This window comes from Carassius carassius, chromosome 7, assembly GCF_963082965.1.
Source record: "Carassius carassius chromosome 7, fCarCar2.1, whole genome shotgun sequence".
NCBI classification, from domain to species: domain Eukaryota; kingdom Metazoa; phylum Chordata; class Actinopteri; order Cypriniformes; family Cyprinidae; genus Carassius; species Carassius carassius.
Genome location: NC_081761.1, coordinates 20,295,095 through 20,439,273, shown reverse-complemented (window position 1 = coordinate 20,439,273; position 144,179 = coordinate 20,295,095). Strand labels below are relative to the sequence as shown.

Below are 144,179 nucleotides of genomic sequence, written 5' to 3'. Positions count from 1 at the left end.
ATCAATTATTCACTAGATCATCAAATGATAACAGACCCCTCACCCAATAAACATGCTAGGTGTCAGGATGTCTGCAAATGACTCCAGACCCCTGTTTACCATGGCAACCACGACACCTCAGCCAGACCAGATAACTTTTATGGCCTAAAAGACTCTTCTCTAATTAATTCGTAGAAAACCCTTTCTTTGAATGAACACACATATACTTCAGGTCTTTGTGTATGTTGTTACTGTTTTTGTATTTTGTATTTTTTGTCCTGTATACTGTTTTATGCATGCTTGTGATAGAACTACTCATTCATGTAATTTTACCTATATCTAATCTCACCATCTTTAGTATATTTGAATTCATCCTCTGTTGGTACATAAGCAATATATTAGTTTTTCCATTGCATAATCAATATATTAGTTTTTCCATGCAAAATTCAATTTTGCAAGTTGCCATGCTTTCACTCAAAGAGTTATAAAACTCTTCATTAGTTCCAACCTCCAGCTAGGTATTTTCAGCCTCATTGGACAAGCCCATCCTGAGAGGCGTGAACTTTCTCAGACCTTAAAGGCCTCACATCAGTGAACCACCTTCAGTCTGCATTTCTTTTAAATCCTAAGGGGATGAGGAGGATGAACTAGAACTCTCTTGGACCCCTACGTTTGTGCCAGGCCTCATGTCTTGACATCTCTCTTAGTTCTTTTCACTTTCCACTGGTAAGAAACTCCCAATCACCATCGAGTCAGGACATCTTTGGAATTCATCACTCTTCACTTCTCCTTAGAGTTACAAATGACCTGCTCTTATCATCTGATCATGGTTGTATCTCTCTATTAGTTTTATTGGATCTTAGTGCTGCGTTTGACACAGTTGACCACAACATTCTTTCGCATAGACTTGAACACTTTGTTGGCATTAATGGCAGTGCATTAGCATGGTTTAAATCGTACTTATATGACCGCTATCAGTTTGTAGCAGTGAATGAAGATGTATCATATCGATCACAAGTGCAGTATGGAGTACCTCATGGCTCAGTACTAGGGCCGCTACTCTTCACGCTTTATATGTTATTCTTGGGAGATTTCACTGTTAGCTTTCACTGTTATGCTGATGATATTCAGCTCTATATTTTTTCGCGGCCCGGTGAAACACACCAATTTGAAATACTAATGGAATGCATAGTCGATATAAAAACCTGGATGACGAGTGAACCTAGGTGTGCTATTTGATCACAATCTTTCCTTAGAAAGCCACGTTTCTAGCATTTGTAAAACTGCATTTTTCCATCTCAAAAATATATCTAAATTACGGCCTATGCTCTCGGTGTCAAATGCAGGAATGTTAATCCATGCATTTATGACCTCAAGGTTAGATTATTGTAAAGCTTTATTGGGTGGTAAACAAACTACAGCTAGTTCAAAATGCAGCAGCAGTTCTTACTAGAACCAGGAAGTATGACCATATTAGCCCGGTCCTGTCAACATTGCACTGGCTCCCTATCAAACATCGTATAGATTTTAAAATATTGCTTATTACTTATAACGCCCTGAATGGTTTAGCACCTCAGTATTTGAATGAGCTCCTTTTACAATATAATCCTGTACGTCCGCTACGTTCTCAAAACTTGGCAATTTGATAACACCTAGAATATCAAAATCAACTGCAGGCGGCAGATCCTTTTCCTATTTGGCGCCTAATCTCTGGAATAACCTACCTAACATTGTTCGGGAGGCAGACACACTCTTGCAGTTTAAATCTAGATTAAAGACCCATCTCTTTAACCTGGCTTACACATAACATACTAATATGCTTTTAATATCCAAATCAGTTAAAGGATTTTTAGGCTGCATTAATTAGGTAAACCGGAACACTTCCCATACCACCCGATGTACTTGCTACATCATTAAAAGAATGGCATCTACACTAATATTGGTCTGTTTCTTTCTTATTCTGAGGTCACCGTAGCCACCAGATCCAGTCTGTATCCAGATCAGAGGGTCACTGCAGTCACCCGGATCCAGTACATATCTAGACCAGATGGTGGATCAGCACCTAGAAATGACCTCTACATCCCTGAATGACAGCAGAGACCAGGACAACTAGAGCCCCAGATACAGATCCCCTGTAAAGACTTTGTCTCAGATGACCATCAGGTCAAGACCACAGGAAACAGATGATTCTTCTGCACAATCTGACTTTGCTGCAGCCTGGAATTGAACTACTGGTTTCGTCTGGTCAGAGGAGAACTGGTCCCCCAACTGAGCCTGGTTTCTCCCAAGGTTTTTTTCTCCATTATGTCACCGATGGAGTTTCGGTTCCTTGTCACTGTCGCCTCTGGCTTGCTTAGTTGGGGTCACTTCATCTACAGCGATATCATTGACTTGATTGAAAATAAATGCACAGACACTATTTAAACTGAACAGAGATGACATCACTGAATTCAATGATGAACTGCCTTTAACTGTCATGTTGCATTATTGACACACTGTTTTGCTAATGAATAACCGAAAAAGAAGGTAATCATGACTTCTACACCACCGAACCTCCAAACCATAAAGACTTTGCATCCAGACGCTTATTACAGGCCAAGGAAATGCAAGTATCATACATTTTACTAAACAAAAAAGAGGTTTAGTATAAGCTATAGACCCCGTATAAACGGCACTTATTGTTTTAATCAGGGTGGTTAACTGACTCTTTTTGGATTTTTTTTTTGGATTGGTATCATCCATCAGATCTCATTTTCCCTTACCCTTGTATGAGTGATTGTATGTATGTTTGTTTGTTTGTTAGACTAGTTTACGTTAGTGTTTAGTTAATAAAACTCTTGCACATAAATTACTTGAGTTTCTGATTCTGCCAAACAAATCAATGTTCCTTTACGATTCCGATTTTGCTACATGCTCTAGTGCATTAATACTATATGAAAGTATTTTCTGTGGCCATGAATATATCTTTTCTTAGAGTTGAATTTAATTCTGCTACAGTTACTACTGGCAGCTCATATAAATAATTGTAATTAATCATAATTATATGATTATTTTTATTATTTATTATTTATATACATTTCCCTTTTGAGCTTAAATTTACTACACAATATTAATAAAATGTGTGTTCGACTTCATACAGCTTTGCACAGACTGATTGGCGAGAGTAGCCGCTTGCAGTTGGGTGGCGGAATTGAAAGTGGAGATATCAAGTTAGACACTTTCTGCTCCCGATAGTGATGCTCTTGCGGTGTTTACATAATCAATCACAGATGAAGTGAATAACATGCAATATTTGTCAAATACACAGATGTTTTAGAAACATTTTCATTAGCAACTGTTTATATACTGCTTGATACAATGCGATCTGTTCAAGAATAAAGTTTAACTTGATCCCATGTTTTAAACTTTAGATAGTGTGCAATGTTTTTGTTAGAGTATAAGTAATATCTGTAAAATTCTAAAGCTCAAAGTTCAATGCCAAGCGAGATATTTTATTTAACAGAATTCGCCTACAAAAAACAACCCGTTTGGACTACATCCCTGTAGTTCCTGCAGTAATGACGTCACTAAAACAGTTTTTTGACTAACCACCGCCCACATGAATACACAAAAAGGGGGGCGTGGTCTTGTTGTGCTCCGATGGAGAAGAGGAAGAGTTGCGTTTGTGTTTGTCGCCATGTCGTTGAAACGCTGTTATTTTCATCTAATCATCTTTGTTTGGCCTTCCCAGGGATGCTGTACTTGGAGATTAATAGTTGCAATTTATGTTTAATTCGGTTCCCGAAAATTATAATCCACATGTAAAATCTATGTGCAGCACATTTTGCTGAGGACAGCTTGCTGAGGACAGCTTCCTCAATCTCAATCAGTTTAATGCCGGATTCGCACAAAGATTATTCCTGAAAGATGGAGCAGTTCCCTCTTTGTCTGGAGAAGGCGTTGTTTATGGACCACAACCGGTAAGTGTATTTTATTATTTAAGTTGGTGTATTTTATTATTTAAGTTTAACAGTTTCTGTAACTTATTACACAAAGGGCAACGCTGTTTAGTTTTGTTAACTAGATGTTAGGGCTGTGCGATTTTCATGCGCATCTCGTCAGTAAAAACGCTCCTGTGATTAGAAGTACATCTCCAGCACATGTTCCTGTCCACTTGCTTCTCAAAACTAGCCCAATCGCATTTCCAGGAGGGCAGCCTGCGCTCAGCTGCTGTCGAATCACAACATAGGAACTGCTGGCACAATCAGAGCTCGTTATGTATTTCTGAAGGAGGGACTTTATAAAACAAGGAAGTCATCAGCCCGTTTTTATGACAATGAAAACAGCGGTATACAGATTGGTGAATTGTGTGAAAAATACAAATGAAAAATGAACACATGTTATATTGAACACTGTAAACACAATCAAAGCTTCAAAAATGCGTGTAAAATGGGACCTTTAAACTTAAACTATTTAAATACTAATAAAGTGAGGGTATATATGCTTCTCTCAGTGTTTTTTTAATTAAATGTGACTCAATATAACGTTGCAACTACAATAAAATGCTTTTAATGTTCTAAAAACAGATTTGTGAGCAGTATTGGAACTGAAGATGTTAGAAACGTGTCATTGTTGTCATGTGGGGAATTACGCCAGTCGTGAAACTGCAGTCCTGCAGTCGCTCTGAAAAAGCTGCACCAGCTGAGTCAGCCAGCTGCTCTCGAAATGCTATTGCGGTACTTTGACAAAATTTTTAACCAGCATGCACTTCTACAAGCCAGCCGCTGACGGGTCTGTGCAGTGCCAACCAAAGTTGAATACACCTAATATCGTTACAACCCTAATGCCATATGGACAAAAAAAAAAAAAAAGAAAAGAAAAGTTCCACAAGCCCCCATGAAACACTTTGACTACAACTTAATATATAGTGTGATACGAGATTGTCAACAATTATGACAGTAGTACAATGTGTTGAAAAATGCTCAGAGTAGTTTTGAAGTTTTGATTTTGATTTTCTTTTCTCTTCAGCAGGTATTTATACAGTGCCATTTTCTGTCAACTAGAAAGCAAGTTTATGCCGCGTTTCCATCAAAATTACCCGGAATTTTTTTTCCCAGGAACTTTTTTCACCCCAGACCTGTTGCTTTCTGCGTTTCCACCATGGTGTAAAGTACCGGGAAGATTAGGGAAATAGACTGGTGATGTAGGTCTGCGTGCGTTTCTCAATACAAAGTACACTGATTTTGGACGTGCATCCTCGGTAGATCGGACTTTGTGCATTGACTCAGGAGTGTGATGTCTGCGACGATGCAAATAACTTCAGTCAGCTGACCATAGCTACTGCAATTTTCCTCTCTGTATATTTACATTAAATGAAATGGGATATCAAATACCACTGCCTCCTTTCATTTTCATTTAACATAATAACAGCTGCAGAAATTGACTTAGTTCAGGGAAATGTGTATATACAGTCATTACAATGAAACTAAATATTATATAAATTTGCCTTTTTATTTTCATTTTAACATAGAGATAAATTGAATACAGACCAAAGATAACCTGTTAGATTTACCCAAAATGAATTATATGTTATTTTTAACCACTAAAGAGACATCAGAGCTAGTGGCACACATCAGAAGGTCTAGCCGAGGTGAGGCTGCTCTCGGCAGATACATGAGGACTGAGCTCCCGCTGATCGCGTGGAGCTCATGTCTCCGAGATCGGCGAAACACATTTTTAAATAGGCGCTGTCTTTATAAATAAATCACAGATTTGAGTTTTAAACAACTACATTCTCGCCTGAAATACTTTAAAAATTACATTTCATGACACAATAACAGTTTTGAAAATGGTCTGAATAAATGGTGGTTGAACCCAACCAATGCTGCGTGAACTCAACCAATCAGGATGTTTAGCGCCCAAGTCCCGCCCCTGAAAGTTCCGGAACTTTGAAAAAGTAATATCTCGCCAGCAGGGACTTTCTGAGGGGCACTTTTTTTTACCCAGAACTTTATTTAGTTCCTGGTTCCTGCGGTGGAAACACACCGAGTACTAGGCCAAAGTCCCTAGTTCCTGGGTAAAGTTCCTGTGGTGGAAACGCGCCATTAGTATATATAAACTACAGCACATTTAAACTATAGATTTTTGTTGTTGTTGTTGATATTTCTTGCTTTCTGTTTGACACTCTGATATTATAGTGTACAAGTATAAAATGATAAGGACATAATTAAATAAACAGCTTTTTGTTCTGGGGTTATTGAGGTTTGAGGGTTACAAGCTCTATCAAAGTTTGTAAGACTTCTGAACTTAGCACATGAGACATATGAACAGAGATGCATGGGAGCATGCAAATTTGAAGAGCCATTATGAATTGCAGTGAGGTGACACCTGTGACCAGATTCAAAGAGAGAGGGCTGCTATGGAGCTGATATTGACACTTTATAAATGTTAAAGACATATTTTATTTGTTATTTCTTTCTTTCTTACAATTTTCAGTAAATGTGTATAAAATTGTATCACAGCATCATGTTAACAGATCTTTCAGCAAGTCACCCCCTTATCAGTTTTTTCTTGTTAATAAATCATTGTCAGTGTGGTTAGCAATATGCATTATTCCCAAAGTGTCAGGTTTCAGTGTTCAGGCACAGGTTTTATTATTTATTATTCGGTGCCACCCAAGTTTAGCTCATTTACCTTTCCAATATAACACCCTAGTGTGGCACTATGTGTTATATTTAAAAGCAGATTCTTTGTTTTGACTCATTTTGAATAGGATGGTGTCTCTCTATAGATATCTCTGCTGTTACCTGTCAGTGTAAAAAAGCTCTGTCCCTCACTGATACAGCAATACAACAAGTGTTGGTAGAAACAGGTTGCAATTTATAAAAAAAAAACAAAAAAAACATAAGATTTGCTTTTTATGAAATACCTTTAAAACAGTTAAAGTGTAAAATGGCTCCTCTTCATGAGGTGCATGTCTACAATGTCAACAGATTTAGTCATTACTGGAACACATTTTATTTATATAACAAACTTTACTAAATGTATTTTCTAATTTTGTCTCTCACAGTGTGGACACGGTATAAAATGTACTAAAGCATTAAAGGTACAATAATTGATTGTCTTCAGAAACGTACTCGGTTTTCGAACGTAACCTGGGTTCCCTGAGATACGGAATGAGTATTGCATATGGGAAAACCTCCTTTTTTCTCGATACTGAAGCCTTTTTTCAATAACGCAGTGCAACTGAACTGCCATTGGTTTAAACTGTAAACTTTTTTAAACTAATGACAGTGCTGCGTAGCCAAGATGGGCAGGGCGAATGGCTATATAAGCAGGCAAATCGCCAGAGGAAATCAGGTCATACGACTGAAGCGATGACACTGAAGCCGCAGCCTCGTGGCAAGGCATATAACGCAGTACTCATTCCGTATCTCAGGGAACCGAGGTTACATTCCCTTTTGATACTTCACTCATACTGCATATGGGGATCGAATTCAACCGGGAACGACAAGACTTATCTTGGACACCTTGGGGTCCAGGGGACAAGTGAGATGGCCAGAGCTGTCGAACCCTTTACGCTACACTGCTAAGAGGGAGCTAGCTCCCTGGAGGTGGCATGATGACAGAGTCTGATAGAGGCCATCGTTGTCATACCAAGAGGACACGAGCATGCAAGGTCGGGACGTCCAGGTTATAGAATCTGACAAAAGTGGACGGCGAGGACCAGCCGGCCGCCTCACAGATGTCCTTGATAGAGACACGACTAGACCAGGCCCAAGAAGAGGCCATCCCTTTTGTGAAGTGAGCTCTTACTCCTATGGGGCACTCAAGGCCCATAGAGGAGTAACACAGAGCGATAGCGTCGACTATCCAACGAGAGAGGCGCTGCTTTGAGACCGAAGACCCCTTGGTGCGGCCACCAAAGCAGACAAAAAACTGGTCAGATTGCCGGAATGGCTGTGACTGCTCAGTGTATATTCTCAAAGCCCTCACTGGGGAGAGTAATTCCAGCTCTCGCTCGCCTGACAAAGAAGGCAGTCCCGAGAGGGAAATGACCATAGGTGCAGAGCCCAGAGTTCTGGCTGTGGATGCCAGATTGTCCTGTTCGCCTGAGAGAGGAGGTCCCACCTCAGGGGGATCGGCCATGGGGCTTTTGTGGAAAGCCTGAATAGCTCTAAGGACCAAACTTGGCTCCTCCAGAGTGGGGCCACCAGGAGGACTTTGTGCTTGTTTTCCCTGACTTGTCTGATGACCTGAGGGATCAGAGCGATCCGGGGAAAAGCGTAAAGAAGGAGGCTGGGCCAGTTGTGGGCCAGTGCATCTGTGTCTTTTGAAAAATAGGTTGGGCAATTAGAGTTGCTTTCTGAGGCGAAAGAGTTCGACCTCTGCCTTCCCAAAAATCTCCCTGATTTTGAGAATCGTCTGGGAATGGATCATCCACTCAACTGAGGGGACATTGCTCCGAGATAGCATGTCTGCTCCCAGATTTGTCCTGCCAGGTATATGCGTCGCCTTGAGCGATCACAGCCTGGGTTATGTCCATTACAAGGGGTGCTTTGCCAGTGCGCAGAGGCGGCTGGACGAAACACCGCCTTGGTGATTTATGTAGGACACCACTGTCACGCTGTCCGACTGTGTAAAAGCAGTAACGAACCTATTTTTAAAATGTAAGGAGTAGAAAGTACAGATAATTGCGTGAAATTATTGGAGTAGATGTAAAAACTCGGCTGAAAAATAATTACTCCAGTAAAGTATAGATTTCTAAAATTTCTACTTAAGTAAGGTAACGAAGTATTTGTACATCTTTACTTGACACCTCTGGTCCAAGGGCATAGCTTTGGATGGCATTTTGTAGGGAGGGTTGGACGTATGCTTTCAGTGCTATTAGGCTAAAGTTAGCATTTTCCAAGATCTCCTACTGAACTTTCTTAGGGCAGTTTATCAAGATGTCAGTTACATTCCATTTATTTATTCTCCTCATGATAGCCTATTAAGAAGCATGTTGTATCTCTAACTTAAAGTGAAATGAACTGAAGTAACGTTTGGCCAAGTATGGTGTCTCTTACTCAGAATTTCTGTCTGTATTTACCCATCCAAGTGCATTCACACAACAGTGAGTTGTGAACAAACACATACTCACACACACACACAAAGCAATGCGCAGCCATTTTTTGCTGCGGTGCCCGGGGAGTCGTTGGGGGCTTGGTGCCTTGTTCCGCAGAGGAATAAGGGTCTTAGAAAAATGATCTGTCATTTTCTAAAACAAATAAAAATTTATATACTGTTTAACCAGAAATGCTCATCTTGCACTAGCTCTGCGATGCGCATCCACAACTTCACGCATTATTTAATCAATCACATGTAACGTAGGCATAAGTACCGACCCAGTGTTTACAAATCAAACGTGCAAAGTCAAACACCCATTACAAAAAAGGTAAAACAATGATATTGGATGATTTTGAAGTTGGAGGAGAAAATGAGATGGCGTTTTTGGCCAAAACATTTTTGAACTGGAGTACCCAGATGATGAACTATGAATGTCCCTTCCAACATAATTACGTAATGTCACAGACATAAAGTCAGAGACGCGCTTCGCAGAGCTAGTGCAATATATACATTTTTTTGTATATATATATATATATATATATATATGTGTGTGTGTGTGTGTGTGTGTATGTACTATTTCGCTAGATAAGACACTTATTCCTTGGATGGGTTTGTATAGAGCCATTTGAAGCTGCACTAAAAACCTTTATATAAATATACACATACTGTATAAAGAGACATACAGAAAATATATTGCTTATTCAAACACCCACACAGTTCACACAAGTTTTCTCTCTCTCACTTTTATTATAAAAACTGCAAACTGTTTATATACCTCATGCAGATACATTGTTTTAATTTCACACAATAAAGAGATTAAAGTGGCATAAGTGTCAGTGGCCTGAGTGGCCATATTAATATAATGACCATGTGTAGTAGGGTTCATCTTGCTAAAAGGCCATTTTGACATTTTCCAATCAGCTTTCAAGTAAGGCCCTCTGTTCAAAAACAGTGACTCACTGTACTATTTCTGTCCTGACCTTCAGAGCAATTCAAAGTTCCCATATCTTTTTGAAGTATTCATGGTCACAGGTTGTCAGTCATGATGTTATGTTTCTATAGGCTTGAATGTTATGGAAAATAATGATGTGTAGAAAAACTTTACTTCTTTAGAAAGACATTCTTTAAATTTTAGGAACTGCAGTTATCAATATCTAGAGTCATTGTCCTCAATGTAACCTGACGGTCATGGTCAGATATAATTGCACATAAATCAACCAGTGGTCTTTGAATGATAATTACTAAAATACTTAATGATCAATGCCAAATTATGCATACTGCTCAATGACTCATGACCAATAATGAATACAGCAGTCAACACTGTCAATCACTATATTCTGTGGAGAACCAGTGAAACGCAGGAGACGAGAGATCCAAATGCAATGTGGGTTTATTTGGGTAATCCAACTCAGAATCCAAAATGCAGAGGTCAAAACCAAAAATCCATCCAAACAAACAAACAAATAAATAAACAGGAATAGGAACAGGAACTCGGAAGACGAGGAACTCGGAAGGCGAGGAAACTGGGTGACGCAAAGAAAGGACTCCATGCAGACAAACAGAAAAGGACTAGTTAATATAGGGAGGATAATGACTAACAAGTGAAGACACCTGAGTGCAATTAACAGGAGTGCAATTACTGTGATGAAGGGACAAGGCTTAGTGGGAATTGTAGTGCCTACGGTCAGGTGCCTATGGGGAAGAGAGACCACTAGTGGAAACTCAGGGAAACAGAGACCAGACAGCGTGACATATTCCTCATGCTGCTTAAGATGAATTGCCAGTCTGTCACCTATTGTTCAACTAACGAGGTCTCAGTTTCCTTTTATCTCATTAAAGACATGCACAGTGAAATTGCAAACAATGGAGAGAACAAAGGTTTTGTGTCTTCCCCCAGCGTGTGCTGCGCTGTCATTAGGAGTTCACACACTGAACAGCAGGATAGTATTCAATTGGTTTTGGATTTTAACTGTATGGGTCTCTTAACCAGGGACCCTGGAGGTGTGCTTAATATATATATATATATATATATATATATATATATATCAATCACAAATATAAATAGGCCTATATAAATCTTAAAACAAGTGAAAACAATGAAATTCCATATATTGTGTGTGTACCATAGTGATGTGTGTTTGAGGGATAGTGTGCTCCGTTTGAGTACAATAAAGCAAGTACCATTGCTTCTCAAAATATATTTGGAATTTCATTGTTTTCACTTGTTTTAAGATTTATATAGGCCTATTTATATTTGTGATTGATAGTGATAGGCAAAAATGTAATTCTTATAAATTTAGCTCTGGAACTTTACAATATTGCCTGTAAATTTTACAAAACTTTGGTAAGAGTTAACCTATGGCAAATTCATTTGAATGGGTATGATCTGGAAAGGCACACGCAACTGTCAATAAAAGGTCTAACAGCTGAAAATGCATATCATAGCAAAAACCAAGCACTGAGGTCAAAAGAACTGCTTGTAGAGCTCAGAGGCAGGATTGTGTCAAGACACAGATTTGTAGAAAAGTGCAGAAAAAAAATGCTGCATTGAAGGCTCACAGAAGCATGTAGCCTCCATTATCCTTAATGGAAGAAGTTTCAAACAACCAGGACTCTCCCTAGAGCTGGTCTCTTCACCAGAATGAGCAATCGATGAAGAAGTGCTTTGGTTGACCAAGTGGTGACCAAGAAGCTAATGGTCACTCTAGTTGAGTTCCGTGATCATATATGATGATAAAAACTTTGTGAATGTCCTTGAGTGGCCCAACCAGAGCTCTGACTTGAACCCAATCAAACTTCTCTAGAGAAATCTGAAATTGTGGCTCTCTACCAATGGTCCCCATACAATCTGACAGAGCTTGTGGGGATCTGAAGAGAAGAATGGAAGAAAATCACCAAAAAAACAGATGTGCAACACTTGTTGCATCATACCCAGAAGACTTTATTTACTGCCAAAGGTGATTCAAGTCCTGTATTATGCAATGTAAGTATTTCAGTTTTTCATTTATAATCAATTTGCTCACAAATAAAGTTATCACAAGTCTGCTATTTTGGTTCGTTATTATAGTGTATAATGTGTAGATTAACGTGGAAAATAGCACTTTGGGATTTTTGGGATTTAAAGCAGTTTAATATAAAACTGCAACATAGCAAAATGTGAAAGATTAAGGGGTATAAATTTATCATTCATCCCAGGACCAAAATCATTACTGACCTGAAAGGTGATTTACCTTTTATGGTTACTAAAATGGTCTCATCAACACAAATACTCCAAATAAATAGTTAAGAAATAGTTAATACAGTTAAATACAGAAGTGCATGTCCTTTTACTGTAGAAATAATTTTCCTTGATTGTTGCTTGAAACTGTCCTATAGCCTAAACATGGCACCTTTAGTTAATAATTTAATGGTAGCAGTAAATCTTGTTTGGCTTCTCAAGAAGCTAAAACCAGTTTTGACTACATGGCTGCTGGTAATGTAAGCCAAAACAAATGCATCTTTTCATTGGCACAATAAGAATTATCTTTTTAAATGATTCCTCAGTGCTGACCTTATTAGATAGATGTAAACCCCATTCTGTGAATCTAAAAATGGCATCTAGTCATACGCAGAATTTCTTTTATGGGTGGGCATTGGTGGGCAGAGGAGCTTTTTTTTTGTTTTTTATATGTTTTACATTTCATGTATTTATGTAACACATATTCTACATTAAAAATACATTTAGAATGAACTATAACTGCAGTTCAAGGAGTAAAAAAAAAAAACATACCTAATGCAGAATAGCCACCTCTTTTTCCGAATTGCATAGGTGACCACTGTCTTTCTTTCATCTCTTCTGATAAGTTTTCAGTTAAATCTTTCTCAGTGTGTTAGATCGGAGCTCATTATAGAATATGAAACTTACTTCTGATGTAGCCGAACCAATGGGCAGAGTGAGTGCAAGCTGCAGTAGTCTGAAAAGGTTTGGATATTTGTCCTTCCGTACTCCACCTTTAAGTTTCTCAAGTGTGATCGGCAATGTGATTGCACATTTCACAAGATCCATTTCAGCTGTCACAAGCTGAGGGCGAATCTCAAAGGGATAGTTCACCCAAAAATGAAAATTTGATGTTAATATGCTTACCCTCAGGGCATCCAAGATGCAGGTGACTTTGTTTCTTCAGCAGAACACAAACAGAGATTTTTTACTGAAACTGTTGCAGTCTGTCAGTCCTATAATGTCAGTGGATGGGAATCACAGCTTCGAGAGACATAAAACATACACAAACAAAACAAAATTAAACCCTGCGGCTTGTGACAATACATTGATGTGGAAAGACACATAATGATCAGTCTGTGCAAGAAACTGAGTATTTATAAAGATTTTTACCTCTGATTTTCACTGCAATGTCTGAACTGTCCTTATAGACTTATACAGTAAGTGCATTACTGCCACATATCTCTCAAATGGACCATTGACACTCCCAATTGAAATTGTAGATAGAGTGTCAATTGTCAGTGGTTGAGAGATAGGTGGTGGTAATGCACTTAAACACCATAAAGGAAGAAGAAGAAGACGACTCAAACGCAGGCTGAAGAAGAAAAGTGAACGCGCTCAGGACAGTTCAGACATTACGGTGAAAATCAGAGGTAAAAATCTATATACTGTTCAGTTTCTTGCACAGGCCAATCATTTTGTGTTTTTCGTATACATTTATGAGCTGCAGGATTTAATTTGGTTTTGTTTGTTATGTTTTATGTTTCTCAAAGCCATGATTCCCATCCACTGACATTATAGGACTGACAGATGGTTTCAGTTAAAAACCTCAAAATAATATTTGTGTTCTACTGAAGAAACAAAGTCACCTACATTTTGGATGACCTACAGGTAAGCAGATAAACAATTTTTCATTTTTGGGTGAACTCTCCCTTTAAAGCTTGCATACGGTACATGATTAGTAGAGGACTGATGCCACACTCGAGGTTTATTAAATAAATACAACAAATTTCCATGATTCAGTTTATTTGCTAAAGCAGGAGGGGGGCAGTCACCCAAAAAACTCTGCCTATGCATCTAGTGTGCATGAATAATCATGAAACAATCATCAAACTGGAACTAAGATGCCCTGTGATAGCACTGAGTCGGCCAAGATAACAGTGCAACCCCTAGCCTCCAGCATTTGGATTTCTCTTCTTTTAACTTTTCATCAGCATCAGCATCTCATTTTTCCATCTCATATATTCCTGTTCTCTCCCATATGTGCACCAGTTCCCCTTTAGCATGGTTTTGGCAATATCAGATCGCTGCAGTAACTGTTTCATATATTCACAGTGTGTATTCAAAAAAAACACCCCTGCTAGGCTGGGCATCGCTTTATTGAGGGACATTTGGAACTCAATATGACATTCATGTGAATCTGTTATTCTATAGCATGGGTGCTGATGTTGCTGTCTGAGTCACTGTGACTCACACAAACAGGATGTCCAGTCCGATGTTCATTACGAATGGCTTTGTGCTGTGGTAACACCATCTGAACAGTGAATCCTGGGGGAGACATCTTCTAGAGTTAGAATAACAGTCTGAGTGAGTAAGTTGTCTGTGGGTTGGGGGGCAACAAACTGGAGGGAAACAGTAGACAATACATAATCTAGTCCACCAAGGCCATCCAACATATGGAGAGACTTTAATTGCATGGACAGCTGGACACAGTAAACAATGACCATGCGTTCTATGTTTATGGAGCTGAGATTCAAACCAATAAGCTAAATTCAACATTGTTTCACAATACAAATCCAAGACATCTGCATCATTACTCACATCACACATGAATGACACATGTGGTTATCCTATGATTTATGATTTTTTCTGCCCCTTTAGAATTAGACAACCATGATGCATAAAATCCGATAATAATTAATTTATCTCCAGCTAAGATGAATTAAATATGAGTGTTGCTTGCAGCATTGAGAGTTGCAATTGATTTTAAATCATGACTGTGTGTTTCCTTCCACAAACAATGTACTCTGGTTTAATATTTAATGACTGTAATTGAGGGAATTCCTGTGATAATGGATGATTTCATTAGTTTTTGTTCAATGACTCATGGAGAATGTTTTTTTAATGTCTGTGTTATCATCTATATATTAGAGAGAGTTTTCAGAATAGTTTTAAAACTTGAGTGTAAGAATGTAAGTGCATAAATTAAGCTGTGATTTTATTTTATTTTATTTATTTTAATAGACAGGGATAATCTGAGGCAATTTTTTCATTTGTCTCTTATGAGTAAAAATTTGACAGATGTAAAATAAATATAGCTACCTTTATTTTTAAGGTGTTTGTTGTTACTTATAATATGGTAATAAGTGAGTAATAAATCAATGGGGGGGGGGGGATAAAAAATATTTCAATAAATATGTATTCTTGGATGACAGGATCCATCACAAACACATTTGTTTACACACCATTATTCAACATTTCAACCATCAAGACTAAAAGGAAATATGTGAATTAGCACTTACTGTATAATATGTTAGGACTGCCACTGACTAAAGACTTTTCTAGTTGAATAGTAGTCCTTTACTGTATTTAAAGCCATTAGTTGACCATCACATGTTTATGTTGCTAATATAAAAACTTTAGTACATATAGGGAGAAAATGGTTTGATCAGTAACTTCCAAACTCTGCATGAAAACTTCAAAAAGCACCTAATGTAATACTATTATTTTACCATAGTTAACCTTAAAGGGTTAGTTCACCCAATAATCAAAATTATGTAATTAATAACTCGTTTCAAACTCGTATGTCGTTCCAAACCAGTTAGACCTCCGTTTATCTTCGTAACACAGTTTAAGATATTTTAGATTTAGTCCGAGAGCTCTCAGTCCCTCCATTGAAACTGTGCGTATAGTATACTGTCCATGTCCAGAAAGGTAATAAAAACATCATCAAAGTAGTCCATGTGACACCAGAGGGTCAGTTAGAAATTTTTGAAGCATTGAAAATACATTTTGGTCCAAAAATAGTATTAATTAAACAGCATGGTCTTCTCTTCTGTGTCTGTTGTGAGTTCAAAACAAAGCAGTTTGTGATATTCGGTTCGCGAACGAATCATTCGATGTAACTGGATCTTTTTGAACCAGTTCACCAAATCGAACTGAATCATTTTAAACGGTTCGCGTCTCCAATACGCATTAATCCACAAATGACTTAAGCTGTTAACTTTTTTAATGTGGCTCACACTCCCTCAAGTTCAAACAAACCAATATCCTGGAGTAATTCATTTACTCAAACAGTACACTGACTGAACTGCTGTGAAGAGAGAACTGAAGATGAACTCCGAGCCGAGCCCGATAATGAACGAAACATTGACTCGTTCACAAATCCTCGAGAAGAGTCAATCTTTTGTTCGTTATCTGGCTCGGCTTGGTGTTCATCTTCACTTCTCTCTTCACAGCAGTTCAGTTCGCCCTGGTGGGCTTCTGTCTCGACCGCAGGGCTCCAATTCCACCTTGCTCCTCTCTAGATTCCTGCCATGTCGGTTCGGCCCTGGGGACTGAACGTTATGTCCTTCCTGGACTTGTGTTTTGTTTTTGTTTTTTGTTTTTGCTCCTCTTCTCTCTGTTTCCATCTATGGACCTGGCCCTCCGTCCCTCCCCCTGAACCTCCGCCAGTCCACCTCCCTCCTGGGCTCCTTGTTTTTGTTTTTCTTTCTGTTTCCATCTATGGACCTGGCCCTCCGTCCCTCCCCCTGATCCTCCGCCGGTCCACCTCCCCCCTGGGCACCTTGTCTTTGTTTTTTTCTCTGTTTCCCTCTATGGACCTGGCTCTCCGTCCCTCCCCCTGATCCTCCGCCGGTCCACCTCCCTCCTGGGCTCCTTGTTTTTGTTTTCTGCACTTCTTGTCTCTGTTTCCCCATTTTACCTGGCACTCCGTCCCTCCCCCTGGTCCTCTGCCGATTCACCTCCCTCCTGGTCTCTGTGTTCCTTGGTCTCTTCTTGGGCTCGGGTGGAGCATCTGGTAGCTGCTCTGTGGAGGAGGGGGTAATGTCACACTGTCTGGTCTCTGTTTCCCTGAGTCTCCACTAGTGGTCTCACTTCCCCATAGGCACCTCACCGTAGACACTACAATTCCCACAAAGCCTTGTCCCTTCATCACAGTAATTGCACTCCTGTTAATTGCACTCACGTGTCTTCACTTGATAGCCATTACCCTGCCTATATTAACCGGTCTTTTCTGTTTGTCTTCATGGAGTCCTTTCTTTCCGTCACCCAGTTTCCTCGTCTTCCGAGTTCCTGTTCCCGTTCCTGTTCCTTTCCTGTTTGTTTATTTGTTTGGTTGTTTGGATGGATTTTTGGTTTTGACCCCTGCATGTTGGATTCTGAGTTGGATTACCCAAATAAACCCACACTGCGTTTGGATCTCTCGTCTCCTGCGTTTCACTGGGTCTCTGACACTAACCCTTTAAGGTTAAAACTAGTGGCCATGTAAAGTTAGACTACCAAAACATTTAAAGTGATAAACGTTGTTTTTTGTTAGTTTGTTTGCTTGTTTGTTTATTCTGTGACAAATTAAGTTAATTAAGTCTTTTCTATAAATGTATGTGTTTTAGTTGTTTAAAAGTATGTGTTTATGTTGATTCAGTGATTTTAAATAATATATTTGTCAAAGTCCAAAGAATAGTTCAGCCAAAAATGAAAACCCTATGAATGAATAGATAGAATAGAATAGATAGAGCTTAACAGGATCAACTAAAGGCTAGATTCTCAAAAGAATGTGAAATATTTCAACTTCATTGCATACAATTTTAAAAATACGTCTGAGAGATTTACACAGTTATTACACTATATGGATATTTGACATTAGATTACACTATATAGATATTTGACATGTCGGTCAAATGGCCTCATAGGTGGGCCTTGGCCAATGAAAGCTGCTGTGGATTCCAGACCTTCAGCCATCAGTCTGAAGGTCTGTCTATGCAAGACTACATCTCAGCTTATTATCCAGAGTCACGTCACATCTCAACTGATCATCCAGAGTCTTATCATGTCACATCTAATCGTCCAGAGTCTCGTCACGTCACAGCTATTCTTCCAGAGTCTAATCATATCACAGATGATTGTCCAGAGTGTCGTCACATCACAGCTGATTGTTCAGAGTCATATCATGTCACAGCTGATCGTCCAGAGTCTCATTACATCACAGCTGATCATCCAGAGTCATGTCACGTCACAGCTGATCTTCCAGAGTCTCGTTACATTTCAGATGATCTTCTAGAGTCAAGTTACATCTCAGCTGTTCATCCAGAGTCTTGTCACGTCCTCTTTGTTGCACCTGTATATTCAAGGTCAGTCCTTTGGTATCCTAGCCTGGTATCCAGTGTGAAGGATGCACTGCTGGTGTTGAAGTGGTTGCTGAGGCTGCAGAACCTCCTGAGGCAGCGTCGTTCACTTCAGCTCTGGTCAAGGTAGTGGTGCCCACTTATGAACTCTTTGACGGCTTGATAGGCCGTCTGTGAACTCCCTGCCTGTCCTGTCAAAGCTAAAGAGGTCGTCTGTGAACTCTCTGTCAGTCATGTCATGGCTAAGGAGGTGGTCTGTGAACCCTCTGCCTGTCCTGTCATGGCTATGGAGGCTGTCTGTGAACTCCCTGTCAGTCCTGTCATGGTTAAAGAGGCCATCTATGTGAACTCCCCGTCTGCCCTATCAGAGCCATTAAGGCCGCTTGTGAACTTTTGTCCTGCTCTGGCCTGGCTGAGGAGGTCATCTCTGAACTCTCGTCCTGTTCTGAACCAGACTTGGAGGCTGATTTTGAACTGTCTGTGTTGCCAGTTTCTGTCAATGAATCTGATTATGAACTGTCCGTCTATCCAGTATCTATCCAGGACTCTGTTTCTGAATTATCTGCCAATCCTGTTTTTCTCAAGGGGCCTGTTGTTGAATCACTGTTGAGTTACGATCACTTTGAAAATTTTGATTTGGTACCATCTTGCAGCCCAGTATCAGTCCATGAGTTGTTTGTCTGTTCAGTTCCAGGTTTTGAACAGTCTTTTCACCCTATCTTTGCCAATGCATCCATTTTTGATCTGGTGTCAGTTAACAAACCTGATTTTGAACCTTTAGTCAGTCCAGTCTCAGTCAGCTGATTTCTGATACTCAATGTAATAATTATATCAACACTAATCAACACTAATGCCCATCTCTGCATTTGAAGTGCTGCCAAAGTTGGTATTGCTGTCTTTGGTCCGAGAAATACAAGCAGAGGCTTGTGGTCAGTTATGAGTGTGAATTTCAATCCGTAAATATATTTATGGAACTTCCTTACCCCATAGATGATGGACAAGGCTTCTCGTACTATTAGAGCATACTTTTTCTCGGTTTCTGTCAGCATGGAAGACGCAACACTATGGGGCGCTCCTCTCCATTGTCCATAATGTGCGAGATCACAGCGCCCACCCCATAAGCTGAGGAATTGCATTTTAATTTCAGGGGTCGGTTGCCATCATAATGCACCAGCATTGTGCAACTGAGCAACAGCTATTTCACCTCCTCAAAAGCCATATCACAAGCAGCAGTCCAGCTCAACAGTTGCTTCTATTTCTATTTAAGCATATTTTGTAAAGGCTGAAGCTGACTGGAGAAATTTTGCAAGAAATGACCATAATAATTTAGGAGGCCTTAAAAAAGACCATAGCTCAGTGACATTGTTTGGTTTTGGGAGGTTTACAATCTCTGCTACCTTTTCATCAGTAGGGTGAAGTCCCTCTTTATCAATGCTGTGCCCAAAATACTCAACACTGCTTTGCATGAACTGACACTTGGAAAGTTTTACTCTGAGGCCATACCTCTACAGTCTGGTAAGCACTTCATCCAGCTTCCTGATATGGTCCTCTTTCAAGCTGGTAGTGACAAGGATGGAAACAGATGACATGATCTAGCCCTTGAAGGATCTGATCCATGACGGCCTAGAAAATAGAAGGAGCACTGGCTACTCCATAATTAAGATGATGGTACTTGTAAAAGCCATGGTGAGTATTTATGGTAAGGTATTTCTCCTAGTGATGGTCCAGTTTTAATTGTTGATAAGCATGCGCCAAGTCCAGTTTACTAAACAATGTTCCACCTGTCAGCTTAGTGAACAAATCCTCTTTGTTGGGTAGGGGATATGTTTCCTCCTCCAGATTCTAGTTTATAGTGACTTTAAAGGGGCTGTTTACACCTGGCCACTTCATGCGTTTTCTCAGATCGGATAGCTATCTGATTTATCAAAACGGTTCCATTTACACCTGGTCACATGAATGTGTTTTTGCGAAATGGATTTAAATCCGATCTTCAATTCCCGCGCTATATGCAGATTTAATGGAGTGCACGTCACCGAAAGCAACAGATATGAGCTGTATTTTATTGATCATCAGCTAAAATTTCAAAATCAAAGACCGCAATAAGAGAGAGCGGCAACAGCACTGGTAAGATCATTTCATTTCTCTACTATTAATGATGATGATTGTGTGTTAAGCGTTCGCGACTTACTTTCACTTTGATTTGCGATAGTTTGCACGTTGGTTTAATGAATATATGCTCAGCTTCTCATCTGGTGGTGCGTGTTCCAGTAGCGTCGTCATATCTGGCTATAACATTACATAGCCTATAACATGCCCTCACACGTTTATTTTTTTTAGCATTTTGGGGAGGAGTACAATTTACATATGTGGTTTTAACAGCCAGATGCATTTACACTTGTCTAGTTTTGTCTGGAATGCAGCCCAGACCACCTCCTGAAGTGGTTTGAGCGATCGGATTCAAATCCGTCTCAAATGCGTTTCGGAGGGCATTTACACCTGGTCTTTTCACGATCGGATAGCTATCCGATCTGAGAAAACGCATGAAGTGGCCAGGTGTAAACGGCCCCATAGTCACCACAGATGTGGATGGACTTATCACTTTTAGGCACAGCTACGATTGGTGCTGCCCAGTCACTTCTGTTAATTTTGTATACTATGTCTGCTTTTTCCAGTCCATCCAGTTCCTTTTCCAGCACTTCTCGTAAGGCATAGGGAACAGGTCTAGATTTCTGAAAAATTGGTGTTGCATCAGGACGGACTCGTATAGTCATTTTAAAATCTTTAATTGCACTCGGTTTGTCAGAAAATACCTCTGTGTGTTGTCTCAACACTGCTTTCACTGCTGGGTCAGAGGCCACTTCAGCTTTTTCAACATTGAAAATGTTTGGCAAATCTAATGGCCCCAGAAGGGCCGGTCTTTCCCCTTTGACAATGACCATTGGCAGTTTCACATTTTGCTTTTCATACTGCACTGGCACATCTACAGATCACAGCAATGGAATTCTTTAACCTGAATATGTAATTAGCTGCATGCTGGTTTTGCTTAATGGTAAGTGTGACAGGAACTCCTTGTGTGACAGTTCTGACATCAGTGACACAGCTGCCCCTGTGTACGGCTGCATGTCCATGCACTTCCCATCCAATTTCACAATCACCGCAATTCCTTTTTTTCTATCTGAGGTTGTGTAATGTATATTGTATATAAACCAAATAACTCAGATTCATCCTCTTTTCCTTCATTACAACTCTCTGCTTCCACATACTGTATCTTTCCGGCTGCTCTTTATTTCTACAGGCTCTTACAATGTGTCTGATTTTTGTTACACCCATGACACTTCTCATTCTTGAACCTGCAGTCTCTAGCAGAATGTTTCCCAGCACATATGTAACATTTATTGCTTTCTTCTGGTCTCTGTTCCATTTTTCAGAATCATCTCTCCTCTTAAACTTCCCTTTTCATCTTTTATGAAAAAGTTTTGCTTCATTCACTGAATTCACTGACTGTAAATCCCTTGTTTTACCCGCAATTTCCAGCAAGTTTATCTAAGGGCAGCTCCATAGATGCAATTACACAAGCCTGGTGGAATGTCAAATCCTTTTGACTCAACAATTTGCATAGCATCGATTCAGAATTGAGTCCACTCACAAATCTGTCTGACTAGATTCTTTAACAGTCCATGTGTCTCTGCCCCAATCACAGAGAGAAACATGCTAACCCTTTTCTTACTTGCAATGTCATTCTCCAGCAGCCACTGTTCAAAACAGTCAATGTACGATTCAAAATCCTCCTTTACTTCCTTGTACTCATCCACACGGCCAAACTGCATCGCTGCCATGTTAGTTATGTGTTGTTAGCAGCTTTTCACTCTGCAAGCTTACTTGTTTACTGAGAAATCAGGCCACATATGTACATTCAGTGGGGGTGTTGTTTAATGTAAATGTCACTCAGAACATCTATTACAGTTTGCATAGTAACATTCTTCAAAATATCTTCTTTTGTGTTCAGCAGAAGAAGAAAACTCATAGAGCTTTAAAAAAAGTTTAAAACATTTTTGGGTGAACATCCCTTTAATTTAACTTAATTCAGATTTTTAGACCAGTTAATTAAGATGTTTAGGTTACCAACTTCTTTCTGTGTAGCTTTCATCAGACTTGTTATTTTTTTCTCATTGCCATCATTTTGTGAGAAGTTTCTAGTATAGTACAATACTTCAGGACTAAAATTGAGTTAATCATTCATGACGTAATTTTATTTACATTAATAAATGCGCTTGCCACAACAGTCATTAAGCCTTTAATATAAAAAGGTACTGTGGCCACCAACAAAAAACATTTTGCGTGTGTGTGTAAAACATTCTCTTCCCGGCCTGATAAAATGATGGATACGTCCTGCTTATATGATCAAATGACAGAAAATTTGCCTGGATACAAAGGGTGAGGTACTTACCCAAAGGTTCATCCTTTCTCACTCTCAATTTGACATGCATAAATAGTTATTTTATGCTATATTTCCAATATAAAATAAAAATATAATGGAAGTAAATCTTTTATCATTTCTGCGGCTGTCTTCAGCCCAACCAACTGTCTGCACTTACAGATGAATGGAAGGATTTTCTCATTGCCATCCTGAGATATAAATGGCCTCAATGTAATCCCTCCCAGGAACAGCTCTTTCACAACACTGAGTTCCACAATATAGAGGCTCAGAACACCATGCAGATGTCTCTTTTTTAATTAAAAAGTCAACTGAGGTCTAATAGGGGTGATTCCAGTTTGCATGTGCAATTGCATCCACGTCAAAAGTACATTCTGATGCTATAGTTAGTAAATTATCTGTGAGACAGTGTGCAGTTACCATGGAGTCAGGTTGAAGAAGTGATATTTACACTTATTTACACAGGCTTGTTACGACAGACTCTTTGCCACTAGCTAACTCACAAGGGGGACACCCTTTGAAAAGTGATGAGTTAAAATAACAAATAAAGTCTTGAGTAAAGTCTTGTAAAGAATGAAACAACCCATACGAACCAAATATTGAAGATTTGTATTATTACCGCACTTCTTTTGAGCTAAAATGTAGGATAATCTCAACTGATTTAGAAATCATGCACTTAGTGGAATTTGTTCATTTTGAAATGCTCCTGTTTACATTGAGACCTCTGAGTTATGGTTTCTTAAGATTGAGCATCCTTGTAAATAGACTGTAGCCAAAAGCTCTTTTGAATTATTCAACAGGCACATCTTAAAGAAGGACTTTGCTTATGCATTCACCTCTATGTGAATGTCAGGGTCTCCTCTGTCTCTGGTCTGTTATCTCCTTTCTTCCTGGTGAATTATGCTCTGGATGAAGCACTGAAGAAAACTGCTCTGCCCAATTTAGAGGGCTAAATTTAAACAGTCAGGGTTCTGTCTGAATTGTTCTTCATTCATAGCATGACAGTTTAATAAATCCCTTTTAGTTCAGTTCCCTCCACTGACTTCAGAGCAGCATTCTTCAGACTTCAGAGATTCACCATAGCTTTGCTATCAAAACTATTAATGTGTTGTATGGAAGGTTTTGCATAATGGAACATATTCATCAAAGACACACATTTGTATCATAATTCATCATTTCAAGATAAAGAGAAACATCTCTTTTGGTAGCACTTAACTAATTGCTTTATTTCTCTCTCTTCTTCTGTTTCACTTCTGATCTTCCTTGCATACGAATCTTGCTCATACCTGAAACCTGGCATTCAGTACTCCAAATATTGTTGGTTCTTATGAGAAATTGCTTGGGATCTTACTCAGTTGTAAATTGTTAGGAATAAAAGCATCTGCTAAATGAATAATGTTGCAAAACAGAATGTTAAATTATATACTGTAACTTTGGCTAAAATCTGTAATATCCATGAAGTCGGATTGTGAGAGACTACCTTGAAATCTTTAAGCCTACTTATTTTTTTAAAGTGTCACTTTCCCTGTGTGTGTCTGAAATGTGAAGTCATGATAAAAATCTGCACTATTCTTCACTTAGAGAGTGATAACTTAAAACTCTCCTGCTATGATGCCTAAACAACCTGAATGAATTGAAATTTTCTAAATACAGTACATTTATGCACACACACAAATACAGAGACATGGTCTCTAATTCAATATCAAAGCAATACAGTGCCATCTTCAGGGCAATTCTAAGTAGTAACATTACTGAGACACGTGTTTGCCAGATAAAATGTGGCACATTTAAAAAAAAAAAAAAAAAAAAAAAAATATATATATATATATATATATATATATATATATATATATATATATATATATATATATATAAGAATATGAAATCATGGATTAAATGTTTTGATCAAGCTGTTGAAAACCTGTTCCATGGAGTCTGGAAAAAGCTTTAAAGTAATTTAGGACAGGTTGACCCACCAAAACCATCACCAGTAAATTTCTGCTTTAGAGCTTTAAGAAATATTGAAGGACCAGCACATTTTTTTAGATAAAGTACTGCACAAGACTACAAAGATATGGCTGTGTTGTTTCAGTCAGCAGACACTTAAGGATAACGAGCATAAAAAACATACAAAAATTTGTATTTTAGATACACATACCCATTTCTCTCTTGTTCCATCCTGTGGCCACACATGCTTTAAGGACATTTATCTGATCCAAATGTCAGCATTAGACAACCCTGTGTGCCTGATGAAACCTGGATAGTGACTATGTGGCACTGTCAGTCTGACTCGTTGGTCATTCCCAGGTTTGATGGATGAGCAAAAGGAGGTGTAGGTAGAAGAGTTGGAGCAGGGTCAAACATGGGTCAAGATGCGCTTGCTAAATGCATTTGATTCAACATGTCATTGTGCGTTTGTGGTACTGCTTCAACCTTGCAACATTCACCGTGCAACGATGCTTACATGTGTAGTTATTTGAAGGAAGATTAAGTGTTTTTTTATTTTTTAATGATGTAAGTAGAATAAAAAATAATGTCAAATATGAAGCTATTGAAATTTATTTCTAGTAGCTCCATAGGTTCAAGTATTTTTATCCTCACCCACAAAATGGGGCAGAGTGTTTGAAGTGTAGCTGTTTAACTTAAACAATACTGGCACTACACCCTCTACCAAACCTGCTGACCCTCTGGTTTACCATAAAAGATGATCTGGGGCGAAATGTCTGCTGCAGACCTTTGTGTGAAAACTTAATGTCCTATTCAATTTCAAAGAAACTCTATGCAGCAGAGTTCAGGATATTTTTAGTCATGTCTCTGAAAATCTCAGGATGTGAAAATCTTCTTGCAGACACTCATTTTATGTTGTGTCTTGGGAATAAGGTATTACGGGTAACTGTATTCACAAATAACAATAGTAAATTGAATTTGCCAGTCCATTCAGTTCACCAGTCAATTCAGTCAGCCATTTGTTTGATAGTAGCTTACACACATTCAGTTTCTATTTAGATTTTGTAAGGCTTATTACATTAAGAATTATGCTTCCCCAAAAACCCTGGCATGCAACATATTCACAGAATTATTCTCATCACAGGGCACCACCAGATGTTCTTTTAATAAAAGAAGAGATGCCAACTTGGACATATCTATCACTGCAAAATGCAATGATCAACCTGGATAATATGCTGCATGTAAGTTAATTATGTAATGTCCTTGATGTCAATTAAAATCTAATTTAAAAGTTCATAATTGTATTTTTGATAGACTATATTTACATGATTTAGAAACGCATTGTTTAGAGCATATATTAGAAATGTAACACCCGTTACTATAATCAGGATTCAAATCCCGAGTTGTCATGAGCATCTGTATGGCATTGGTATCAATGATTTTGTCCATATAATATATATATATATTTTTGCCTTCTCAGCAAAAATCATTCACCCAACTGTGCTTTGAGGACATGGCAAAGCAGCCAGTAGGCAGACATTATGCAAATTTGTAACATTGTGATGAAGTTAAGTCAAGGAAATAATGGCAATACCATTGATATTACTTAAGTTGAATGCATTAGAAAATTGTGTGCTTTCAAGGACGCACATTTAATAGCCTACATGGGCAATGTAAGATTACTTCCCGTCAGACTGTCCTACCAGGATTTACTGCGCATTTGCACATTAATTTGCATAGTTCTTCTCATGCTAAACAACTCATAATTACTGTATTTGCATTACTGTAAATGCCTGTTTGTTCTGCAACATATGCAGTGCAGAAGCAGCACTGACTCATTGTACTTTCACACAGGACGCATTTGCAGTCCGGTATACTGATCCATGGCTGTTTAGGGCACAAATACAACATTTATCAATTATTTTGATTTTAAATCTAAACATTGTTATTGAAAAAGCTTTTCCAGCATTGTGATCATCTTTTATCACAGTACAGTAAAAATCTTTCATAGACATTAATTGGAACACAATAAATATAAACAACATAATATTCATGCAATTGACTTCTAGGTTTGAAATAAGTGGCTCAAGCAAGTGGCAAAACATTTAAACAACATATAGCCTACTTTTTAAAGGTAGACTATCACAAACATTTTCAATTAAAACTCACCACGGACAGAAACAGTTGGCTCTCATGCCTTTTCTTTTGCATTTAAATCTTTATTACAAGCAATCCCGCAGGTCTTAAAGAATTTTGTTGTTGTCACGCTGTCTGGTCTCTGTTTCCCTGAGTCTCCACTAGTGGTCTCACTTCCCCATAGGCACCTCACCGTAGACACTACTATTCCCACAAAGCCTTGTCCCTTCATCACAGTAATTGCACTCCTGTTAATTGCACTCAGGTGTCTTCACTTGATAGTCATTACTCTGCCTATATTAACCGGTCTTTTCTGTTTGTCTTCATGGAGTCCTTTCTTTCCGTCACCCAGTTTCCTCGCCTTCCGAGTTCCTCGTCTTCCGAGTTCCTGTTCCCGTTCCTGTTCCTTCCCTGTTTGTTTATCTGTTGGATGCTGATTTGGATTACCCATTAAAACCCACACTGCGATTGGATCTCTTGTCTCCTGTGTTTCCCTGGGTCTCCGATCATAACAGTTTTCTACCACCACAAGTGCATCTATTATGTCACATTGTTTATCCAAAAGTGTTTCTGTGAAACAGGCATATGGGTAGGTTTAGGGTTGGGGTAGGTATTCATGTTAATAAACCATAATCTGATAGGTAGTATTTTTTTTTATTAAATTGTGCTACTGTACTTACTGTATTAAAGGGGTCATATGATGCGATTTTAAGTTCAAGAGTCCAAAAGTAGCTCACCCCAAAATTAATGTTTATTTAAAAATAGTAATCTCAGTTATGTATTTTTGTGCTTCCTCAGAGTTTAACCCATGACACTGGTGTATATGCTGTATACCAGTTAAGCTACAGCAGTGGCTTTCAAGCCTTTTTTTTCTAACCCACCCTACTTTAAATCCACAGCTGAGGATCTGGTGTAGACATATTGTTAGTGTTGCTGTTGAAGGGGAGCAGAGAGTTCACAATTGTAGTAGCAATGCTGTCCACTGAAGCTGTGCTATATGGCCATGTACAACGTTTCAAGTGAATCCCCTAAATATATGTGTGTACAAAAAAGAACACATTCTCAAAATTGTGATGACTGACACGGATGTAACTATAGCAATGGTTTGCCATCTTGTGTGTTTGGTATCTGCTATTTTTGACCAAAGTAATATTACAGAAACCAAAGACTCGTTATGTTCAGCGATTTTATCTAAACCATCATCAGCAAAGCCACTGTGTTTTGTTTAATAGTGCATTCTTGAAGTGTTGCCAAGTCCAATTATTATAAGCAATGCTTATTAATCATGGTTGGGCTCAGCTCATAAAATGATCCAGTTTTCAGAGTTAACAAAGGAGGTGCAGGTCATGATATTTTTTTTATATGGCCTATTTCCAAGATAATGCGTTTGAATTTAAGATTATTAAGGCAGAGAACCAACTAATATATTATATCAAGCTGGTTTTAGTTTATTCAGCATTAGCTTAATTCCAGAAACTGAAGAATAATTTCCTTGAAAGAAATTTTCCTTTGAAACAGTATAAATTGCTATATTTGTAGAAATGTGACTTAATACTTAGGCATCTCCTCCACTGACTTAACTTAAATCAGCATGGCTCCTTGTCTCCTCGATGGTTATGCATTTTAGCTTAACTTTGGAGTCCACACTCTGGAGAAAAGCAAAAGCAGATATTTTACGCTTTAATAATATTTCATAACATTAGTCTTTTACTGTACCTTTGATCCATTAAATGTGGCTTTAGTAAGCATACCAATTTTCTTTCAAAAACAATAATAACAAAATAAATGTAACTGTAATCTGTTACAATTACTGATAAAAATATGTAGTTAAATTACAGTTGCTTATGAAAATGTTAATGTTCATGTGATGAAAACACTTATACATAATTATACATAACCCTTGCATTTTTGTTTACATTGTATTTATATTGTACAAAGTGCTTTATAAATAAAGTTGACTTGGCTTATTTGCATATACAGTGTGTACTGTATATGTATATATGTATAGATACACACCCCGAATATGTGTTTTATGCATATCTATCTATCTATCTGTCTGTCTGTCTGTCTGTCTGTCAAGTCAGAAAGTCCTCTTCATTTCTAAAGTGCTTTTTACAATACAGATTGTTTTATATTGTCAATAGTGTCATTCTACAACTCAAGTCAGTTGAGTATTGATTCAGTTCAGTTGCATAACTGTGTAAAATTCTTAAGTCATATATACCGTATATACAGTGTTTATGTGCACATGCATGTGCAGTATGTGCAAGTGCTATGACAAACTCTTGTGATCCACTGCACTCTGAACAAGCAAAAGACACACGAGAGTAGTGTTTTACATTTTTCACATCTGATATAGTTTGTATTTTATGTTTGTGTGTAGAGTTACTATGAAGAAAAAAAACCTTTTTAGAAAAGTTAAAATCGTGTGTGTGTTTTGTTGCTTTGGGTGTAGAGTCTTGAGAAATGGAGCCATAGTTTCAAAAACTGTAAGTAAACATTAAAAAAAACTGTAAATGTTAGAAAATGAATAACAGTTGAAAACTTTTATTAGAAATTTAGAAAAGTAATCAAATGTAATCATTACATTACCTTAATAAAGTAATTGAAATAATTACACTGATACATTTTAAATAGAGTAACTTGTAATCTGTAAACTATTACATTTTCAAAGTAACCTTCCCAACACAGCATATACTGTATAGTCTATCAGCAAAAAAATGCAAAGTACAGGTGTGCACATTGAAAACCTAAATTGGGCTCAGGTGCAGGACTAAAAAAGCAATAAACAAAAAAGGATAGATGTCTGCACACTGAAATTACAGCTCCAGAAAATGTATTATTAAACTGTGCAAAGTTTCGATCAGTCAGGTCTGTCTACAGGTGCCTTTTTTATATTCAGTATATAACCACCCCTAAGAGAACAGCAGTCACCGTGGATTCATTCTGTTTTACAGTTTTGTTTTCTTCTCTTGCATCGCAGCAGTTTAGTGACAAAGAGGATTAAGACACTGAAAAATGAACATGTTACCATTCATACTGTATATATTTCTATATTTTCATTAATCATGAAATGACCCCATGGGTGCCGAACTGCTCGATTCTTTTATGGGATCATTGCAGATTTAAATCTTTTGAGAAAACTTTTTCTTATACAGGATAGGGGCTCTGTTTTCATTAACAGATATTTGGAAGATGGTGTGTAAAGCATGTCAGAGCTACCTAAAATCCCTAAGGCTACTGTTAGTTTTTCAGGTGTATGACCTAACTGTAGAAGGTTAATGATGCGATCCAGTGCTAACATTTGTTCTGCAGGTTTAAGTTTATCAAGAGTGAGAATCATTTACCATGCTTTACACACCTGTCTAAACAAATGTTTGTTCAACAGGTTTTATGTAATGTAGGAAATTTGACAGTTTGATGTGTTTTGTTTTCTTAAAATGGAACGTTTATCATTGAATGTATACTCCTTACAGGTTTTCACCATGTTCAGAGGATTCAACAGCAAAAACTGACTTGGGAATTTCTGCACAAGAAAGTTGGAAGTCGTTATTCACCACATCGTTTAAATGTCTAATTTGTTAAACTGATGGTGTTGCAACCTACCCTGTGGCATTTTACACAGTGTCCAAATTGTGTCAGAACCTTCACCCCGTATGCTTCAATGTATCAAGGAATAACAGTCTAAGCATTAAAAATTAGCACATCGCCTTCCTCGGCTAAAATTATATATTGAAAACTTAACAAAAGAATTAACACGTACTAAATTCTTACTAAAAGCTGGAGTCAACTCTTATGTTGAAATAAATGATTCATTTTGTTATAATAATTTTACTTCAAACCTATGGATATATTAACTGGAGCAGTATCTCAATCGGTTCCATTTTAATCATTTATTTTATTACTTGATTTTGCAGTGATAAACTATACATTTTTGTGGCAGCTTTACTCAAACCTGTTGCAAGCTTCAACTGGTGTGTTGTAAAGGTAACTGGTCAGCACAAATGTAAACAAGGGAATAAGCCTAATGTAAAAAAAAAATTGTCCATGTTTAGTTACATTTTTGTGACTTTTTTGTTATTGGTGGTCTCCCATAATAAAATGAGCTTTTCCTCCCCACACAAAGTAATGATATGTAAAAAATCATGCACACAAATTCGATTAATGGATTTTAAATGATCAAGCCTTCTTGTGTTCTAAAATTGCCCACCTCTCTGACTTTTACTCACCTGTGGCTAAAAATGTTCCTACTACACTAAAGGCATGTGCTGACATCTAGTGGAGAAAAAAAATAATGACAATATGTTTTTCTGTATTCCATAGAGCACAGATACTTAAAGGTGACATTTCACATGCTTTATTATAAGGAAATATTTCAGTCTAATATGTCACCTGCCAGCTCTTACTCATGTCACAAAAATGTATATCATAAAAGTAGTTCGTGTGGCTCTATGTATTCAAAGCAGTACCCTAGCTGTCGTGTATAGACTGAAATGTATACTGAATTAACAGTCTTTTGAAGTATTTTCTGAAACTGGATTATGGTTGTTTGTTGTTTTTAAGACAAAGCAGTATTTTACAATAATTTATAATTTTACCACAGTGAAACAGCTTTCACTCCTCAAGCTGTGGATGTTTTAGTATCTCCATTTCACTTCATTTTAGTACTGCAGGGGTGCAGAAAGTTCTTGGAGTGCCACAGCCCTGCAGAGTTTAGCTTCAAACCTAATTAAACTAACCTGATTCAGCTAACCAAGTCCTCTATGATTTTGGGCTCTACGATTTTGGGCTGTCACAGATGAAAAATGTCAGAAATTTAGGATGACCATTCATGGAGTGTTTGCAGCTACAACCTACATCTACTGACTAGTCAATAAAAGTGCAACATGAAATTACGTATTGATCAACAAAACCAGGTGCTCCTGGTGTGTGTTCACTTTGGATGGGATAAATGCAGAGCACTAATTCCAAGTATGGGTCACCATAATTGGCCACATTTCATGTCACTTTCCCTTTAACTTAAATAAGATGAAGGCGAAAAGAAGGAATATTGGTATGTGGAAACAACAATTGCCAAAGCACGAGTTATCTTGCTCTATTTGTTTATAGCCTATTTAATTCTTAAACATAAAAGTGCATGCTCAAAATGTTTATTCTTGTATACTTACTTTCATCATAGCCTACGATTCAATAAGTTTCATCATCTACATACGTTTTTGTTTAAAAGTTTATTAAATCAATGCATCACAAAAGTAATAAAAGGTATGATGTTCCAGGAAAACCCTATGGACAAAGGCCTTGAGTTGTCGGGTACGGAGCCCCACACATGACATGCAAGAAAAAAAAATTAAATTGTAAGCACGATTTACTAATTCGTTCCCTCACTGTACTAAAACGTGCACACGCTTACTATTGCGTTCCCTCGATTTACTAAATCATCCTCACGATTTAGCAAAACGAGGGAACAAATTAATAAATTGTGCGCACAATTTATAAATCGAGTGAACGAAATAGTAAATTGAAGGAACGCAATAGTAATCGTAGCTCCGTAGTCGCTGTACCTGAATATAAGAAATATATTCTTTGACTGATTAAACATGAAAAATAAATAAATAAATAAATAAATAAATAAATAAATAAATAAATAAATAAATACATGATTGCAACAATACATGTTTTATCTGTGTTAAGTCATCTCAGGTATTTTCATAAGAGTAAATTACATTTACATGCAATGATAATTAACATAGTATACACCACAGTATAGAATGCTATAAAATAATATATTGGTCTCATTCTGTGAGATAGTAAGAAGCCAAATAAGATTTATAAGGGCTTATCATTACTAGTTTATTAAGATGTTTGGCCAGTGATGCTTTTTCAAATGCAGAAGTGTTCCAAACTCACAGGCCTTGCAGAATTGGAGCAGCATGTCTGAGGTAAACATGGCCTGGAGTTGAGGTAATCAAATTGGGCTGTGACTGGACAGTGAACCGTCTGCATAGCTTACAACCTTGCTCTTCTACCAACTCCTGGCTACTTGGATCTCTTCCCCTCATTGACCTCCTCAATACGGTTCTTACAGAGAACTATTGCTGCGTTTCCACCGCAGGAACTTTATCCAGGAACTAGGGACTTTGGCCTGGTACTTGGTGTGTTTCCACCGCAGGAACCAGGAACTAAATAAAGTTCCAGGTAAAAAAATGCCCCTCAGAAAGTCCCTCATGTATCCGCCGAGAGCAGCCTCACCTCGGCTAGACCTTCTGATGTGTGACGCTGGCTCTGATGTCTCTTTAGTGGTTAAACATAAGATATAATTCATTTTGGGTAAATCTAACAGGTTATCTTAGGTCTATATTCAATTTATCCATATGTTAAAATGCAAATAAAAAAGGCAAATTTATATAATATTTCATTTCATTGTAATGGCTATATGTACATATCCCTGAACTAAGTACATTTCTACAACTGTTATTTTGTTTAAATGAAAACAAAAGGAGGCAGTGGTATTTGATATCATAATTTGTTTTATTGTAAATATACAGAGAGGAAAATTGCAGTAGCCAAGGCGAGCTACAGTACAGCGAGAACAGTTTCTGGAAATTTCAGTTCCTCCCCTAGGTCAACTTGCAGCTCCCAGTCCCATGCAATTGATAGAAGGCCAGAGGAAGTGTCCCTGGCAACTGGTGTTGCCTTCTCCCTTGGCTTGACAAAAGATATGGTCTTTTTTCATTGGGTGTAGGTGATTGTGTAACGGGAAGAGAACAATGACTGCTGGACAACCTGTGAGGGTGGGTTAATGTCTACCAGGTGTGCATGTGTATCTGCAAGTCTCTTTTGCAGGTATGTTCAATGTTACTGATGAGCCAGCAGTACAACATGATTGGTAGATCCACTGAATAAGAAGATCGCCATGCATTCCTTTGGGTGTGGGACAGTGATAGACGCAGTAGAGAGACAAGCTTGACTGCCTTGGTGCTGATTGATTTGAGGTACAACTCCAAGCAGTGACAGCCATCGTGATTGACTCCGGGCAGCAAGAGGTCTGCGTACGAGATCAATCAACGCGCTCTATTCATTCATATTGAGGGAAGTGGGAATTCTTATCATTCATCAACAAGTGGGCATTGACGTGTAACTATTCAGAACTGATTGCCCTACCCTTGTCTAGCAGCTCGGATCTATGGTTCCGGTTTCCCCCACTGGCCATTGGGAGCGTCCTGACGATTGATTTTAAGCCGGGACTTGTGTGCAGATTGCCTCTATCTCGCCTTTAGCGCCTTCTGTGTGCATTACAAGCACAGAGTGGGCGGGGTCGTGAGTGACTTGACTGACAGTGTTCTATGAAACTCCGCTAAATGTATATAATTGTGATGTTTTGCTTGTTTATACTTATACTTATACTCTTGGCTTAGTGAGACAATGGCTGCTCACCTAGGTTAATTTTGTCAACTGTCTTATCCTCCATAATGGAGTGAATTGTTTTAAGGCTATGACTGATCAAACTACCGTATTTTTCGGACTATTAGTCGCACCTGAGTATAAGTCGCATCAGTCCATAAATACGTCATGACGAGGAAAAAAACATATATAAGTCGCACTGGACTATAAGTCGCATTTATTTAGAACCAAGAACCAAGAGAAAACATTACCGTCTACAGCTGCGAGAGGGCACTCTATGTTTTCAGTGTAGACTACAGGAGCACTGAGCAGCATACAGCGCCCTCTCGCGGCTGGAGATGGTAAATGTTTTCTCTTGGTTAATTTCTCTTGGTTCATGTCAAATTAATTTTGATAAATAAGTTGCACCTTAATAATAAGTCGCAGGACCAGCCAAACTATGAAAAGAAATGCGACTTATAGTCCGGAAAATACGGTAATGTAGTTATATAATTATTTCTTAATGTGTGGGGTTTATTTTGAAGTGATTACACCTGTACATTGTTAAACCGGCAATTTGCCTTTGCTGTGTAAATCTCATGAGTGATTGTGTGCTGTTTGATATATGACTTTATTGGGGTGAATCGGGTGATAGCCTCTTCTCATTCGTTGTCCAGTCAGGGGGCCCCAGATTTTGACACTCTTCCTAGCCTTGAATTGAAGCAGTTAGTCACATTTAATGTTTTCACTTGATTATGCATACAATTACGTATAGTTTTTGTTTAAATTGTTGTATAAATAAATTTTGCATTTTTATAAGATTTTTGTGTATGTCTGTTACTTGTGTATAACAAGGGTAAAAGTCCTGCGTGTTACTGAGCAATACCATTTTTAAATTTTTGGCGTAGCCGGCAGGGCCCTTCACATACACAAGTAATATGAGTCATGGCGAGCACCCCCAAGTAAATGCATTAATGCCATGGTTTATGGGAAGGCCATGGGTCCCAAAATTCGGTGAAGGGGAGCCCTCTAAATTCCAAGAATGGAGAAACCAAATTGAGTCTTTTATTTGGGCTCAAGGGCTGAACGAGGTGCAGTGGGTTGATTTTGTACTGAGTGCATTGGAGGTGAATGCTAAAGAGAAGTCCTGCTATTGTCTGAAGGAGAACTAAATACTGATGTAAAAATTCTAAATGCCCTAGCTTTATTGTATGGTGGCCAGCAGCCTCTTGCTCAGCTATGTATTCAGTTCTTTAATTTTAAAACAGCAACCAGGGGAAGGGGTAGGACCATTCACCCTTTGGCTTCGTGAGCTGCATTATAGGTGGCGAGCCAGAGAACCCCTGACTGCTGAAACAGATGACGAAGTGCTGCGAACTCAATGCGTTATGGGATTGAGACCTGGACTGATAAAGCAAGAATTGTCAAGACAGCTCTACCAAGTCCCAACATCCACTTTTTCTGATGCCTATAGGGAAGCAAAGGCACTAGAAAAAGAGCTGGCCCCAGAGGATGAGGTCCAGGTTTGTCCAACCTTTTCAGCTCCTCCATCAAGTACAGCAGCAATACCGACTGGAGAGAAGGACCAAGGGATGAATGCTTCTGAATGGCAACGAATGAAGGATTCATTGCGAATTTAATTACATCAGGATTATGACAGAATATGGACTTCTAGGTATGAATATTGTGGCGGACTGTTGGGCGGGCATTTTTCATGGTAGACACCCTGGTATTGCAGCTTTTAAATCTGTGTTTTCCCCTTCTGCAGAGAAAGCATGGGATGCAGCCTTTGCCGCCTGCCAAAGAGTAAACGCATCCATGCCTGAGGCAGAGCTCCGAGGGGTAGCTAAATTCCAGTGACAGCCACCTGTGGTGTTACCCCCTGGAAGTGAGATGATCGTTTGGGCCCATGTCCCACAAGCCACCAACCAGCATAATTACGCTGTCTTAGTTGAAGATTTGGATCACCAAGGGCGGGAGTGGTGTGTTGCAAGATCGCTGAGCTTGGTGCAAGGTGGGAAAGTCCCTCTCCATGTCTGTAATCCTAATCCATTCCCTTAGAGTTGCCACAATGGCGCCCCCTGGCTTCTGTTACCCAGATAGACCCAAGGGACATAAAGGGACATTCCTGACTCGTGCTACGAAACATCGAACCCCAGGTGGTTGAAGTTGATGTTATGCACGTAGAACCGACAAAGACTGAAGATTACCAAGCCCTTGCGTTGTGTGGTGAGCACCTGGGGGCCAGCAAGCCCAACTGGCGGCCCTCCTGCGGAAGTGGTCTCTTGTGCTTGCGGCCCATGAAGGCAACTTTGGGAAGACTGTGGTTGTCACTCACCTGATCCCCACGGGCACAGCTCCACCGATTCGAGAAAGGTATCGACCAGTTCCTCCTAACCTTTACCCTGACTTGAGGGCATTACTACAAGATATGTTGGAGAGTGGCATTGTTAACCCTCTGGAGTCTAAGGGTATTTTTGGGGCCTGGAGAAGTTTTGTCATGCCCTGACATTTGTGCTTTTTTCAGTTTCTTATAAACATCTAAATGGGTAAAGTCTAATCTCACTGTAATCAGCACAAACTGGGCTGTAATAATATGTGAAATGCATGTATGTACATGATTGTGTTTTTGAGAAAAAAAATATTATGCGTGGTTAGTGAAAAACTAAAAATGTTAAAACACTTGAGTAAGGCAAAAAAACACATAAAGAACAATGGTTCCCGGGATTTTTGAGAACTGGAGCTTGTAGCCTAGAATTTTTCTTTCTAAATGATGTGAAAATCATCTTGTTTACTCACTCACAGAAAACAATATATTGATTTAAATTTTCTAAGACACTTTTTGTTGGTAAAAGTCATATGCGAGTATTCACTATCATGAATATCATTGTGATTTCCACCTGAGAACACAAAGGCCTGCATAATGAGCTGCATAATGAGCCATTCAGTCATCTGTGCCACTGAGAGGAAGGAGTAACAAGAAAGAATGTGAGAACAAAATAAAAGTATATAATTTTATGTTTGTAGTTTATTAAGAATATATTTAATTATCCCACAACATAATTTAAAATCCACTTGGGGGATCAGTTAAACAGATTATTAGAAACAATCAAAGCTGACTTTCAAACAAATTATTTGGCATCCTTACTCCAGTCACACAATCCTTCAGAAATCCTTTTAACAATCTTATTTTCTACAAAAAAAACATTTATTGTTATTATTATTATCATTATTATTAATGTTGAAAAGAGCTGAGAATATTTTTCTGGGTTTTTAGGGGGAATAATTTGAAAGAAAAGCATTGTTTTTACATTTGTTACAGTTATATTATTTACATCAAGCTTTTGAATGGTATAGTATTGTATATTGTTATTGAAACTTCATAATGTTTCACTTGATTATACATTTAGTCAGGAATTATAGTTTGGAAAAAGTATTTGGAAAAAGTCTAACTAGTAAAATGTTTACACGTTATGTGAAAACGTACTCGGTTACTAAACGTAACCTCGGTTCTCTCTAGAAGAGCGAACGAGTACTGCGTCTTAGCTAAGACGCTACGGGAAAAGTCTCTTTTCACGAAATACTGAAGTAAAAAATTATCCTTAATTTTGTATTTTTGTAAAGCGCATTTGCAGCAGTACACAGCCATAGGCGAGACGGCTCGTTCGCTCAGTGGCTTGTTCTGCGGCAACTGCACAGCCTATCGAGCGCGGGCTGATGCAACATCAGACCAATAAGGGCGCTTCGCGCCCTTCTTGCCACTTCCCGCCGAAATGGGTGTGGCCCAACCTATAAAAGGAGCTCGAAAAGGCTGACTCACCTGATTTATTTCATCGCCGAAGCGAACCAGAGTGAATCGTGCGCACGGCAGAGAACGCAGTACTCGTTCGCTCTTCTAGAGAGAACCGAGGTTACGTTTAGTAACCGAGTACGTTCTCTTACGAGAGCTCTCTCGTACTGCGTCTTAGCTAAGACGCTACGGGAACCCAATGTAAAACGCCGTGCGCGCAGGGATCACACACCAATAAACCTGAAGCAACGCCCAGGATTTACAGTGCACAGTCACCTGAGGGACTCACAGAGAGTCCAGGACAGAAAAGGGAAAAAGCCCTCCGTCCCATATCTAGCAGCATCCGTAGATGCGGCAATATGACGTCACACAGCCGAGGCAAGGCCTGACCAATGTGGCAATGCGGGTCTTACGCAATACTGCCCATATAACAGTCGGCAGCGCATAGCGCTCGTGAACTCAGAATTCCCCTCAGGGCCCTGATTCGCCTATACCGACAGCAGCCTTGCTTGCAAGGCGGGAACCTCCAGGTTATAGAACCTGATAAATGTAGACGGCGAGGCCCAACCTGCCGCCATACATATATCCTGCAAGGAGATCCCAGTAGACCACGCCCACGACGAGGCGATGCCTCTTGTGGAGTGTGCTCTGACGCCCAACGGGCACTGAAGGCCCCTGGAAGCGTAAGCTAACGCTATGGCGTCAACTATCCATCTGGATAGAGTCTGTCTCGAAACAGCCATTCCCTTGGAACGCCCACCGAACGAGACAAATAGCTGCTCCGTCTGCCGAAAGGCAGCAGAGCGAGACACATAAGCTCTTAAAACCCTGACAGGGCAAAGAAGACTCGAGTCTCCATCCTCCCCTGACACCGGCAGGGCAGACAGGGCAATAACCTGAGCCCGAAACGGTGTGTTGAGGGATTTCGGCACATAACCGTGCCTAGGTTTGAGTATGACTCTTGAGTCATTGGGCCCAAACTCCAAGCACGACTGGCTCACCGAGAGCGCGTGCAAATCACCCACACACTTCACAGAAGCGAGAGCCAACAAGAATACTGTCTTGAACGACAGATGCTGAAGGCTAATCGATTGGATAGGCTTGAAAGGGGGACCTTTCAAGGCCTCCAAAACCGCCGCGAGGTCCCACATAGGGACTGACGGAGGTCTGGGAGGATTCAGCCTCCTAGCTCCTCTGAGGAACCGGATGACTAAATCATTCCTTCCTATTGACTGACCGGACGCCGTTTCAGAAAACGCCGCGATGGCAGCCACATAAACTTTGAGCGTGGATGGGGCTCTGCCCTTATCCAACAGCTCCTGAAGGAAGGAGAGGACCTCCGTCACCTCACAACTAAGGGGTGAATAACCTCGAGCTGTGCACCAGCTGGAGAACACCGACCACTTCGAGGCATACAGACGTCGTGTCGACGGAGCTCTAGCCTGAGTGATGGTATTTAGCACTCTCACTGCGAGATCAGCGGGTAACCATTGAGTGCCCATACATAGAGGGACCACAACTCCGGTTGAGGGTGCCAAATCGAGCCCCTGGCCTGCGAGAGGAGGTCTCTCCTCAATGGTACCGGCCATGGGGCGACATCTGCTAACTGCATCAAATCTGGGAACCATGGTTGGTTCTTCCAAAGAGGTGCTACAAGCAGTATTGAACATCTCGTTTCTCTCACCCGTTCTATCACCTGCGGAAGGAGGGAGACGGGAGGGAACGCATAAAGCGGGCAGCACGGCCATCTCCGTGACAGCGCGCTTTCGTTCTTGGAAAAGAACGCGGGGCAGTGAGCGTCTTCGTGGGACGCAAAGAGGTCTACCTCCGCCATGCCAAATCTCTGCCACAACAGCTGGACTGTTTGCGGGTGTAGAGACCATTCGCCCGTAGGAACATTGCCTCTGGACAGCCTGTCTGGACCCAGATTCTGCAGTCCAGGCACATGCACTGCTCTCAGCGAGCACACGTTGCGCTGAGCCCAAATCAGGAGGCGTTCCGTCAGCCTGCACAGGTTTCGGGACCCGAGACCGACCTGGCGATTTATGTAGGACACCACGGACATGTTGTCCGAACGGACTATGACGTGGTGATCCTTGATATGGGGACAAAAGCGCGTCAGCGCGTTCTCCACTGCCAGCATTTCCAGGCAGTTGATATGATGGAGCTTTTCCCATTCTGACCATAGGCCAAAGGACGGTCTGCCTTCGAGCAGCGCTCCCCATCCCGAAGTGGAGGCGTCCGTCGACACCATTTTCACACTCGGGGAAGTCCCCAGGTTTACACCTGATCGGTACCAGCCGTTCGCTGTCCAAGGTGCTAGAGCCGCAACACAGCTCTGATCGACCTTGAAATGCAGCCGGCCAGACGCCCACGCTCTGCGCGGCACCCGAGCCTTCAGCCAGAACTGCAGGGGGCGCATGCGGAGCAGGCCCAGCCGCAGAACCGGAGATGCTGAGGCCATGAAACCCAGCATCTTTTGACAGTGTTTGAGCGACACAGTCGCGCCACAGCGGAAAGAACTCGCTGCACGCTGAATGCCCATCGCGCGCTGTGGTGACAGCCGCGCCGTCATGGAACACGAGTTCAGAACTATACCCAGAAACAGGATCGTCTGACTGGGGTTCAGCGAACTCTTCACCCAATTGACACTGAGGCCGAGCTTCTCGAGGTGATCGAGTAAAACGGCTCTGTGGTCCATGAGCTCCGCTCATGATCGGGCCAGAACCAGCCAGTCGTCCAAATAATTCAGCACTCGTGTGCCTCTGAGTCTAAGAGGAGCGAGCGCTGCATCCATGCACCTCGTAAACGTACGAGGAGCTACGGACAAGCCGAATGGCAGGACTGCAAACTGGTATGCCTGGCCCTCGAAGGCGAATCTCAAATATCGCCTGTGGTTTGACGCTATCTGTATTTGAAAATACGCGTCCTTCAGATCTATTGACATGAACCAGTCCCCTCTGCGAATCTGCGCGAGGAGCTTCCTGGTCGTGAGCATTTTGAAACTGCGTTTCATCAATGCCTGTTCAGCTGTCTTAGATCCAGTATGGGCCGGAGACCCCCGTCTCTCTTGGGCACCAGAAAGTATCTGCTGTACAGCCCCCCCTCGCTTTGAGACACAGGCTCTACAGCCCCTTTGCTCAACAGTTTTGATATTTCGGCCCGAAGTATGTGTGCTACTTCTGTTTTGACCGTAGTTTCGACGCGCGCTGAAAAGCACGGTGGGCGTCGAGAAAACTGTAGCGTGTAGCCTCTCTTTATAATGCCTAGCACCCAATCCGAAACCCCTGGAAGCACTGACCATGCATTTGCATGAATGGCTAAGGGCTGGATGCGAAACGCGCTCTGTTGACTGGGCAACGGCGGCGCTCGAGTGTGCTGCGCATCTGAGGCGGGGAGCGCGCTGATCACAGCGGGCAGATCGCTCTTCCTCGACCCCGTTCCGGCGCTTAACCGACTGGAGGGAGGCTGAGCGGGTCCCGTGGGACTCGATATATCTGCGAGTAACCGTGGGCTGCATGTGTGCACTTTTACCACTTTAAACTCGCTGTCTGCCTGTGCAGAATGTACGTGCACGGGCCTCGTTTTTACAGAATGTGGGCACTGGGAAGTGGGCACGTTTACTATGCGGCGCGCTCGACCGATCTGTGTCGATCTTATGTGCGCTAGCCCTGTGTGCAGGGCTGTGCTTATATGTGGAGATGGGCACTGGGTAGTGGGCATCGTCACTGCATTTATAGCACCATCGGCCGTGGCCGGACGAGCATGCACGGGTTTCGTTTTTACAGAAACCACATGACGCGTGTGACATAGTAATTGTGGGCACTGAGGGGTGGGCACGTTTACTATGCAGTGTGCGCGACCGACTTGAGTCGACATTATGGGCGCAGGCCCTGTGTGCAGGGCTGTGCTTACATGTGGAGATGGGCACTGAGGAGTGGGCATCGTCACTACATTTATAGCACCATCGGCCGTGGCCGGACGAACGTGCACGGGTTTCGTTTTTACAGAAACCACATGACGCGTGTGACATAGTGATTGTGGGCACTGAGGAGTGGGCACGTCTACTATGTAGTGCGCGTGATCGACTTGAGTCGCTTTTATAGGCGCGAGCCCTGTGTGAAGGGCTGTGCTTATATGCGGAGATGGGCACTGAGCAGTGGGCATCGTCACTACATTTATAGCACCATCGGCCGTGGCCGGGACACCAGAAATTACACCTTTTTCGGGAAATATCTGGGTAGCCGTGATAACGGTTTTCGTGTGCAGGCAAGCGGGCAACCGTACAGGCTTGCGCATTGCAAACAACGCTGAAATAGTCACAATCTCTGGAAACTGAAACAGCGGCGCGCTTAGGTGAGAGCCCGGCCGCAGCGGAACTCGTACACTGGCGCTTCGATGAAGCAGCCATCGTGTGTAGTGCCGACGCAGCGTCATGCAGCATGCGTAGATGGCTTTCCCAGGATGGCTTCGGGGCTCCCGGCCTCACCGTAATCCTCTGCCGCGGTCCCCGCGGCGCGGGGCGACGGCCAGTAGAGCGAGAACGGGGGTCTCGAGCTGCGTTGCTGAAGCTGTTGTGATAACGGCTTTTGTGTGCAGGCAAGCGGGCAACTGTGCAGGCTTGCGCATTGCAGAAAACGCTGAGACAGTCACAATTCCTGGAACTGAAACAGCGGCGCGCTTGGGTGAGAGCTCGGCCACAGCGGAACTCGTACACCTGCGCTTCGATGAAGCAGCCATCGTTAGTAGCGCCGACGCAGCGTCACACAGGAGGCTTTAGATGGCAACACCGCTTTTGCCGCCGTCCAGCAGAGGGCGGACAAAGGTGCGTCGCTATCGCCTGTTCCACCGGCGGAAGTGAGTGGTAGTTCCTGTTTTTAGCATCATCAGTGTGGAGAATGCTAGTGAGACAGACGAACGAGTTCGTGCTGAATATGGAGCGTTCCAAGCCTTCGCCACCTCTTCGTGAAGCTCAGGAAGAAATGAGGCGGGCTTTGAGAAGTACGCTCATCCGAAAGGGAAATACCATCCAGCCGGGAACGAGAGGGGGGGGCGCTGGTGCAAACCACTCGCGGCCGAGACTCATCGCGGCCAACACGATCATTCGCCCCGGCTCCTTCTCGATGTCAGCTCGTCTGCTGGGCTTCTGAGCAGAAGGCGCGAGATCCTCGGAGCTCGCCCAGCCCTCACTGCCCGAAGCTAGCAGAGAGCGCGTGTCCTCTTCCCCCGACGCGGCCCTGAGATCGACTTCCTCGGACGACGCGCCGGCAAACAGCGGGCGCTGCCCACCGGGAAAGCGATGCAGGGGGGGCCGGTGAAGCAGGGCGAACCGGCGAGCTCGGTTGAGCTGAAGACGGTTCCGGAATCCGCTGGAAGCGATGCTTTTACGGCGCCTCAGCGCAGCGGAGAATGCAGGCTCAGAGAAAAAGGCCAGGCGAGTCCTCAGAGTCACCATGGCAACAGCTCGCAGTGGGGGCATCCGCCGTCAGCGAGCGAGCGCTGCATGATCTTCACCCGGGCAGGAGACACAGATGACGTACCGGTCTCCCTCGCTGAGTGGGGCTCTGACGAGCCGCAGGAAGGCATCTTAAAAAAGACGCGAGCTCTTTTACGAGTGTGTGTCGCAGGGCGAACACACACACACACATAAAGAACAGCTTGTATATAACAGGATTGAAAGGATATAGGCGCCGGATAGCGCAGCAGGAACGGCAATGGAAGGCGGCGATGCCAGCAGCTTCAGAATGGCTCGTCCTGCTGATGTGCTTTCTCAGACGGCGCTTGCTTCCTCCGTGATCCAGCGATGCGTGAGCTTCGCTGAAGAGATGAAAAATCAGGTGAGTCAGCCTTTTCGAGCTCCTTTTATAGGTTGGGCCACACCCGTTTCGGCGGGAAGTGGCAAGAAGGGCGCGAAGCGCCCTTATTGGTCTGATGTTGCATCAGCCCGCGCTCGATAGGCTGTGCAGTTGCCGCAGAACAAGCCAATGAGCGAACGAGCCGTCTCGCCTATGGCTGTGTACTGCTGCAAATGCGCTTTACAAAAATACAAAATTAAGGATAATTTTTTGCTTCAGTATTTCGTGAAAAGAGACTTTTCCCGTAGCGTCTTAGCTAAGACGCAGTACGAGAGAGCTCTCGTAAGAGAACTAGTACAAGTATATAAATAAATAAAAAGAGACTTACTCATGTTTATGATCTCTGCTGAATAAAGTGCTTCATTCTTTTTTTCTGAGGAAATCCATTTCTCAAATCCTCAACCACATCACATCTTTTTGGGGTAATTTATGTCTTATTCCTCTCATCGCGAAGCAAACAGTAAAATAAAAAAACTTGAACAGTCTGGCTGCTTTTTCCTCTGTTATGTGCGTATTCAAGCCGCGCGCTTCATTTTGAATCTTAATAGCGCGTTCGGCGCGAGGGTGTGGTCACATTGGATATAATGAAGGGAGACTTGAAAAACAGACATCGCGTTGTTTTCATATGGATTACTTTATCACAGAATATCTGTTTTCGGCAGCACTTAGTTTAAAAATAGACATGTCAAGCTTTCTATAGATATCTCTCTCATGTATTTTCGTTGAGTATTCAAGGAGTTACAGTTCACTTAAATTACGTGTTTGTAAAAGAAGATCAGCGCAGACAAAGGCTGCAGACAGCGCACCTTGTTTGTTATCTTTATTTTATAAGTGCACAAAGTTTTGTTGTTATTATGTCTGTATCCAAAAAAAAGTAGACCCTTTACAGATTCGATTGATGTATTGCTCTTATCTGTACGATTAAAACTGAAAGTGTAATTTAAGTTCTTTTCGGGGTTATCAGGAGAAAATGACTCAAAATGCGTATCGGCGTTAATCGACTCGAAAGGGTTAAAGAGAGTTCAAGTCCTTTGGCCTCTCCAGTTGTTCTGGCAAAGAAAAAGGATGGGTTGTGGAGGTTCTGCGTAGATTGTCGTAGACTTAACGCAGTGACTCACAAAGACTCTTTCCCATTGCCACGTATAGAAGAATCCCTCACAAGCCTGACCAGGGCCAAGTAGTATTCAACTCTGGATTTGGCAAGCAGGTACTGGCAGGTGGAAGTGGCACCTGCAGACCAAGAAAAGACTGCCTTTACCACCCCCTTTGGTCTATACCGGTTTGAGCGCATGCCTTTCGGCCTCTGTAATGCTCCAGCCACATTTCAGAGGCTAATGCAACGCTGCCTAGAGGTCTTTAATTCTCTTCTAATTTACCTTGATGATGTCGTTGTGTACTCGCCCAACTTTGACACCCACTTACAACATCTTGAACAGGTTTTTCGCTGCCTCCAGGAACATGGCTTAAAGCTGCAACCTCGTAAATGCCATCTGTTCCAGAAAAAGGTGACCTATCTGGGACATGTTGTCAGCAGCCAGGGGGTAGCAACAGACCCAGAGAAAACTGCAGTCGTCCCTGATTGGGCTACCCTAGGTGCCCAGGTGCGTTCATTCTTGGGGTTCGCAGGATATTACCAGAGATTGACTCCTGCTTTCTTGAAGGTAGCCACCTCCCTCAACCAGCTCCTGCAGGGAAGTGTCCATCGTCCCTCTTCAGCCATCCAATAGACCCCCGAGTGCCAGGTCGCTTTTGAGTCACTCAAACAGGCCCTCCTCAGTGCCCCCGATACTGGCTTATGCCGATTTTCAACTCCCATTCAGGCTATACACAGATGCAAGTTTGAATGGCCATGGAGCAGTCCTTGCCCAGGTCCAGGAGTTTAGAGAAAGGGTTATAGCCTATGCCAGCCGTAGCCTCAATCCCCCAGAACGCAGTGATCAAAATTATAGTTCCTTCAAGTTAGAGCTGCTGGCCTTGAAATGGGCCATCACTGAGAAATTCAAAGATTATTTGAGCTCAGGTTACGGTGTTCACGGACAATAACCCTTTAGTCCATCTGGAGACTGCAAAATTGGGGGTGACAGAGCAGAGATGGGTGGCCCAGCAAGCCAATTATTCCTACGAAATCCGCTACCGACCAGAACCACCAATAGGAATGCAGATGTGCTTTCTCGAATACCAGGGGAGACAGCAGATGTTGCAGTACATGCAGTACGGAGTACCACACCCTTGAAGTCACCCAAGAGGGAAGGACAATGGGAGTGCCAGCAGAAGATGGACCCTGACCTGCAGCAGCTGCACACCTGGAAAACACAAGGTGAGCCCCCAATAATAAATGACCTTTCTACTTTGTCTCTACAACTCCATTGCTTGCTGAGGGAGAGGAACTGGCTGAAGCTCCATAATGGGTCCCTTTTTAGACTTGTCACTGAACCTGGACACTGGAGCCCCTGTGCAACAAATCATTGTGCCAGTAGCTCAAGCCCGACGAGTGTGGGAAGAATACTACAAAGCTGCAGGTCATGCAGGTGGCGATAAAATGGTCTCGCTACTGTGAGATTCTACTGGGTGGGGATGAGCACAAATGCCAGAACGTGGGCAGCTGAATGTCTTAACTGTGTGGTAGGCAAACGGGGGAATCACAAAAAGTACCCTTGTGCCCCATATCTGCTAGTTATCCTTTTGAAATTGTGGCAATGGATTTCTGTCCCTCGGGAGGCCATCCAACACTTTCCAGTATATCCTTGTGATTACAGATCTGTTCTCCCGCTACGCATTGGCAGTGCCCACCAGAGATCAGTCTGCTCCCACTACTGCCAAGGCTTTATGGACGGCACTCATTCTCCCATTTGGCTGCCCAGGACATATTCTCAGTGATCAGGGGGGGGGGGCTTTTGAGTCAGATCTGATGCACCAGCTTTGTGCAATATATGGTTGCAAGAAAAGTCGCACTACGCCATACCACCGACAGGGGAATGGGATTTGTAAACAGTTCAACCATGCCCTCCTTTCCCTCCTGAGCATCATGGATGCAGATTTGCATGCTCAATGGCCCAGCTATTTGCCGGCTCTTTTGCAAGCCTATAACAATACCTCTCATTCAAGCACTGGGATGACACCCCATTATGTACTTTTTGGCCGCCATGCCAGACTGCCAGTGGACATGCTCCATTATCGCACTGCCACAAGGTTGGGTTGGGTTAGGAACCACCATCGAACTCTCCTTCAAGCTTATGCCACTGTCAAGTCAAGTCAAGTCACCTTTATTTATATAGCGCTTTAAACAAAATACATTGCGTCAAAGCAACTGAACAACATTTATTAGGAAAACTGTGTGTCAATAATGCAAAATGTCAGTAAAAGGCAGTTCATCATTGAATTCAGTAATGTCATCTCTGTTTAGTTTAAATAGTGTCTGTGCATTTATTTGCAATCAAGTCAAAGATATTGCTGTTGATGAAGTGACCCCAACTAAGCAAGCCAGAGGCAACAGCGGCAAGGAACCGAAACTCCATCGGTGACAGAATGGAGAAAAAAACCTTGGGAGAAACCAGGCTCAGTTGGGGGGCCAGTTCTCCTCTGACCAGATGAAACCAGTAGTTCAATTCCAGGCTGCAGCAAAGTCAGATTGTGCAGAAGAATCATCTGTTTCCTGTGGTCTTGTCCTGATGGTCATCTGAGACAAGGTCTTTACAGGGGATCTATATCTGGGGCTATAGTTGTCCTGGTCTCTGCTGTCTTTCAGGGATGTAGAGGTCCTTTCTAGGTGCTGATCCACCATCTGGTCTGGATACGTAGTTGATCCGGGTGACTGCAGTGACCCTCTGATCTGGATACAGACTGGATCTGGTGGCTACGGTGACCTCGGAATAAGAGAGAAACAGACTAATATTAACGTAGATGCCATTCTTCTAATGATGTAGCAAGTACATCGGGTGGTATGGGAAGTGTTCCCGGTTCCGGTTTACCTAATTAATGCAGCCTAAAAATCCTTTAACGGATTTTGGATATTAAAAGCATATTAGTATGTAATGTGTAAGCCAGGTTAAAGAGATGGGTATTTAATCAAATTTAAACTGCACGAGTGTGTCTGCCTCCCAAACAATGTTAGGTAGGTTATTTCCAGAGTTTAGGCGCCAAATAGGAAAAGGATCTGCCGCCCGCAGTTGATTTTGACATTCTAGGTATTATAAAATTGCCTGAGCTTTGAGAACGTAGCGGACATAGAGGATTATAATGTAAAAGGAACTCATTCAAACACTGTGATGCTAAACCATTCAGGGCTTTATAAGTAATAAGCAATATTTTAAAATCTATACGATGTTTGATAGGGAGCCAGTGCAGTGCTGACAGGACCGGGCTAATATGGTCATACTTCCTGGTTCTAGTAAGAACTCTTGCTGCTGCATTTTGGACTAGCTGTAGTTTGTTTACTAAGCGTGCAGAACAACCACCCAATAAAGCATTACAATAATCTAACCTTGAGGCCATAAATGCATGGATTAACATTCCTGCATTTGACATTGAGAGCATAGGCCGTAATTTAGATATATTTTTGAGATGGAAAAATGCAGTTTTACAAATGCTAGAAACGTGGCTTTCTAAGGAAAGATTGCGATCAAATAGCACACCTAGGTTCCTAACTGATGACAAAGAAAAGCAGCCAACAAATCTTAGAAAGTGTTCTAGGTTATTACATGCAGAGCTTTTAGGTCCTATAATAATTAACACCTCTGTTTTTTCAGAATTTAGTAGTAAGAAATTACTCGTCATCCAGTTTTTTATATCAACTCTGCATTCCATTAGTTTTTCAAATTGGTGTGTTTCACCGGGCCGCGAGGAAATATAGAGCTGAGTATGATCAGCATAACAGTGAAAGCTAACACCATGTTTCCTGATGATATCTCCCAAGGGTAACATATAAAGCGTGAAGAGTAGCGGCCCTAGTACTGAGCCTTACGTACAGTGCACTTGCACTTTACGTAACAATGTTGAACACCATCAGCAGTAGAACCAATCTAGCTACAACAGGCATGCCAGAACCTTGCCACTGTTACCATCCAGCCTGAGATGAAGGAGGGTCCTATTCGAACGATCCACCGCAATATCTTGCGGCCCTGCCCTGGGGATCAACAAATGACCAGCCGCAATGAAGAGGCTTGTTTTAGCGATAGTTAGGGCCTCAACCAACGCAGCCCCAGACAACATCACTGGCCCTTTACTCCACTAGCCCCACTCCCTCTTGCCCCCCAATATCAGACTGTCCCTCCAAGTCTTCATTGTGAGCCAGTGGACTTGGCAACTGGTACTTCTCTTCCCTATGCACAAGTTACATCAGCCCACGAAGCCACTGGGCCCGACCCAGAAATATTGCCTCTTGCTGAGCTTGACCCGGTAAGATTACCTCTTGCAGTTACGAGTCACAACCTAGCCCTAGAGCCTGGCGCAATCCATAATAACCAGGACTCTCATTGATACCCCCTGCGTGCCACTCGTCGCAAGACATCTGCACCCTATATGCCTTAACTGTTTGTACACTCCATGGCATTGGCCGCTTGACTCTTAGAGACTATATTCGGGGCGACCATTATTAAAGGCTGGGGGAAAAGGTAACAGGAAGAGAACATTGACTGCTGGACAATCTGTGAGGGTGGGTTAATGCCTACCAGGTGTGCATGTGTATCTGCAAGTCTCTTTTGCAGTTGTGTTCAATGTTACTGATGAGGCAGTAGTACAACATGATTGGTAGATCCACTGAATAAAAAGATCGCCATGCATTCCTTTGGGTGTGGGACTGTGATAAATGAGGTAGAGAGACAAGCTTGACTGCATTGTTGCTGATTGATTTGAGGTACGACTCCAAGCAGTGACAACCATCGTGATTGACTCCGGGCAGTGAGACGTCTACGTACAAGATTAATCAACTCGCTCTATTCCTTCATATTGAGGGAAGTGGGAATTCTTATTGTTCATGAACAAGTGGGCATTGACGTGTATTCAGAACTGATTGCCTTTCCCTTGTCTTGCAGCTCAGATCTACGGTTCCGGTTTCCCCCACTGGCCATTGGGAGCGTCTTGACGATTGATTTGAAGCTGGGATTTGTGTGTCACTGCAGATTGCCTCTATCTCTCCTTTAGCACCTTCTGCGTGCATTACAAGCACCTAGTGGGCAGGGTCGTGAGTGATTTGACTGACAGTGTTCTATGAAACTCCGCTAAATGCATATAATTGTGATGTTTTGCCTTTTTATACTTCTCTTGGCTTAGTGAGACAATGGCTGCTCACCTAGGTTAATTTTGTCAACTGTCTTATCCTCCATAATGGAGTGAATTGTTTTTAAGGCTATGAATGACCAAACTAATGTAGTTATATAATTATTTCTTAATGTGTGGGGTTTTTGAAGTTTTGAAGTGATTACACCTGTACATTGTTAAACTGGCTATTTGCCCTTGCTGTGTAAATCTCACGTGTGATTGTGTGCTGTTCGATATATGACTTTTTTGGGTTGAATCGGGTGATAGCCTCTTCTCATTTGCTGTCCAGTCAGGGGGCAGATTTTGTCACTCTTCCTTGCCCTAGAATTGAAGCAGTTAGTCACATTTAATGTTTTCTCTTGATGCATACAATTACGTATATTTTTTTTTTAACTGTTGTATAAATAAACGTGTGTATGTCTGTTATTTGTGTATAACAAGGGTAAAAGTCCTACGTGTTACTGAGGAATACCATTTTTACACTTGCAGTGGGTGATCCCACTAGAGATGGTGTCTGCGATGGCGTTCAGAACTTTCTTATGATGCCAGCTAAAGCTCCCCTCACAGGCCTCTTTGACATTTGGGTAGGATCTGGTACAGAGTCCCCCTCATCAGGCACAGAGGGAAAGCTGGTGACTCTGTCTTCCCTCAGCAGAAAAAGTTGGAAAGGCATTGTAGTACGTGTAGACAGTGTGGATTAAGAATTTTATTTAGTGGCATTTAGATTTCCAGAGCTAGCCCAAGTGACTTTGCACTGTACTACTTGTTCCCACCTTGTCCAGGCTGCCAGTTGCCGCATCTGAACCATCTTGCTGGCCTGCACTTCCTCCATGGATGCTTGTAACTAATCCTGGAGTTGCAACCCTTCTCCTTCAGCTTAAATCTCTCAGATGATAGTCTAAATATGATGGCATTCATTGTCTGGAGGTTACTGTTCAGCTTCACTATTGGCAGTTGCTTCCAAAATAGCATCGGTATATTCAATCAAATTGGAGCCTTTACTTGGATCAAACTGGAATGACATACACCTTGTAAGTTTGGGGCCACTTGACCCATCAATGTTCTAATGTTCTGTAAAGGTCTGGGACACAGAGCCATTGATCACTGACAAGCTACACAATATCGTGTTCATAATCGCAGATGAATTGTCAGTGATCTATGGCTCTGTGTATTAAATGTTGCTCCATTTGAAAGAAGGTGATGGAGATTTACTGCTAATCACAGTACTGGCTTTACTGACAAGATGCGCATGATAATGGCATGCGAATTATCGTGCAGCACTAGTGGTAACCATGATAACAACATCCTAATTCATGCTAGTAAATGTCGAACATGCCAAAATACACTAACACTATATTAACAACATGTGAAGAGTTTGGTTACAAAACCAAGGAAGTCGGGGAAGTCGTGGATATCACCATGGACGCAGGTGATGGGCAGTCTGGCTTTGGGTTCAGGACGTGGAGGAAGGACAGTCTGGCCGTACAAGGATGACCACGCTGCCAGATTCAAGGAGGGTGAGGACCGGTCGGCCATTTATCTTCACTACCGCCCATGGGGCCTGCTTTAGGGCTTCCACATGTAAGGCAAAGCCTGCCAGCCAAGCATGTCCAGGGGAGTGGGGAGCTTCGGTGGGCATGGGCTCATCCTGTGGCCTGGGAACTGCCGGCCTCGCTCCTGGACCACCCTTCGGGGAAAGGTCGGCGCTCGCTCCCCAGCCTCCTGGTGTTGGGTGGCCTTGCGTTAGCTCGATGGCCTCCAACAGCTCGTCGACGTTGGTGGGGTTCCGCATACCGGCCTCCTGCCGGAGAGGGCGGGGAAGAGCCCGTAGGAGGCGGTCCACTTCTACTCGCTACGCTACCTGCTGTGCACCAGTAGCCAGTGTTGGGCGAGGCGTGAGAGGTCAGTCACTTGCGCACGGGTGGTACACCTTGGGTTATAGGACCAGTCATGGAACAGTTGGGCGGTGCTAATGGGCGACAGTCCAACCCGCCCCAAGATCTCCTTCTTCAGCTCTTCATATGAACCGCTCCGCTCGGGGGTAAGCATAAAGTATGCCCGTTGTGCTTCTCCCGTCAGCAACGGCTCCACAATCCGTGCCCACCCGTCCCTGGGCCACGCCCCCCGGGCGTGAACATCTGAAGGAATGTCTCGACGTCATCATGCGCTGTCATTTTTGGGATGAGCTGCATAGCCTGGGCTCGGGGGTCAGGTAGTGGAGTTCGCAGGGCGGCGGCCATGCGGAGGGCGGTGAGCTCTTGTTCCGTTTCCTCTTGTCGGGAGGCCATGTGCTCCATGATCTGTTGCTGGCGGATGCTTACCTCGGTGAGGTGCTTCAGCAGATCTTCCATCGTGTGGGGATGAGCGCGACCTGGGGAAACAGGAAGGGGATGTGAGCAAAACAACCCGGAAAAAAACGTCCGTCAACAAGCTAAGTGAGGTGACAATGGATGTAGTGGGATCCTGGTCGGTAACTTCTTCACGTCAATGCCCGCATTCTCCACCAGTGTGACGGGGTGAAGAAGTACACGTCACGAGGATCAAGGTGAGTTCCCGGAAGGGTGGATTTTTATTGACAACCATGAAGGGGGAATAGCAAAAGTGAGGGGTTTACAGTGCTCAGTGCTCGGCCTTCTTCTCTCTCTCTCGGTGCGCAGTGCTGTGTGGGTCCGTGAAGTCCGTGTCTGGGGAGGGCTGGCGGTCACATGCTGCTGTCTGGAGGGAAACACAGAAATATTAGCCAAGTCTTTTGGAGACATCTCTCACCTCTGTGTTCGTCGGCGCAAGCTTATGAAGCCCATTCTTAAAGGGCTGAAGGTGTGACCGCTCAGCCTGTAATGAGCAGGTGCAGGTGTGTCTGCTCCGTTTCCAGGGCGACGCTGATGGGAGCTCGGGACACAATAGTAAGTTGATCCCCATATGACAGCCTCTGAGCTTTCTCAGTATTAATCTAATATACAGGCACTGGACTAAAAATGGACTAAAAATACATTCATCAGTCATTGCTTCCAATGAATTCAATAGGTCATCTTGTTAATGCTATAAATTAATTACAGCAATAAAATAAAATTTCATCATTAACAAGAACATGAACAACATCACATTAGACCACAGGAATTCTAAAATGACTTCCAAACTTCCAAAAGTGCATTTATCTTTGCCATGTTACATTCATTTAGTTGACTAGTGCTATGTGCTGTTTTAACAAAAACATAAATGGCATAAATAAAAAAACACTGACAAGCTACGCAATAATCAAGTTCATAATCGAATGCGATTCATCTAATGAGTGCAATATAGCGTAGCGTTGACAGTGATCCATGGCTCTATGTATTAAATGCTTCTGAATCATTTTCATCTGAAAGCACATGGAAATTAATCGGTACTATTAATCACAGAACTGGCTTTACTGAAGAGATGTGCATGACAATTGCATGCAATTTATCGTGCAGGCCTTGTTTATTGATCACAAAGTACAAAGTAGATGAGGAAAACTAGGATGCCGGGTGTATTCAAAGCGCTGCCATTAACTGTCTAGAGTGTGTGGTGCTCTGTGATTGTTTGTTACTGTTTAGAGTACGTGGAATGGTGCTCTGTGATTGGTTGAGCAGATACTGTATATCACATTCTGCAAAGAAGGGAGACTGGCCGTTCATCACGGTTTGGGAAAAAAGGGAGAAAACATGACCTAATAACTGGCGAATATCACATTTTGCATAAAATAAAAAATTGACTTTTCAGTACCGACCAGATAAAATACTGATTTTGGCGGAAACTCCATTTTATTTTATTTTTTAAATGGCATCTATCACAAGTTGGAACCAAACTCTTCATGTAAACCATGGTAGTAACATGCTTACAGATACTAGCAACAGGTAAAACATGTTAGCTGTGTTATCAACATGTTTCTAGCATGTCTGACATTAAGCATGAATCATGTTATCAACATGCAATTTAATGCTAACATAATGGTAAGTCATGATAGTTAGAGCTAGCAACATGCCAATTCATACCAATTCCACATCTGTATTCAATCTGAAAGTCAAAAAAGCATATACAGGCAACACAAAATTTATGTAAATGGCTCCTGACAATGTTGGCCTACTTTGAGGTGTTATGAAGTAACATGATCGGACTGTGCAAGAAACATTATTACCTGGAATCCATAGCCTTACAGAAAAAGTCCTGAGTATGTTCACAAGAGTATGTGTGGCATATTTTCAGCAAATTTCTGGAACTGCCAATTTTCATTTTTGGGTGAACTATGCCTTTAAGGCAGTGAGTTAGAGTCCTAGATAAGTTGACTATACAAAACGAATTTTGTGATGTTACACCAAAGCATTTGCATACTTTCTCTTTTTTGTTTGCAGATAATCTTTAAAAAAACACACAGACAGCAGTTTCATAATAGTTTATACCTCTATTTATTTTCCCTTAGAACAGAACTTTAATAAATGTAGCTGTATTTTCATCTTACCTTCAAAAAAGGTCATGACCAGTGAGACTGATTTATAAATATTAATCAAAGTCTTTGTGTAAAAAAAATAAAAGAAAATTATTGAGCTAAAGCATCTATTGTATGACAATATGACACGATAATAATAACTGTTATTTCTATATACTGTATGTCTGTCCATTTCTATGCTTGTAAAGCGCAGGTTCCAGTTGCAACCTTTCCAGAGGAGGAGAGCATTCACTGTGAAAATCATACTTTTTGACAAGTGGTCAACAGTGATTAAAATCTTGATAAACATGACAAACAAATGTGTCTGAACAACAGAAACAACAAAAGCACAGGAAAAACCTCAAAGAGGACAGGCTATATTCAAATAAATCTTACAATTTATATTATAATAACCAGATTTCGACAAAGATGGGATGAGGATTGATTATGTGACTTATGACACTATGAAATTAAATCCAGGGGAACAAGAGAGATATCTGGGAAATACTGACAGATTCTAGAAGATAAACGGGATCTTATACAGTGAGGCCAGATTCATGGTTAGATTATATATGAGCAGTCTTTGACTTTACAATGGAAATACAGTATAGTAACAGAGAATTCATTTGGGATAACTAAAAAAGGAAATCTCTGATACTGAAGTCAGCATGAAACAGGTTGGTAATTAACTAATGCCCTAAAGCATCAGATGGACTACAATATGTTCTATGCAGCTCTTCCAAGTTGGACATTCGTACATTTTCATAGTCTCTTCACAATCTGTGTTCATCCATAGTCTGATATCTTCAATTAAATATCCTAAAGACAAAACACAATAACTACAGCAACATTGAGACTGAAAATGGCTCAATTTATTAGTATTTTATTGTAACTGATTTGATATCAATTCAATCTCTGTTTTCTATGATTTTTTGAATAGCCAAACTCATATCTTCTATCATAGTAGACCCAGTTTCAGTCATAACTCTGTTGCTGTGTGTTGCCTTTCCTTAACAGTGTAAAGAATAATGATGATTTAAGAGTTAGTGTTGCCTTCACCTAGTGTAATAGATATTTGTGTTATGTTAATATTATACTGGGAAAGTCTAGATGTGTCACGATCTCTAGCTGTAGTGCCTGCGAGTTCTGCTAGAGGGCACCCCATCCTGTACCTTTGACCATTCGCCCTGGACTCCAATTCCCATAATTCTTTGCTCGGACTTCAATTGCAATAACCTGTCTCGCCTCACCTCACTATTCTCACACCATAGGAATAGCACACACACAAGCTCACATCCCTGGTGATTGAATGTTTGAATGTTTTCCAAATTGGTCTAGGACAGAGTCCAATGCAGGCTTTATTCAATAAGGCGTAGTCATACAGGCAGGATCCAGTAGCAGCAAATAGTTATACCCAAGGCAGAGGAAAAAGAGTAATCCAGATAACAGGCAATGATGAAGGCAAACAGCAAACAATCAGAATCAAAGAAACAGTCCAGGGTCAAAAACACTTAGGCAAGATAAAACTAGAAATGTGGAAAACAGGGAAAACACAGGAAACTTGGAAAACATTCGATCACCAGCGATGTGAGCTCTTGTGTGTGCTATTCTTATGGCGTGAGACTTATGAGGTGATGAATCTGGGTGAAGGATTATGGGAAATGGAGTCCGGGGTGTATGGTAAAATGTACAGGATGGGCTGCCCTCTAGCAGAGCTCACAAGCACTCCAGCTACAGATCGTGACAAGATGAGTCTTTGAAATCGATGGTGCTCATGTTTTCATCACTCAGCTGAATAGTGTGATTAAATAAAGAAAGAAAAATAAAGAATATAAGGTAAGAAAAATGTTATGTAAGACTTTGGCATGCTGTTCTTTGTATGTTAAATATATATCTATTACAAGAAATGAAGGCACAATGTTTCCAATGTTTTCCATTACAATTTAACAAAGTCATCTGAGAAAATGGACATCCTTTAAGTTAGCACTGTACAGAATTTGATGGTGAAAAATTAAGAAATGAAAACACTAATGGACAAAATTATGTGGAATAAACGGACACATGTTCTCAAAAACAACTTAAAAACACTGACAGAAGTTTTAGCATAAAACCAAGAACATTTAATCACTTGCACAGTTAAATTTACTCTAAAGCAGAGACCTACAGAATGTATGTTTTTGGACAATGGCTCAAAAACAAAGAACCAGGAGACCTGTGCATAAAACAGTGCTTGTGTGTTGCCTTGCATTAATTAACAAGACATCTCTGCGTTACTTTAGAAATTCTGCAATTTTTAGTTTCCTGTTTTGTGAAGTAAAAACATTTTAAATGAATTAGTGTAATTATTTTTATTACAGTCTATGAAAAATATATAGATTATCTATAAACAGTATTCCAAAAGTGGCATTTACTGGTAGTTTCCCTTAAGAAGTGTACACCTGGGCCATTGTCAGCAGTCACTCTGTGCATCTCTGCTCTTAAGTAATTTGAATTTAACTTTACAAGAATTCATTAAGCAGCAGTGAATTTACTCTATAAACACAGAAGAAAATAATGACCAAAGGAAAGTGTTGAATGCACAGATGTATACAAGGATAGACAGAAAATAAGGTCCTGACAAAGGCAAAACAACACATAATCCCTATTAGCCATTACACTCAGACACTGAAGACAACAACCACACAGAAGGAGTAATGTAGAATAAGCCCTTAACTCCTTCTCCACACACTACTATTTGCTAAGCCCTTTACACAATAGATAGTTATTTCTGACAGGGAAATGATGGTAAAATTACAGTGTAATTGTGTATGATTATGATGGAGCAGCACATTCTGTTCAGCTATTTCAATTCCATTCACACATGAACTGTTGTAGTTAACCTTAGTTAAACTAGCTTCACATACAAGTGTTTTAAATAAATGCATTCAAATTGTCATGCAATGAGTAAAGATATAAACATTGTTGATGCTAAGAATTACATTAGGACTACATTCTGGAAAACTGATGATCACAGAACATCTAAGATGCAATTAATGCAGAAAGGCTGAAGGGTTTAGCACATTATTAAAAGAATAAAGTGCATAATAAAGTAGTGTCATTTATGAAAATACTTATCATCCTCCTCCTTTACAGTTGTGTGCCAAAGCCCTGTTCATTTGATTTTTGACCTGTTGTAGACAATATTTGTATTTAAATGAGTACCAACACAAATGGGGTCTTTAAACTCTGGAGTCTATACACTATACACTCTCAGAAAAGAAAAAAAGGTACAAAAGCTGTCACTAGGACCGTACCCCTTCAAAAGGTACACCTTTGTACCTTATTTACCCCTAATAGGTTAATAGCAGTATCTTAAAGATACATATAAGTACTTTATGAAAGGGTACAGTGACAGCTTGTACAACATGTGATTATGTACTTTTGTTGTTGTTGTTTTTTTTCTGAGGGTGTATAAATCATAGTAAGTCGTGTACATGAAATGGAGATGAAGATCTTGGAATAAACAGAACTATATCATAGTGGTTTATTCAAACTGCAGCAAACTAATACAGTTCATACAGCCAGGGGAATAATCATCATTCTCTAATATAATGCAAGGTGGTTGTATCTGTTTCTTAGAAGGTGGAGTAGAAAAACTGAAAACTTCGATTTTGAGGCTTTGAGTGCATCTAATTTAAAAACATTCTATTCAAAATTTATGAAGAGAGACGTGAATATGTAGCCTGTATCCTGTATGAATGCTGCTAATGACTTTGTGGCGTGACACTCATTCTCAAAATACACAAAATACTGGCACGCAACATATAAAAAGAGAATTTGACAGGACCATGGAACCTCAAGTCACTTTCCAGGTTGTTCTGAAACCACTGAACAGAAGTCGAAACCATCTTGAAGTGAAAATAACAGCTGAAACTAAAAGGGAAAAGTTAGATAATCTCCTAGTGCAAAGTGAAATGACATTTTGCTTGTGTGTGTCAATGTGTGTTCCAGAAAAAGAGTGAGTAGTCTCCATGGGGGCATGTTCTGACTTTTGTCCTGTGTCCTGTTCACTGTTTTCCCCAAACCCCACAAGGTGCTGATGACAAGTGTGGTTAAGTGTTCTCTGGTTGAGACTGTTAGCCTCACTTATAGCTGGTCAGTACACTCAACTTCTCTTTTTACTGACAAGCCCAAAGCGAGATGTGTTGGAGCATGCGGATACGCTAGAGTTGTCCAGCCCAGCATCATCCAATCACTCTTCTCTGGTGGCGTTGTCGTCCAGTGGAAATATGGTGGTCAGACAGGTCGAGTTCTGATTGGCCGTCATGGTAGCCACAGTGTGGAGAAGAACTAGGACCAGCAAGCAAAGTTTCAGCCGGCCCTGCCCGAGCCGCGGCGCCCCCGAGGAGGTCACGGATGTGTGCTGGCAGGAAGGGTGAGTTCTTTTTAAAGTGCCACGGGAGCGGTTGTTGGATTTCTGTTCCCACCGCACATCACAGCACTCTGGCTCCTGGTTGATGTCTGGTTTGAACCCTGGGGTGTATGCAAAAACACACATCAGTGTTTATAAAAAAAAAGTCTGTAAAGATTTTCTCTAAGTTATGAACCTTTGTTCAAAGTTATCTGGTCTTTAATAACATGCCCAAAATGTTGGGACAAAAAGGGACAAATTTTTTTTTTTTTTTTTTCTGAAATATTTTTATTTGGATGTTAGTCTTACATTTTATTAAATGGTTTCAAGAAGTTCAAAGAGCATACAAAAGTAATGTTCCCTCATTCAACATTCTCTTATTGTTTTTGCTATGTTCTTAAAAGCAAGGAAAAAAGAATGTTTTAAAATATTAAATAGATTGGACATACATATTTTTGTTAGCTGGCGTTGCCCTAAAATTATAACTTTAAACACGAAGATATTTGTATGAACTGAATATTCACTAAATCTTATGATTAAAAGTATTTGCATTAAAAAGTATGTCCATTAAAATGCTTATAAAGGCATTTTGTTTGGTTTGTGAAAGTTTTTTTTTTTTTTTTTTTTTTTAATGTGAAGTGTTTGTATGTGCTTTGAAAAGCATTTAGTTGTTTCATCATTAAAGAAAAGTATAAGCCTGCAGTGTTAAATACAAAGATGCTTCTGTGTGCTTATTAATTGCTTTTCATGGCACTGACATTCCTGTGGCATCATATGCAAATTAAAGCTGAAAATAAGCAGAAATAAATGGTCAGCTCATAAGTAATTACAGATGATGAAATAAGTAATTTTAAGGCCAAGATGCTCACACTTGAGAAAAAGCTAGTTTAGTGCTAGTGAAGTACATCAACTATTTGCATTCTTTTGTCTTTGGTTCAACCTCAAAATTCAACTTCAAAAATACTTTCACTGCTAATATTGTTGGCACCTATATGATGAATAGCTTCTCCTCATTTAAAAACAATCTGCTAATCGATGTAAATAATTATGACTGGTCTCCTACTGCAGTACATGAGATCTGATAAAAAGCTATCTATGAGCAGACTGTACTTTGTTTTAATTTTAAAGACTTTAGATTGTTTTAATGGTTACATTTTGACTGTTCATTGCTTTATTACTAACATTAGAATTTTGCTTGACACAAAACATGAAATTATCAGCACTTAAATGACGATTAACATATATTTACAGTGCAAAATGCACAAAAGATCTCATAAACTACAATTCAGTTCTTGCAATACGGAGTTCACAAATATTTTTGTACCAACCTGCACATATAAAACTGGGAGTTCCACCATGTATAAGGTCATCATTGTCAGGCAATATGAACGGACACCTCTGCTGGACCTCAAGACAGTACTGTTCACAGGGTATCTTATGACTGCAGCCTGAATGAGGACTCTGGAAATACTGAGCGCAGAGCCAGGGCTTGTAGACAGTCTGCAGAGAAAGCAAGAAAGAAATGGACAAATAAATAAATGCAAACCATTAAACTTCCAAACACCCGTTGGTCAGATTTCACACATTTTTCTTTTTTACCATACTCTTACTCTTATGAATCACTCAAGATGTCAAGATGTTTCCTCATACAAAGCTATCATGTTCCTTCAAAAGACTTCAAATAGATGCAAAATAGTTTTACGATACTGCCATGGTTCTTTTTGAAACTTAAAACCTCAGTCCCCATTGAAAAGAGCAATAAACTCTTTTATTATTATTATTATTATTATTATTATTTTTATTTCATATACCATTCAGTGACATGTTATAGCAAAGGATTTTAAACCAATATCACTATCATTCAATTGTGCAGTACACAAAATGACCAGCAGATGGGAGATTTGCACAGCTTTACACTTCGGACCCGTTTGCTAGATTCATTTATCTGTCTCACAACTGCTCAGTTGCCTGTGCCGCCTCAGTGACATACACAGAGGCTCAACCAGGTCACGCAGACCTCATAAAAACACTGTTGCTTTATGATGCACCTTTCATCGTTTAACCAAATACGCCTACTGCAACATCACTGTGACAAAATGATAGTATATCACCCTATATATGAAGTGAATTAGTAGCAGAAGAGTGCAGTGGGCAGTGCAAGGGGTGGAGCAGAGCACTCCATGGGCTATAAGAATAGACTTTGCTCATTTATTTTGCCCTACATTGCACACAGCACAGCCTGCTGTTGAGGAAAGGGAAGATGCCAGAGCATCCACGTGTTATGTGTGTGTGTGTGTGTGTGTGTGTGTGTGTGTGTGTGTGTGTGTGTGTGTGTGTGTGTGTGTGTGTGTTGAAAAAGAGAACAGGAGGCATAGAAAACCAGGTCGTCATTAGCACTGTCTGGCTGTCAGAGAATTCATTACTGCAGTCTGATTTGTGACGGCTGGTTTCTAAGAGGATTTTCTTTTCCCCTCTCTCTCTTTCTTTTCTTAAAATGTCTTAAAAAACAAGACGTCTGTAACAGAATAACAGGAAATGACACACCATTGGGGTCTTCTGACCCCCATCTCACCCATCGCATAACAGATGGAAGTGAAAAACAAATGTTTGGTTTACTGTAAATTTAGAGTAGTCACATCATAAATTTGCGAAAAAGCTTCCTGTGACATGGGCGTAACTCAACATATGAGCCAAACATTAAAAATAATACATTAAAAAGGTTTAATATTTCAGGTAAAAGAGTTTTTCATATCTTCTGAGGCCATATGATAGCTTTTTGTTTTTTTCATAACTGATGAACATGACAGTTACTGAGCTAAACTGAATCAACACTGAAATGCATTGATTTGAATGACACTACTGAACTCAACTAATTTCATAATAGATTAAATTGACAAAGTTATTGAACTGATCTGAATCCACGCTGATCTGAATTATGCTGAATGACACTATTGACTTCTGTAGAGCTGAAATTATATATAAATGTGATTTTACTTGACTTGATGTAATAGCTTTATATGACGGACAGATTTAAATGAAAAATGTTATCTGAGATTATATGGCGGGGGGGGGGGGTTGTTTGTTTTTTGGCAGTCAGGCCTTCTTTGTAATTGTTATTGCAAGAGTGACATGCACTGAAAGAAACAATAAGTAAATTTACTTAATTTTTATTTGGCAAGTTTTTGCACAAGCATTTTTCAAGTAAATTTAACACATTTGGAAATTAAGTAAATCTACTTAACTAAGTTAAGTAAAAATAAAAAAAACGAATAAGTACATTTTATTGAGTACATTTTAATTAAATAATATTAAATTAATGCATTTAGCAGAGTTACAGTGAATTCAGGCTAACAATTTACACCTATCATGTGTCCCCGGGGAATCGAAACCCCCAAACTTGCACTTGCTAATGCAATGTTCTACCACTGAGCTACAGGAACACTTCAAGATTTTGTGAAAAATAAGTGAAAATTTCACTTACTTACTTTTTTATTTCGGAAAAGTAATTTGGAAAAGTTTTTACACTAATAAAACAACCCGAAACAGAGATTCTAGACATTTCTAAATGTAAAATTATTTTTTCAAAACAGTTTTATCAAATGAGGGTAAATAAGTCTCTCACGTCTGTCCCTTTAAACCAGTTTACAGCAAAGACAGCACGAAGGACTGGATGCATGTGATAAATATTCTGCAATTAAGAAAACAGACAAAAGAAATGTTTCTACTTTCTACTATTAGACTAATTTTAATTTATATATTTAATTTATAATACTTACCTCATCTCTTGACATTAGATAAAGAAAAAATATATTTTTCATCAGAATCCTATTTTCTTGATGTTTTGAAGGGAATGCATGGCCGTATGGAGATTGGAGGAACTGCAGTCACTCACAGCCTCGTTTTTTATTGTTGTCTGAAATTAAATATACCACTTTACCCTGACTAGAGACTACTGCATTAAAAAGAGCAACAATTAAATTATTTAAATTAAAAACCATCAACACAGCATTTCTGCAACTGTGAGATAAAAGTTCTAGGGCTATGAAAAATTAGTGAATCCTCCCACATCATTAGGTCAAAAGGTTAAAGCGTGCAATACCATCAGGCACTTAGATGGTAAAGAGCGCTACGAGTATCCACCGCAATGCCTCAAGGGATTTCTTATGACAATATGGCCATGAGCCAAGGTTAAGTGTTATGCAGTCATTATCAGGAAAGGCATGGTCATGCAAGTGAATAGCATCATTGAAGGATTTGAATAGAAAAATGAATGCCATGAAAGAGAAAGTTGTTAATTTTTATTTTTTACATCAAGGAATTTCTGTAAAGCTTTAATAAGCATGAAGGAAATTTGCAAATTTTACCCATATAAAATAGACCGAAAAAAGGAACTATTTTGTATGAATTAGCGTCACACTACCTGTACATTACTTGTAGTATATGACATTGACCTTGTAGACCTGGCAAGTACTGTATTACTCATTTACTAACAGAAAGACATTAATTCAATATGCAAAGAAAAAAAAATGATGTGCAGTGCTATTTAGAGCTGAGCATTAGCTGTCAAAACCATGGTTTCAATATTCTATTTAAATTATACAGTTTTCAAGAATTCTCACAAAATTCTAGTACAGTGAAAAAACATCAAGAGGTAAAAAAGAGCATATGTCATTTACAAAGCATGAACACTGAAAATGCAATCAGATGTCAGTCGACAGTATCCCAAAAAAAAAACCTTGTTCTTTGTTACTGCAAACCCAAACAGAGAACTTTCTTACATTTTTCTTTACATTTTTATACTTTTTTTTTTAAGGGTCAAGTCAAGTCTGCTTTATTGGCAATTCTTCCACATGTACAGTACATACATACAGAGAATCGAAATTTCAGACCCCGGTGCATGCAGATAACATTACATTTACATTTACTCATTTAGCAGATTTCGCTTTTATCCAAAGCGACTTACAGATGAGGACAGTGGAAGCAATCAAAAACAACAAAAAGAGCAATGATATATAAGTGCTATAACAAGTCTCAGTTAGGTTAACACAGTACACCTAGCATGGGATTTTAAATAATATAATATAAAGAAAACAGATAGAATATAACAAGAATAGAGCAAGCTAGTGTTGTGTGTATGTGGTCTTTACACATACACACACACACACACACACATACAATTGCATAATTAATGAAAAGAAAATAGAATATAAAAAGATTAGAAAGGTAGTTAGATTTAAAAAAAAAAATAGAATAAGAATAGTGAGGGTTAAAGTTAGAGGGAACCCCATTAACTTGGTTCTGCTCACTCTTTCCACAATTGCACCGTTGATGGTCAGAGGAACGTGCTGAGTGTGTCCTCTCCTTGAAGTCTACAACAATCTCCTTCATCTTCTCCACATTCAGAGAGAGATTGTTGTCACTGCACCACTTGGCCAGGTGGCTCACCTCACTCCTGTAGTTTGTCTCATCTTTTTTGCTAATGAGACCCACCACAGTCGTGTCATCTGCAAACTTAATGAAGAGATTGGAGTTGTGTGACGGTGTGCAGTCATGGGTCAGCAGAGTGAAGAGCAGGGGGCTCAGCACACATCCTTGGGGGGCCCCAGTGTTCAGTGTGATGGTGCTGGATGTGTTGCTGCCGACCCGTACTGCCTGAGGTCTTCCAGTCAGAAAGTCCAGCAGCCAGTTGCATAGCGAAGTGTTGAGCCCCAGCTGGATCAGTTTGTAAATGAGCTGTTGAGGGATGATTGTGTTGAATACTGAACTGAAGTCTATGAACAGCATTCTGACATATGAGTCCTTTTTGTCCAGGATGTCCCCAAAAGGAGGTTTTTGGAGATTAATTAAGATTAAATAAATATAGATTTGTCCTAAAAAAACATACACATACTTGCATTTTCTAATTTACAGGGACTCTCCATAGGCTTAATGATTTTTATACTGGACAAACTGTAGAATACTGAACAAAACCTACCCCTTACAGAAAACTACTGGCAATTTTTGAATTTCATTAAACATCATCTTGTATGTTTTTTAATCCTTTTGTTTTGCAGGGACACAGGAAGTGTCGTCAAAAACCATGTTAACGTTGTAGTACCCATGCCATTATACCCATTTGTGTCCTCATAAACCATATATACCAGTACACACACACACACAGACCCCCCCCCCCCCCCCCCCCCCAAAAATTACACTTTACAAAAATGTTTCATTTATCTAAATCCCTTCATTTAGTAATGTGGTGTGTGTGTGTGTGTGTGTGTGTGTGTGTGTGTGTGTGTGTGTGTGTGTGTGTGTGTGTGTGTGTGTTTTGCAAGCTTACATGTGGGTCTGTCTCTGCACACTCACATATCCAATCAAACTTCATTAACCATGAGTTTCTCATTAATGATTCAAATCTAATTAAAGTGCTTCCGAGGATCATTATAATGCATCAATGTTAACTAATTACATAAAAAAAAGACTTGCCACATTATTACAGAACACAATTAGATTAAGAAACCTAGAGTTTGTGCAATACTGAGTGTGATTCTGAACCAATGAGTGTTATAGTCATAGACAGAGTTAGATAGTCATGTATGTGAAATCAGAAGCAGCTGGACTTAAAGGTCATGTTAAAGTAGTTTGTCCTATTCCAGTTATGTAAATGTAACATGTAATATTCAGAATAGGGCAACAAAAATAACAAAATCATTTAATTATTAATTTGGCTAATCATTTTCCACATATTCATATTGTATTGATATTGCTATTGTAAAGATATTCTACTTAAAAACATCATGATGACATGATTTTGTTGCTGTAATACTGGCAGCCAGTCACTGCTTTGCTGACCATGGTTGTAAGTATCGATACATCTGTCTTTTCCAATGAGAATTCACAGTAATCTCAGACAACATAATCTTGATGCTTTAACCAAAATTGCAAATGCATTTGAAGAGCTAAATTATGATGAGATCTAAGATTTGTCACATCATATCAGATATTATAAACAGTGTTATTGTGTTGAAAAGAATGGGGCCATGGAGTACCCACAGCACTGCATATTTTGTATGACTTCCTTATTTAATACACCTGATTCAAATCATAGCAAGTGGTACTGAACTGTGAGTGGAGAGTGCTACTGAACTGAGCTTGTCAGATAAGACAGACAAAATGTGCTGTGGGTCCCCAGTTGATATGCAAAACAGAGTGAGCAAAAAAAGGTTAATAATAGAGAGTTTATAATCTAAAGTATATATGCTTTATCAAGGTTTATTTATTATATCCGGTATATTTATTATTTGTAATATTTTTATACATTTTTGCTATAATGTATTAACTATACAATGATGGAATTACATTAAAAATACGTGACTGTCAGTGCGGGATAGCCTCATAGGCAATGTGCCGACACTAACCAATCTGAAACCGTTTAATGAAAAGGTGAAACACTGGCTGAAACAAAACCAAATCTGTGATCACTGATTATGTCACTGTGCAGACACACTTATAAATGGACATATACATACGGATAGAGAGATAGATACACGCGCGCGCACACACACACACATACAGATATATGTATATATTGTTATGTTTTTGTTGTTTCTGGTGTTTGTTTTTGTTCTCTTGATAATGGTGATGTATGTAGCCTAACCAGGGACAGGGGTTGCAAATTAGCTTCAGCTAGAAACCCTATATGCAACACATCGGTTCAAGTTATTGTAACCTGTTACAATGTGTCTCTTTTGCATTGTCCCTGACAAATAAACAAATAAATAAATGTAGCGCTGCTGAGCTTTGAGCCTCCTGAGTTCGAGTCCCGGCTCGCAAACCTTTCCCAATCCTGTTCCCTCTCTCTCTGCCACGTCGCTTCCTGTCAAGTTACTGTCCTATCAAAAATAAAGGCATATATATATTTGAAATTTTAATATTTGAAATTGATGACAGCATTATTTAATCACTTGCTTGCAGTAAAAGGCTTTGTTGTCAGTGCTGTGCTTTTTGCACAGTACACATCCCTGAAAGACTACATTAAACCTAAAGTAGCTGTACTGCCTAAAAGACTTTGTCTCCGTGCTCCTTTGTCTTCTCATCTCCACCACAGTAGGTGGAAAGTTACAGAATTCCAGACCCAAACTGAAAGTAAATGGCGTCTTATTCCCTGTGTTTATTTTCCACCTTTTTGAATAGTGTTTGTTTCCTAATTTTTCCCCAGCGGCATGGAAACCGCCACACGTTTCGCCTCGCCACGCCGTTCACCCTGAGCCTAGAGGCGAATCTGGAGGAGAAGACGATTGGTTCTGGTCTGAAGGGGCGCTCCAGTGTTGGCTTCACCCCTTGAGTTCACTCCAGTGCCAGCTCCTTGTAAGCACTTCCCAGTACCCAAATCCACCTGATCCTCCATGGCCTCCTTTAGTCCCCTGATCCGCCATGGCCTCCTTTAGTCCCCTGATCCGCCATGGCCTCCTTTAGTCCCCTGATTCGCCATGGCCTCCTTTAGCCCCCTGATCCGCCATGTCCTCCTTTAGTCCCCTGATCCTCAATGGCCTCCTGTAAACCCCTGATCCGCCATGGCCTACTATAGTCCCCTGATCCGCCATGGCCTCCTTTAGTCCCCTGATCCGCCATGGCCTCCTTTAGTCCCCTGATCCGCCATGGCCTCCTTTAGTCCCCTGATCTGCCATGGCCTCCTTTAGTCCCCTGATCTGCTATGGCCTCCTTTAGTCCCCTGATCCGCCATGGCCTCCTTTAGTCCCCTGATCCGCCATGGCCTCCTTTAGTCCCCTGATCTGCCATGGCCTCCTTTAGTCCCCTGATCTGCTATGGCCTCCTTTAGTCCCCTGATCCGCCATGGCCTCCTTTAGTCCCCTGATCCGCCATGTCCTCCTTTAGTCCCCTGATCCGCCATGTCCTCCTTTAGTCCCCTGATCCTCCATGGCCTCCTGTAAACCCCTGATCCTCCATGGCCTCCTGTAAACCCCTGATCCTCCATGGCCTCCTGTAAACCCCTGATCCTCCATGGCCTCCTGTAAACCCCTGATCCGCCATGGCCTCCTATAGTTCCCTGATCCGCCATGGCCTCCTTTAGTCCCCTGATCCGCCATGGCCTCCTTAAGTCCCCTGATCCGCCATGGCCTCCTTTAGTCCCCTGATCTGCCATGGCCTCCTTTAGTCCCCTGATCCGTTGCCCCCCGAACTTCCAGATCCGTCATGGGTCCCAGAATGGGCACCGCATTTTAGGCCTTCCGTCTATGAACAATGCTCCTAGAGGCCTCCAGAATGCCCAAACAAAATTATGTCAGACTGTGGTCCGTGTTTTGTGTGTGTTTTGCTCCACATGTGCCTTCCTTGACCTTATTTGGTCCATCCTGTAGCTGTCCTAATTGTTTCCAGTGTGTCTGGTTATCAAATTTAGTTGTAAGTCAGTTTGGATAAAAGCATCTGCTAAATGATTAAATGTAAATGTTGTCATCCTTGTTTCCTTGTGTATTTAAGTTTGAGTCTGTGCAGTCTGTCTTTGTCTGGAATTGAACGTCAACCCTCATCCTACTTGTGAGTTCCTGTCATTTCCTGTTTATTTTGATGAATAAAAGTCTGCTTCATGTTAGTCCTCTTCGTCTCAGCACTCATTTGTCTCCTTCGTCTCCTCGTCTCCACCACAGTAGGCCGACATTGCACAGAGGTGACAAAATAAAAAAAAACATATATCTTAGGGCGGGCACTTTTATGTTGCAAGAACAGCTTCACTGTACCTTGACATTGATCTACAGGTCTCCGGAACTCTGCTGGAGAGTTGGAACACCAACCTTCCAAAAGATAGACCTATATTCCATCATTAAGTGTTTCATGTTGACAGAATACTGTCTAACATGTCTCCATGCCCAACACAAAGACCTGACTAATAAGGGGTTGACCGATATGTGTTTTTCAGGGCCATTGCTGATACTGGATACAACTTCAGATACAATTCCGATATTACAGATCAAGTAGACCGATAACTGATATTTTGTCTGGTGTAAAAAAGAAAATTAGTGTCAAAATTAAGAATAAAAAAATAATTTAAGGTTCATTTAAAAAAAAAAAATGTTTTGCAATATCTTTTCATGCTTTAAAGAAGTACACATATTTGTGTTGTGTGGACTAACATACTAAAGCACATGTGAAGTACTTTATTATAATTTTACTGTAGTGTGTTATTCAATGTTATTTGTTAACTAAGTTAATTTTTTAAATATACTAAACTGCAACTTCGTCATTATAAATTTGTAATTGCAAATATATTTAAACACATGACATAAAATAAATAAAATTAATATGTATTTTAATTTACCATAAATGATAAAAAGATAATTTTGGAAGTACACTTTAACCATATTTTAAAGACAACATAAATAATTATAAAATAACCTATAAATATGTACTAATTACAAGATTAAAAATGCACTTTCAAGTTTAACTCATTGCATTATAATACTAATTGAAACTTAAAACCTTTTCTTTTAAATTTAATTTAAATGCAAAATATTGCCCAAAAAACTTACATTCAGATTGAAGTTAGGTATACTTTATACTGTGTAATGTAACAGGTTTAAACACAGTCATTATATTTTATTGTAATTCTGTTTGGTGCAGAAATTAAATGCTTCACCTTTAACATAATTATCGAACAGCATGCCTCTGCATAATATAATTCAGATCTACATTATAAACTGTAAAATGAGTTGCTCCTCAATCTTAGCTAATGTTTAAAGCTGTATGAGCCAGTAAGACTTAGTTGTTTTAACTGACAAAATAACATAACACTGTTGTTCACCTTGTTCGTGCCTGTCCACTGAGACATTGCTCTGATTTAAAAAAAAAAAAAAAAAAAAAAGAGAGAGAGAAAGAAAGAAAATAAAAAACAGCCTTTTTCTAGAGCTAATTGTATTTATAGTTTTTGGTTGCTAGCATGACATGACTAACAACCCCTGACATGGCTCCAGTGGTGCAATTATGGGGTATGCAGTATTTGCAGTGCATAAGTGTGCCATGCATAGGGGTCGCCATTTTGCCTAAATCAATCTGTGGAAATCTTCTTTAGTAAAACGTTATAAATAATCAAAAGCTTAGTTGTTGAAAATAATGTAATGAAACCTTATTGTTAAACAGGTTTTAGCTTTTCTAATGCTCTTTACGACCACAAAAAAACGGGAAACCTTTCTGATGCCCACTTCTGCTTTCCCTCAGCGTGCTAGTCAAAAAAGCGCAGAAAAAAGTTGCAGATGCCAAATGAGCTTCAGTAGAACAACAGTGAACTGCGGTTTGATGAGACATTGTTATATGTCAGTAAAACAAAGTTTCCTGTCCTGTCCTGTTTTATTGTATTATGAAACTACGACCATACATCGTCAATTAGCTAATTCATGAAATTACCAAATGCTGATTAAAGCTGCAAAACTGTGAATGCGTCTATGTAGCCTATTGTATGCATCACATTTAAGAACATCTCTCAAATGCATGTACTGAAATATTCTGCGATCGAGAGATCACAATAGGGTGTGATGATATGTATTTTTTTATTTGTAATTTAATGCACAAGTAGGCTAAATGTGAGCACAGTGCAGTTGTACAAAAAAATTTGCAAAACATTTTTGTTAATTTGTAAAGTATGAAAATGAAACCATATTTAAATGCGTAAAATAACTACTTTTACATTCTAGCATTTATGTGCTGTTGACTTCTGCCCTTTTTTCACATTATTACATGATGGGGATTCAAAAGAGAACTTTTTTTTCTTTTCCTTTGTACAGAGCTCTATTTAGGTATGGCAAAACTGTTGTAATGAATGAATGAATGAATTAATTAACTAATAGAATGTTAAACATTGACTGTTTACTTTTTCAGAGTTCACTGATTATATAAAATTCAGTAGAGGTTAACTAAACTTGAAACTATCTGAAAGTCTCATCCATGAGTAGGCCTGTGCAATAATGGAGAACAAGATTTTGGGGGATCTGAGGCCCTGTCCACACGGACACGGGTATTTTTATAACCGTCACTTTTTTTTAAGCGGTTCTGCCTTTCGTCCATACGAAAACGTAGTTTCAGGGCACCGAAACCGAACATTTTTGAAAACTACGGCCAGGGTGAGCATTTTCAGAAACGCCGGTTGCAGTGTTGTCGTGTGGAGAGTGTGCGCCGTTATCCGCTGTGTTTGACGTCAGATTGTGCGCCGCTGACTGCTTCTCACCGCCTGCTGGTGTGGCATGCTCTTGACAGGGCTTGATAGCATGTTTTTGCGTTTTCATGTGGACGGGATTTTTTTTTTAAACGCAGGAGGAAAAACTCCGGTTATAAAAATACCCATGTCCGTGTGGACTAGGCCTGAGATCCAGAACCAAGCTGACCGTGCAATTAAGCTATAGTGAGCTGTTTTATTAAAATACCTGGTGGTAATACCAAAAATAATAATGATAATAATAATATTTACTTAGTATTACTCTATCTAATTAACAACTATCTCAATTACAATTAAATACAAATTAATTGTATCCAGTTGTGTTGTAGGCACCAAAACAGATCAGTACTTTATAGTCAAATACATTTTTATATTGAAATAATGAAGATTTCTGTGCCACCACAGACTGGTTGCTGGCCCCTTACTGACCACCCCTATGAAAATACCCTTGCACCATCTGCCACTGCCTAAGAGGGCAAAGTGATTAATATCAGTTAATTTCTGAGTTTTTGCTGTCATAAATTGTCATTTTGAATTCAAAATAGGCCATCTATGTGTTTTAAGTAGATCCAATGAGTTGAGAACGCTTTCTACTTCCTACTTCTATAAAATAATGCTGAACTTTGACAATAAAGAGATTTTTAAATGTTATGATAGTGATTTTATAATGTCTAAATATAAATCCATTAGCAAAACACATGAAAAGAACAGATTCCAAGGTGGAAATGGTAAATAAGAAAATAAATACTGTGGCTTGGTAGCTCCACAGCTCAGCAGAGAAGTCAGATTTGTAAAATTACTCGGGCTGCTTCAAAAATGATTGGTTGTGGTCTTCCCACTATTGATAAAATCTACAGTATGTCTCCCATTTGCAGAAAAAAAGGTTTAAACAATCCTGAAAGACAACAGTCCTCATTCATCCATCCAAACACCTCTTTATGCCTCTTCATTCAGGCAGACACCTTATTACAAACAATACTTATTTTTTAGGATTGTTCATACTCTTAATTCATTTAGTATCCATGCGTATTATAACTAATAGGACATATATGTATGGTTGATTTATGTATGTGTATGTATTTTAATGTATGTTAATTTAATAATGAGCTCACCAAGCAAATTGCAAACAACCAGGGTTGTAAATAAATAAATAAATAAATGGTCCTCTGCTTCCATCTAGTGGTCATATTGGGAATCATATCATTTTAATAGTATTTAATAGTATAAAGTGAAATATTAGTATACAATTTTGACTTAGCTTGGCAAATTGTCCAAGAACTGTCTCTAGTAAGTAAAAATGAAACAATGCAGATGTTCTTTTAAGTAAATTTTACTTATGGTGTTATCATATTGTATAAAAATGTGCAAAAATATGAATATCTTTGAGGCAAATGAATACTGTGTATGTATATATATATATATATATATATATATATATATATATATATATATATATATATACAAATGACCTAACTAAAAAGTGAGCAATAACCCATGTGTTTGAAAAATAAATAAATAAATACATACATTAGTGTTCTACTGTCTAGGGACTGCCATCAGGAGTTAAAGGGGATGTAATATGACACACATTTCTTTCTTTCTTTATTTATTTATGTTTTTACTTTTTTCCCCTATGGTAGCCTATTGAAAATGGGTGATGGGAGTTCAAATCTTTGTCACTTTATTCACTCCTGATGAGTTTGTATCCTCCCATTATCTAGTTAATGCTAGTTATAAACTAGTTAAAGGGTTAGTTCACCCAGATATCAAAATTATGTAATTAATAACTCACCCTCATGTTGTTCCAAACCAGTAAGACCTCCGTTTATCTTTGGAACACAGTTTATGATATTTTAGATTTAGTCCGAGAGCTCTCAGTCCCTCCATTGAAACTGTGTGTACGGTATACTGTCCATGTCCAGAAAGGTAAGAAAAACATCTTCAAAGTAGTCCATGTGACATCAGAGGGTCAGTTAGAATTATTTGAAGCATCAAAAATACATTTTTGGTCCAAAAATAGCAAAAATGACGACTTTATTCAACATTGTCTTCTCTTCCGTGTCTGTTGTGTGAGAGAGTTCAAAACAAAGCAGTCTGGATATCCAGTTCGCGAACGAATCATTAAGTTCACCAAACCGAACTGAATTGTTTTAAACGGTTCGCATCTCCAATACGCATTAATCCACAAATGACTTAAGCTGTTAACTTTTTTAATGTGGCTGACACTCCCTCTGAGTTCAAACAAACCAATATCCCAGAGTAATTCATTCACTCAAACAGTACACTGACTGAACTGCTGTGAAGAGAGAACTGAAGATGAACACCGAGCCGAGCCAGATAAGAGGAATCGAGGAGCTGATGATACTGCGCATGTGTGATTCAGCGTGAAGCAGACTGACACACAGAGCGTCTGAACCGAACTGATTCTTTTGGTGATTGATTCTGAACTGATTCTGTGCTAGTGTTAAGAGCGCAGGTAAACCGAAGGCTTGAATCAAGGGCAATCATCGCCAATGACGCCATTACATCTAGCGAAAAAGAACCGGTGAACCGTTTTCTTCAACCGGTTTATTGAATCGAACTGTCCGAGAGAACTACTGGTGATCCGAAAACCGATGCAACCGGTTCTTGACTCGTGAACGAGTCAGTCTTTTGTTCGTTATCTGGCTCGGCTCGGTGTTCATCTTCAGTTCTCTCTTCACAGCAGTTCAGTCAGTGTACTGTTTGAGTGCATGCATTACTCTGGGATATTGGTTAGTTTTAACTCAGAGGGAGTGTCAGCCACATTCAAAAAGTTAACAGTTTAAGTCATTTGTGGATTAATGCGTATTAGAGATGCGAACCGTTTAAAACGATTCAGATCGATTTGGTGAACTGAATGATTCGTTCGCGAACCGGATATCCAGACTGCTTTGTTTTGAACTCTCTCACACAACAGACTCGGGAGAGAAGACAATGCTGAATAAAGTCGTCGTTTTTGCTATTTTTGGACCAAAATATATTTTCAATGCTTCAAAAAATTCTAACTGACCCTCTGATGTCACATGGACTACTTTGATGATGTATTTCTTACCTTTCTGGACATGGACAGTATACCGTACACACAGCTTCAATGGAGGGACTGAGAGCTCTCGGACTAAATCTAAAATATCTTAAACTGTGTTCAGAAGATAAACGGAGGTCTTACGGGTTTGGAACAACATGAGGGTAAGTTATTAATTACATAATTTTGCTATCTGGGTGAACTAACCCTTTAAGCTACTTAATGGGCTTTTGGTCATGGTCTTGCAGAAAGTTTTCTGCTGGAGTTATTGTTAGGGGCTAATAGAATCCAGGGGGTTCCGACACTGATCTGGCATACCCCTCGGTAAATGTCCAATTACGCCCCTGTATGGCCCTGCTTGTTTAGATCCACTAATCAGGATGATGTTTTTTCTGCCCCCTTGAAGCCAGATGAAGCAACATTTAAATGACATTTGTTGTGTGTCCTTGACTCTCCAGATGTGAGCAGTGCTAGCAGCAGACATCTGCGCTGCTGACTCACGCTGCAGCCCCGGGTGCTGTCAAAAAACTGGCTGACAATAACACACACCTCTCGCTGAATATTTAGAGCTCTGAGGCTAAGCTTCTTGCTATGTTCTCAAAATAGTGACTTTCAGTGAATTTGTGTCCTTCTGCAACCTGCACTTGCATACTGTAGGCTCAAGGGTTCCCAAAATGTCACCAGCATCACTTTTCTCTGAAGGCCTAATAAACACTGGCACCCTCCCACAGTTTCCACAGTGACTGTTTGCAAATCAAACAAACAAGTTGTGAAATTTCCCTCCTCTCAACCTGTCATTCTTGGAGCTACATATATATTTTCAAGCCAAAAATGTGAAGATAAAGGTTAACGACTAGATTCAAAGAACTGTTAAATGGCTGCAGCTTCAAAGAGCATCTGCGTTGTTTAAGAGAGAATTCCTTCAATTAGGCCTTAATAACTACCAAAGATCAAAGCACTATATTTTTTCCTTGTTTCAACTTTGAAGCATTAGCAATGAAAAAAGACTGTATCTTTCACTAAATGTTTTCAGAATATTCAACAGTTTGATAATGTCTCAATTATGTGAATTGTAATTACACTTTGCATAAAGCTAACAATTATTGTCCAAGGACACAGCAGCAGTGTAGGTAGAGCTTTAAAATGGATTTGTGAATTTCAAAAGCACCCACTTTCATGATCGCAACTACTTCTTTTGATCTTTGATCATGGTGCTCTGTCAATTTAGGCTGTTCAGACTAGTGCTGCAACACACCTCAAATAGTAAAAAAAAAAGTATTTATCAGCGATGTATTTTGTCGCAAGCACTGTAAATGTGTTCCCACAGATCCCAGCTGAGTTGCTTCTTGAGGAAAACAAAATGTTCAAGAGGTGGTATTCACATGGTGTTTTCTTCATGAATTTCAATTAGGCAGTAGTGTACAGGACAGCAGGCATTACCCAAATACTGCCTTAATGCTCTGTTTTATGTCTCTCAGTCTACCACATGGACAACCCTGCTGGCTCTAATTGGATTGGATACCAATGCTGCTTGAAATCTCTCCATTTCACTGTTTGACTTATACCCACAAAGCCCTCAAGGATGAAAATGAACAAGAGCCCAAAGCTGAGTGACTAAAACAGTTAAAGTCAAGCTTAAATCATCACAGGACCTTCCGGACCTTCACTCTTTTAAAATGTAATTGGGAAGACATCTACTGCAATGTAACAATATATTACAGATTTACATGTTGCTTGCAAAAAGTAGTTTTTTTTAACCAGATGGTGTAGAATCTAACTGAACCATGATGACCAGCCAAACCTCAACACAACAATATGGCTATGGCAGCTGATGATTAAGATTTTTTAGGTTTAATGTACCACAGATTTTTGGTTTAGTCAAATAATACAGACACTATGACATGACCAATATATCAAGTGTGAAATCGTCATTTTATGTTACCAAAAAGCAATATATAATTTACATACATTACATTATCTGGGCACATTTATAACATATATAACATCCTCATAGTAAAACTAATATATGTACATATATTAATAAAATCTTTGTGATTTTTTAAATATATGGTATTGCATGTCTTAACCATATAATACCATACAACATATATACAAAAATCTGTGTTTTTATATGTTTTGGAATGTCTATCTTTTATATTTACTTATAAAATATACACATGTATTGCATGTTTTATGATGTATGTATGTACATGAAATATATCCAAACATTATCACATACATAAACATACATATTTGTGTAATGTATATGAAATGTATATGTATATGTATATTAAATTGTTTTAGTATCTAAAAGGCTTCATATATGTTTTTACCTCTTAACCATATATTTAATATATGGAAATTTGATATGTATTTATGTACATATAACATTTGTGTATTGGGTGGCCACAAGGCATATATTCTTTGTCATAAAAATATCACATTATATGACATATAATGCCATGATACGCAGTCAAACTAAAGTGGCTGTAACGAGATAATCACATGAAAGATATAGTAGAAGATTGATGCTTGTCAAATGAATCTGTAAAATTAGATAACATGCTGTCTTATAGTGGAGCTTAAAGTCCCAATTTGTAGCTCCAGTCATTTTTCTGTAAACAACCGCTGCATTTCAATATTTAATTGCTGCCAATTATTTGCTTGCTTATTTATTAATCTGGAAGCTGCTTATGTGTTTCGGCTGTGGGCCGAGATTCACAACTGAAGTGGAGAAATATGAGCCATCTGCCAAAGAGCATCTCTTTCTATCTCTTTTTCCAGCACACACATATATATGTACAAAGACATTCATAAACCCAAAAATAAATGATGGATTACATTTTGGATTGGCCACTTTGATTCATCAAATATGTGTTGGAAAAAGCATTAAGCATTTGTGAGAGAAAAGGAAAACGACATAATCCAAAATATTTTTTACCTCCCTTTTAAAGTTTTCTTTTAAAAGTACATTGCCATCTCTCGAGTGTAAGGTATTTAATGTATTCTGTTTTATGTAATGCTTTTAACACTCGCTACATTTATTTAATAAGTACAGTACAGTACTTGAGAAATCCTGAAATAGTTGTTTTATTAGAGGAGCTCAAGGTGTGTTACAAGGAAGTGTTTCATAACCAGTGAGCAGCTTTTTCTGATAATGAGCAGCCTGTTTCTGAGGGCATCATATACAACCTCATTAAACGCCCACAATGAAGGATAAACAAATCTTTCTGTGGCTTTGTAACTGTCACTTAGGGCTTATTTGGAAATATGATGCAGAGTCAGATTCTTATGCACTGTATTCATCATAAATGAATGAACCTTTTTTTTACTGCAATGGATTTGGGTAGTCATTCATTAACACACAAAGAGAACAAACACAAAAACCTTTGACTAGCTTACAAACTGATAAAAAAATAACTATTGCTGGCCGATCGGCCATGCATGACTCTTGCTCTGACAGAACTGCATCTTAATTTTACAGCCTGACGTGACGGCTGTGTGCATGTGGTGCCTCATCACTATGGTTTCAACCAATTGTGGATGCAGTGATGCATACACCTCACACTAATGACATCAGCAGCTCATTAAAGAAGAATTAGCCACATTCCACGAGCGGACAGGCACACATCCATGGAAAATAAAGTTGTCTATTGATCACAACATAAACTCATAGGAACTATGCACACTCACATATTCTAAAACATACAAGATGACACACAAGTGTTTCTTAATCTTGTGCTTTTTCTCTTTTGTTTTATCTTCTGTCCTGTTGCTTATGAGTTCCTATTCTTCACATTTGCATTTAGATTAAAAAGCAGAGCCCATGACTCCTCCACTCTCTCGTGAGCATGTAAGTGTGTGAGTGTTACACTCCTTGGGTCCCAGGCATGCTCACACGCGTTGTTTTCTTGAAACCAGTCTTCTAGGAATAAAAAGTTGTGTGTGCATCTTGAAACTTACTGCCTTTTTCGCACATCCAGGGGGACCAGAAGTGTGCACGCTGTTTGCCAAGAGGGAAGAAAGAAGATGATTGTGCATAGACTTTTCTGCTTTTCCAGACAAGCTTCGACATGTGTATTAGTGTTGTGTTTATTGACCAGCAGTATTGAATAATAATGAAAGAATGACAGAATTTCACCGAAAATGCCTGTATGAAAGTTACTGTGTACCTCCCTGCAATTAAGCAATGCCATTCTTGTTGCCCCCCCCCCCCCCACGCACACAAACACACACACATATGAATTAAATACTGCTAACATACATAAGACTACATATCGATATTAATCATATTAACATATGTATTATCTATATGCTGTTATCCTAAAGCCTTTAAATTTTGTTGATATTATCGACTTACAGGTTATATCGTTTATCGTAATATTAATATATATAGGCCAATATATGTCCTATATTGCATTTCTTACATTTATATTACGTGTCATATGTAACATTTTTGTATGGGAAATGGTCACTAATGGCTTTCCTACTGAAATTCAAAGGCTTTTAATGTGTGACCATGTAGCCTGATGTAATTTAAGAGATGTAGTTCAGTGGGAGATTTATGAATAGGCTGACTCATGTTGCTAAACATGGCAGTAATGATAGCAAATCTAGAGTGGAACCTATCATACTTACTGAGGTTTAATTTTATTATGTTCTTCATAGCTGCAGACTACTAAATACTGAAGTGGTCTTAGAGAACGTGCTCACAAATCAAGGCCTGTATTCACAAAACATCTTAAGCCTAAAAGTAGCTCTTAACGTGCAGATTTAGGAGAAAATCTCACAAATAGTGGGCATGTCAGTCCTAAATTTAGGACTCCGCTGCAATCATTTGCTTATAAAATACTTCATAATTTCTGTTCATACAGATAAGAGTAATGCATCTTTTGTACATGTAAAGACTCTACGTTTATTCGTGTGCACTCAGAATAGCAACAAAATGTTGCGCTTTTGTAAAATAATGAAAGCAAACGAAGTGGCTTTCTGCCATCTCTGACTATGTGAACTTGAGTGTGTCACTTTGAAACTCCGTGTATGCTTGCCTTATCAAAGACATAAAAAATATATCTATAGAGAGTGAAACTTTTAAATGAACCAATTCAAACAGAAAACAAATATTCTCACATTTTGTAATCTGTATGAAACATGCATACAGGTGCTGCGGAGAGGAGTCAGTCTTGCAGACTTCATCTCTTAAACCGAAAAAAGAAAGCACTGGTGTAACAATTCATTACGAAGTTACAATAAATGAAAACGTTAATGCAGTGTACATGCTGTTTTTCCTTAACAAATTCATAATTATTATATTTGCCATTGCACTGTGGCAAGCCTTTTTTTGCGTGCACTTGAGCGCTTATTAGGCTATGTAGTCAATTAAAAGCTCATTATTATAATTTATATGTTTTATTAATAAAAGTGTGACTAATAATTGACTAATGCTTAAAATGAACGATTTCTAGTCAACCAGAAAAATGTGGCAATTAACATTTTTATTTTAAATATTTTATTTGAATATGGCAACATAATAATGCATTCTACAATATTTCTATGAATAAATCTCTGACAGAGACTATTAGCCAATCACTGTGTGCACTGTGTGCATAGTGCATAAGCATGCTGACATCATCCATAGCAACGAGGTCAACCCTGCCCTTACTCTTAGCTTAAGACTTCTGTCTATTCCTTAGTAAATTTCGTCTCAGCAGCTTTGTGAATAGGTTTTAAGAAAAAACTCTTAGCTAAAAACTTTTACTGTTATTTAGGAGTACTCTTAGTGGTAAGATAAAATGTATGTGACTACGGGCCAAGATCTTTTTGTCATGGAGTCTCAACATCAGTCATTATTACATCATTAAAAGTTGCTACTAGTAACAAAGGTTAAGAGAGTAACTACTGTATATTACTGGTTTGTGAGGGAAAATTTTTAAAATTAACTGCAAATAATGATTTTTTATTTTTATTTTTTACTTAAAAACGGAGGTGCATACAATCAATGAGGCCTACAACAAGTCAGTTCCAAAAATAAATACTAAAGCTGCTGTAATTGAAAGAAAACATGACATAGTATGAAAAAAAAAATTCTATGGAAGTCAATGGCTACATGCAACTGGTTACCATCATTCTTTAAAATGACTTCTTTTGTGTTAAACAGAAGGTAGAAATTCATTCTGGTTTGGAACAACTTGAGGGTAAGTAAATTATAGAACTACTTTATAACAGTCTATGAAAATAGTACACTTTTTTCACCCACAATGCAATTGCCTGTTCTTGTTTGAACAAACTACTATATACTATAAACTGCTATAACTACTACTTCTTTGAAAAGTGAATAAAAACATGCAGGGCCTTTTACAGCTTTATAAATGCAATTGCATTAAATATTTCAATTTGATTCGCAAAGTAAATATCTATTTTGTGGCCCTTAAAAGTGAACTGTACAAACTAAGGGAAGTTGAGTGCAGTGTAGTCCCAGTCTAAATCTAAATCTTGACTGTAAGGTATTTTTGTTTGCTTGTTAGTTAGTTTGTCCAACATATTACCAACTAATGACCAACATGTCATTTCATATAATAATGCAACAGAGAATTTTTCAACTTAAAAATCCAGTGGTAGCAAATGAGATTACACAATAAAGCATTATCCCTCACAGCTCCTGCCAGTAAGATGACCAGATTTTTTAAATGAAAACTGGGGAAATTTTCCAAGTTCAGTCGTCAAAAGATCAGTGAAATGTCACTTAATCTTAAAATGAAAAAAACAAGGACAATATTTTTTTCTTACAGTTATTCTCAGTTATTACACTACAATTGTCACGATCTCTAGCTGGAGTGCCCATGAGCTTCATTAGAGGGCACTCCATTCCAGACTCTTGCCACTTCACTCTGGACTCCATTTCCCATAATCCTTTGCCAGGACTCCTCATCAATTGCAATCACCGGCCTCTTATCACCTCATTAGTCTCGCACTATAAAGGTTGAACACATCCTTGCCTCCTTGTTTTTGACCTTTGACTGTTTATCTGGTTTATGATTGTTTTGCCGCCTGCTCTGACCTTTGCCTGTTTATGGATTCCTCTTTGTCTTTGTCTGGGACATTATTGTTTACTGGAACTGGACTCTGCCTGTTTGACCATTCTCTTTAATAAAGCCTGCATTTGGATCCTCAACTCTGTTGTCACGACGCCTCCATCATAACAACCATAAATCAAACTATTTAAAAAAGGTAAATACTACAAACCCGATTCCAAAAAAGTAAGGGACACTTGTACAAATAGGAATGGAGTAATAGGAGTAAAAAAGGAATGGAATAATTTACAAATCTCATAAACTTATTTTTTATTCACAATAGAATACAGATAACATATCAAATGTTGAAAGTGAGACAATTTGAAATGTCATGCCAAATATTGGCTCATTATGGATTTCATGAGAGCTACACATTCCAAAAAATTTGGGACAGGTAGCAATAAGAGGCCGGAAAAGTTAAATGTACATATAAGGAACAACTGGAGGACCAATTTGCAACTTATTAGGTCAATTGGCAACATGATTGGGTATAAAAAGAGCATCTCAGAGTGGCAGTGTCTCTCTGAAATCAAGATGGGCAGAAGATCACCAATTCCCCGGGGTGTTCAGGGGCGTTTTTTTCCGCATGGGATTGATATGTTTAAGCACATGCAAGTGTTTCATGACAGTAGATTCTCTTATCTCATTATACACTTCGGCAGTTTACTTTAACCTTATCACACACAGTTTGTTTTTGGCATACCTCAATAGGGACAATGGATAGATACAATGTTATGTCATTTAATGTGAGAGGGCTCAATTCTCCATTCAAAAGGTCCAAGGTCTTAGATTTCCTTCATCATAAAAATGCTGATATAGCATTATTGCAAGAAACTCACCTTAAACCTAATGATACTTTAAGACTACAAAACAGGAGATATAAAATGGTAGCTGCCTCATCGGATGGCAGTAGCACCAAGGGGGTAGCTGTGTTAATGAGACGTAATCTGACTATAAACATAATTAAAGTAAGCTCAGATGCTTCAGGAAGGCTAGCATTCTGTTGTACCTCCATTGAATGAAGGAAAGTAGCCTTTATTAGTATTTATGCCCCAGCCGTCTTTGACTATGCATTTTTTCAGAACATTACGAAAGAATTGTTAACTTTGGATGAGTACCACCTGGTTATTGGTGCAGACATGAATACAGTTTTTGACAATACCTTAGACAGGTCTGCTGCTGTCGATACTCACATTCAGATAACTTCTTCTAAGGCTTTAGGAAATTTAGCAACGGAATTTAATTTGGTGGATCTTTGGAGACTACATAATCCTTCATCAAGAGATTACACATTCTACTCTCCAAGCCATAAGTCTTTTTCTAGGATAGACTAACTACTTATCTCTAGTGAATTGGTTTCTGCATCTTTCTCAATAAATCTTCTTTCTAGGCATATTTCAGATCATAACCCTATTGAAGCAACATTTAGTTTTGGAGATATCAGAAACAATAAGTCTTCTAGGTGGAGGTTTAATTCCTCATTACTACAGAATGAAAGCTTCCTTAATCAACTAAAACTTGAACTTAACGAATTCATAGACATTAATAAGGGCAGTGTAGAGAACCCAATGTTCTTATGGGCCTCCATAAAGGGATTCCTCAGGAATAATGCAATCAGATTTTCATCTCACTACAAACATAATAGACTACGTCAGATTTAGAACAAAAATGCGAACGAATAGAAGGCCAACTTAAAAGGAATTATAATAAAGACATGGAATCTCAATTGAAGACACATCAAGCTGAACGAAACAATCTGTTACGACATAGAGTATTTAATGCATATTACTAAGCACAAATATTATTCACAAGGTAGCCGTCCAAGTCACCTTCTTGCCCTAACTCTGAAACGTCAGGAGAAGAGCCGAACAATAGCGTGCATCAAAAAAGATCAAGGAGAAACGGTGACAACTACTCCAGATATAAATGAGTCATTCGCATCCTTTTTTGCAAAAGTGTACTCTAGCGACTGTCAGCCCTCTGAGAATGATTATACAAATTTCTTTAACAACCTGAATCTTCCTACTCTTTCCATAGAGGATGCAGAACATCTTGACTTGCCTATATCACTTGAGGAATTACAACTAGCGCTAAAAAGTATGAAGAGAGGGCACTCCCCAGGCCTTGATGGTTTGCCGGTTGAGCTTTATTCAGTTTTGTGGGAGACTTTAGGTCCTTTTTGGCTGGATTCTATAAACTTTGCTATTGAACAAGGGCATTTCCACAAAGACCTTAACACTGCTCTTATCTCAGTTATCCCCAAACTGGACAAAGACCCTTCTGACTGTGCAAGCTACTGGCCAATATCACTTATTAATGCCGACCTCAAAATTTATTCCCGTGTATTAGCCCGCAGACTAGAGTCAGTATTGCCAGATTTAATAAATCCTGACCAAACAGGATTTATGAAGGGCCGTTTGGCTGCAGACAACATTGGGCGACTAATTCACATTTTAGGTGAAGCGCAGAAAATCCCCTCTTCTTGTGGCCTTCTCTTTCTTGATGCAGAGAAGGCCTTTGATAGGCTTGAGTGGCAGTACTTATGGCGTGTCCTTAAAGAATTTAAGTTTGGTCCTAAGTTTATTAAAATGATTCAGGTGCTGTACGCGAACCCTTCTGCTAGAGTCTGTATAGGAGGTGTCATTTCAAAATTGTTTACCGTGGTACAAGACAGGGCTGTCCTCTGTCCCCTTTAATCTTTAATCTTTCCATAGAACCTCTAGCTCAGTATATTCGTAATAATATTACAGTCAATGTATGCAGATGATACATTAATATATATGTCAGATGTACAGAATTCTCTTCCCAACACTATCAAAATATTAAATATGTTTGGTGCACTATCTGGTTTTAAAATTAATCTCTCTAAATCTGCTTTGATGTTAGTTAACAGGGATAGAAGTCAGTTAGTTTTACCTACTAATATTGCAATTGCCAAAGAGGTCAAATATCTAGGAGTGTTAATTCAAACATCTATTACAACCATAACTAAATTAAACTACACAAATGTTTTGAAGAAGGTTGAGGAGGATACAAAAAGATGGTCTGCTCTCCCTGCATCTGTCCCGTCTCGCATAGCAGTAGTGAAAATGAATATTTTACCACGCATTAATTTTATCTCCTCTATGCTACCACTATCACCGCCGAAGGATTACTGGTCCAAGGTTGACTCGCTACTCACGAAATATATATGGAATGGGAGGCGACCACGTATTAAACGGACCACACTACAGCATAATAGACTAGAAGGAGGCTGGGCACTCCCCAACTTTAAATACTATCACTGGTCATTTATCTTGCGTCCAATGAAGCAGTGGTTGGATCCAAATTCTATATCACCATGGAAGACAATAGAACAAGACATAATTGCTCCCATTAGGCTTAGGGATTTTCTATTTTCTGGTCTCTCCATTAACCATTGAACATTGAGGTATGGCCCAGTATTGACATACATGCTTCAGATCATTAGACAAGTTGAGAGATTAGTGGGTCTTACATCAAAATGGCATAAATCATCTCCTGTATGGTGTAATAACAAGTTATTGTCTGGAAATAAGCCGTTTATTCATGATGTATGGGCAGAGAAGGGTATATGGGTCATTGGAGACTTAAATGGTGAAGATTCGTTACTAAGCTTTAATGACTTGGTTTCACTTTACAGTATCCCTAGACATTCCCTATCCTTTTACTTCAGACTTAGGTCAGCTTTCAAAGCACACAAGGTTGTATGGGGCTCAGAGATGAAGGAGCATCCAGTAGTCGGCTGGATAAAGGTGGCCCCAAAAAGTGTCGTCTCTTTTCTGTATGCCAGGTTTCTATCATATTTAACTCCTAAGCCTAGTACATTAGCATGGGATCGTGCAATTGCACTCAGACGTAGAGAAATAGACTGGAACACAAGCTGGGATAATATATGTAGCTCCTCTCATAATCCTAATCATCAGTTTATTCATATGAAGATATCTCATAGGGCATATCTTACTCCTAGAATCAGACACTTAATTGGTCATGCTCCACACCCATTTTGTACCTTGTGCTCACAAAATACTTTGGGGACTTTTATGCATATAATGTGGGACTGCCCCAAGATTTATGATTTTTGGAATAAGGTGTTACAAGCATTGTCTGATCTGATTGATATTCAGCTCCCTATGGACCCTGTTTTACATCTTCTCAATGATGACTCTAAACTTGAAGACATGAATGAAAGGTCTAGAAAAATTTGGTTAGCTGGTCTTACAGCAGCCAAGAAAATCATTGTTCAAGTTTGGGTTCCACCCTACAACTTAGCCCATAAGCATTGGCTAAATACGTTCTTAGAGATTCTTTTTCTTGAACTTTCTTCTGCCAAGATCAACGGCGCTACACCTCGGACTATATAAACATGGAGCAATGGAATTGCAGAGATTTTTAAAAATATCTGAGACTACAAACTATGTAGATCTGGCTACTGCATGAAAAATGACATTACAGTGCAGAATAGCTTTTTGTTATTAACCTGAACACTGTATAATAATTTGTTTCATGTGTCAGAAAGAAAGAGAGGCTCTCTGGAGTGTGCATAAATGTCACATCCTTTTGATTTCCCCAGCAAAATATTCCAGAGTCCTTCATATAAAAATCAATACATGAAAATGTTTCCATATATTGTAGCATATTTAACTGGCATTAATGTTAATTTATTGGTTTCCTTAGGTTAAAGCATAATACTGTGTGTGCACAGTGTGTCTTCACTGTTTAGCTATAGTGTCAGTGTGAATTCTCTTCCACAGCACCTGCTAGATTCAGCTTGGGCATCTCCAGTCTTGGTGATTTCAAGGACCCGTTAATTAAATCTCCGTCCTGCAGGAGTGTATCCTCAGTGATGGCAGGTTTATCCCCCAGTGTGGAACAGACAGGAAGGAATATAGAGAAATGCTAGAGGATGGAGAAACTGGGAGGCAGCCAAACAAGACAGACTCCTGCTGCTGGATCTATAACGGTAATTTAGAAAGAACAATCATGTCTCCTTGAGCCACTCTAGGCTCACATACCCTTAGTGACAGATCTGAATGTTAACACACACATACTCTGAAGATTTCAGAGAAAACTTAGAGAGGGACTATGCCAAAAGACAGAAGGATTTATTGTTGTGAGTGAGTGAGCTCAAAACACACTAATATACTATTAAAGTGAAAATGCTGTCACCACTTTTATATTGCAGAACTCCAAAGAAGATATTCTGCAGAATCTTCACAGTGATTAGTTCCACACAACAAATCAAAGATGTTCTAAAAATGGTGACAATGACTGTATGATTTTGATATCCATCTTTTAACATTTAAGACAACTTTGGGACTCATATGCAACTACTACAGGATGTTTAAATGCTCAGTGATGCTCCAGAAGGAAAAAACATGCATGCAAAAAACATATATATATACAGTACAGACCAAAAGTTTGGACACACCTTCTCATTCAAAGAGTTTTCTTTATTTTCATGACTATGAAAATTGTAGATTCACACTGAAGGCATCAAAACTATGAATTAACACATGTGGAATTATAAATGGAATTATATACATAACAAAAAAGTGTGAAAAAACTGAAAATATGTCATATTCTAGGTTCTTCAAAGTAGCCACCTTTTGCTTTGATTACTGCTTTGCACACTCTTGGCATTCTCTTGATGAGCTTCAAGAGGTAGTCACCTGAAATGGTCTTGAAGGAGTTCCCTGAGAGATGCTTAGCACTTGTTGACCCTTTTGCCTTCTGTCTGCAATACCTTCAGTGTGACTCTACAATTTTCATAGTCATGAAAATAAAGAAAACTCTTTGAATGAGAAGGTGTGTCCAAACTTTTGGTCTGTACTGTATATATATATATATATATATATATATATATATATATATATATATATATTATATATATTATTTTATGAACATTTAATTTTAAGTTAAATTGTGCTTTGTTGGTATAATGTCTGCTAGAATGTAAAAAAAAAGTTCAGTGTTTAATCATTTTTTTATAGTTGTTTTGTATTGGTGTACAATGTTTAAAAATAATAATTTATTCCATGTAGTGTCAATTTCATTAATTGAATATTGGAGGCATCCAAGTTATTTGACGTATGTGATTTTATTTTATTTTATTTTTTTAGTTACACAATAGCTACTTTCCCTGGTAATTGGTTACTTTTATAATGATGTAACTCAGTTTCTAACTACGGTAAGTTACTATTTGTGAGAAGTAACTAGTAACTATAAATATTACTTTTTTAAAGAAACTTGTCTAACACTGGTCACTACTTTTGCACTATAATGCTGCTTCTGCCACCTTATGACAGTAGATTTACACTTTGAATTAGGTAGTCTGTCATCAATGACAGTAGCACATTGGAAAAGGATGAAAAATGCCCTTAATTGTGTTTGCACTAATAAATGCTGCTGCCTGCCAGCTGCAATAACTAATAAAACATTGTTCCATATTTTTTTCTATATCATCATAAATAACATTATCACAAATATTCTTGAAATATTGTGATGTAATTTTGAGGCTATAAGGCCACCCCTAAATGTAACTATTATTTTCTCTTGTTGACTATATGTAATTATCATCTATATATTAGGGGTGTAACAGTACACATATACATTTTCAGAAATTACAATATCATTATTATAATATTGGTATGTTGCAGCCTATTCTGGTCTGTATGAGGCTCTTATAAGCTATGGAAATACACACAAAACTGTTTCACAATTTTGGGTTAAAGGAGTGGTCTACCAGCTTTTTTGAAGGCTTGGTTGTGTTCATGGGGTGCAGTGAACGTGTTTATGTTTTATTTTTTTTTTTTTTATTCATATTATTTTTCACATATTTTACCTTTACTCTACACCACTTTTCCGTTCTTCTAAAAATGGTCTGTTGATTTCCTGGTCCCACTTCAGAAATTTGCAATGGGCTCAGATTGGTTAACCGGCCCTGTGTGTTGTGGTTCGCTAACCATCAAGTTCACGTTGTCCGGAAATGTCACACCTCTTACCATAACAGGTAGTTGCATATGCTTACTGGTGTACTGTAAACAATGGCATGAATATTGCCTTATCAATCTGAGCCCGAGTCAGACCCAGAAAATATTACTGAAGAAAATTGAGCAGAAAATATGCAAGTATGAGTTTGATGGATAAGTATGAATTAGCATTTTGCTAAATGGCTAGCAGAGCCAAACAGTGTTGCCCTTTGCTTACATCCTTGCTACAACATAATATGGCCCCATCCCCTCTGTTGCGGGCTCCCAGGGGTTAGGGCTTATGTAAATTACAGGGTTTGTGATGTCATTAACCCAGAAAGTAGTTCATTGTATTCACTACCAGTCATTTGTTGTAGGCCTGAATTCTGTAAAAGACAATTTCTCCCCTTGCATTGTGTGTTGTAACTTTGCAGATGTTGTTTAAGCTCAAACAGCCACATTACAGATTAAGTAAAGTTAAAAAAGTTAAATCGAAATCTATGAGCCCTTTAAAGTGACTTTCAAAAATTCTTAATTTTACCATTTTATGTATTGTATGTGTGTTCCATGGACACTACTACAAGTTTAGGAACATACTTTAACAAAATGGAACACACATATGCACTCTAAGATGTGTTTTCAAAGCTTGACACAAGCCATTTGTCATAAACCACCCTCTTAAATCTCTATTATCAATGCTATAAACCTAAAATACTTTTCAAATCCAGCAACCTTTTCTTAGAAGCACACATTATAACCATTTGCTAACTTCTAACAAAACTTAAAAACATGTAACTGTCTACATGGTGATTCAGACTACAGAGTACCAAGTGGTCCAAATTCTACAGTTTATTTTTAAACTGATTTGGATTCTTGTCATTATATTTCAATATTTCCACAAAGGATGTCCTCATATACTGTTCAGAAAATGCAGTCACCACAGAAATGCCCCCAGGTCATCATCATCACTTAAAGACAAACTAAAGAAGTTTAAATAATTACACTCTAATATAGTGTAAAAAATATATATTTTCTCTTTTTTTATATATAAAAAGAAATAAAAATGAACATCTAGGGATGCACTGAGATTAATTCTCTTAACTATTATCATAATAATTGTATGAAATAACACTACTTTATCAATTTTAATTTCTTTATCACTAAATGCAGAATGCCTCATTTGTTTGAAAAATTCAAGACAACAATTTCCTTGTTCAGCAAATTTTCATTTAGTGACTCAATGAACTAATTTATTTCTTTATTTGTTTATTAGCTGTAGTCATGTAAGACACATTTTATGTAAAATGAACTGTTTTTGTCATTGCCTTTATTTTTATAAACTTATAAGAGCCGTGTTTGTGATGTTTGAGTTTTGGGATGCATGGTGTGTAAAATGGGCATTTGCAAAGATTATTTAAATGTTTTATTTTGGTAGTTCCATTAGGTGGCACTAACAGAAACTGCATACACCAGCTTTAATTCATACTGCAATGCATGCTGGGAACTTACAAATGCTTAAATGGGACAAATTTTGGGGGGAACTGGTCTGTTATGGGTTTTTAGGTAGGAAAATGTCTTAGCTTTTTCCTACAGTAGCAGGAAAGAGTCAAACGATTTTGTAATTTTTTACATTTTAATGTTAAATGTTCCGAATATATTACTACGGAAATATTTACAGGTTATTAGCATTTACGTGCAGCTTCTATTTTGAGAGGGAGAGATGTTCTTTCTGTGAAGAGCTCCAGACCCAGCTGTGTGTGTGTGTGTGTGTGTGTGTGTGTGTGTGTGTGTGTGTGTGTGTGTGTGTGTGTGTGTGTGTGTGTGTGTGTGTGTGTGTGTGTGTGTGTGTGTGTGTGTGTGTGTGTTTGTGTGTGTTTGTGTTTGTGTGTGAGAGCACTGGAGAGAGAGAGAGAGGAGATGATGTGTTAGATCTGGATTGAGTTATGGGATGGGGTGGCAGGAAACAGGCCGTCGTGTTAGATTAGATAAGTCTCTTTTTACACATGCAGAGCCTGCTTTGTCTCTGGCTATTATAGCTAGAGAATTATTAGAGCTATAAACAAGGAACTTCTGGAGTCCAGGACCAGAGAATGACCTCGTATGAAGAGCTACAGAAGGTCTGGTTGGAGAGATACTGTACATTAACTGAAAAGATACAGTAACATATACTACAGAAAGATGTCACAATGTGTTTTAACAGGAATCATATATTGTGGGAAACATTGAATCAGTTCAACATATCTGCCACTGCCATTAAAAAATGAAGGGGAAGTCGTGGCCTAGTGGTTAGAGAGTTTGACTCCTAACCCTAGGGTCGTGGGATTGAATCTTGGTCCGGCAATACCATGACTTAGGTGTCCTTGAGCAAGGAACCAAACCCCTAACTGCTCCCTGGGTGCCACAGCATAAATGGCTGTGTGTTAAATGCAGAGCACAAATTCTGAGTATGGGTCACCATACTCAGTAATATGTCACATCACTTTCACTTTCATCTCAGGCAAAGTGAATACATACTGTACATAACACCACAAGCCTAATGTGACAACAATAGCACTGTGTAGGCTTTTAGAGACACATGTTCGTCCAATCACTAGGTTTACTAATGCCATAGCCTGTCAGAGTGACTGCAAATATGTACTTCTAAAGAAACTCTTGGCCCACGAATAATCTGATTATCTAAGGATTTTATTTATTTATTTATTTATTTATTTTATGTGCACTAAATTATTGATTGATTGAATTATTAATTGATTCTATAAGGACAAATCAGTCTCCAACTATATAGCATTTATTATTTAATACTTTTAAATGTATTAAATAATAATAATAATAATATCAAGAACATCACTTTACACCACAAAAAGTGCCTGGAATTAAAGTTTTTAAGAGATATTTCCACATGATTCAGCCCAATTAATAGTTTTTTTTGGTTTAAATTGATGTATTCAGGTTGATCTTGCACTCCAAGTGGAAGTGCAAAACTCTCTGAGTAGTCAATGGCTTTGCACTGATCTTAAACAATCATGTGAGTGGTCATAGAGGAGCCCAGTCTGATGAGATCATTTTTATTTTTTATTTATACATTTTTTGATGTTTTGATGTTTTTGCCTTTATTTGGCATGACAGTATAATGGAATATAATTAGAGAAAGCGAAGTGTGTGTTTGTGTGTGTGGTGGGGTGGTTTAGGATAGGGAAAGGTCTGTGAGTCAGGATTCGGGATTAACAGGGCTAAGAAACGTTCCGTGTATATTTTAAGTGGGATAATTTAAAGATACTGAAAAACAATAATTTAAAGATAGTAAAAACACGTCTTGCAATTGTTGAAATTAAATTTATATTTGTTTTACATTTAAAATTTTTGAAATAATTGAATAAATTCTGTTTTATGAATTCTATTATTAATTATAAATAAAAACTATTGAACTTGATAAAAAATAATCTAAAATAAACAGATCTATACTTTATATGGCAACTTATGTAATCCTGTGTAGTATTTAATTTCATGTTCTATTACTAATAACAGAAATGTAAATGTTATAATTCTATTTTCTACTTTCTGTGTTTAGTAGTTTTATCTAAAGACAGTAAACTAATGAAGACAGAAGATGGGAGCTTTGACAATATGCTCTATAGGTCGACCAATAATACCAACTTAAAAATGTACAATAAAATGCACATTACTTTTTTACTTTCATAGTCACACAGCATCTGCTCCCGAAGCAGTTTAAGTTATTTTGAAATGTTTGATTGTTTAGACCTTTGGAAGGAAGGAAATTTAGAGACTGGACTTCTTGGAATCTTAATTAAATAACCTGAAGCTAAAACAAAAACTACTACCAAATCCTCCGCAACTTCAATGTTTATCGCCATGTGAATAAAAAATAAGAAAATGAGATCACAGAGTGGGGGTCGGTCCCAAACATCCCCAATACATTCTCACATATGCCACCTCATTTTCTGATTCAGTGGTCTCTAAAGTCAACTCTGATTATGCCTTTTAGAGGGCAACAACCCCAGATAAATCAAAGAATGCACAAAGACAGAGTCACACACAAAAACACATTCACTAATTACAAAGAAGAGGAGAGGAGGGGTGCTGCAAATCATTTCTTCACCCCCTGAGTCACCGCTACCCCTAATAAAGTGACACAACACACACACGCACAGAGAGAGCACTCTAGCATGTCTGCGCCAATTCAGACAAAATACTACTTGAGAAATGTGTGACAAACTTTCCTGCAAACATTGATTCACCTCTAACAGGATGTGACATTCTACAGAGTGGTTTCTTCTCAGCAGCTGAGCACAGGCTAAAGGTTATTTCATCAAGTTGTTATTCATCTTGTAATATTTTATATAATTGTAATAATTGTATAATATTTAACTTAATTGTTGATATGTGGTCTTGCATGCATTGGTGCATGATGAGAATGATTCCTAGACATAAGAACAAAACAGCTGGCTTCGAGAAGTTCCCAGAAGCTTCATTTTAGGAATCTGTGGGAGTGTATAGAAGTTGCGAAAAGTTCAAAATGGAAAAATAGTTTTCCTTTCAATTCATGAGCGGAGCTGAATTGGACACCCAAGGAGGATGAATCCAAAATTGAACTGACAAGCAGATGAATTTACTGAACCATAATGTGAAGATTTGGACACAATGGAAAAGTGAATATACAATTAAACATGATAATTTTATGATAACTTTAATGTTTATAATTATAGCCAGACTTCTTTTTTCTTCGGTAACACAGTTATGTCATAATTATTCAACGCTGCTGCTTTTAAGTAACTTACTGTCATTGGTATGGTATGGTATGGTAGAAAAATTGTGTTAAAATGCAATTAGGCCTATGGAAGGCCTACTCTATAACAAAACTAAAGATGAGTAGTAGGCAAAAGAGCTCTAAAAAAGGCTATAGAAAACAAATTGTTATAATAAATTATAAGGTCTATGGCTCCAAGGAGATGGAGTGATGTGACCCACCTGGAACTTTTTTATAACCATGGATGAGTGGTATGTCTGGTGCAAAAAGGGCAAAGCTTATGCAGAAGAACACCATTTCTATGGTCAAGTATGGAGGTAAACCGGTCCAGTTATGGGGATGTTTTGCAAGAATTGGAAATCTTGACTGTATGAAGAACATTATAGATTCATTAAAGTATGAGGCCATTTTGGCAAAGATTATGATGCCTTCGCTTTAGAGGCTAAAGCTGGATGATCAGTGGACTTTCCTGCAGGACAGTCATCCCAAAGTATGCATTCATATCTACTTAAGCTTGGTGCAAGGACTGGTCATAGAATGTTCTTGAGTGGCCTGTTCAATCTTCAGATTTATATCTCATTGAAATTATTTGGTGGAATTTGAAGAAAGCAGTGACAATGTGAAAAACTAAAATTATCGGTGATCTGGAAACTTTTCCAAGTGAGGACTGGGCCAAGTAGACAGAAGCTTCTAAAAACTTAAAGGCAGCATTTATTGAAATTTCTAAAGAAATAAAAAGGTGCAGTCATGGCCTAATGGTTTGAGAATCTGAATTGTAACCCAAAGATTGTCGTTATGTGTGTGGTCACTACTCACTGCTCTGTGTGTGCAGAGCACTAAATACTAGTATGGTTTACCACTTGGAAACACGTCACATCACCCAGTCACTAAAAGATGTGCACTTAATTTGACTTTTAGGGGTTGAATAATTTTGTACATGAATGTTGCCAATTTCATTAACTTTAAACTCAAATGTGTATAATCTTTCTTAATGGTTTACTTATCATATCCACATTAACTACAAATAGTAATTAAATTAATAGTTAATAAATAAATAATTAATTAATTAATAGTTCAGCACAAAGTTTATTAATGTAGAGTAGCATTCCATTTTTAAGGAACTTTACATTTATATTGAATATTGAAATAATACTGAATAATATAATTTACAAATCAGACATTTATTCTGTATTTCTTAATCACATCACTTTTAAACAGTTTCTTAAATGTACCAATTGTTATGCATTTAAAAAAAAATCTGCTTCAAGTTCTATATTTTTGCCCCATTTTTGAAGCTTTCAATGCTAGTTAAAAATAGAATGATATACATTTATTTTCTTTTTTTATTCATCTTAATTTGACTGAAATTAAAATTGCATTCTGTATCATGTTTGCTAGATTCAATTAAAATTCTGGAACTGAATAGGAAATGTAAAGAAAAAAAAAGAATTCATAAAACACAGAACAAAAGAAACTGAAAATAAATATAAAAGATAAAAAAAACTATTATGAGGCTAAGAAAACTTACTATAATAAAATATTAAATGACAACAAAAAAGATATTAAGGGCATATGGAATGTAATAAATAATATTAAATAATATTATTAAATATAATTATATAATATCAATGAATATAGAATATCCGTAGTATTTTATAGACATTGAGAGGATTGTAAGTATGATGTGGTTAATGGGTTTAATAACTTCTTCGTAAGTGTGGGACCGAGACTGGCTGAGGAAATAAAAGTCCACAGACAGAAGTAGGAGAGGTAAAGGCTGTGGATTTTTTAGACAGTAATAAAATGCAATATATTTGAAACCAACTGACAAAAAGGAGATTGGAAGAATAAAAAGTTCACAGACTGGAATTGTCACAGTGTGGTGCGAGAGAGAGAAGCACGCAAACTAGAAAGTTGATGATACACAGTCTTTAATAATCCACATGGGGTAATCCATAGATAGAAGGCAGAAACACACATACATATCGACGAGACCAGACAACCAAAAACTGAGCTAAATGCAACTTATAAGGGAAACGTTAATGAGGGTAATTACAAGACACACCTGAACATAATGACACAATAAACATGGGACACAGAGCACATGGAGGGACAACACAACATAATGAGTCCAGGGGCATGACAGGAACAACATTGATATGGCTTTAATTTAGGAAATCGTTGATGCAATTGTGAAACCGTTAACATATATTTGTAATTTGTCTTTAAAAACAGGTGTATTTTGAAAAGTACAATGAAATATGCTAAAGTCATTCCATTAAATAAAGCTGGAGAGAGAAATAAGTTAACTAATTTTAAGCCGTTGTCCTTACTCTCACAGTTTTCTAAAATATTGGAAAGAAATATGTTAATAGACTGGAAAATGTTATGGAGAAGCATGAATTGTTAGTAGATAGTTTATATGGATTTAGGTCGAACAGATCTACATCAATGGCATTAATGAAGTGAATTAAAGACCTCTATAGATACAAGAAATATGCAGTGGGAGTATTTATAAATAATAATAAAAAAGCTTTTGATACAATTGATCACTGTTAATTAACAAATAAATTGAAAAAGTAGAGGGGTTGAACTTGATTGGATAAAAAGTAACATAAGTAACAGACTTCGATTTTTACAAATAGATCAGAGTGTTTTGATATTAATTGTGGAGTTCCACAGGGCTCGATTTTGGGTCCCAAAATCTTTTTATTGTTTATAAATTACATAAAAACCTCTTTAAATTTATGATGTGATTTTTGCTGATGATACTTATATTCTCTGTTCTGGGGTAAATTTGATGCAGCTTTTGGAGGTAGTCTCAGTAGCAATTAATAAATTAAAAATGTTGTTTGACAAATAAATTATAAAACTACATTTATTCTGTTTGGAAACCACAAAACTGATAAACAAATAAAATAAATGAGTAATAATATTGAAATAGAAAGAGCATTTGAAAAAAAAAAGTGATTTTTTTTTTATTACAAAATCTGTAAGAGAGCAAAAGTAGTACTACAGTCCTGGGGAAAGCAAAGCAAGTATTGAATGAGAAAGCACTTTATATTCTGTATAGTTCACTTTTGTTGCTATATTTAAATTACTGTGCTGAATTATGGGGAAACACACATAAAAGCACCTTACAAACATTAAGCACAATGAGGATAATAAATAAAGTAGTATATTATGAGCATACCAGTTAATTGTTTTTAAAATTACACACTTTAAAGTTTAAGGATCTAGTAGAATTTAAGACTGTAAATGTAAATGTAAAGACAGCACCTAGAAAGGACCTCTACATCCCTGAAAGACAGCGGAGACCAGGACAACTAGAGCCCCGATACAGATCCCCTGTAAAGACCTTGTCTCAGACGACCACCAGGACAAGACCACAGGAAACAGATGATTCTTCTGCACAATCTGACTTTGCTGCAGCCTGGAATTGAACTACTGGTTTCGTCTGGTCAGAGGAGAACTGGCCCCCCAACTAAGCCTGGTTTCTCCCAAGGTTTTTTTCTCCATTCTGTCACCGATGGAGTTTCGGTTCCTTGCCGCTGTCGCCTCTGGCTTGCTTAGTTGGGGACACTTCATCTACAGAGATATCATTGACTTGATTGCAAATAAATGCACAGACACTATTTAACTGAACCGAGATGACATCACTGAATTCAATGATGAACTGCCTTTAACAATTATTTTTGCATTATTGACACTGTTTTCCTAATGAATGTTGTTCAGTTGCTTTGACACAATGTATTTTGTTTAAAGCGCTATATAAATAAAGGTGACTTGACTTTTAATAATTTTGAAAAATAAAAAAATAAATAAACAGCTGCCTGGAAATATACAACAACTGAGAGAGGCTTTAAATATGAAACAACCGAATTCTCAGACAAAGCTCAAAAACGTGTATTTCGGTTTGTGGGGTGATTTTGTGGAACAGTTTAAATAAATCGATTAAAGAAAGTGTAAATATGTTGCAATTAAAAAAAAGTACAGAAGTGAGGGCTGTTAGTGAAAATTCAACATTGTTCTTAATGCTGCTTTACTATTGTTTTGTTTGTACTTTATCTTTACAGATAGAAAGTAGGATGTAAATTGGAGTAGCATTTTTTGTATATTTAAATTGGTGTGGATTATTTATTTGGTTTGATTGTGATTTGGTATGGGTTAAAACAGTGGGTAGGAACTGTTAAGCCTAGGGCTTCTACCTATCCCTTTTCGAACAGGTTGAGTATGATGTCTTTATATCTTTCATTCATTCATTTATTCAAAACACATTCTCAATTCAGATTTTGAATGCACTGTCTTCCTGCATGTGCGCTTATACAATATGTATGTGAATGTACTATGGTACTGAATAGCACATGATGTTCTAGAATCAGCCAATGAGCAGGTGTGACACTCCTGCACAGAGACATACAGTCAGACAGACAGAGGGGATATCTCCATCTGAACAAACACATCAGCAACTCTTTCTCATTGCCACTTCAAAGGGGGCTCATTGCCATAGACTGACAACCCTGAGATCTGAGCCTATTTCCACAGATCCACTTCTTCAAAAGCAGCTTCCTCTCAATTCTGTTTTACACGTTTATTTGACAGACTTTTTCTTCCCTCCCATCTTTTTTTCAGCCTGTCACGCAAATGCAGAGAAAAAATAAAAACACAGTCCCTGAGGAAACTAGTATAAAATGGGGAAAAAAGCAAAAGAAGATAATCATTTCAGATATAGTGGCAGATAGAGGAGAAAGAATGCATAATATATGCGTTAAAATAATTTATTAAAATAAATAAAGAATTGAGGAGTATATCTACAGTCTGGGTTTCTCTGCTGCAGTGGTTTCTTAAGCAAAGGGTTGTGTAATAAATGTGGCATTTAATAATTCATTGGATTAAAGCTGCAGCATAACAAATGGTTGAAGTGAACTGCTGGGCTCCTGTGTTTAGGAACATTGCTTAATAAGAGATGGCAAAAGCATATGTTGAAGACTTTGTGTGTCTATGACCCGTGAATACTTTGAGGGAAGTGACATCAGATTCATTTAACCGACAGATCAAGGCTCTATTGTGCCAACACATCAGATTTCTCTTGTAAAAGATTGGGCCTGAAATGCATCTCCCTCTTTATTTAATGCCCTTGTGTTTTGGTTGTGAGGATTCAAAAAAGAACTCTGCCACTATTAAAAGATGGTGAGTCATGATAGTGAGATATCAGCTGTATTCAATTATGGACAGTTTCACACACATGCGCAAGGCACAAAGACAGATAGGAGCCTGCCTCATCCGCTTCACATTATATCCCAGTGTAAGCTACTGGACTACTGAATTCTACATTTTATCATGCACATTATTTATTTAAGTCATATCACATAAGCAAGCTGTTCAAATCTCGAATCAAAAGCTGTGATGATATTCAGACATTCATGCTGATTTTAAATGTGAAATTCCTTTTAAACTGTATAATAGTTTACTAATAAGCTTATGTTTCGGAAACAATATTGTAACTATTTTTGTAACCATAACAAAAATACAAATAAATTCAAAGTAGGATCAACCCTCACGCACAATTTGACTTTGCTGCAGCCTGGAATTGAACTGCTGGTTTCCTCTGACCAGAGAAGAATTGGTTTCTCCCAAGGTTTTTTCTCTATTCTGTCATCGGTGGAGTTTTGGTTCCTTTTCGCTGTCGCCTCTGGCTTGCTTAGTTGGGGATACTTAATCTCCAGCGATATGTTCGACTTGATTGCACAGATATTTAAATATTTAAACTGAACTGAGCTGGATGATGACATCACTGAATTCAATGACAAACTGCCTTTAACTGAAAATTAAGTGTTTGCTATAGTCATTTTGCATTACTGACACACTATTTTCCTATTAAAGTGCTTTGAAACAATCAGTATTGTTAAAAGCGCTATATAAATAAAGGTGACTTGACTTGACGTACCTCAGTACAACACAGAGCAGTGGCATTTCTGGATTAATAAGCCTGAATCTAAAACTGCATTAACCTCTTACTATTTCTGCCCTATAAACATACAGTATGAAAGAAATAGTAAGAATAGCATTATAAATTAGCTATTATGAATCTGTTCTGAACATCCAGAAGTGTTGTTAAAATATTAAGATATAAACTCAAGTAAATATTTTACGTCCAAGGGGTTCAGCAAACAAAAAGGCTTAGGAACATCTAATATGTCAAATATGATAACAATCAAATATGAAATTAACTGTTGTGCAAAATGTAATATGTAAATGCATGGATTGGAATTTTTCTGGAAAACAGTAGCCAAACACTTAGATTGTTGTGTTGCTTATTTTGACTGTGTGTACTTTACATACTGAAATGTAATATATGACATAATTAGCCCTATGTCAAGAGGTATATTCCTATATATGTTACCTATAAAGGCCCGTTCACACCAAGGACAATAACTATAAAGATAACGACAAAGATATAGTTCTAAATCGTTCTCAGTATTAAAGAATAGCTGAGTTCACACCACAGCTAAAGGAACAGAGAAACTTGTTCCAAATTCCAAAATTGTTCCAGTTTCATATATATTTTTATGTCAAATGACCATATGTTTCTTATATGGTTATTTAATATATCTACATATATTGCATTTGCATATGGGCTTTGCTACAAAAATGTTACTGCACACGTAAGAGAGCTCAACCAATAATGAATTAACAATGTTTATAGAAATGGGGGTTCCCCACATCAGAGAGGGAACACACACACTCAACTTAGGTGGCCAAAAAAGCTGTAAGAATGTTGGCGAGTGCTGCTTAGATGAGTGGAGAGACAAATGTTCTGTGCAGGAGGACTTTAATTTCACAAGTCAGTTGTTGACATATCATATTGTTATTAATACCAGCCAGTGGTGTCAAAAGTATTGGCATTCATTACTCAAGTAGAAGTATAGATACTAGGGTTTAAAAAGACTTCTGTAGAAGTTGAAGTATCAACTCAAGCTTTTTACTCAAGTAAAAGTGTAAAATTAATGGTTTAAAAAACTACTTAAAGTATAAAAGTATAAGTAATGTAAGAAAAAAAAATGCCATTAAGAACAAAAGCTTGGGCCGCGCCACTTTAATATAACATTATATTTTAATATAATGATATATTAAAATGTTCATGTTGAAAAAATTGGGATTCACTAGGTTACCTTTTTCAGCCACATATATGCCTATTGAAAATGAACGCACTTTAGTACAATGCAAATACATTAAAGGACTTGAGATAAGATGACTAGTTGCCTATAAGTATTGTAATGGTGCAAAAAGTCAAACTTCAGAGGCATGTCATCAATAACCTTTAATGGAATGTAAATGTACATCCAAGCTTAGCTGCAGGAATCTGCGAGGGCAGTGGACAAGAACATTGGTGCAGGCTTAGTAACAATTATTCTTGTATGGTTGTCTATTTACAATAAACATTATAGTGCTGTCAAAATGAACGATTAATCCAAGTGTTTAATCAAAAACTAAAAATGAAAAATAACTCATAATCCAGATACCTTATTGATTGATAGCTTCCTGTATTCGCTACATACGTCTGCTATGTCCAGTGTGGGGGGGCTAACGAGTTACAAAGTGGGTATAGCCTACTTATCACAACATTGTCAATCGCGTCGTCAATCGCAAACGATAATTTATTCAAACGTCTCGCTACCGAACTACCTGCAGTAGCTTAATTTGTGGAGGAGGAAGAGAAAGCACCCAAATAAGCCAGTGAGAAATAATAACTTTTAAGTAGGGTCCAGTGCCTTTTTGATACTTTTAAAACGGTACCGGCACCTAAACGGTGCCTGAACCGATACTTAAAAAAAAAGAACCACAAAAAAAAAAAAACTATGGATAACATTAAAGACCATTACAAATATTTAAAATAAATCCATAGCTTCACCTTGGATGCTCTCATTTCTCAAATTATGCTTCCCTTAATCTAAGGCTAATAAATGTATTTCACAATCTGGGTCATTATTTAATACAAAACCACACATAATGTTTCTACTGTATCTCTGTCACTGACTCTGATATTTAGTTAAAATGAGTGCTGTCTGTCACTGTCTTTAATCAGTTCTGTGAATTACTGTAATGTCAATCTTTATAAAGTAGCAACAATGTCATTTGTAAAGTAGAGTACTGTGCAAAAGTCTTAGGCACATTAGTATTTTCACCCCAAAAAAGGGTTTTAAGCCAGTTATTTATATCTTTTGCTGTAGTGTGTCAGTAGGAAATATCAGTTTGCCATTCATTTTAATAATAATCTAGTGCGATTTTGAATGCACAAGCAGTCTGACAACGGCACAATGAATGTTTGGAAATGTAAACTGATATTTTATACTGACACACTACAGCAAAATATATAAATAACTGTCCGAACACCATTCTTTTGGGTGAAAATACTAACGTGTCTAAGACTTTTGTACAGTAGTGTATGTATAAAGTATGTATGATTAAATTAAGTATATTTAAATAGGTGTAATTAAAGTATGTGTTTGTTCATATGTGTTAAAGGCTCGATTGTCGCTGGAGGAAACAGCTGTTTAGTGATGAGCTGTGACAAGCGAAAACTTTACAGTAGATGAGAAACCGACTGCTCTCTCGTGACCTTTTGTAAACTGGATTTATGACAAAGAACTGCATAGATACGGATATTCTAACAATCTATCGATAAACACATACCTTGTGTCCTCTATCTGTGTTTAAGTGCGCTTGCGCTGCTCCGCCGTGGTCTGCGAAATCAAGAGCGCGCTGAAAGAGCGAGGAGACCGGTCTGACGCTGGTTTCATATGAAATTTAAGCGGACTGACTCTGAGGCGATCGGATACCGATTCCATACCCAACCCTACTTTTAAGAAATATATTTTTTGATAAATGAACCCAAAACTGGCTATGTCCTTGCTGGAGTGTGATGTGATTGTGTCACGTGCAGGTGTGATGGATCGCGTACAAACCAATAGGGTGTCGGAATGGTATCTGTTTATACTTCTCATCCAACCACAATCAAATTCACTCCATCCGGATGGCGCGATTTATCTGGATAGGGTTTTTATTTATTTTTTTTTTTTTTTTAATGATGACAAGCCGAAAATGAAAACAAGACGAAATGAAATATCAGTAACGAAGCTATTTTTAAAATGTAAGGAGTAGAAAGTACAGATACTTGTGTGAAAATGTAAGGAGTAGAAGTAAAAAGTCGGCTGAAGAATAATTACTCAAGTAAAGTATAGATACCCCAAATTTCTACTTAAGTAAGGTAACAAAGTATTTGTACTTCGTTACTTGACATATCTGATACCAGCCGAGCATGGGGATGCACTGGCTTTTGTGCACTATTCAAACCTCTGTACTTCCCTATATGTAAATATGCCAGAGAGGATTGTGGGGGATTATGAAAAAAGGGATCCTGAACATAGACACAGCAAAAGAAATGGACACAGCGAGCCCATTGGATTCAATGGAGACAAGTGAAGTCAATTAGAAGCACTTACTTCCTGGGGGTCGAGCATATTGCGCAGACTCAAACTGAGCTTGATGACTTGTGAGCAGCCTGTCACGTGAGCAGCCTGTCTGACAATTGTAAGTCTTCTAATAGCTGTGCCAAGAGAAATCTGAATCACCCACAGAATCTTGCAGAGAAGGCGAGCATGAACAGGAGCAAGTTTGGGTAAGTATTCTGATTAATTATCTCCCTTGACTTCATGCCTCCACGTCCCCCCGATAGCCTCATAGACAGTAAAAGATTGCCTGCGAGCTTCTCCTCCTGTCCATACTGTAATTTCTCTACTGTGCGACAGACAGTCGATGGTTATGACGCAATTGTTAGCCTATTTTTTACAAAAACTGCTTCTACGGGACCATAACGTAAGATACAAGGTAATGGAGCCTTTTATACATTTTCGTGTTTGTTTAGAAATAATTAATGGACAAATGGAGTCTTTAAACGCCTCAGATGTAAAGTTATTCACTGTCAAAGTGACGCCAAAATGAATGGGACTCAATGGAATGCTAACAGCAGGTGGGGGTGCGCTAGCCAATGGTGGCGCCCAGGGGTGCTTCAAAAAAATATGAAACCCTGCCCCCCGGTCCTGAAACCCCTCACTGTCACAACCACATAATAACACTTGAGTATCGAAACATGGATACTCTTATGATACATTAGAGTGCTTTATACAAATACATGGACTGCAGTTACTGAGGTGTAGCACTGGCTTCCAGCTACAGCTTGTCTGGCCATGCAAAAAATGTTTCTATTAAGATACGAAGGAATAATCAGCTTCATGCATATTAAGTAGGCAATTTAACATTCACCCAGTAGTGCTTGCTGAAAGGCATGTTAGCGGGTGCTATCCATTGTCGATTATTGCTTATGAGTGATCTAGCCTGGACAAAATTGTCTCCTTTACTAAAAAAAAAAAATATATATATATATATATATATATATATATATATATATATATATATATATATATATATATATATATATATATATATATATATATATTAGGACTATAAACCATATCATATTGAGATTGCAATATAATTTATGTCAATAATGATGACTAGCTCTTGACATTTTTTCTCTACGTGGATTAATCTATTAATCTGAAATCACACAGCATGAATAAACACCACAAAATACAGTCAGTGGATGTCACTAACAGGTCTGCATGTTCTGCATGTCTCAGTGTGAATGAGTTGCATAGTTTTTTCTACTACACAACTTAAACACACGTGACATTCACTGTGTTATGGAGGACATGAACACAAAAACTTAATCTCCAGAGCTATTCTGAGAGTCACTAAATATTAAATATATATTTTTTCATCCATCTTTTAATTTATACAGTTTTTTTCCAGCATTATTGTCGTAAATTGATTGTTATATAAGTTGTATAATTTTATTTCATTAGATTTTTGATGATAAATCTATATTAAATCATAAAACAAGAAATCCATAATTTATCCAGAGACAATTAAAAAAAAAATGTATGGGGGCTCTAATTAAAAGGTAGCTACTCTGTGGAGCTTAATTGGGAACAAACAAGTTATGTTTACAACTATTCTTATAGTCTAGCAAATGTGTTAAGCGTTTTCTTTTCAGCAATAACAAAAATTAAACATAAATGTGTCATTTTTGCTTAGAATGGCTGAACTGGATCATCAAGCGTCAGTAGCAAAGACATTGGTTAATAAAATGGGATTAAATACATAACTGATAATTCTCTTATTTAACATATTTAATTATTGCAGGTTTGTAAAATATTCTGGGCAGTGCTTTAAGTGGCCCATAAGAGGTGCCGGTACTCTATTATAGCATATATATATATATATATATATTTTTTTTTTTTTTTTTTTTTTTTGATGACTCCCCTCATCCCCTGAAGGGGTTTTATATACAGCAGTCAAAAGACGACCTTATGAAAAAAATAATAAATCCTTTCATTAGTTTGTGGATTTGCTTGAGCTAGAAAGAGCTACTGAACATAAATAAAATGTGCAAAAGGATTTTGAAAAAATACCCTTAGAAAGAGCTACTGCATTACTTCATTAGCTTGCGTCTGACCTACAGAGATATCATTGAGGCTTGGTGGGGTGTCAGCCAGCGAGTCATCTGATTCTGGCCGTGTTCTTTTAGTACTCAGAGTCTGAAGCCAGGAGAGTATATTAAGTGTTGTTCACTGTATTTGTATTTTTACCGAGCCGAGTGTACGCATTTCACACACCCTCTCCGGACACGTTGAGCTGTTGACACTGACAGCGGAAAAAAGCGATGAATGCGCTTTTCACTTGTAAAACTCATGGGTGTATGGGTAATGTAGTCTCTGCTCTCGGTGGGATGAATTAGGAAGCTTGCATTGTGAAGGGCGCTCTGAAAATCGGTAGCGCCGGCAAAGGATTAAAACCTCTATTAAAACAGATGTGCAAATGAGCGTATCGGTACGCTAAAAGCACGTTCTGGGCGCACGGCGAGGTGGCGGTACGCTCAAGAGCTTTATTTGGAAGTGGCGGTACTGAGTACCGGTGCGTACCGGCCCACTTAAAGCACTGATTCTGGGTCTATAAACCTAAAATATGAATCCATAAGAAAAGGAACAGCTTTGAAAGACAGATTATTAAAAAAAAAAAAAGAAAAAGAAAAAAACTTCAACAAGCATGTACAAAGAGTACATGGGACAAGGAGTCACAACAAACACTCCTCTGATAAGTTTTCTGATAAGATATCATAGATTAAAGCTTAGCAGCATCACGTGCACATGGTACATCATCAGTCACAGTTCAGGATACACTGTACTGAACTGTGTCTCCTTTCTCACATACTCTGCACACCATTAGAGGAAGAGAGAAAAAACGAATGGTCATGTTTACATATTTTGGAAGTATAGGAGCCTGCCAACATCACAGGCATCGCCACTCCAATGCCAGGTGCTTGTGTTTCCATCATTGTCCAAAACACTTTGTTAAAGTTGTGTTACCTGTGCATTGGGCCATACTCCGTTTAGAACAAACATAGCACTTTGCTTTCAAAGAGCTCAACATCAGGATCAGACAAGTTTTTTTTCTTCTTCTTCTTCTTTCAAATGGCTTCTAGTGAGTTCAAGTGTCTTCTTTCAGGCTACTCTCTATCTCTGAAGTGTTCAAGAGATTTCTGATCAGCTTCTGACATTTCAGAAAATAAGTTTTGCAACTGGATTATTTTTCTCTCCTCCCTCTCTCTGGTCCCTCTTCTCAATTGCCCTCTCAGTTTTGAGGACAGCATTATAGTTGTCCAGGTTTTGCAATGTTTTTCTAATCCTAAATTAATGCATTCATTTAATGCAAAACTAACTTGGAAGTTTTTAAAATTGCATGGAAAAACAGTATGTCCAGCTATAGACAGGCTCTAAAAACTGCTAGGGCAGAGCATATCCACAAACTCATTGAAAATAACCAAAACAATCCAAGGTTTTTATTTAGCACAGTGGCTAAATTAACAAATTACCAGACGCCACCTGATTCAAATGTTCCACCAACGTTAAATAGTAATGACTTTATGAATTTCTTCACTGATAAAATAGATAACATTAGAAATACAATAGCGAATGTAGATTCTACAGCGTCTAACACTTCAGTTTCATCCATCGCACCCAAAAATAAACTGCAGTGCTTTACAAATATAGGACAGGAAGAGCTAAATAAACTTATCACTGTATCTAAACCAACAACATGTTTATTAGATCCTGTACCCACTAAATTACTAAAAGAGCTGTTACCTGTAGCCGAAGAACCGCTTCTCAATATCATTAACTCGTCGTTATCTTTAGGTCACGTCCCAAAACCATTCAAGCTGGCGGTTATCAAGCCTCTTATTAAGAAACCAAAACTAGATCCTAGTGTACTGGCAAATTATAGGCCTATTTCAAATCTTCCATTTATGTCTAAAATTTTAGAAAAAGTTGTGTCTGCTCAATTGAGCACCTTCCTGCATAAAAATGATCTGTATGAAGAATTTCAGTCAGGTTTTAGGCCCCACCATAGCACAGAAACTGCACTTGTTAAAATTACAAATGACCTGCTTCTTGCGTCAGATCAAGGCTGCATCTCATTTCTAGTCTTACTTGATCTTAGTGCTGCGTTCGACACCATAGATCATGACATACTCATAGATCGATTACAAAACTATACAGGTATTCAAGGGCAGGCTCTAAGATGGTTTAGATCCTACCTGTCCGATCGCTACCATTTTGTTTACTTAAATGGGGTGTCATCTCATTTATCATCAGTAAAATATGGAGTGCCACAAGGATCCGTCCTAGGTCCCCTTCTATTTTCAATATACATGTTGCCCCTTGGTAATATTATTAGAAAATACGGAATTAGCTTCCACTGTTATGCTGATGATACTCAGCTATATATTTCAACGAGACCAGATGAAACTTCCCAATTATCTAAGCTAACAGTGTGTTAAAAATGTAAAAGATTGGATGACAAATAATTTTCTCCAGTTAAATTCGGATAAGACAGAGATATTAATTATTGGACCAAAAAACACCACACAGAATCTTGTAGATTACAATCTGCAACTAGACGGATGTACTGTTACTTCCTCTACAGTCAGAAATCTGGGTGTTATATTAGACAGCAATTTGTCTTTTGAAAATCATATTTCCAATGTTACAAAAACCGCATTCTTCCATCTTAGAAACATTGCCAAGCTACGAAACATGTTATCTGTTTCTGATGCAGAAAAGCTAGTTCATGCTTTCATGACCTCTAGACTGGACTATTGTAATGGACTTCTAGGTGGTTGTCCTGCTTCGTCAATAAACAAGCTACAGGTAGTCCAAAATGCAGCAGCTAGAGTCCTTACCAGGTCAAGAAAATATGATCATATTACCCCAATTTTACAGTCTCTGCACTGGCTACCTATTAAGTTCCGTATCTGTTACAAATTATCATTACTTACCTATAAGGCCCTAAATGGTTTAGCTCCTGCGTACCTAACTAGCCTTCTACCACGCTACAACCCATCACGCACCCTAAGGTCACAAAACGCTGGACTTTTGGTAGTTCCTAGGATAGCAAAGTCCACTAAAGGAGGTAGAGCTTTTTCACATTTGGCTCCCAAACTCTGGAATAGCCTTCCTGATAATGTTCGGGGTTCAGACACACTCTCTCTGTTTAAATCTAGATTAAAAACGCATCTCTTTCGCCAAGCATTCGAATAATGAATCTCTTAAATTGTGAGTGTAGTTGCATCTGCATTTTTATTCTTTAGCTTGGGTTAAACTAATTTTACTTTGTTGGATCAGCAGCTATGCTAATGATGTCTCTATTTTGTTTCTATGTTTTGCCACGGGATTTACATCCCGTGGTAACTAGGATTTACACAAGCTCCAGTCTGGATCCAGAACACCTGAGAAGAGATGATGCTGACCCTCAGAGGACCCCAGATGATGCTAACCTTGAATCAACAAACAGAACTAACAATTATTGCTACATGTGTGACTGCATCCTATAATTACTATTAATTAATAATATTGATAGTTCATCATCTAGCTGACTACGTCTTGTATTATTATTATTATTTTTATTTTTATAAAATCCTGTCAAACGTGCACAAACTACTAGCTACTACTAAATATTGTAGAAACATAATTTTCTGTAAAGTTGCTTTGTAATGATTTGTATTGTAAAAAGCTCTATACAAATAAACTTGAATTGAATTGAATTTAATTGAATTTTGTTGAAAGAAATACTTTATGATGTCATCATCAAATTCCACAGGTTCATTTCCTTGAAAGTCTACAAAAGCAGGACTAATATGAGCTATTCTAGTATCTGATATTTACTGTGTAATTAAGCAACCTCACTGGTGGGTTTGAGATAAACACAGGTGTATTATTTTACATGCTTGTTTAGATTTTATAGCATAATTGAATATCCCATGCAAATAAGTTAAAATTGTTTGTTATTTTTTTCTGACAATATTTTCTTACATAAAACAACATCAAATTATGATAATTTTGACTTTCACTTGTTTACTATAAGGCTTTTCACACTGTGCTTTGCTTAACTCTATCATCATGCAGCTTTTAACCCACCTGTAACTTAGAAGCAGGGTTAGCACCAATTTTCTCCTCTAGTTTGAAATACTGCTCAAGAACAGGGTTAGCACTGCTTTTGCATTGTTAACCCTGTATTAAAATGTCAAACTTGTACAGTGTGAAATGGTGCAGCCGTGTTAGAATGTTACAGCTAGATGCTTAGTAACCATCAACCAATTGTGTGCCTCACTTTCACATGCTTTGGACAGTTATAGAAACACTGTGCATTGTATAAACCATCTTTTCAGCAGAAAAGAGGGGAAAACTGTCAAATGGTGAAAAAATGGTTAGTAAACTGAAGTGAAGAACAGACAATCTTACAAGAAAAGGTAATTCTTACCTTTATAATTCAAAATGTCCATTCTGGACAACTTGATGGCACAGTCAGCAGTATATTAGGATGTGCAATGGTAGAATCTTTATGTAAACATGTTGCATGCTTCGTTCATCCAAACAATTACACTGACACCACAAATATGCAAATAAGAATGTTAACTTTGGGGTTTAGAAATGAACATTGTGAAACATCAGCTTATGAATACCCAGCATATATTGCTATCCCAGGGTAAGTTATGAGCATTGTGAAATGTGAAGCAAGATAACCCTGTATTCCCTTTACCCGGGGTTAACAATTAACCAGGGTAACGATTTAAGTGTAAAAAAGCTATATTTATTAATTTCATTGATTTATTTTGAGACTAAAAGGCTGTCAGGACCCAGTAAGAATAAAGACTACCATTCTAAATAAAAAAAATAGATATCAGATAAATTACTCCAGAGCATACCAGAAATGGACGAAAAGCCAACAGCATAAGGCACACACCTGTGCTAAGTATGGGCGACATCCAAACTGTACTGAAAAAAAAAAAAAATTCCAAAACAATTGCAGGTTACCACTTTTTGAATTGTGAGTAAAATGCAAGACACTGAAACTAAGTAAAAACACTGCACCAATCACAGTGATGCAGGGGTGTCATGCATTCATGATTTTTGAGGGGGCACATTTCAGGGGGTATAAGTCATGGTTGTCATGTGACACAGCAGCTACGATAGCACTGTATAACTGATATAGGCTTATGTTTTATTTATTTATTTTTCCCTTTTATTCAAAACAATTCCAAACATGCTTAATATATGAGGAAATATCTTGATTCTGTTACAAACTGAGGTAGTGCTAAACGTAAAATAAAGTGTGAGATGAGGATCTGGAACAAAATAAGGAGTTTACTGATGAGGACGGAGAATACAGACAATATACAAGATTTACATTTAGCATTAACATACAGATATAGCTTTGACACATTAACAACGCTAAACATCGACATCAACAATCAACAACGATATCAACATCGACACGCCAAACGACGACAATCACGGACGAGGAGGAACTGAACAGAACGGGTATTTATGCACACAGAAGGTAATGAGGAAACAGGAGACAGGTGAGGATCAATCAATTAACTAAAACAAGAAAAGGAAGAGGACCAAATAAGGAGACAAAAGTTCATAAATGTGACAGTTCGCCCCCTCCCGGAAACAGTGCGTCCTCGCACCGCAAGAGGAATACCAGTGGAGGGAGGATGGGGGTTCTGGAGGCGGGCGAGGAGTAGGCCAGGAGCAGGTGATGAGGGAGCATGGAGGTAGGGACCAGGGCGGAGTGGATGGAGGGAGGAGCCAGGGAGGAGCCCGGAGCAGGAGGAGGCAGATGGTCCACCAGAGACCAGCCAGGACGGAGATCCACAGTGGAGTCGACGGCGGGAGGAGCCACGGTGGAGAAGCAGCCGACGACACCAGGGGGCCGACAGGAGGAGACTGCACCGGTGGGTGAGGAGCCCAAGATGGAGCAGCACAGCCGCAGAGCCAGGGTGACGTCGAGGATCCGGAGGGCCTAGGTGGAGCAGAAGGCTCTGGCGACCAAGGCGGGGTCCTGGAAGACCGCTGTGGAGCCGGAGTGACGGAGGATGACGGTGGAACCAGAGGGAAGGAGGAGCCTGACAGAGCCGGAGGGATGGAGTGACGAGGTGGAACCAGAGGAGTGGAGTACCGAGGCGGCGGATGGTCGACGACTGACCAAGGTGGAGCCGGAGGGACGAGGGAGCCCGGTGGAGCAGGTGGGATGACAGGCCACGGTGGAGACGAGGGAGCTAAGAGCCAAGGCGGAGCCGCTGGGTCGAAGGACCAAGGAGGAGTCCAGGGCTCGGAGGCTGGAGGCGCAGACAGGGCCTTAACATGCCAAGGCAGAGCTGGAGACTGGCAGTCCAGCGGCGAACCATCGCGCCCAGATGGCGCGGACTGAGGGTGAGCTGCGGGACTGACTGGCACCAGCGGAGATGAGGTCGATGAACGGGCTGGTCTAGGAGGAGGAGAGAGAGGAAGGATGGGAGGAAACACAGGAGGATCAGGGCTGGACGGAACCAGCGGTAGTGGAGCAAAGGGACTGGCAGATTTAGGAGGAGGTGGGAGAGGGAGGCTGGGAGGGAGTACAGGAGACATAGGAAATTCAGAGCTGGGCGGAACCAGTGGAGACATAGGAAATTCAGAGCTGGGCGGAACCAGCGGAGACATAGGAAATTCAGAGCTGGGCGGAACCAGCGGAGACATAGGAAATTCAGAGCTGGGCGGAACCAGCGGAGACATAGGAAATTCAGAGCTGGGCGGAACCAGCGGCGAGACAGAAAATTCAGAGCTGGGCGGAACCAGCGGAGACATAGGAAATTCAGAGCTGGGCGGAACCAGCGGAGACATAGGAAATTCAGAGCTGGGCGGAACCAGCGGAGACATAGGAAATTCAGAGCTGGGCGGAACCAGCGGAGAGACAGAAAATTCAGAGCTGGACGGAACCAGCGGAGAGACAGAAAATTCATAGCTGGGCGGAACCAGCGGAGAGACAGAAAATTCATAGCTGGGCGGAACCAGCGGAGAAACAGAAAATTCAGGGCTGGGCAGAACCAGCGGAGAAACAGAAAATTCAGGGCTGGGCGGAACCAGCGGAGAAACAGAAAATTCATAGCTGGACGGAACCAGCGGAGAAACAGAAAATTCAGGGCTGGACGGAACCAGCGGAGAAACAGAAAATTCATAGCTGGGCGGAACCAGCGGAGAAACAGAAAATTCAGGGCTGAGCGGAGAAACAGAAAATTCATAGCTGGGCGGAACCAGCGGAGAAACAGAAAATTCAGGGCTGGGTGGAACCAGCGGAAATGGAGCAGAGGAGCTGACTGGAGTGGCTCTGGGAGTGGGAGACTGAGAGGGTATACAAGGGGATCAGGGCTGGATGGAACCAGCTGAAAAACAGGGGATACGGGAATTACCTCCATAGACCAGTCCATTAGATCCATAAGTTGCTCCATATTTCCCGAGACCGAAAACAGCTCACCCTCAGTCGCGGAAGTGTGGGCAGGGCGTTCCTCCACGCCCTCGATCTCCACGAGGACTCCCACGATACACGGTGTTGCCGGCTCGCACACCTGGTCAGTCGCGCTCTCGACGTCTTGAATCGGCTCGGGCTCTGCGGCTGCGGTGGGCTCTGGCTCCGTGTGGCCTGATGGTGGCTGGCTGGTCTCTGGGTCGGGAGTGGGGCTGGAGATATCCTCTTCGGCGGTGCTGATGGTCCACGAAGATCCATTCTTCTCCAGCACCCACTCCACGAAAGCGGCGAAATCCTCTCGGGGACCGTTCGCTGGTAGGCGTGCCTTACTCTGCTCACTCAGGCCGGTGTAGAAAAAGTTAGAGAGCGAGCGGTCGGGGAAGTGAGTAAGGCACGCCAGATCTAAAAAGTCCCTGGTGTGGTCCTCCAGCGAACGGTCCAGTTGCTCCAGGCATAGGAGACGGACTGCTGGGATGGCCATTCCGGGAGAGGAGGAAAAAAAAGGCAAAAAAAAAAAGAAAGAAAAAACGCAGCTAAAAAATAAACTATACTGTTTAGGTCCGTGATTCTGTTACAAACTGAGGTAGTGCTAAACGTAAAATAAAGTGTGAGATGAGGATCTGGAACAAAATAAGGAGTTTACTGATGAGGACGGAGAATACAGACAATATACAAGATTTACATTTAGCATTAACATACAGATATAGCTTTGACACATTAACAACGCTAAACATCGACATCAACAATCAACAACGATATCAACATCGACACGCTAAACGACGACAATCACGGACGAGGAGGAACTGAACAGAACGGGTGTTTATGCACACAGAAGGTAATGAGGAAACAGGAGACAGGTGAGGATCAATCAATTAACTAAAACAAGAAAAGGAAGAGGACCAAATAAGGAGACAAAAGTTCATAAATGTGACAGATTCTCAAATATGTGTAAATATTTTGCACTTTTATAGATTGTTATTTGATCAATATATGGTGATGGGCAAAAAAGTGTAATCTATTAACTACACATAAAAACCAGACTTTTTACTTAAGTGCCATATCATGCCATAAAATATTTTGTATACGACTGAATTTGCATTTAATGTAAATTTTAATAACAATATTGTAAGTTACTTATTTTAACACTTTCATTTTACAGAGAGTAAAGAACATATACATTATCAAAGAACATTTTCATTCAGTCTAGCCAGAGTTCAGGCACTCTCAAAAAATCCCATTAAAATCACTGAATCACTTTACATTATGAAACGAATATCTTACATTCGTATGCATATCTGCACTTTTTGTTGTTTCTGATGAGAGAATTCGCTAAATAATTCAAGTCAGTGAGCAAGTGAACAAAACACTGCGTTTCAGTGATGACACGTCTCTGATTGGCCATTGCACTCATAAGCGCAACAGAATTGTTTCTGATTGGTTATCATGAAGCGTTGTGCGAACGCATCTGTCTCTGGCTCAGCGCCAGCCAGCGAACGCAGATTTGAATTTAGCAGCTGATGCTGTGCACAGAACAATCTAATCACACCGGTGTGATTGTATCAAATATATAAAAAATATTATTTAGCGATTTTATTTTATTTTTTTCGTTTGGAAGCCGCATTTAAAATCCACTTGTCTCGGCACATGTCCCCTCACTTTGAATGAGCATGACGCCTCTGCAGTGATGTTACACCCAAACTACACCAAAAAATAACAGAGACTTACAGTATATCTAGTGCAGTCATGGGAATTGCTAAGATATTTTACTAAATCGTAAAAATCCCAGGTTCACTTTCTTGTTTTTGTTTACCATTCTCACAGTCCCTGACTGAACACAGACCACACTTGTTCCAGTGAGGCTGTTTTTGCTCTCTGGAGTACTGACAATAGATATCTGATTTAACATGGTGTAGAGGCCCATTTAGCTTGTCCAGGAGGCTTCATTAAGGCATTGACGCAAATGTCCAGGAAATTAAGCAATAGGGCAATAAGTGTGTGCGTGTGTATGGATGTGTGGCTACAGTAATTGTAGTCCAGTGCCAGAAAGTAACTTGACAATGAGAGCTGAAATGTGCAATTATTTTTCTCAGCCTGTTGCTTCCTCTGTTAAAAAATTTTGCAGCATCATGACACTAGAAATATCCCCCATTTTGTGAGATACTGGTAAGATAATGCAAATTACAGACCAATGCAGCCCCCAAGAGACTGAATAGACTGAGAGAGGCTGTGTGCAATGTGCAAACATCAATTCTTGTACCGCATTTAATCTGCATCACATCATCATTCACCTGATTCAGTTTCACCCAAACCACAAACATTACTTCAAATCAATTAAAAAGCAGCTTCTTGCAGCTTCACTGTGGAAGGAGCCAAACAGAAAACATAGTACTTTCTTCCTCTCTGCCTTAAAGGAACACTTCACTCCACCCCCCCCCCCCCCCCCAATAAAAAATAAGGTCATCATTTGCTTACCCCCCTGTTGTTGCAAACCTGTATAAGTTGATTTCTTCTGTTGAACACAAAAGACATTTTGAAGAATGTTGGTATAACAACGGTTGCTGCTAGTCATTGATTTCCACAGTATAAAAAAAAAACAACCTGATCTCATAAAAAGAAGTACCTCTGTGCACTTTTTGTGCAACACCTTTTTTACGTACCTTACTGAACATTTTGTCGCAGTTTCAAAGAGAAATGTCCACTCAGTGCTGCTAAAACACTGGTTCAATTCGTGAACCCTGGCATGTTTTTTTGTATTTTTTTATGTTGATATAGGTACATATTTCTATGTTTTTATTATGTTGCTTCTTGTAAGTATTGTGGCGGTTCAAAATTCAAAAATCCGGGGACTGTAAATAAAAGTTAATGCTCTATTGTGTTGGAAATATGCTCTACACCAAACCCAACCCTAAACCACCCGATAGTGTTAACAAATGCAAAACTACTATAAAAATGCATTTGTTGACGCAACTGTGCCATTTGAACTTCCTTATATGCAGATCTGAACTGCTTTATTGAACCATAGTTACTCCTCACCCTCAAGTATGTCTCCGTATTCTGTGAGCTACCGAACAAACCTACCATCAATATGAAGCTGGATATGTGCGATTCTAACATTCAAAATCATCAGTTTTCAAATCTCCCAGCATATTAATATTGTTTTGAAGTCATAACATGATATTCTTTAAGTAATTGTGCAAAAATGACATTTTATTAATCGAAACTCTGTAAATCTGTGTGAAACGGAATAAAAGGTGTCAGAGTTTTACTGCCTCTTGTGTTCATTTATTTTGGAAGCTGCAGTGATATGTACTTATTGGTACATACTTTGTGTCTTGCTAAAAAGTGCATCTACATTTATGAGCCTTTCCTCCAAAAAAAAACGACCATATAGGTCGTTTGTGCAAGCACCTTATTACGGCCTATATTTACGTTTTAAAGTTAAGCGCCCTCTAGCGGGCGTAAAAATAATGACAGTATCGCGTTGCGTCTGTCATCATGAAATGAGGTATAACGTCATTACCAAAACGCACGTTTATTTAAATTCAATGTGTGGACTTTTTACACCGATCTCACAGTAATTCGTACATATTTTACTAGGTGGCTTATTCGTTTGAATGACCACACCTAACCCCACCCCTAAACCTAACCCTCACAGAAATCATGCTAAATTATGATTTATTAAGCATATACATTTTACGTGCACGTCCATTCTCTGGGTTCAAACCCATGATAGCATGATTAAATTTCAAGGTATAACACATTAATCTAACTGAGCTACACGAAATGCAAATCAGAGCGAAAAAAAAATGTATATATGCCGATAGGGGCGCAATTGTAGTATACGCTCTGATGTGTCGTATTTCAGGGATTTGGACAAACGACCTATACAAGCGTATTGGTTGGAGGACAGGTTGACATTTATGCCATGAGACCAAGTAGGAAAAAACAAAGGGAAAAGAAATCTTCTTGTTATTTTGGGTAAACTATTCTTTTAAGGTGAGTTAGACTACATGCGGTGCTGCACAGACCAATCTGACTTGAAGCAGTACATGCCTCTTAGAAATTTTGTCTGACTTGATATGCCCCCAACACTGTCACTGTGATGAAGCAACATGACCAGAATCACGTTTCAAGTTGGAATTCTTCCAGTTTGAAACTGCAGAAGTATAAATGAGATATGATAGATATTCGGGGGGGGTTAAGAATGACAACATCATATGAAATCAAATTATATGAATTCCTTAAAAGTGTTTTTTTTTTTTTTTTTTTTTTTTTTTTTTTAAAGCCTGACACTTTAGAATAGGTAACACCTATTAGATGCTTATTAGCATGCATATTACTAGAATATTAGCCATGTATTCGTGGTAATTAAGAACATATCAATACCTTATTCTACATCCCTAATCTTACCCAATACCTAAACCTAATACTAACTATTAATAAGCAGATAATTAAGAATTTATTGAGAGAAATGTTGTAGCTAATAGTTAACCATTGTTACCTATTCTAAAGTGTTACCATAACCTTTTTAAGGACCAATTCTTACAATTAACTAGTTGTTTATTGGCATGCATATTAGCTCAGGCAGCTCAGTTCAGTTGAAATAGTATCTGTGCAATAGTAAATGTATAATTACACCATAACAAGGACATCTTAAATAAAGTTTAAAAAAAAAGATATACAGTATAGAGCATGTAGAGATCTTGTTAACCAGACATATACACGAAAAGACCTTTTCTTTTTAAATTCTCCAAATCAATAACACTCTGTGGACATCGATGCAACTGATAACCTCTTTTCAATCAATATCTACTGGCATACAAGGAAAGAGGTAGGAGAAGATTTGGGGAAGGAGAAAACTAAATACAAAGGAAAAAGAGAAAAAAAAGAGTGTCATGATATCACAGATAAACTGTATTATGTATTAGTATTTCCATTAACGTTTTGTTGTGGAATGTTTTATGTACATATCCTGGGGAAAATGTTTGCTTAACTCACTTTCTTAAGATCAATTTAATTCAGAAGATCTTTAATCTAATGAGTGTTCAGAACAGCTACATAGAGAGCTTGTGCAATGCATAAACAACTAAACCACTAAATCAGTGAACTTTAGGTCATTATACAGTACAAATGGAACAAATGAATGCATGTTGGAATATACGTTCTAAAATGAAAAGCTGAGATTGTGAAGTCCTCCAGAAGTTTAAAAAATCGTTCTGAATGATAAACTAATAACTTTGGTCAAAACAAAGCTCCCTTCACTTGAACATTGTGCTGTTAAAGCATGCTGCTATTTTCTCTCTGTGTTTTTTTTCTTTCATGGTAGAAAAAAACAGAGGTAATTTAGAACTTTCTGTGTCTCAAGAATGGTTGATGATTCGACTTGTAAGATCATAAGGCAGAGCCCACATTTAACTTGACCACAACAGAGAGTAGCATTGATGCCCTCAGGCTAGCTGGTGGCTGTACTTATTGAATGCTCTGGGAAGCAGCCAGTCATGGATTAGCTGATCGACCATGCCAGGGTTCAGCAATCACTAATACACAGTAGGAAGAAAAGGGCTAATCAACAGAATATGCCCATATGCCAGTGTTTCCCATTGACCCAGAGGGGGGTACGCAGCACTGTTTTGCTGTGGCATACGCTCCACTGAGGGGGTGCCAGGCACTGATGGTAGGCTGCCAGCATATTATAAGCTCCACTCACATGGACCTGGAGAGCTGGACTGTGATAGAGGGGAAGGCTTCTATAGCAGCTGTCAATGGCTGTTACTGTTGATTTACTACTGTAGGTTTTTCATGAGTAATAAATCTCTGGGACCCATTAAATACACACACACACAACAAATGATAACTCCTACCTAAAGCTAGATGCTCAGGCAACTATAAGTTTAATTTCTGCCAGTCTCACTAAAGCAGCTTAATCATATAGTTACAGTATACAGTATGCTTAGAGATGTAGCTAATAGTTAAAGGGATGATTAAATACTGTACAAAGCAGCTGTTCCTGTTCTGCTCTCATGCTATTGAGACCATAGACAAAATGAGATCTGTTAAATATAACAGCAGACTGATTAAATTATATCTGTGACTTTTGTATGACAGATTTCCTTCCTTTAGGAAGAAAAATGCATGATTTTTCAAAATTACTTATGTCTACAAAAGACGGACTGGTACATCCTAACACAGGTGTACACATATGCTGCTTCTTTACTCCCACTCTGTCTGAATGTATATATGATTAGTATGTTTGAAGCAGTGGATAGGCTAATCACAACTGAAACCTTATATATAAGATTATACTTATTTGCTTATGAGAAGTGTAAATAACCCATAACTACTGCCCTCAACATCACCAGCAATATCCTGTAAACCTATTTAAGAGTCTGGGTATCATTCTGCTGTGCTGAGAGCAGAGCAACTGTGAGCAAGAGTAATCAATCACTAAACACAATATGGACCTTTTCACGTACATCTATGTTGTATATTTTCTCATTGATCTCCACAATACCAGCCAGTATAGACTCTAAATCATCTGTAGTATAATTAAATGAAAGAACAGAAGAATAGCAGAAAATATTATATCTTAAGATTAACTTTATTATGTGATCCTGGTATATATTCTTATAAAAAGCTAAACAATGTTGGCGATCATTATGAGAAACGTTGATCAATGGGAGTTTATACCAAGGAGGTCTGTAATATCTGATGGGTACTCAGTTCAAGATATCAGCTTAGCTATAAAAGCAAAGGGACTAATCACACTGGAGCCTTAGGAAAATAACATCCCATCAAGCTGACAGTCTCATTGTTTGATGACACGACTGGTACACCTTAACTTGTGACTATACTATTAAACTGTGACAGCAAGGTAGCAGACAGGGAAAAATAAGACCATTTCAAGCTCTCAAGAGTCATCAAAATGCTAGATATTGGCATAAAAGTTTCTAAAGATATTTCCTTATCAGAACACAGTTTTTAAATAAAAATGTTTAATTACATTTTAAATGACAATTAATAGTGTACAGTTACAAATATATAGAGATAATTTTGTTCATATTACAATTATTGTGATGTGATCACAAAAACCTGCTTCTTTTAATTTTAAGGTATTGTTTCCGTTAGATTATAATGATACATATTATTAATCAATAATCCCATGACATGCTCTCCTGCCCCACACATGACAACCCCTGCAGTAGACTGACTGATTTATATTGTCTCATTTCTAATCCCCTAGATACTGACGCTTTGACTCTGATACCGGCAACATCTCAGAAGCAGTGTTGGGGGTAACACATTAAAAGTAATGCGAGTTATGTAATCAGATGACTTTTTTCAAGTAACTAGTAAAGTAACACTTTACTTTTAATTTACAAGAAAATATCTGAGTTGCTTTTTCAAAAAAGTAACGCCAGTTACTTTGTTTTGCCATTTATTGACTGACAAGTCTCCTGTCCCCATAATGTGAATGTGCATTAATTCATCCCATTGAAAAAAAAAACAGCTTTAGTATTCATCAAAATGAATTAAAAGTGAAATGCAAACTCAGAATATGACGCAAACCTGCAATAATGAAATATGTTAAATAACACACGTGTATCTAATCCCATTTTATTAACCAATGAATTTTAATTTTATTAACTTTTGAATTTTACTGAATGCAAACAAAACTTTCACAGATTTTCACATTAGGGCACCTGAAAATGCTGAAAAACACTTTCTGTACACACACTTAAAAAAATCTACTATTGTATAATTAAGCAATATGCCCCAAGAAGCTGTGGTTTACAGTGATTTTATAACAGCTAAGGGGCGTTGTTAGGCACGATGCAAAGCTAATACCCCTCTAGCTGTTATAAATTCACTGTGAACCATGGCTTCACGGGGCTTACTGATTTTATTAAACGGTCTATATACGTAGTAAGCTTTCACAGAATAAAACAGAGCAAATAAAGTGTAATTATATAAATAAAAACAGTATTATTCCACCAAACAATGTAGTTCCTCAGAAAAAGTTGTGGTTCCAACAAAGTGGTTGCAGAGCAACACACATAAGTAAACAATGGTGTATGTTTGTAGTGTAATTTAAAACAGCTTTTAACCAATCAGAATCAAGGACCGGAACTTTCCTTTTTTATAATACCACTTTTGTCATACTGTTTTTAATGTACACTGAACTGGTAACATGGTAATGTCTAAATGAACTGGCTTAAGTCAGAAATATTATTTAATATTGCTGAATCAACTTAAATACATTATAACACCAGAGCTATAGAGGATAGAGGGATAGTTAATTTACTCACTCTCATGTTGTTCTAAACCTGTATGAATATCTTTCTACTTTTGAACAAAAATGAAGATATTCTGGAAAAAAATGTTGGTATCTAAAAAGTTTTTAGTCTCCACTGACCCACACCCTTCAATTTATTTATTTTTTTCAACAGAGTTAAGAAAGTCTAGAGAAAGAACAACTTGAAGGTCAGTAAATGATTAGTAAATGACAGAATGTTCATATCATGATGCATTAATTCTAATCTTGTTCAGTAAGCGAATGAGGATGCATCCCGTTTTCAAATATGCTAAAAATAAATCTATGAAGTGACATGGAAGGGGTAGAATGAGCTTTTCATAAAGCACTGTTGACTTGAAAAACACTCTACATATAGTAATTACATGAATTGTACTGAAAAGTAGCCTAAAAAATGTAATGAAAATGCTTCACCAAAAATATAAGCTCGACATTTAAAACCTCTGGCTATCTGGTCTGTTAGGGTTCAATTGTAAGTAAATTAATGCATTTTCTTTCCCTTTCATGTTAACTGTAGCTTCTCTCATGTGAAGCAGAGAACTTCAGTCCCTGACATTTCACTTCCTAAAACTTGGTATTGTATTATCCTTAACTCTTAGAAATTTCACACATGATACAATGGAAACATAAAGTTGAATATTGATTAACTTGCTTATTAAATTGTTTAGCACAAGGTCAACAGATTCCCAGACTGCTTGACATCATCTTTATTATGGGTGTCTGTCAGTGAGGAGATCAATGGAGGGAGGAGCGTGAATCATGTTCTCTTCACCCAGTAGGCACCATACATGCTGTTTCGTTCAAAGCATGTCTGCACCAAATAAAACACTTTCTAGGGAGCCAAAAGAGTGAAATACAGTTGGCTGTCATAACTCTAACACTGTGACCACTGCCTCATTCAACTAAAACAATCAACTGTACTTTTAAGGGAATACCTACAACAAAAACTGGTAAATTAGTGCTAGCTCAGATTCAGCCCCCCCCCCCCCCACCTCCCCCATGCCACTTTCTGGTTACATCTTTATGTCTGTTGTCCCTATCTAGCTGTTTGTAATGTACATGTACATGTACATGTACTCGTTCTTTTCTCTCTCATCTCTCCTTTGCACTCTTTAATCTTTCCATTCAATAATAAGCTTTCCATTAACGCCCTCTGAGGACAGGTACAATGCACACGGGCACAAATTTGCTCTTATATAACCTTAAGTGACATTGCATTGACCTGAGAACAACTTATCACACTGTGTAGCATATGTAAAAATAAAAAAATAAAAAAAAAGGATAAAAGGAAAAGATTCCTTTTATCCTTTGTCTTTTACACCTTTTTCTTAGCCTCTAGACAGAACACGTGGTCTGGAAACCTATATTGAGCTCTCCATTAAATTGCAGTCACTGTAATAGTTAAGTAGACTTAAATATATCTCACACCGTTTGTTTTAGCCCCAGATGAATGATCATGCATTGAGGTTCTATGAGTCACCTCTTTAAACACTGTGTAGTGGATGGAAAGTGTGAAATCGATCATTATCCAAGAAATGGAAGCTCTGTTGGAGTTTGTCAAGTCGCCAAAGATTTGCAATACATAGAGGCTGCTGGTGCAGCTTGTGGTAAAGTCACTGATACTACATAACAGCATATCAATGTCATTTATTCAGGAAATGTACAGCACACTTGTTTCTCATAGCTTTCACAACATTATAAGCTATGTTTCTCATTCACTAAGCATGCAAATGCACAACTTTGTTTATAAAATCTGTGTATAAATGTTTTCATGAAAAAAACTAACAAAAAAAAAAAACATTACTCACCAGAAATTGATTTTAAACTACAAATGAAAGAATGAATGAAATAATGAATGAATGAACTGGTTTTGAGAACAACACACTTGGCACTGCTTGATTTTGTCTTTCGGTCATGAGTGTGTCTTTAAAGAGCATCATATGTTTCCTGAGAATGATGAAAGACTGTCAAGGAAAGGTTGTTTGCAAAGCCCTTATATGGAGATGGTTTGGGCGTGGTTTATGCAAATGACTAACCTTGGGCGCTCATCCACTCATTTAAAATACTACAAAATTATCATCACTAAACAAAATTAAGAAAACATTCATGGGTGTACGCATGTGTTATGATTTAGGCAAAAAAAAATTTGTAAGAGTTTCTGCTGTGCGTACAGTATGAATACAAAATAATCCAAGCAATTTTTAGTGAATAAAACCCATTTTGTTTTCATGTGATCTTTCTTTACTATGTTCCTGAACTTCACACTGGGGGACCCTAAATAGTTCAGCTGATGTGAAAAAGTGTGATTCATACTTCAAAAGAGCATGAGGCTTTACAGGACAATGCACTGTAGCTCTATTGCACTGAGACAGCAAAAACATATAAAAAATAATCAAATAAAATAAAAAAATAACATTTCAGTGGAAATGCATTAAAAAAATTATATTTGATTTCCATTTTATTGAAAATTTACACAAAAATCTAAATCTAATCTGTTTTTTTGTTGAAAAACATTTTTTATTAAAATTGTAAAATATAGAAGAGTACTTACATATCATTTTATGTCTTAGAATAAAATATGTAATGTAGTCCTAAATTATTTCAGTCCAGTAAGAGTTCATCTTATAAAATCACTAACAGCATCAAAGATATTTTTATGTTCACCCAGTGTTGTTTTGGAAACCACTGACTTTATTTGTATGGACAAAGTAGCTGAAACATTCTTCACAAGGGTGGGTACAGTAAAAATGAAAGAATTTTTAGTCTATATATTTTAATTTCTTCTGAAGCAGGAAGACTACTTTACAGTCCTTCCTTAGGAATTAAAGAAGGTGAATCTGTATGAAGTCTCTTATTGCTGACTGACGTCAAACTCACGTTGACACTAATTAAGCTGCTGTACTATATCCTTGACAACCTATCCTCAAAGGCATTCTGAACCATACTGTACAGAGGTGTTCTGACCTTCATCACCAAACCTGAGATGTAAGTATGCGGTATAGTCAGTGTCTTCCTTGATTTAAAGAAATCACTTTATCAACAGAACATGGATTAATAGATTGAATATCTAAATGTCTATTAAAGAATCCTACTAATAATAATAAAATGTCTCCACTGGTGGACATATATTAAAGCTTATGTGTGTTGGTCTGGCACATTATTTCAGACCACCCTTTGCAGTGGGGGTGATGTAATGGAGATCTGGGACACTGACCTTGGTTTTGGTTGTGTCCCTCCCTGGAAGCCTGCTGCAGCAGCCCACGGCAGGCTTTTATGAATAAGCAAACACACTCAGAATTCTAATGCTGCCATGGAGACCTGACCCTAGCTTCAACCTCTTGGCTCCACCCATCACTGTAATCCCATCCAATCCATTGCTTCATCTCAACGAACAGGAGCAGGGGGTCTGAGCTCCAGCCTATGAGTTGATCTGAATGGCATCTCTGTGAATTTAGTACACTAGCTATGATATGCAAAGAGCTCAAATACTGTGCTTTTTACAAAAAACAAAACATGCCTTGTTGGGGTAAATGTAAATCATAATAACTTTTAATAACTATTTTTGCATAATTAAAACAATTAACCATGAGAAAAAGGATAACCAACCCTCTGCAAACACCATTGTGAGGTGTATCTCTGGAATGGAGGATGACTATCCAACCTGATAAACTAAATGTCACCCATTAGGATGATTAAAAAAGAGCCAGATTATGCAAAGCTGGAAATTAATGGGCAGTTGCCGAATCCTGTGTCTGGCTATTTGTGTGGTTAGCTCAAAGATTGAAAACATATAATCACAATCTCTCTCTCTCTCTCTTCCTTTTTTCTTTCTTTATCAAATGTTCAAGGAGATATAGTAACAATTCTATTTCTATTTATGACTCACTTCTCTAATCAATTCTGTTCATTCATAATAAGGTCCTAAAAACAAGAATCAAACTATTTCAAATTTCCAAACCACTTTTGCTTAGTAATGTACAAAATTCTTAATGTGGGCATGAGGGATTGAACATAGTTATTTTAAGATTAAAAGTTTTTAACTTCATTGTAAAAGATCGATGAAATGTCTAAAAAAAAAGTCTAAAAGCCCTTGATCTTAAAATTAAATAAATACATTTAATTTAAATTTATCTTAAAATGATTTTGTAATAATAATAAAATGTAACATAAAAGTAACAGATTTGTAGTGAATTCTGCATCTGTCTTTAGCATTAATGTGTCAGTTGTTTTATTTTTTTTAAATACTGTATGGTGTTTTGTAATATACTCTGATTTAAACAGTATGAAATCCTGATTATTAGTGATTAGTGATTATCACATTATGTGAGCAGAAAGTTGTTAGCAGAGAACAACACTTTTAAGTTTACTGAAGGGTTCAACTTACCAGAACCAACAAAACAAAAACAACACCACAGTGATTCTGGTTTGGACATAAAGTTGTCTAAACTATAACAATAAACAATTGTCATGTATTTTCCAAGATGGGAGCACCATGCTCACCTTCTCACTCTACAAATAATTTGGTACAAATAATCAACCTCTAAGTGGTAAATGACAAAGAAATATCTAAACTTACATTCAGACGAATGTGATTATCCACAGAGAAAGTTTAATAAACTTCTGATAGTCATCTTTTGCTGGCTAACACTAATAAAAAGCCCTGTTTAAAGAACACAGTGAACAGTGTTGGCCTTAATGAGACACAGAGGAGCACTGTCTGCATTTTCTAGAATAAAAAGAGTAGGAAAGTGAAAAAAAACATAGGGGCTACTGTTTTGTATAATTTATATTTCAGATTTTCCAAACCCACTCCATGTGAAGCTCAGTAACAAGCAAATCATGGATCCACTTACAGTTGGTTGAGTCAAATGACCAAAAAAAAGAAAAGTTTGGCCTAAAAATAAACTTTTTGTCATTATTTGATTATGTCAACATTCTTCAACCTATCTTCCATGTTCCACAAAAAAAAGAAAACCAGATGAGAACAATAAGAGTGAGAGGAAATGATGACAGAATTCACATTTTGGAGTGAACTATTGCTTTAATTTAGGAATACTTGATAGAGTATACAAAATGGAAAACTGGAAATCTATATGAGGAGATTATTCAATTGAATTGCAATGCAGGGACAAAATAAAGGAAATGTGTGCAGGAGACAGAATTGTGATGCCCAAAAAATTAGACAACTTTAAAAGAGATGAACAAATAATTGCGCTAATCCTTGAGGGGAACATACCCTGCCAAGTGTACTAACACTATCTATGGTCTTAGAGGAATGTTGGACTTGTCCTTATCTATTCTCAGTAAATAGAGTTTCATCCCCAATAGCTATCAGTTCCCTACCACAAGCCTTTCTCTATTGCCCAAGCCAATCAGTGGAAATAACAAAGATCTACGCCAAGCATTCAGAACTTATATTAGGAGGTTTTCATCCACATTTCCAATTGAAATGTAATGAGGCAAGCATATTTTCAACTCGCTACAGCAAAAAACAGCAGGTTTCACTCATGAATCAAATTATTTTGAATCACAGTGAGTGGAAAAGTCAGGCCAAGTAACAAAATGGACTTCTCAAAGTTATTCTGCATGATTAATTAAATACTTGACATAAGAGAACACACTATTGTGTAAAAAAGAACATCAAAGGCATTCCACCTTTGAAGAAACTTGAAGAACTGTCTACTTTTGGTCTCTGAGACACTAAATGTGGTCCATGTTATCATTGATGTGATTGCTTTTTGTCACAGAACAATCTAGCTGTAACACCAGTGCAACAGTGCAGACAGAGCTCAATACAGTAGCTAAGAATAGCACACTATTGAATAAAACCTTCTTAGTTTATTCCTCTAATTGCTACCCCCTCCCTTTGTTCATTTGTTTGTTACATGTTTATAATGTCTGTTTTATTTATAGCAATTGAACTGAACCTTTAGCACATTTACACACAATGCAACCCATTCACGCAGACAAAAGTAACTGTGTCTTCCACACTCCGATCCAGTTCAAGGAAGGTGCTGAATTAAATCAACCTGAAGGCTGATCCGGCTGTCAGAGATGGCGTGTCACAGTGATTACCCATCCTCTCAGTCTCTTTCTGTCTTTCTTTCTGTCTCTATCTCTCCCTGCTTTTAATCACAGCTGGGACTGGCTATCCCTTGCAGCTGCTTGCCAGAGGCTCTGACTGACTCCTGCCACCTCCCTCTGCATTACGGTATTCATTCACACTCACTGGTAGTTTATCAGACTACGGTAACATGGTTAGACAGTTACATTAATGCTTGGAAATCTCTGAGAAACAGAACACTCCAAATATTCTACCACATGCATCCTTTCCATTTGAAAGCCATAAAAATCATTCAATACAAATGCACTGTATTGAAACAATATTTTCAGCTGTATTGCACCAGCAATGATGAGCACTTATATTTTCCTGCGCAACAATTCTGCAAAACAGTATCGTCCACAATAACACAAAAGACTAATTTGTGGTTAATTACTGACCAGAATTTCTATCCTCAAACAATACTTTGCAAGCACTTAATATTTAATTGTTCTGTAGAGGCTGTTGTAGAGAGATTATTAATATGGGAGGTTTCTGAATAGCAATTCTGTGTCTTTTCACTTTGTTAAGATATGGTGAAGGCAAAGAAAACACCAGTCACAGGTGGCAGTGTGAATTGTCCTGAAAAGTATTGTAACTCATCAACAGGTTCAAATAAGCACACAGCCTCACTGTCAGCCTCTATGAAATTGTGTTAATACTAACTACATTATTACTATTATTTTGGACTAACAAAACAGCTTTTATTCATGAAATGCATCTTTAGAACTGCAGGGGTATCACAGATGTAAAGGTCCAATTGTCATAACTATCACTGGCGATTATGCTGTAGAAAAAAACAAACTGCTTTTGTAATAACTGTGACCCTGGACCACAAAACCAGTAATACGTTGCGCAGGTATATGTGTAGCAATAGCCAACATCGCATGGCTCAAAATGACAGATTTCTCTTTTATGCCAAAAATCATTAGGACATTAAGGAAAGATCATGTTCCATGAAGATATTTTGCAAATTTCCTTCTGTAAATATATAATTGCATATGTTTGCACCCTCAGATTCCAGATTTTAAAATAGTTGCATCTCAACAAAATATTGTCCTATCCTAACAAACCATACATATATGGAAGGATTATGCATTCAGCTTTCAGATTATGTATAAATCTCAATTTTAAACATGTCCCCTGCATCCAAAGGCCTGCCCTTTCATTGTAAAACTAAGCGTGTTTCAGCACCACGGACAGCGAGCACTGACTCCGTGAGCAGCGATCGAGTCCTGTGCCAAATGAACCAGTGAATAAGCAAAACAAGCCACCCACTTATTCACGTTTATCTGCGCCTCCTTCATTTAAACGACAACTTGCAATCTCTCGGTAAATGTTTGTCCATTAATTACGCAAAACAACACACACGCGTAAAGAACACGGCAAGATCGTTTCCTTATCAGCACACAATAACTATACACAGTGTGCCATTTTTTTGTCTGCCAGGAGCAATCCATTTAAGATGACAGCAAGAGACATTAAAATTAACCTTAATGTCAAGTTTATGGCGCTTAAGAGGGCACCCTGTTGCAGCGCGCGCAAAATGCTGTGCAAACAAGACCAATGAGCGAGGGAAAATACTCTTGTGAGAGATTAGCTGAGAAAGCACCGCTGCCCTGTTAGAGTTATTGAAATGTACTCAGTGTGGTGGACTTGAATGAACACCTGGCGGAGCAGCTTTTCAGTTCAGAGAGACGCACCTGCGCGCTACAGAATGACGCACGCACGTTGAAAGATTGGCTCTGTGCGGCGTTTTGTGCATTGACACAGTAACCTTGAATCAGCAGCAACATTTAATTTCCTCCATAAGATTAGACCAGAACAATGGATTTTGCATTGATCGCGCTAGGAATAATTTAAGACAGCAGGAAAGGAAAAGTTTAAAGCATGTCTGATTTTTCACCCTCCAACTGTCTCGGGGAAATGCGGCGGGGGGGGGGGGTTGGTACGAATAAAATATGAAAAGCACTTTTTCCCCACTTAAACATCACCGCGTCACTTTCACCAGTTACCATGACGACTGAGAACGAAGAGCCAACTCTATTCAGCGAAAACGAGAGATCCAGATCATAAAGCCCTACCTTGCATTCTTCCATGCACGTCCTTACTGAGTACACATCCTTCTCGTATTTGTCTGCCATCATCTCAAAATCCTCATATTTCTCCTGCGCGTGCAGGTCATAGCGCTGGTACGCCTGAACGCACAGACTGCACCTGTTCAGGTCGCCGTCCACGATCATGTCAAGGCTGCAGTTCAAATTGTCTGGACTTAACGATCCGTAAAGCAAATCCATAAGAGAGTACGAATTACAAAAGGAAAGGTACAAATCGCTTATGTTCATCCACCGCGTCCCCTCCGTTTGCGAAAGGCCCCTGCACAAGTGGTCAGCGTCGACAAAAGTGAAGCAGTTTTCAGACAAACCATCCGGGTGGCAAGTTTCTAGTTGCCACAAAGGTTTGGTAGAATTGACTACAAAAATAGCATCTTCATTTCTTCTGAGGCTGCTGTGTGTTGAAGGGAGGTCGGGTCTGTGGTTTGCGCTCATGTCCACTGAAGCTAACTTGTCTCGGGTCCTTGTCAGTTTGGCCTCGGCGCAGAACCAAAGATGATCAGAAAGCAGAACGGTTAGAAATAAGAGGGACGCTAGGGACAATCGCCATCGCTGGGCCCTCTCGGAGTCGGTGAATGGCTTCTCGTTCTCGCGGGGAGCACACCAAATTTTTAAGCCGTCATCTCGCTGCCGACACTTCCAAGCACCGCTGGTCATATTTTGGGAAAGCGCAGCTCTGGCTGACTCCACCGTGGGGGCTTTTCTGCCACAATAGTCATTGACGGGAGGTCTGCTTTGAGTTTTGCCCACTAAACGATGGCTGACGAGCGATCGTGGCTCTCCTCCACGATTAACGATCAGTTGCTGTGTTCAGGGGGATTACAGTTTTCATTGTCGAGTCCGCTCTCCCCGTGCTATTCCGGAGAAAACCCCAGCTATCTGTAGCAACATGACTCTCCCTGCTCGTCTGTCATGGGTTCCGCTCTCCCCTTTTGCGCAGAGCCGCTACAACGCGGAAAAGCCCGTGTCTGGCCGCTCGCTCTGGTGAAAAGCGCAAGGACTCTTCGTTTCGAAACGCCGAATCTCGCCTGGGTCCGACAAGGTGGGATCTTTTCTCACGAAACTATCCACAGTCATTTTGGCCAAACGTTAAGTTGCCGCCATGTTCGTTTTCAAAGAGTTCTTGAAAGAGAGCAGGGTCATTTGCGTCAGCTCATGCGATGTGATCGATCCATCACAGCGACCCGGCCGGTTTGCGAACTGTTCGTAGCTATAGGCTGAGCTGATACACCGTAGCGAGAGATAACATGGTCGCTGTTCAAGACAATAAGCCCCCATAATCATCGCGTTAGAATCTAAAATACGTTTACATCAACAGGTTGAGCTGGTAGCCTTCACTATTGTGAAACTATTTATTATTGCTTGAAACCAACATTAGAGGTCAGATAGCCTAGGCTATATTTAATACACTCTGTAAAGTGAGAATATCAAGATGTTATAAAGGTTACACTGTAAAAATTACATTGACATTACTATAGCAGTTCAAACATATTTTGACTTGAATAAAACCAGATAGACTACATTTTAGGTTAACTGACAACTCACTGCAAAAAGTGGTAACCTGCAATTATATATATATATATATATATATATATATATATATATATATATATATATATATATATATATATATATATATATATATATATATATACAGGTGCTGGTCATATAATTAGAATATCATCAAAAAGTTTCAAAAAGATTCAAGATTCAAAAAGTGAAACTTGTATATTATATTTATTAATTTCATACAGACTGATATATTTCAAATGTTTATTTCTTTTAATTTTGATGTTTATAACTGACAACTAAGGAAAATCCCAAATTCAGTATCTCCGAAAATTAGAATATTGTAAAAAGGTTCGATATTGAAGACACCTGGTGCCACACTCTAATCAGTTAATTAACTCAAAACACCTGCAAAGCCTTTAAATGGTTTCTCAGTCTAGTTCTGTAGGCTACACAATCATGGAGAAGACTGCTGAATTGACAGTTGTCCAAAAGACGACCATTGACACCTTGCACAAGGAGGGCAAGACACAAAAGGTATTTGCAAAAGAGACTGGCTGTTCACAGAGCTCTGTGTCCAAGCACATTAATAGAGAGGAAATAGGGATAACCGCACCCTGAAGAGGATTGTGAAACAAAACCCATTCAAAAATGTGGGGGAGATTCACTTAGAGAGGACTGCAGCTGGAGTTAGTGCTTCAAGAACCACTACACACAGACATATGCAAGACATGGGTTTCAGCTGTAGCAGTCCTTGTGTCAAGCCACTCTTGAACAACAGACAGCGTCAGAAGCGTCTCGCTTCAAAAAGAACTGGACTGCTGCTGAGTGGTCCAAAGTTATGTTCTCTGATGAAAGTAAATTTAGCATTTCCTTTGGATATAAGGGTCCCAGAGTCTGGAGGAAGAGAGGGGAGGCACACAATCCACGTTTCCAGGTCCAGTATAAAGTCTCCACAGTCAGTGATGGTTTGCGGTGCCATGTCATCTGCTGGTGTTGGTCCACTGTGTTTTCAGAGGTCCAAGGTCAACACAGCCATATACCAGGAAGTTTTAGAGCACTTCATGCTTCCTGCTACTAACCAACTTTATGGAGATGCAGATTTCATTTTCCAACAGGAGTTGGCATCTGCACACAGTGCCAAAGTTTCCAGGACCTGGTTTAAGGACCATGGTATCCCTGTTCTTAATTGGCCAGCAAACTCGCCTGACCTTAACCCCATAGACAATCTATGGGGTATTGGGAAGAGGAAGATGCGATATGCCAGACCCAAGAATGCAGAAGAGCTGAAGGCCACTATCAGAGCAACCTGGGCTCTCATAACAACCGAGCAGTGCCATCGACTCCATTCCACGCCTCATTGCTGCAGTAAATCAGGCTAAAGGAGCCCCAACTAAGTATTGAATGCTGTACAGGCTCATACTTTTCATTTTTATACTTTTTAGTTGGCCAAGATTTCTAAAAATCCTTTCTTTGTATTGGTCTTAATTTATATTCTAATTTTCTGAGATACTGAATTTGGGGTTTTCCTTAGTTGTCAGATATAATCATTAGAAATTAAACGAAATAAACATTTGAAATATATCAGTCAGTGTGTAATGAATGAATATAATACACACGTTTCACTTGGAATTAATGAAATAAATCAACTTTTTGATGATATTCTAATTATATGACCAGCACCTGTATATATACATATAAGAGAGATATTTCTTCATGGTTTAACCCATATAAAATGGTTTTGGTATAAATTGACATATTTAGGTTGATTCACTGATATTTATCACTGATATTTTTTTTATGTAAATAAAACCTGTTAATTTAAATGTAATTAATATAGGCTGTTAACTCTTGTAATGCAAAACATAATAGCATAGTGTTTATTAAAACTAAAATAATTAAAATACAAATTGTCCAACACAATTTGATCAATACATTTTTCTTAAAGGGTTAGTTTACCCAAAAATGAAATTTTGGCATTATATACTCACCCTCATGTTGATCCAAAACTCCATGACTTTTTTTTCTTTATGTGAAACACAAAAGAAGATATCTGAAAAAAAGCATCAGTGCTTTGATTTTATGTATTTATTTTTTAGTCCATAGAATAAAAGTCAAAATCGTTTAATGTTGTTTGGACAACGTGTGTTTTTGTGTTCTACAGAAAGAAGAAAGCCATACACGTTTTAAATGATGACACTTTGTTGTGAACGATACCGTACCTTTAAATTCAGTTCAATTTGCAGCATGAAAATAAATGTTAAAATAGAAAAATGGAAAGTCTTGAAATCCAATTATTTGTTTGTTAACAGCCCCACAATGAGCCTCTTGCAAGTGGATTGTAAGTGCCTCCAAACAAAATAATCAAAATAATAATACAATTATAAGTGTAGGTTTATGTACATGAACTTTAAAGAAAAAAACAATATAAGCAGTTCATGAAACAGTAAGTAATGTATGATGTAACACCATACTGTAAGTTTGTCAAACACCCTTTTTCATTTTTATTTGGAGTTAAGTCTTTGTTTTTAATTTTTGTCTCTCAGTGGACTGCCATATGGTAGTGTGTGAACCTGTCACATTTGCATAAACTGACAAACACTCACAGAGCAAGTAATGACCTAAAGCTTGACACATTAGAGCTGTCTAATCAACAGCATATGTGTTCATGCTTGCAAAATGCATTTTCCCTTCATCTCCTTTATTCTCTCCAATCAATAGCATGAGGTTTGATGTTGTGATGAGAAAGCTGATAGAAAATGGGTCACAAATGTGAAATGCATAGTATTAATAAATAAAAATATTGTGAACAATTTATTACATGCATTCAAAAGATGTAAACAGGGTGAAGCTTATATGAAGAAGGGAGGGGGAAATGTGCCTAATTTGCATTGACAATACAAATCTGTGGCTGTACTTTCTATTTGCCATATACAACATTATGTTCAACAGTGGTTTGAATGTTTTCCAGAAGAATTTGATAACGGGTCCATTAAGAACCTTTAACATCCATGAAAACTTTCCATTGCATAGAAGGTTCTTTATAGTGGAAAAAAATGTTTTTCACACTAAGAAAAATATGACAATAATCTTTGTTTTTTAGAGTGTAAGGAGAATAGTAAACAGGATGCACAGAGAAAACCCTCCACCTTTTCAAATGCTTCTTGTCAACACAGTGGTTTTGTTTATTTAGCTCCACTATTATTTGTTATTTCTGGTCATTAACCATTATTAGTCAAGCTACAATTAAGACCTGCATTTGACTTTGAAGTAGCAATTAAGGGCATTTTCCTTTGCCTCATTCCAGGCTACAGGCCATATTGCCACAAGTCGGCAAATGCTTAAAACATGCATTACCATGTGTCAAGTTTTGCCTTATTTATAGCACCTATTGCAAGGATGCTGAATTTAAATCACCTTTTTTAATTTTTCAACTCCTTTCAATTAGGAATTAGCCTTAAAGCCAGTATATTGCAATTAAGAAGGCATTGACATAAGCCTTTATAACTAAAACATGTTGTGTATTTGGCAAACTTATGCATAATTGGTAAGCATGGGAAGCAATGATGCCATCTTTAAGCACAACTGAGGATGTAATCTGGGCACAATATCCATATACAGGGTCAGAGTCATTTATTCTATCAACTGCAGGAAACAGCAGGATTCAAAATTAATTACTAGTTTTTCTGTGTTAAAGAAACCAAACTGACTAATGCTGAAGCAAAACTACTTTGGAGGATTCATCTCCATTCTCTATTCACAGTTACCATTACATTTGATCAAATGTCATCTGTTTCCATTTCTTGGACATAGATGTTTAGGATAAAGCGGCAGGAAAAAGGAAACCACTGTGCCTTTGAGCGAAACAGAACATACTGAACAAGGATTTCATCTGAAGCCATTTAGATCAAAACATGCCCTTACAGAGGTGCAAGGTAAATCCTCTCTCCTCTCCACAGCCCTTTTCTAAATGTTTCAGCACTTCAAAGCGAACATTCAGAAGCAGGTGAAAGACAACATATATAATCCCTCAGTGTGTGGATTTATCATCCATTCTACTGAGACAGGAAACAGAGAAAAATACTCTGATTGAATGCCTTATCTGAATATGAGTACTATCACACTCATTTAAAGGATGTTAGGCAGGGGATCTGAGACCTGCAAACTCCATTCATACCACAGCGGGGGGCCTGTATGTGTGCTGAGATCATGGCGTTAAAACGACAATAGTATTCAAACTGAGCAAACACACAAAGCAAGGCTATAATTCACCAGGCTCTCAAATTATACAGTATGACTCATGTATAAGAATGTAATGTTATGCTAAATTTCCACCAGTCCTTTCACAAAATATTATACGTTTCCTGTTCTGTTTCCTTATTCATAATGAAGTCATCAGTATTACACATAAATTACAACAATTTATCATCATCATCATAATCATAATCATCATTGTCTTTCAAAAATTACTTTATCTCAATAATAACCTATAATTATAGTGTGTTCTCTGAAAAAGACCAGTGACTACAGACATCAGGAAAAAATGAAATGTATCAAAACAACACTTGGCAGGAAGCTGAGGTGAATTAAGCCAGTTTACGTTATGCAGTGGCCAAGCACATCAGATAATTAGTTTCCTGAATTATCTGATGTGATACATTTTAATGGTGGATAATTCTAATTTGGCTAGGGTTGGAGAAAAAAACACTCCATACATGATAAGCAGCATTGACTCCAATAACATCGTCCATCTTATATAACTAAAGACAAATTGCTTTTGACAGGATCTTCCTTAAACATCCTGGACCAGTGGCTCTAAACTAACGTCACCGGAGGGAAGGCACACTCATTTGCAAGGCAAATGCACAATTTTGGAGTCAAGTTTTCTAGCTCTCTGTGGAGTGGGGTTGGGGGGATATGTTTCTTTCAAATACATGCAGCCATTTCCCACTGATTTATTTCAAGGATGCCCCAGGGTAATGGATCCTCTCTTCTCTACCTTGTATAAACATCCAATTGCTGCTGCTAACTGACTAAGACTTAACTGCTCAACGAAAGACTGGCCATCAGTAAGAAAACATAATATGCCTTTCTCTGGAAGAACAGGATATGGACATCATAACATGAAAACACAAATCAATGCTAATTAATCTTACCAAAACCCTGACTTTCAATAAAATAATACTGCAAAGCCTAAATACTATTAGTGACTAACTTAAAAAAGCAGTCAAAGTTACTGCAGGCTGACATAAACCCATGATTTTTCTCTGACCTTTTCCATATAGGTAGCTTTTAACAGTGGGTGCACCAGCTTGCAGGCACTCTGGGACACATCTTCAGTCAGATTGAGATTTATATTACCTTCCAATGTCCTTGCATTTATTGTGCAAAACCTATAACAAGTTTTTGTTTTTCTTCTTAGCTTCACTCTCCCTAGATCTGCATGGCAGATGTTGTCTATGGCTATACAGACCAAGGATTTCCAGAAAGAAAGACCAAATACATATACAAAACAATGTTACAAAAGTTTTACTCATCTGTGGAACAATAAACAATTCCCCTCCCTAAAACACATTACACTCTATTGTCTTAAGACCATTTCTGTCATAGCTCTGCGGCATTCATTTCCAAACCAAAGTACCTTCCCACACTAAATGTGGATTTGGATAGTATAGTCCAAGCACATTATGCTCTCGTTTTCAATGAGGGATGGATTTGTCACTCACACACCTTCACAAACTCATACCAATTACCTAGTGTAATATCCATATTACTCAAATGCATATCTATCTTTACAATACCTAGACACACAGTTGAATGTGTTTGTGTGGAAAGCCTCAATCATTCTATTAGCGCTCTGAAAATTAGATCTCTGGAAGCATTACAGTAACTCCCATTCCAAACAATTAGAAAGCTACAGCTCTCACACAATAAATTCAGTGTGCTTGACAAGCTGTTCAAATGGAACTTCAAGCTTGTCAGAAGCTCAATTTGTCTGACTGTAATGAGTCACATTAATCTACAAGAAAAACACTTTTGACAGCTTCAATTAAAATCCTTAATGCTTCTTTAAGAATAAAATTTAATAACACGTTATTTTGCATACCATTTGCATATTAAGTAACTAATAGTACAGTAACATCAATGTAATTATTAGGGTGACATATAAAGGCTAAGATTCTTAACCATAAGGGTTAATAAGGTACATCATCTAATTTTTACATTTTTATTTAGAACAAAAAACAGAAAAATATGAGACATTTGACAAACTTTAAAAGGTAATGTTGTACTTTCAACAGTAAATTAAACTCTCCTTATAATTCAAACTGTAATCCTTTCCAGTCCCATCATTTTATATATATCTTTAAATGGTTCCCTTTAATGCAACTAATTGTTATCCAGTGTAGTTTATTACAGCTAGCATTAAAAAAGCACAATCTTCCAGTGTTATAGTTTGTGTAGCCTTCATGATTATATTAAGTAGCCAGTCTCATCCTCTACATGGCCTGCTTTGATAGAATCAGTCACCCAAGACTCTCGAACAATTTTGAACTTCTTAGCATAAAGTCGCCTCAACGTCTTCAAGTCCAGAGTTCTTCTTTCACTTTCTACTATGACATGCGTGATTCCTTCCTTCAGTTTCTCCACAATTGTACCACCATGGAATCGGAATTCTAAGGAACGCGTGTCCAAACTTGTACCCCGTATGATGGTTTTTGGATCTCCGAAGTCAGCACACCGGTCAAAGTATGCAGTGTAGGGCCTAAAAATGCTAGTGGGCATGTCATCCCAGGCGTTCTCTGCTTCTATCTGTGCCACAGACAAACATTCAGATTCTGTGGGGCCAATCCTTTCAAAGACTTCCCTCAGCTGTTGTTCATCAGTGTCAACATAATAACTGTCTCCATACCGATCATACTCTTTAGCGAAGTGGTCCCTGGTGGAAGGTGACATGTGGATCATGTGACGTGGTTGCCATGGTATAACCCGCTTATTTTCCAGACACTCCAGCAGCCAAGTAGCCCACACCACATCATGTTGGTCTGAGGAGATGAGGTTCTTTACTCTCATGTTTTGCACAGCTGCAATCACACAGTATGTGTCTTTCCCAGGGTTCTGCACAACGATGCCTCCACAGCGGGCCACAACTTTCTCAAGCTCTGCCTTGGAATGTTCATCATTGCCATTTATCACACAAAACTCCACATCTTCAAACATATCCATCTCTTTGGTGACCGTGGATAAATCCTGAGATTTAAAGTGGTCAATGACTCCGATTGTCTTTTTGGGCTTGGCTACGAACTTGTGCTTCTTCTTTTCAGGCTGGTCCTCTTGGATATGAAGATGTCTGGACGCCAGCTTTCCAGAAGCTCTGGAGCGGAACTGGCTCAGTTCAGCCAAGGTCATGCACTGATACCACTCTTTGTCTTCTCTGATTCTTTCTATTCTGGGGAAACGTAATGTGCAGTTGGTCTTATACATTTCACTGGAGACGATCTCTGCAGCTTTGACTTGTATGATCACCGAGTTGCGTGGTTCTATGTAAACCTCTGGTTTTTCTGTTCCACACAAGATGGCAGCCGGAGGATTATTTCTGTTGTAAACTTTCCAATGTTTGGCCAACTTCAGACCAAGATCGTACAGTTCTTTCATAGTGTAGCCTGATCCAATGCGGCAGAGGGTGTGGAACACCGTGGGCTTCTCCCCTGGACTCGGCACATCTGCTACTGCACACAGAAAATGAGAGAGCATCCCGCTTCTCCTGCCTTTACCCCAGTAGCCTCCCACTATCAGCAGATCAAGCTCATCCATCAGACCATCCACATATTCAGGCTTAATTTTCACCCATCCTTCGCCCCGTTTATCTGGTTTGTAGATGGACATGGGATCCTTAACCATAATCCCCTCTTCCAGATTGTCAATGGCCTCATTGAGAGAACTCACCACTTCTTGCATGGTTTTGCCTTCAGCTTTTGCGACCAACTGAATACGACCTTTGACTGGGGTAAAGATATTCTCAAGAATTTCGTAGCGCTTCTTGAGAGGTTCATTTGCAAACTTCTGATTGTTTACTAACAAGACATCGAATACACAAAAGCAGGTTTGCAAATCAGAGTCATCCATCAGCCTTTTAATATCAAACTTACTGCCCTTCTGCATGAAGGTCTCCGTTGTAGGGTTATAAGCCATCATCTCTCCGTCCAATATGCAGTTTACCACATGAGGTTTGAAGACGTTGTGAATGTATGGTGTGAGGGAGCCCTCTAGTGGAGAGGCCCCAAACTGTTGCGTGTACTCGTAAGAGTTCCTGGTATAGTATTTGTAAACATCTCCAGCTTTGTGCAGCTGAATGCGTTCACCATCGAGCTTTGTCTCAATATAGAATGTCCGGTTGCTCATTTGCTTCTCTATCTGTCTGATGTTGGCAACAGCAGCCAGCATTGGTTTAAAAGCAGAAAACAGATCGATGGAGACCTCACTGAGGGACACAGATGGATCATGAAGTTGTCGGCAGACTTTATTCAGATCTGTGGTGACATTGTAGAGTTCTGCTGCATCTGGATGGAAAACCTGAAGCACTGTCTCCTTGCTAATGCCAAGTTTCATGTCCTTGAGGATCATTCTAATGAGCCACTTCTGTTCCAAAGCTGAACTCTGGGTTATCAGATGCAAAAGGCTTTTCTTCACTTGATCCTTCTGTTTGCTGGCATTGTTAATAGCTACGGAATCCAAGAAGTCATTGACTTCTTTAATGCTTAAATTCCCCTGACTTGTACACCTTTTTTTCAGGACGAAGTAGGCCATAAGGGCAAAGTCACCTGCTTCTCCCTGACTTGTGGTTGGAGCTCTATAATTCAGGAGTTTGTTTGCTTCAGGTCCATTTTTAGGTAGGCCTAAAACTTCAATATATAGTTTGGCAAGCATGTTTTCTTTTATACCATAAGCCATTCGCTCTCGCTCAAATTGAGGCACAATAAGACGTATGGCTGCGTAAAATGAATCTGTGGTATTGGAATTGTCCTTGTGAAGTGCTGCATGGAAGTTCCTCCAAGAATCGATAAAATCCTTTAGAATTTTGCTTTTGTCTGGTCGGAGTTTGGTCTTTTGAATGTTCTCCAGAACTGTGCAGAGGTCGATGAATGGAACTTGTGCAGCAACAGCCGTCTGTGGTGGGGCATCACTTTTCGAGGCACCTTCCATCATTGCAGAGGACACCTGAGGGAAAACTATAGCAGAGTTTATCTAAAGAGTTTCATGTGCTTTTTACTACAGCTAATAAATAATTCCTTATATATATATATATATATATATATATATATATATATATATATATATATATAAATGTAATGTATGACATATATATATGTTACCTACATGGATATATATAATTTTCACATATGCACTGACAATCTCCTTAATTTGATTATGTACATATGCTAATAATACCTATATGATTATTTTCATATGGTTATAGCAACCATATGTCAACAATATATAATTATATATACAACTTTATCAAAATAATATATACACAAAGACAATCTGTATGTTTATATTAAATACATTTATATACTGTTTTCATATTTACTTACTTAACATAAAAATGTATTGACAGGTTTTAGGATGGATATACATGTGCCTGATAAATATGTCCAAAAATGTATTACACACACTAGCACATATATTGTATATATATATATATATATATATATGTGAAACTGTCCCAATGTCTAATCAGTAATATACTTTTTTAATAGGTTTAACATATTTTTTGCTTTATAGAAATGTAACATATGTGCATGAGCTTGAAGCACATAAAGAGCCTTTCACTGTATATGACTGGTTCCTTTTTCTTAAGGATTGGTCATATATTCTAACTTAAATATATAAGCAGACCATTACACTCGTACTGTTTTTGTTTTTTTACACAAAGTATAACTAATAATTTACTTTCCTAAACGGAATACTAACGGAGTACTTTCAAAACGAAGATATAACATCATATATTAAAGCAACGACAATTTATTTGAATAAATAAGCAAAATAAACTCTATAAGTAAAAGTGGTGTAATACTAATAGACAAATGATCGCATTTTAAGATTTGGTAAACATTCAAACGTGTCATTTTGGCAAATAAAAAATATTTACATAATAGACAACATAAACATCTACCTTTGAACGAAGACTTGCAATACTTCTGAAACGGAAGTCAGTTCAAGTCAACTTCCGTGTTTTTTACAGGATTTTTATCAATATATTTTATAAACAATTTCCGGATTCATCCGCATATAATGTGATTTCTTCAGCTTATCGTTCACGCTATGTTATTTTATGCATGCAACGAATCTTGTAAATTCCAACTGTCTCCAGCGACTGTCAGGAAGTTTTGAATGTAACACAAGGTAGTTACTTCTTCTCCTGGTTTAATGGACACTAACTCACAGAGAACTTTACCGCCATCTAGAGTACAGTAACTAATAGAGCTAGCTCCAGGGCTGTGCACAGGGGGTTGTAATATCCACGAATTAGAATTTCTAATCGAATTATTGTACCCGATCAGATTTAATATAAATAACACAAAATGTGCTGTCGTTGGCACACTTTGTAGACAAAAAAAAAGACAGACAGATAGAGAAGGAGCAAAGGGAGGCTGCTAAAGACAGTTCAACATTGCAAACATGAATACAAAGCTCCAGCAAGCCAGCAGGTAATTAATAATATAGAATATTTAGCAGTTTGTCACACTTTAACTTTTATATTTGTTTACACAAGATAAGTATATTTTCCATTATAATCACTCTTGATACTAGTAATCTATAACACATTTTATTAAAAACATATTAACAGTAGGCCTATAAATAGTAAAAAAAATAATGTACATTTTCTAAATGAGTTTTTTTATTAGTATATAATATAAATGTGTGCTGTAAAACATGATGCAAAAGTATAATGAAAGTACTTATCCTATCCTATCCTAATGAAAGTATCCCTATCATTTTAAACTATTAGAATGTATCTATGACAAAGGGTTCTTAAAATGTAGCTTCTCATAAATAAAAAATATATTTTCCATGGCTCAGGTTGCCCCAGGTTATGCACCATCTGGGTGAAAAATGACCATCTGACCAAATCTGCTTCAAACACATGTGAAATAAATAATTAAAAAAACAAATTTAATAATTTCCTTTTACAAACAGTCATATTTCTTTTCATGAAGTTAACTTTAACAACATAAAACCAAACCAAATTAAGTTTAAATTTCAATATTTAATTGTTTGCATTTATGAAACATGTAGAACACTAAAATTGTAGCTTTCCTACCTTTACAGGTGGAGAGGTATAGCTGATTATAATGCGATGATTACCTGCATTTTCTGGTTCTTATTAGAGAAAGATTTGGGGCACTTGTACACTGTCCCTATCAAATAAAATACAAAATACATATATATGATAAACTAAACCAGTAATATCACGTTAAAATACCAGTTTATAATTCAGTGCCTTATGGTGGGGTAAGTTAAAATGCTGATTCAATTTACCCCACAGCATTTGACTCACTTTGCCCCATAGCTGCCATTTTGGAAAAAAATTGCTACTGTTGCTTACCTGTTCAAGCTAATATTTATATAAATATTAGTTTGAAGTTCGCTTCCGAAGTTCGCTTCCGGCTTTGCTACCGTTCGGACGTTCTAGCTTACTGCTCTGCGCTTTGCTTCTTATTTCTGTACTTTTCTCTGATTTTTCTAAGACTTCTACATCAGCAGATCAGCACAGTGCTCAAAAAAACAGATTTTTGGCACAAACGCTAAAACTAAAAACTCTTTGGGACTGGAATAAGACTACAAAAAGAAAACTTTGCCTCCCACTGCCAGCAGCTTACATTCCAGAGAGGGGAAAACAACTGCCTACATTCAAACAGAAGAGAGAAAAAATGCCTCCTGTTGGATCTACTTGTTGCATGAACTGCTGCAAACTTCTACAAAGGATTGTGATTCTTGAAACAAAGTTACTTGCTGGACTTCCAAAACAGACGGAACACTTAGCAGACCGTCGTCATGGACCCTCTCAGCATACAGCCCCATAAATCTTATGAATCTCAACAGTTTATACCAAGTGTAGAGGAACAAGCCGAAACTGATCGCCACACTAATCGATGGCACAAACAGGGAGCGAGACCCAAAGGAACACGAAATATCAGATTGTCACGAGTTTCTCGTATTGCTGCCGTAGCTTCCTCTACCCCAGATTCGACTATGACAAGGCTTGTGAATACTGGCATTCAACCACCCCCTATACATCTTGAGAACAGATTTGAAGCATTAATGAATGTGGGTGAGGAATCCCCAAATGTATTTAAACATGGATCTGATCAGCCAGCAGCTAACATCGCTACTAACAGGCGCTCAAGGACGAGCAGACAGCGGCTTTCAGCTCAGAGCGCAGCCGAGCCCAGGACACTGATAGTGGGTGACTCTATTATCAGAAACATCCGTAGCAGGACTACAACAACATGCTGCCTTCCTCAAGCAACGGTCTCTGATGTGAACAAGGAACTTCAGAACATTCTGATGAAGCACAAGACTGCAAATCGAATCATCATCCATGTGGGGAAGAATGATATTCGGAAAGAGCAGTCAGAACTCCTTAAGAAGGACTTCAGTGAACTCTTTGAAACTGACTCCCGCTGCCAATGCATTGATGAAATTAATAGTTAGATGTGCCAGAACTTTCTTCAGTTAAAAAAGGAAAAAACTGAAGTCATTGCATTTGGAAACAAAGATGAAGTGTTCAAGGTGAATGCATACCTTAACTCTAGGGGTCAAACAACTAAAAATCAAGTCAGGAATCTTGGTGTGATTCTGGAGACAGACCTTAGTTTCAATAGTCATGTCAAAGCAGTAACTAAATCAGCATACTATCATTTAAAAAACATTGCAAGAATTAGATCTTTTGTTTTCAGCCAAGACTTGGAGAAACTAGTTCATGCCTTCATCACCAGCAGGGTGGACTATTGTAATGGGCTCCTCACCGGCCTTCCCAAAAAGACCATTAGACAGCTGCAGCTCATCCAGAACGCTGCTGCCAGGATTCTGAATAGAACCAGAAAATCTGAGCATATCACACCAGTCCTCAGGTCCTTACACTGGCTTCCAGTTACATTTAGGGTTGATTTTAAAGTACTTATACTCGTATATAAGTCACTAAATGACCTAGGACCGAAATATATTGCAGATATGCTCACTGAATATAAACCTAACAGAGCACTCAGATCATTAGGATCGAGTCAGTTAGAAATACCAAGGGTTCACACAAAAAAAGGCGAGTCCTCCTTTAGTTACTATGCCGCCCGCAGTTGGAATCAGCTTCCAGAAGAGATCAGATGTGCTAAAACACTAGTCACATTTAAATCTAGACTCAAAACTCATCTGTTTAGCTGTGCATTTATTGAATGAGCACTGTGCAATGTCCGAACTGATTGCAATATATATTCTCACTGTTTTTTTATTTTATTTTATGTAAAATCATTTTCTAACTGTTTTAAATTCATTTTAAATAAGTACAGTTTTAATAATTTTAAAAGTTTTAAAATTGCTTGTTTTATTCTTGTTCATTATTATTTTACTTTCTTTTATGTAAAGCACTTTGAATTACCATTGTGTACGAAATGTGCTATATAAATAAACTTGCCTTGCCTTGCCTTGCCTAAATGATTTGCATGGTTTCATATGCTGCTAAATCACCATTAATATTTTTAGACCTGGATAAATTTGCTTTGGTGTAACCATTACATCTTATATGTAAAAATTTTACTTTGACAAGCCAAAAACAGTTTTATAAAGTAAATGGGTGCCTTCCATTCCCATGTGTTTGTCCTTTTTTACAGTCTGGCAGAAATGATGGGTGGTTCCAAAATACTGTACATGGTCACATGACAGTAAAAGTGTACAATTGCCAAAAAACAGGGGGTGGGTCAACTTACCTACGTCCGTTGAAGATGAGGCAGAAGCAGGCTCAGAGAGTGAGGGAGAGCCCACTCTTATCAAAACATCTACAATAAAGTCTGAAATTATTACAGAGTGTGCTGTCTT

The 144,179-nt window shown here is 38.7% G+C and overlaps 2 protein-coding genes across 2 annotated transcripts; both read right to left on the bottom strand.

Annotated features, from left to right (window-relative positions):
• Nucleotides 1-58,277: 58,277 nt before the first annotated feature.
• Nucleotides 58,278-129,774, bottom strand: nalf1a (NALCN channel auxiliary factor 1a). Its single transcript, XM_059554153.1, has 3 exons — nucleotides 128,550-129,774; nucleotides 60,348-60,519; nucleotides 58,278-59,141 (listed from the first exon to the last, which is right to left on the bottom strand). The coding sequence occupies exons 1-3, from the start codon at nucleotides 129,234-129,236 to the stop codon at nucleotides 58,861-58,863; spliced, it is 1,140 nt and encodes a 379-aa protein (XP_059410136.1). The 5' UTR covers nucleotides 129,237-129,774; the 3' UTR covers nucleotides 58,278-58,860.
• Nucleotides 129,775-136,300: 6,526 nt separating this feature from the next.
• Nucleotides 136,301-140,487, bottom strand: lig4 (ligase IV, DNA, ATP-dependent). The gene is made up of 2 exons (XM_059554129.1): nucleotides 140,263-140,487; nucleotides 136,301-139,304 (listed from the first exon to the last, which is right to left on the bottom strand). The coding sequence occupies exon 2, from the start codon at nucleotides 139,290-139,292 to the stop codon at nucleotides 136,560-136,562; it is 2,733 nt and encodes a 910-aa protein (XP_059410112.1). The 5' UTR covers nucleotides 139,293-139,304; nucleotides 140,263-140,487; the 3' UTR covers nucleotides 136,301-136,559.
• Nucleotides 140,488-144,179: the final 3,692 nt, after the last annotated feature.

What these genes read in the sequence shown, in the direction of transcription:
- nalf1a (XM_059554153.1), bottom strand. Translation starts at nt 129,236, where the DNA reads ATGACCAGCGGTGCTTGGAAGTGTCGGCAGCGAGATGACGGCTTAAAA. An exon ending in CGTGCATGGAAGAATGCAAG is followed by an intron (nt 60,520 to 128,549) that starts GTAGGGCTTTAT and finishes CTTTCTCTGCAG; the next exon opens with ACTGTCTACAAGCCCTGGCT. An exon ending in TCCCAGTTTTATATGTGCAG is followed by an intron (nt 59,142 to 60,347) that starts GTTGGTACAAAA and finishes CATACACCCCAG; the next exon opens with GGTTCAAACCAGACATCAAC.
- lig4 (XM_059554129.1), bottom strand. Translation starts at nt 139,292, where the DNA reads ATGATGGAAGGTGCCTCGAAAAGTGATGCCCCACCACAGACGGCTGTT.